The 144,179-nt window shown below is 45.5% G+C and overlaps 1 long non-coding RNA gene and 4 other non-coding genes across 10 annotated transcripts; all 5 read right to left on the bottom strand.

Moving 5' to 3' along the window:
- Window positions 1-54,512: 54,512 nt before the first annotated feature.
- On the bottom strand, window positions 54,513-131,729 carry LOC138284576 (uncharacterized). 6 transcript variants are annotated; one of them, XR_011201423.1, is made up of 10 exons: window positions 131,644-131,729; window positions 126,608-126,754; window positions 125,933-126,053; window positions 109,260-109,408; window positions 108,582-108,702; window positions 101,699-101,847; window positions 101,021-101,141; window positions 88,109-88,261; window positions 66,406-66,462; window positions 54,513-54,975 (listed from the first exon to the last, which is right to left on the bottom strand). It is a non-coding gene; the product is annotated as an uncharacterized lncRNA (long non-coding RNA). The 6 variants fall into 6 exon arrangements; XR_011201420.1 differs by lacking the exon at window positions 66,406-66,462 and adding an exon at window positions 129,905-130,034 and having other exon boundaries at window positions 131,644-131,687; XR_011201418.1 differs by lacking the exon at window positions 66,406-66,462.
- On the bottom strand, window positions 87,155-87,287 carry LOC138292338 (small nucleolar RNA SNORA47). Its single transcript, XR_011202655.1, has one exon. It is a non-coding gene; the product is annotated as a small nucleolar RNA SNORA47 (small nucleolar RNA).
- Window positions 101,367-101,491, bottom strand: LOC138292331 (small nucleolar RNA SNORA47). Its single transcript, XR_011202654.1, has one exon. It is a non-coding gene; the product is annotated as a small nucleolar RNA SNORA47 (small nucleolar RNA).
- Window positions 108,928-109,052, bottom strand: LOC138292324 (small nucleolar RNA SNORA47). Its single transcript, XR_011202652.1, has one exon. It is a non-coding gene; the product is annotated as a small nucleolar RNA SNORA47 (small nucleolar RNA).
- LOC138292314 (small nucleolar RNA SNORA47) lies at window positions 126,278-126,402 on the bottom strand. The gene has a single exon (XR_011202650.1). It is a non-coding gene; the product is annotated as a small nucleolar RNA SNORA47 (small nucleolar RNA).
- Window positions 131,730-144,179: the final 12,450 nt, after the last annotated feature.

Raw genomic sequence — 144,179 nt, 5'->3', positions numbered from 1 at the left:
GATCCAAGTGACCCCGACAGTCCAGTGGTCTTTCTGTCCAAAGTTGGTGGAGGTAAGTCCTTGCCTCCCCACGCCAGACAGTAATCCTGTGTACTGCGTGATCTGCAGCTGCTAGGGCTTCTGTGCACTTTTGCAAAGATTCCTTCGTGCACAGCACAGCACAGGTCCCCAGCACTCCGTCCTGCATTGCTCAACTCGCTGAGTTGACCACCGGCTTCGTGGGATCCTCTTTTGTAGTGTTGCGACAACCGCCGTGCTCAGATCTCTTGAACACCTGTTCATGTGCTTCTGCGGGTGCTGCCTGCTTCTGTGTGGGCTCTCTCTGTTGCTGAGCACCCCCTCTGTCTCCTTCTCCAAGGGGCGACCTCCTGGTCCTTCCTGGGCCCTGGCAGCACCCATAATCTTCAACAGCGACTCTTGCAGCTAGCAAGGATTGTTTGCGGTCTTGCTGCATGGAAACAACTGTGCATCCTCCGGCACGCTGTGGGACATCTTCTGACCAAAGGAGAAGTTCCTGGCACCTTCCGTTGTTGCAGAATCTTCGGCTTCTTCCACCCGGAGGCAGCCCTTTTGCTCCTTCATCTGGGGTTTAGTGGGCTCCTGCCCCCCTGGACACTTGCGTGACTCTTGGACTTGGTCCCCTTCCTTTGCAGGTCCTCAGGTCCAGGAATCCGTCTTCATTGCTTTGAAGTCAGTTGTTGTCTTTGCAGAATCCCCTATCTAGACTTTACTGTCTTTCTGGGGTAGTAGGGTAACTTTACTCCTACTTTTCAGGGTCTTGGGGTGGGGTATCTTGGACACTTTTAGTGTTTTCTTACACTCCCAGCGACCCTCTACACACTACACTAGGCCTGGGATCCATTCGTGGTTCACATTCCACTTTTGGAGTATATGGTTTGTGTTGCCCCTAGGCCTATTGTCTCCTATTGCATTCTATTGTGTTCTACAGTGTTTGCACTGCTATTCTAAGTGTTTTACTTACCTGATTTTCGTCTGTGTGTATATTTTGTGTATTTTACTTAGCTCCTAAGGGAGTATATCCTCTGAGATACTTTAGGCATATTGTCACTAAAATAAAGTACCTTTATTTTTAGTAACTCTGAGTATTGTGTTTTCTTATGATATAGTGCTATATGATATAAGTGGTATAGTAGGAGCTTTTCATGTCTCCTAGTTCAGCCTAAGCTGCTCTGCTAAAGCTACCTCTATCAGCCTAAGCTGCTAGAACACTACTAATCTACTAATAAGGGATAACTGGACCTGGCACAAGGTGCAAGTACCACTAGGTACCCAGTATGAGCCAGGCCAGCCTCCTACAGTGTTACACCACAATTTCATGAGGCAGTGTGTCTCAAGATAAGGGGCAAAACTGCATATCAAAAATACAGTCGTATAAGGAAGATCAGACTCAACAAGTGAGTTCTGAGTTCCGAATTCTAGAAAGATTTATGACAAAAATTAGTTTTCAAGAACAGGGTCATTCAGAATTAAACAAACATGACTTCCTGGAATATGTTGAACAGAAGTAACCAGTGAATGTGACATAGTGAGACTTCCGTTATGAACAAGATGGATCTGAGGCACAGCTGAGGTGTAGATAGCACAAGCCAGGAAACTACACTTTAGCAGGTCATATCAAAATTGTTTCAGATGTGCACATTGTTCATAATGCACAAAACATTTACAGATTTGCCCCTCTGATTATTGTATAATCACTAGGAACTCTCTGTTAGCTATAAAACAGTCTGCATCATGTTCTGCTTCTAGCAATTTTATTCTTCCAACATCTTAAGTTGATTATATAATTGATCTCTGGCATCGTCTACTTAAAGTTCCACCTTCTTCCTTCCTTTTTGACGATCCCTTTTGCTCTTATACCCACAAATGGGTATAAGAGCAAATGTTCATTCAGAAAATTTGAAGAGAAACAAAACAACTGCACAAGTCAACACCATAATTACAGGGGTTAGTATTGTTCGTAAGATACCCACATCCAAACTATCAATCCACTTGCCAACTTTACTAAAATCCATTCCAATCTCACTAACCAAGGAACCTACTGCTTCCAACAAGCTATACTCTTCAAAATCTTTGATTTCACTACAAAAAATAATTATATTTAAGACATTGGAATTAATAAGCCTACTGTTATATGGGTTGAAGGTGCAACACTGCCTCACCTTCATAATCCTTAATGTTTATCTGATTAAAATAAGACTAAAACAACAAAAATCTATCCAGTGGAAGTTGAGATATGAATTTTTAAAGATTGTGGCTCATATTTATACTTTTAGCCGCAAAACTGCCCATACGCAGTTTTGTGGCAAAAAGTATAGTGCCATCTTGCGTCATTCCTAAGCGCCAGCCGGGTGCCAAATTAATGGAATCCCGCAAGCTGGCACAAAGGTTGGGCTAGCATCAGGAAAAATGACGTTAGCCGCGTGGGAGTGGCGATACGGGGGGAGGGAGTTTTGCCTTGAAAAATGATGCTAGGCTGGATAGAGGCAAGAAAAATGCCCACCACCCCAATGGCCAACACAGGGGACCAGTGTCCCCGGGGCTTGACCATTGCACTCTGTACCATGCAGGGGTGCCCATTTCAGGGCCCCCAATGACACTTAAACACTTTAAAAGAAATACTTACCTATACTTACCCTACTTACCTGGGATGTGGTCCCCCATCCTCTGGTGTGGGTGGCGGTGTTCCTGGGGCTTGGGGAGGGCACTTGTGGACCCATTCCATGGTGTTTAACCATGGAAATGGCTCCACAGGTCCCTTAACACCTGGTCTGGCCCAGGTGTTAAATAATGGTGCAAGGTAAGCTTTGCACCATTATTTGGCCCCTCCTCCCACCCGTGCGTCATTTTAGCACGGGGATAGATATGGGAATAGCACCACTCATTAACGCAAACTAGGTTCACATATCCAAAAAATGGTGCAAACTCCAATATTTTGACATTAGACTTGTCTGCCACAGTATAAATATGGAGTTAGGTTTGCGCCAAATGTGCATTAAAAAATGGCGCAAATTTGGCGCAAATGGAGTATAAATATGCCCCTCAATGTCAAAATAGTGCTTAGAAGTCACTAGATGTCAAAAGGTTACTTGAGATTGCAAGGGACCTGTGCAAATCCAAAATCCAGGCCAACCGCGTTGGAGGGTAGGCCGTCTACAAAATCGACACACGACCTGCTGGAACAGGACCTTTGGTGGAGTGATGTGGCATTGCTGAAGGCACGATGCACAAATATTTTCCACGCAGTTGAGTTACTGCGTCATCGGCAGGCTCTGTTGAGGTAAATGCAACCTCAACGGAGCGTTGTTGTCGGAGATGTGATGCACAATTCTTCTGTTGCGCTCAGACGCATTGATTTTTCTGCCGCACTGAGGCAATCCATCAATTTTGGCAGAATTAAGCTGCTGAACCCACTTCTAAGGCCCAGAGCTTGGAGGGGGCACCTCAGGCAAGGGTGAGACTCTCAGAGATCAGAGTCCAGCAACACCAGGATAGTTGGCAGCAGTCTTTGATGTCCCTTAGAGTCCAGGAGAACAGGGGGCAAGCCCTTGGAGATCACTCTGGTGGGGAGGCAGAGTCCCTTCAGCAGGACCAGAGAGCAGCAAACAGCAGGGCAACAAGCAGAAAAGCAGTCCTTGCAGAAAAGCAGTCCAATTGAGTCATTTGTGCAGCACAGCAGTTCTTCTTACAGAGGTTCAGTTCCAGGTCCAGAAGTGTCTGATTTGATGGCGTTAGAGACCCAGTACTTACTCCATGCCTTTGGAGTGGGAGAGACTTCAAAGAGTGGTTTTGAAGTGCACCAGTTCCCCCTTCAGCCCAGTCCTGTCTACCAGGTTCGGTCAGGCCACTACCCTTTGAGTTGTAAGTGAGAGCCCCTCCATCCTTCCTGCCCAGGAAGACCCATCAGTATGCAGATGAAAGCAGATGCAGTTGAGTTTCCTGTGTTTATGGCTGTCTGAACTGAATACATGCACTAGGGGAGCTGTCACCCATGCACTAGGGGAGACGTGGATTGCAGAAAGGCTGTAAGGCAGATAGAGCAGTGAGAGCAGAAAAATGCCAACGTGGATTGCAGAAAGGCTGTAAGGCAGTGAGAGCAGAGAAATGCCAACTTTTAAAAGTGGAATTTCTAAAAAAGTAATGTTAAATTCAACTTTACCAGTACAGACGATTTATGATTACCATTCCAAAGATATGAAACATGATGTAGTTGCTCCTTTCTGATCAGGAATTATATCTCAAAAGTATATTAAGGAATTCCCAATGCTGGCCTATAGGAAGAACAAGCTTCCATATAGTGAAAAACGACTTTAGTAGCTTTTCACTACCACGACATGTAAAACTTACAAGTACATGTCCTGCCTTTCAAGTGCACTCTATCCTGCCCTGTGGGTCACATAGGGCCTACCTTAGGGGTGACATATATCTCACACCAGTTGTTTTTCATATCACACCTTTATAAAGAGTCTAAAAAGATTGAACAATTGACAAATAAATCTTTTTTGAGAGGGGGGCATGACTCTCAGATCTCCCAATGCCACATGTGAGGTGAGGAACCTATTTGTAGAAGTTTCCACCAGAAATACGTGGCTAGATGTTCCAACTTTACAAAGAGGCTCCCACTCTGGATGGCGACTATCCAGCATGGATACTCTAGGACAAACAGAGAACAGATATATGCTCCTTTACACTCTATTGATTTGAAGGGAGATACCATTCCTAAATACATATGACCCCAATACAAATGATAAAGCCTTTTTCCATACTCTTGTGGATGTGGAGACGCCTTACCTAGACATCCTGACAATCTGTGAAAGAGACTTCGGTTGTTTCCTGGATGGCTCTTTAAATAGATACCTCCTCAAGAGACCTAGGAAGCCTGTTATAGTATCCGTTCTGGCAGATGTCATGGACAGACTGGGGTATATTCATATTTGGAGAGCTCTTAATCTGCCGACTAGGGAGTACTCTTGTTGCTCACACCACTTAAAGCAGACTGTGGTGGTCATTACGAGTCTGGCGGTCCGTGGACTGCCACGGTGGAGGTGGCGGTCGCACCGCCGCGGCCCCGGTAGAGTGGACTGCCATTTTATGAGCACGGGGATAGAACCAACAGAACGCAGCCAAGTTGCCAGCTGAACCACCACTGCGAAGGGACCACCGTGGCAGGCATATCCAGGCCTGCGGTGAGGCTGTTTCCCACGACCCTATTACGAGGCTGCAGACCACAAGGATTTCCGGGGCAGTTGTACTGCCACAAAAAGTCTGGTGGAAACGAATCACTCAAAAGGGAACACTCACCTTTAGGAACACAGGCACGTCCCTACGCGCTATAGCACACAAATTGCAAGTCTTCCCAATGCTCCTGCTAGCCATTGAACTCCAGGACCAGTGACAGCGACGGAGACACCAACCATAAGTACACCCACCTAGCACACACTGGAGGGAAGGACATTAGTACACACACATAACACACACACACACAGCCAGCAAGCCACGCCCCCCCACACACACGCAAATACCCGTACCAACACACACATACACACACACGCAAATCGCATATTTACGACACATACATGTGAAAGGAATGGCAGGACAAGGTTGTTACCATCAACACCAACGGTGCAGTGGTGCATATATATAAAACATTAAAAACCTTAATAAATATCTACGTACAAAGGGGCCCAAGGGCCAGTCAAGAATGTCCATAGTGTCTCTTGCACACTGGGCACAGAATAGGGGCCCAACCTGACTCCTGACTGCAAACTTCTGGCCTCCACTGGGCAAGGGCATCAATGTGGCATGCAGGCACCTCAGGGGTGAGGAGGGGAGGGTTGGGGGGCGTTTTGAGGTTGGAGGGGGGGTCCTTAGGTTTGGGTTTGGAGGGGGGTACTTAGGCTTGGATGGAGGAGGTCTGGGCCTAGACTTAGATTTTGGGGGAGTGGGCTTGGGTTTGGGTTTGGGAGGGGGGACTGTGGACTTGGTGGGGGTGGAAGTCTTAGGTGGGGGAGGGGCATGGTGACGACCAGGGGAGGACTGGGAGGTGGAAGGCAGGAGTGTGGGGAGGGTTGCAGGGTGCTTGCGGGTGGGGCAGGGACTAGTTCACTGGTAGGAAACAGGGAACATTCATGAAGGAAACGTTTCTTGGGGGCACAGGGATGTCATGGCAGAAAGAAATGGGAGTGGAGAGAGGGAGTGGTTGAGAGCTGTGTGCGTGGAGGTGATTTGGGTCCAAGTGTGTGCTTGGATGCCATGTGTGTGATGCGACTTTTGGGTGGGTGACTGTGGGTGTTTAGATGTAGTGGGAGGAGAGGGGAGGAGATGCAGGGAGATGGCAGGGAGGATGAGTGAGTGAATGTTGTGGTGGTGTCTGCAGGTAGGGTGGGTGTGCTACATGTGGGGATGTTGACAGTCGTGCTGAGTGCACATGTGGTATATGGGGTGCATGTATGCAGGTCTGATGTTGTGGTGACAGTGGCAGTAAGTTCACTTGTGGCAGGATCTAGGACTGATGAGGTGGTGACTGCAGGCGTGAGTGGTGTAGTGCCTGTGACAGGGTGGTGGTGGGGGAGTTGGTGTAGGGAGTGGATGTTGTTATGTCTGCATCTGAATGTTGTGTGTGTGCATGGCGGTGGTGGTGTTTGTGGTGCTTATGTTTGTCATTGCATACAGTGTCTGTTGATGTGGATGCATGTGGGTTAGAACATGTGCCTTGGATGAGTGAGGGGAGAGTGGTGTGGGATTGGTAACAGGTGGCTGGGGGGAGGGGAACGGAAGAAGAAGGGACACTGGCTGCTGTCAATGAGGAGGCCAGAACCTGAAATGATCTCTGCAGGAAAGCCAGGGCACCCTGACTGTTTTCCAGGAACGCATTTGTCTGCTGCATCTGCGATGCCAGTCCCTGGATGGCATTCACAGTGGTTGACGGGGGCAGAGGTGCCTGCAGTGAAAGAGATTGGAGGGGAGCTACAGGTAGGGCAGAGCTAGAGAGGGGGGTGGCGGACAAGGATGTAACTGAAGTGGCCCTAGATGGGTCCGCCACCGCCAGGAGCTGCCATTGGAGAAGGAATCTGATGATGGTGTGGTCAATCGTGTCTCCCCATGTGGAACTCCCCTCGCCCTCCATCCCACTGGCCCCTCAGCTCCACTCGATTCGGGCTCCTAGGTCCCGTGGGCTGCAGCTTCACCACTCACCCGTGCCCCTTCTCCTTCGCCAGATGATGCTGATGCACACAAAGACAGAGGAGGAGAGGGAGGGAAGGATAGAGAGAGACAGGGTGCAATGAGTCGATTTCTGATGGATACAACTACCTGTGGATTCCTCACCTAAAGAATTCTCCCCACGCGCCAGCATTCAACGGAAATTTTCTTCTAGCTCTGCACGTCAACGATGATGTCACAATTGCCCGACTCCCACGTGATGCCGGATGACGTCATCCAGGCAATAAGAGGTCCTCGTCGACGTGCAGACGTCAGTTCCCTTTTTTCCGTGCCTTCGAGTAACGTTTTTTTCTTCGAGGCTACCAGGGAGCTACTGTTTCACTTTGTGTGTAACAATGTCGCAGCCAAGGAAGTCGGGTTTTAAACCCTGTAAGGAGTGCGGAGGGTGAATGTCGGTCACAGACCGACACGAAAATTGTTTGTGGTGTCTTAGTTCTGACCATGAAGTCGAGGCGTGCGGTTCATGTCAGCGCATGAATCCGAAGGCCCTTAAGGAGCGGGAGGCCAAGTTGTTCCTGGCAAGATCCAAGAAGTAGGAGAAGCATCATCGCCGTGAGTCTTCTCCTAAGTCCTCGAGATCTCACCGGCGTCTTCGAGACTCCCGGCGCCGGCATGGATCGGCGTCGACTGACTTGGGAAGTCAGTCCCACTGGTACACCTCTACCTCCGACGACTCCAGCTTCTCCGACGTCACCACTGTCGGTCTTTGAAGTTGATCCACATCAGGAGTCGAGGGCCTCTCCGGCGCAGATGGAGATGCCTGAGCCGACGCCGTCTTCGCCTCATGCACCAGCTCCTCAAAGTTATCTGGCGTTCCCGGCGCCGGGCACAGACCCGGCCGTATTCCTCAATGCGATGTTCAACATCTTTGCCACCATGGCGCTGGGAGGTGTGCATTCGGGGCCTTCAGGTCCATTGGCCTTCGACATGGGTGTTCCGGCTTCATATGGATCGACACCTTCATGCCTTTTCTTCCTTCGGGAAGTGCTTGTTCGGCGCCGGTACCAATGGCGTCGCCTAGAAGACCGGTTACGCCGACGACGTCCACCGCCCCGGCGCCGATGAGTTCGTCACAGCTTCAATCAACCTTGAAGAAGCCTATGGTGCCGGTGGATCTGGCTTCGGATGACTCCGATGGTCGACGCTGTCCGAGGTCTTCGTGGTTGGCTAACGCCTTATTGACCCCGGGGATTGAATCCAGGCTCCGCTCCAGAAGGCTGGCTCTGAGGTTGCTAGAGGAGCAGGAGTATGAGAAGCAGCTCTTGGAGGAAGGAGAGATTGTGGAGCCACTAGGAGAACTGCAAGGCTTGGACATGGCAAGTGGTTTGGACACTTTCCCGGAGTGGGACTTGGCTTCTCCGGGGGAGTACACTGAGGAGGCTGCCTCTTTTCATTCGGTGGTCTGGAAGGCGGCAGATTTTTTGGACCTTCCTCTTCCAGCTGCGGATGTCAAGACCAACATTCTCACTGAGGTTTTGCATCCATCATCAGCCGTGGCAGAGCCGCTTATTCTGTTTAATGAGGCACTTATGGACCCAATTATGGAGGTGTGGAAGAAGCCTGTGACTTCGACTGCTGTGAACAGGTCGGTGGCAAGAAGGTATCGGGTGGCTCCAGGTGATCCGGCCTTCTTATCCAGACACCTGACTCTGGAGAGTTTGGTTGTGCAGGCTTCATGCTCCTCTCGCTCTGCTCCGGGATCTTTTCCAGGGGTTCCCGCGGACAGGGAGGCTAAGAGAATGGACCAGTCTGCTAAGAAGGCGTTATCTTCATGTAGCATGGCCCTCAAGTCTACGAATGCTACTTGTATTCTAGGAAGGTATATTTATGCTCTTATGGACGAGGCCAAGGAGCACTCTGAATTGGCTCAGGAGGAGCTTAACCTTTTGGCGGACGCTCAGGCGGCGGCGACCCAGGTTATTCAGTCTGGGCTAGACACCTCGGACTCTGTGGCCAGGGCTATGGGCACGTCCATAGCGACAAGACGACATGCCTGGCTACGGTCTTCAGGATTCTCTCCCGATGTACAGACAACCCTTCTTGACCTGCCCTTTGATGGGGACAAACTATTTGGAGCAAAAGCTGATTCTGCCTTGGAGCGGTTCAAGGAGAGTAGGGCCACGGCAAGATCTTTGGGACTGCAAGCAGCCACCTCCTCTTCCTTAAGATCATTTAGGAGGTTTAGGGGGTTTGGGCGTGGCTCTTCCTTTCGAGGGAGGCTCCAGGCAGCAGGACACCAATCTACAGGAGCTCACCCTTATAGATCTTTCAGGGGCAGGGGTAGAGTTCGTACTAGAGGGGCCGCCCAGCAGCACTCTGCCTCTTCCTCTTCCTCCGGAGGGGTGCAGCAAGGAAAGCATGCATTAGTCCCTTTACACGCATCTCCTGTAGGGGGGAGACTGTCTCAATTTCTTCACATGTGGGAGTCAATAACATCGGACTCCTGGGTCACCAACATTGTGGGGAAAGGTTATACTCTTCCCTTTCGGGAGTTTCCCCCTCCCATCCCTCCCCGCCCATCCTTCTGTTCGGAAGACCATCTTCTGTTACTACAACAGGAAGTGCTAATCCTTTTGTCGAAAGGCGCAGTGGAGTTGGTTCCAGAGCAGGAGAGGGGTCAGGGCTGCTAGTCAAGATACTTCCTGATCCCCAAAAAGGATGGTCGGTTGAGGCCAATCCTGGACCTGAGGATTTTGAATTGGTTCCTCAAGCAGGAAAAGTTCAAGATGCTGACCCTGTCACAGGTTCTTTTGGCATGAACGAAGGAGATTGGATGGTGTCTGTCAACTTGCAGGATGCTTACTTCCATATCCCAATCCTCAAGTCGTACAAGGAGTATCTACGGTTTGTGGTAGGGTCGCAACACTATCAGTTTGCGGTCCTTCCGTTTGGTCTTACTTCGGCACCTCGAGTCTTCAGAAAGGGGATGGCGGTGGTTGCAGCAGAGCTCAGAAGAAGGGGGATAGCAGTATTTCCTTATCTGGACGATTGGTTGATCAAAGCCAAGTCTCCGGAGCTCCTGCGGCGTCACCTGCAGTCGACAACTCAGTTGTTGTTCGATCTGGGCTTTTCGGTGAACGTGCCCAAATCTCACCTGGAGCCCTCTCAGCGCCTCCTGTCCATAGGGGCAGTACTGGACACAACATTGAATCGGGCCTTTCCTCCGCCGCAGCAGATTCAGGACATTCAGGCATTGATTACAATGTTTCAGAATGGAGCGGTCGTTCCAGTCCTCAAGGTCCTTCGTCTGCTCGGTCTGCTCGCTTCTTGCATTCTGCTGGTCACTCATGCACGCTGGCACATGAGGGCTCTTCAGTGGTGCATCCGCAGGCAGTGGTTTCAACACAAAGGAGATCTCGAGGAATCGATAAGGATCTCCAGAGATGCTGCAGCGGATCTTCAATGGTGGGCTGCGGATGGCAACCTTTCCCAAGGAAAGCCATTCTCGCTGCCACCTCCGGTGGCCACAGTGATAACGGATGCCTCCACTCTAGGGTGGGGTGCTCATCTGGGGGACCTGGAGGTCAAAGGTCATTGGACTCCAGGGGAACAGAGGCTTCACATCAATCTGTTGGAATTGCGGGCAATACGTCTGGCTCTCAAGGCCTTCCTCCCTTCCCTTTGTGGTCCGTCGGTTCAAGTCCTAACTGACAACACTACTGCGATGTGGTATATAAACAAGCAGGGAGGAGTGGGGTCGTATCTTCTCTGCAGGGAAGCTCTACGGCTCTGGTCCCGGGTTCAGGACCATCGGATTTGCTTGGTAGTAATCCATTTGGCCGGAGTTCTGAACGTGCGTGCGGACGATCTCAGTCGGCGCATCTCGACCGATCACGAGTGGTGTCTTCATCGAGACCTGGTCCTTTACATCTTCCAGAGGTGGGGGTATCCACAGATAGATCTGTTTGCCACTCGGGAGAACGCACACTGCCCGTTGTTCTGCAGCCTCCAGTATCCGGTGCAAGGAGCTTTGGGGGCCATGTTTCAGATGTCCTGGAAGGGTCAGTTGCTTTACGCGTTCCCCCCCATACCCTTGATTCCTCGTGTCCTGAGGAAGATTCGCCAAGACCGGGCTCAAGTCATCTTAATAGCTCCGGATTGGCCAAGAAGGGTGTGGTATTCAGACCTTCTCCAACTCTCTCTGTGCTCTCTGCTCCGTCTCCCTCACAGGGCAGACCTCCTCTCGCAGTCGCAGGGGCAAGTTCTACACCCCCACCTCCAAAGCCTGCACCTACATGCCTGGAGATTGAACGGGGCAATCTGAGTGCTTTTTCTCTCCCGCCTGAGGTGGTGGAAGTTATATTATCGGCCAGGCAACACTCCACCTAATCTATCTATGCAAGCAGGTGGGCTAAATTTGTAAATTGGTGTGGAGAGAATCAAATTGATCCCTTGAGTGCCCACTTATCTGACATACTGTTATTTGCATTGTCCTTGGCACAGAGAGGTTGTGCAGTTGCCACTGTTAAGGGTTATTTATCCGCGCTGTCGGCCTTTGTGTGCCTTCCAGACCAACCCTCCTTGTTTAAGTCCCCAATAGTTTTGAGGTTCATTAAGGGTCTCACTAACGAGTTTCCGCCCACTCCATTCCTTATGCCACAATGGGATTTGAACTTAGTATTGACCTTTCTTATGGGTTCACCGTTTGAACCGATGCATTCTTGCCCATTGAGGCTTTTAGTTTTAAAAACTGTTTTTCTGGTTGCCATAACATCTGCTAGAAGGGTGAGTGGGCTCCAGGCTCTTAGTGTGGAACCCCCATATACTTCCTTTTACAGGGACAAAGTTGTGTTAAGGACCAAGGCGGCTTTCCTACCGAAGGTTGTTACACCCTATCATTTAGGACAGTCCAACACGCTTTCTTCCTTCTATCCTCCACCTCATCCATCCAAGGAGGAAGAGAGGCTTCACTGACTTGACCCAAGAAGAGCGTTGAGCTTCTTCGTCGACAGGACGAGGGAGTTCAGACAGGACGATCAGCTCTTCGTCGGTTACGTGGGGAAGAGGAGAGGCAAAGCTGTCCACAAGAGAACGCTTTCCAGGTGGGTCATCCTTTGGATCAAATTGTGTTATTCTTTAGCAAAGAAGGAACCTCCTGTGGGGCTACATGCCCATTCCACCAGGACTAAGGCGGCTTCATCGGCCTTAGCTAGAGGTGTTCCTGTGGTTGACATCTGTAAGGCGGCAACTTGGGCATCCCTCCACACTTTTGCCAAGCATTATTGTTTGGACTCTGAGGTTAGGAGGGATGGCCATTTTGCATCCTCAGTGCTGCACGATTTCTTGGTTTGACCATTCAGGCACCCACCACCGGGGCGGTACTGCTTTGGGACTCTATTCTTTAGGTGAGGAATCCACAGGTAGTTGTATCCATCAGAAGAACAAGTCACTTACCTTCGGTAACGCCTTTTCTGGTGGATACACTAGCTACCTGTGGATTCCTCACGGTCCCACCCGCCTTCCCGTTGCCTGGATGGTCTTACCAATATTTCCTTGGGTGAGTACCCATATGTTGTACATATGCATATGCTGATGCAATGAATTATATATGTGTATATATTTGTTTCTGTATATATATTTTTGGAGAAAAAAAAAAGAGGACATGTGTATATATGTATATATCTATGCACATATCTTGTATTGTTTATTTCTATTGGTTATGTTTCATATTAGTGAAAATAAATGTTGGTATACAAGTTTGATTGATGTGTTCATATCACATCTGTAGTGTCAATGTTCACCTGTTCACCTTAAAGGGACGTAAAAAAATGGTGATAACTGACGTCTGCACGTCGACGAGGGCCTCCTATTGCCTGGATGACGTCATACGGCGTCACGTGGGAGTTGGGCACGTCATCGTCGATGTGCAGAGCTAGAAGAAAATTTCAGTTGAATGCTTGCACGTGGGGAGAATTCTTTAGGTGAGGAATCCACAGGTAGCTAGTGTATCCACCAGAAAAGGCATTACCGAAGGTAAGTAACTTGTTCGTCAGCACAACAGTCACACAGAGGAACAACATCATTATCTGCTATCATGCCATGCCATGCCATGCCCTCACCTATACATGCTACAACAGTGGGACACCATGGGGTATACTACAGCTATGGTGATGTGTACTGCTGATGGTGGTACAATTGTACCCATGTACTTGATGTGAGTCACACTAGTCACAATTGCCCAGTACTTGGCAATTCCAAATGGCCGTTTAGGGAAACAATTGTTGTTCTCCTGTATCAACTGGATCCTACATGGGTAGGTAGCATGCCTACTAAGCCATTGACAATTAAAACAGTGACATCTTGCCACACTCTGCCTCACTATCCATACAGTACCTGGTAGTAGAATGAGGACTCCCTCATCTCTCCTGGCACAGTTGTCGGAAAATACAGATGACAATGCCCTAACACCTCAGGTGTACTGATGACATTGGCAGAAGCTGGGTTCCAAAACTTGGTTGAGGGTGACCACACAAATTACACATTCGAAGTACTTGCCCTCATAAGTCACTGTCTGCATGGTATGGGCACACATCTGTGATACCAATCCTGCCAGGGTGACTGATACCCATAGTGGACAGATATCTACCTAGTATCTAGGCTACAGCTTCCCACTAGTCCTCAACCCAAACTCACCTAAGCAACACATTAATGAGGTGAGAGTGTGTACTTACCCCCTTATGGCTGCTGTGCTGCCCTCAAGCGCCCATCCACCTCGGGGTAGGTCACTGCCAAAATGCGGGTCATTAGGAGGGTCAGGGTCCGACTGGCACCACAACCTCGTTGGGAGGATGTCCCCAACTGGGCCTCCGCGGTCTACCAGCCTAGCGTCTCAGGTCCTCCCACCTCTTTCTGCAGTGGGTGCTTCACCGGGCATGGACACCCTGGGTCCGCACTTGCTTGGCGATGTCCCGCCAAATCCCCTTCTTCTGATGGGCACTAACCTGCATGGGTGACACAGACAGAAGGAGAAAGTCATGTAGAGTGGCATCATAGTGACAGCATTGTATAGCATGCACCTCACACACCTCATGCCTACACACATCTTCACGCCACCAACGCTCAGACTCCTCACCCATTGTCGTGCATCTACTCCATCTGCCTCGTTCCAATGCCTTACATCCACATACACATCACTATCAGACAGGTCGGTGACATTAAACTCACCTGCTGCTCTGGTACCCCATACAACTGTCCATTGTAGGACCCCGCCCACAAGCTTCTTGAGTTCCTCCTGGGAAAAGGCTGGGGCCCTATAACCTGCAGGACACGGTATCTTGGCCACCAGAGTCAGAACCCAGCAGCAGACGCAGTGGAGGTCTTGTGTGCAGGAGTGTCAGGAGTCAAGTGAGCATTGCCACATGAAATGGCGGTCACGTCGGTTGTGGACATCACCGTCACCGCCGGTGACAATCACCATTGGCTCCAGTCTCCCATAGACAACCATGTTATCCAATGAGGAGTTGCACGGTGGTCGCGAGCACCTACCGCCATGACGTCTAACGCTGGTGGTATTAGGTCACTTCCATCTGTCCTGTGCATGCAGGACAGGTGGCTGCCATTAGACGTGTTTTTAGTGAATAGTGACTGAATGTTAGCTACGTCATGGGTGAAATGTTGTGACTATTGCACAGCTTTACTGGGTCCACACAGTCAATGCACCTTATTCTGACTTCTCCCTCTCCTATTCCCAGATACGGTGCACTGTTGAGGATGAGACATGCTCCAGTGTATCAGCCCCTAGTTGACCTGGCCACTCTGGAAGAGCAACTCGTCATTCAGACATATCGCCTGAACCATCAGACCATCCCGGGCCTGGTGATCCAGTTGGAGCCTGATCTGCTGCCTGCCATCCGTCATTCCAATGCCATCCCTCCCACAGTACAGGCGTTGTCAGTCCTCCACTTTCTTGCCACAGGGTCGTTCCAGATGACAGTGGGCTTGGCAGCAGGGATGTCACAGCCGATGTTCAGTAACGTTTTGAGGGATGTACTGTGTGCCCTGCTAAGGTATCTGCCCTGCTACATCAGGTTCCACCAACGTGCTGATTTAACCACTGTCAAAGGTGCCTTCTATGATTTGGTGCATGTCCCTCATGTGATAGGGGTCATAGATGGCACACACATTGCCTTGGTGCCACCCAGGAGAAATGAACAAGTGTTCAGGAATCGAAAAAAAACTTTTATTCTATCAATGTGCAGGTGGTGTGTCTCACTGACCAAAGTATCTCCCAAGTGACAGCCAAGTTCCCTGGTTCTGTGCATGACTCCTACATTCTGTGGAACATCAATGTCCCTCACATGATGGCACCACTACAGAGGGACCAGGCCTGTCTCATAGGTATGTATACATTCGTCTGTGTGCCTCTGTACACTCAACTCTTCACACCTGGCCCTATCTCCCTCCCGGCCTTGACATGGGTCCTCCCTCTGTGCACACAGGGTCTCTGGCTATCCCAGCCTTCCCTCGTTATTAACACCAGTGAGGCTTCCTATTACAGATGCTGACAACAGTTTCAATGAGGCCCACGGTAGGAGAAGGCATGTGATCGAGAGAACCTTTGGGCTACTAAAGGCCAGATTCCAGTGTCTACACATCTACAGAGGTGCCCTACTCTACAAACCACTGAAAGTGTGCCAGATTGTAGTTGCCTGTTGCATGCTACACAATCTGGCCCTTATACATCACATCCCATTGTTGGATGCAGAGGAGGTGGCAGCTGGACCAGTGGCTGATAAAGGGGACATGGGAAGTGATGAGGATAAAGATGATGAGGATGCAGCTGACTCCAGAGCAGAATTGATACAACAATACTTCCAATGAGCTAATGTGTCAGATGTATGTTATGTGACCTGTACTCCTGGCTGCCTTATAACATAGATCCTCCTGATGTCTCTTAACACTGGTGGACCTGGGTGCAGCTCTGCCTCTGGGTGGGTTTGGGGAGTCACATTTCCCCATCAATGGAGTTGTTACTGTGCACATTTCAGTTCAGTTATCACCCTGCTGTTGTGTTGCTTCACATGTGACATGTTTGTGCTTTTCCATTGTTCCCTGCCATACTGCCATATCAACTGCAATAGGTGTGCTATACATTGTGGTGTCAACAGTATTGCTACCTATCCTAAGAGTCCACATTGGGAGGCAGTGCAACATTACTGTTTTGAGTATGGAACATGCCTTAAGTGATAGCTTTGTCTGCTGTGATGGAAGGACCATTGGGGATGGTTGTCTTGAGAATGTGGGTTTGACATGGGCATATGGCTAGAGCTGATACTTGCCAACTCACCCTTGGAACTTTGTAGTCATAGTGCATGTGTGTTGTGTGGGCATTTTCGACTCCTAAAGTGATAGTTGTCCCTGTTGCCTCCCTTGACACGTCTCCAGCCTCTGCCTGCTCCACTATCATCCTTGCTGCATATTGCTCCCCCTTCTGTTACTCCCACAAACTTTGGCAGGACTATGGGTTGACAGTTAAACATGTTATGCCACAGTAAATGGTACTTCTTACAATAAAGCACGTAGATAGTAGCTGTGCTCAATAGTGTTTATTTGTGACTGACACATGCAAGGGGTGATGAGTGGGGTCATGGTGGGTGAACTCATCAGTGTATTCAGCCTGGCTGTGTGTAGTCTGGGTTCAGTATAGGAGGCCATGGGAGAATGGAGAGATGACAGTGGACAGTCAACAGGGTGTCTCTGTGGAACACAAGGGAGAATGTTCAGGAGAGGGTCACTTCCTGGCGGTGGTGTTGGTCTTGACATCAGTTCCTGCAGGATATCTGGTTGGACATCCTCGCTTGTCTCAGGGTCCCTCAGCTACAGGGGGAAGGGTGCTGATGGTCTGCAGGTCCTCAGCCAGGGCCTCCATTCCCCTAGCTGCCACTGTAGTGGAGGGCTCTGTTGGGATGTGGCTAGTGGAAGGGGTTTGCTGGTGGGTGGAGGACTCACACAGGATGCTGGTCAGTTCCTTCAGCACCCCTGCAATGGTGGACATGGTGGCATTGAGGGCCTGCCACTGCTGCATGGCCTCCTGATAGTGTTCCTCTGCAGCCTCTGGTTCTCGTGCACAGTCGTATGTGGCCCATCGTGTCCTGGGTTTGGTGGTATGCATCCAGGATTTGGGAGAGGGCTGCCTGGGCAATCTGTTGTGACTGCCCTGTTCCTTGGACCACAGGTTCCCCTCCCACTATCCCTGGCACATTGTGCCCATTCTCAGTAGCACCAGGACCTTCATTGTCTTTAGTGTGTGCCCTTGACTCTGGCCCCTGTACTGTGGGGCACACTTATGATTGATCCATCCCTGGGGCACTGGTTTGGGGACGAAAGCTAGCTGCGGTATAGTTGCCACATGGAACGGGGGAGTCCGGTGTGTCCAGGGCGGAGCTGCTGGATATGGACGGACCAGTCGTCCCTGATGGGCCAGGCAAGTTGTCACTGTCCAGACATCCACTGGGGCCTTCATCCTGGGAGGGCTGTCTGACCCTCGCATCTGCTGGTGGTTGGCAGTGGCAGAGGGACTTGTGGATGGAAAGGGAGTGAGTTCCATTTCGGAGATGTACTTGTTGGCCGCATCTTGTGATGCATGGTGTAGCCTGACTTGCTTCCCAGTGATGGCAATGGCAGCTGCAGTAAAGCAGACATTATTTGGGGGATGCAGATTGTGCCGTTGTTTCCATGTGCCAATGAGGGTTAAGGATAGTGGATAACATTGCTGCCATTGCCATGTGTTGGAACGCAGTCAAGGCTGCCAGTTGGTGTGGCATGTGGTATGGTTTTCCATGAAGGTGTTCCACTGTGAAGTGGGACTGTGATCCTCTGATGTGTAGGGAGTGTTGCATTGTGGGAGTTGTGGTGCTTGGCATTATGCTTGGTATCCGTGCATTAGGGGGTGACTGTGTGGGGATAGTGGGGTGGTGTGGCATGCAGGGGAGGGGCATGGGGTGCATGGAGGGATGTAGAACTGTGGAATGGGGTGGATTGGGGAGTGATGGGTGGTGGGGACGCATGCTGGGCAGGAGTGGTTGGTGGCTGGAAGGTGTTGTTAACTTACCAGAGTCAAGCCCTCTGATGATTCCAGTCAGGCCCTCAGGGTACATGATGTCCAAAGACCTTCTCCTCCCAGGATGTTAACTCAAGGGGTGGAGGCCCACCGCCACTCTTGATCAGGGTGATCTGGTTCATGGAAGCCATGGAATGCACCTTCCCCCATAGGTTGTTCCACCTCTTCCTGATGTCCTCCCTTATGCGTGGATGTGTGTCCACTGAGTTGACCCTGTCAACGATCTTTTGCCATAAATCTGTTTTCCTTAGCAGCGATGCTTGCTGGACCTGGGCTCCAAAAAGGTGTGGCTCTACCCTGACGATATCATCTACCATGACTCTCAACTCATTGTCAGTGAAACGTGGGTGCTTTTGACATGCCATGTTGTGTGGGGTGGTGTAGTGCGTGTAGGGTGCAGTGTGGGGTGGGGGTGTTTTGGATGTGGGTGCAGGTCGGTTGTAGTGTTGGTGTGTGAGTGTGATGTGTGCCTAGTGAAAAACAAGCAGTTGTGTGGTGTGTGCTGAGTGTGCAGTTTGAAGGTGCCTGTGGTGTATGGGATCTGTGTGAATGGGTCGTCGCTATGTGTGCTGTTCGTAGGATTCGCAAGGGATTGTGGGGGGGTGTGGGGAGGTGTTTTATAGTGCCGTGAGCAGGTGTGTGTGGTTTGTGTATGTGTCTCAGGTGTGGAGTATTCTAACTGTCTAATGTGGTGTTGCCACCTACTGGTGGTACCTGTTTGAACCGCTGTGGTGTGCACTGACAATCGTGCTCTGCTGTGCATGGACCGCTGGGCAGGAAACTAAAATGTAATAGGGTGAACGAAACAGTGTCGTCATGGCGGGGCTGGTCATCGGACAGTCATTCTTTCCCCTTCAGTCGGCCTGGCGGTGTTGCATTTGTGGCTGTTGTTTGGGTGGTTTCCACTTTGTGACTTGTAATACGGGTGTCACTGTACCGCCAGCACCGATGGTATGGTGGTGGTATTCTGCATGGTGGTCTTGCCCGGAAACCACCAAAGTCGTAATGAGGGCCTGTATCTTGTAGAATGTATAGCCTCCTAGTACCTTGGATTAGTATGGCTAGATACCTGGGTAGATTTCTTTTAGACCACTCATCCTCCCCCAATAGAGTTAGAATTGGAAGGTTCATAGCTGTGTTCCAACCTAGAGATTAAATTCTGACAGCCTGAGAGAGGTGGGATCCCTAACTGACATTCATACCACAATAGGCATATACTTCAAACTCAACTGGGACACAACAGATAGATTCACTCTTTCCTCATCTCACTCCGAGATCTGCGAGTGGCCACAGGTTTTGTATTTCACTTTCAGGAAGTTCAATTTTTTTTTACCACCAGTACACTGCATTGTGGAACTTATAGTTTTGTTCTTCACGCTGCACGTGTGGGCGAATTTGTGCATTTTGTTGAGTCTGAGTACTAAAACTCCAGGAGTGACAGTAGGTGTCATAAATCAGATGGGGATCGCTTGACAGCTATACATAAACAGCAACCGCCAGTTAAATGTTTTATTTAGGTTTGGAGAGGAAATCAGTGAAATGTTTTCTTTCTTAGAGAACTCCCTGGTTCTTGTTTAGTATGCCGATCTGCCACACATACCACCAATTTGTTTTGCATGCGGGCTGCAGGTGATATAGCAGGATTGGACATGCCTAGGGTAACAAATACATGAAGTCCTTATCCTGAAAACAAAGTATCTGTTTATTAAGTAATTTCACACAACAATCTGGATATGCGTGCGGGTACAATATCACTATTTGTGACAGTACATCAACATGGATTAATACACTTAAAATAAGCAGAATAACTGTTATCAAAGATCTGGAAATGAAAAGAAAAGAGAAGAAATATAGGAACATACAAGGTGATAAAGGAGTGCTTGTGAGGGAACCCAAGGGGAGGATGCAGGGGGAGCGGCCCAATAGGGGGGGCGTCTGGGGAGGACCCAGAAAAGGCTCGATCATAACAGCCGGCGAGGCGGGTGAGATCCTATATGCTCATGTTGAATTTAGGCTCAGCTCCGTGAACAGGGCACATGTTTGAGCCGATTACTCTGGATCCCATCACATGGAGTGTAGGGACAATTCTGCGTGATACTGAGGCAGCAGCTTAAACATTTCCAGCCTCTGCTTCATAAGCCCCATGTTTACCATCATGTGCAAGTGCGTGCCATGTGATGACAAAGTTGCTGCGACTTCAAGGTGGACGAGTATCATCTTTGTTCTCCAGTTGAATGTTGAGGACATCCCACGTGTCCTCCCCCTTGACCATCACCCCTCTATCTCGGAGGGAGTGCAGTACCTGCGCCTCTGGTCTAGCCCAGTGCAACAGTTCGTTTGACCAGCGGTGAGTGTCTGGCGCGCTTGGTGCCTTACATTGCATCGCCAGGAGGCGTTTAAATAATACAAACGTCAAGTCTACGCACTGGTGCACCTGTTTTCCCCCTCTGCATCTCGAGCGGATCCCCAGTAAACAGGATTCGGGTGTGGGGGATAGTGAGTGTCCTAACCATTCAGCCGTCAATGAGGTAATGTCCTGCCATGTGTGCAACACCGGGGGACAATCCCATGTCATATGAAAGAAAGTGGCATCCGGATCCCCACATCTTGGGCATTCCGGGTTAACTTGTGGGAACATACGCTTGAGCCGGTGTGGGGATAAGTAAATTTGGTGTAAATAATTGAATTGTGTGTAACAGAATCGAGAATTACGTGAGACTTCGTGTGTCAAGATAAGTGCTGTGTTCCACACTCACTGTGTCAGTGGCGCGGACAGAACCATGTACCACCTAGCCTTCGCCTGTATCTGTGCCTCCTCGGGACAAGCCAGCAGGATTTTATGTATCCTAGATATGTTAAACTGTGTGCCCACACTAGCTAGTAATTCATGTAGAATAGGGGCCGTCGGTGGTTCGTATTCCCCGCTTTTCCATGTGTCACGTACCAGCTGGTGTAACGCAACATATGCTATGAACCAACCTTGTCCCAAATCGGGAGCACTCGCCAACGCTGCATATGACAGGGAATGTCCCTCCTCAAAAATGTCACCTATTGTTTGTATGCCTTTCGTGGGCCAAATAGCCAATCTGTTTCGTCCAGCTACCCTCCCTATGTCCGGGATGGCCAGCAGGGGAATCCTAGGTGAATATGACGGGCCCGATTTCCCTTCAATACATAACGGCGCCAGTTCCACCGAGCCGCGTTCATCAGAATATTACGCAAGCGCGGTGGTCCATCATGATCTAGAAGCCATTGCAGCACATTAGTGTGGCCCAGGGAGGCATTCACCATTCGATCCTCTGAGCCGAGGTGGTCCTGCAGCCAGCGCAAGATCCAGGGTACCTGCGCCGCTGGGTAATACAGCTCGTAGTGTGGGGCTCCCAGTCCACCCTGCGCCAGTGGCAAGTAAATCTTGGCTAGCGCCACCCGTCGACGTCCATTACCCCACACCAGGTCGGTCAGCAGGCTGGACAGGGTCCCAAAGAAAGCCCGAGGAAGTGTCAGTGGCAGGGCATAGAAATGATATAATAACAGTGGAAGAATAATCATCTTTGCAATAGCCACTCTCCCCAACGGGGACAGCGGGAGTGAACACCAGAAAGGCAAGGAGCCTCTGATAGACCTGATCGCTCGACCCAGATTCCACTCTCTTAGGTCTATAATGCCATGGTATATAAGTATCCCTAGGTATTTGAAAGTAGTATAGCACCATGGCAAAGCATAAGTCAAGGCCGTGGTTCGCTGAGGCTCCGGCACCGATCGCTTCGGAAATAAACAGGACTTCGTCCAGTTCACCCGCAGACCTGATAGGTCTCCAAATGAATCCAGCAGACTCAGAAAATCCGGGAGGGATTCAGAGGAATTACGTAAATATATTAGTGCATCGCCTGCATATAGGGAGACGATCCGATACTCGTCCCCATCCAATATGTCCCATTTTGGAGCCATACTCCTCAGCCGCACTGCCAACTGTTCAATTGCCAATGCAAACAGTATCGGCGATAGAGGACAGCCCTGTCTTGTGCCCCTGCCAACGGTAAACCCGTCTGATATGACCCCGCCTGTCTTAACTCCTGCTTTCGGGTCAGAGTATAATACAGTTATCCAACGTGTTAAATATATTGGCGAAACCCATGTGCCTCAATGTCTCCATTAAGAAGGGACAGCCTAGTGTATTGAATGCTTTTTCTATGTCCAAAGATACTGCTATCCGTCTGTAGTCTAGCTCCGGGTCTCCACCATGAGCCTCAGTAGGCACTGAATATTAATGAAGGTGTTGCGGCCAGGTATAAAACTTGATTGGTCTGAGTGAACCAGAGATGACATTAGCGGGAGAAGGCGGTTCTCCAGCACTTTCCCCAATAATTTACAATCTCAATTCTGCAGTGATAAGGGGCGATACGACCGGACGTCTAGTGGATCACGACCCATCTTAGGGAGGACCACTATCACCGCCTCACGTTGTGACGCCAGGAGCCGACCCTCACTAAAAGCCTCCTTTGACGTTTCCAGATATAGTTTAAGCATCTGTGCAGAAAAAGCCCGGTAGTACTCAGCTGGCAAGCCATCACTACCGGGAGCGTTGTTGTGGGCTAGTTGGCGCAGAGCCTGCTGAATCTCTTACATTTCTATAGGATTCTCCAGATCCAGCACCTGTAGTGCAGTGAGGCGGGTCAAATGAAGTGCCTCGAAAAAGTCCTCCAATTGCCCTGGTGATGAAGGGGGACGTGCCATGTACAGAGCACTATAATATTGGTTGAAAGCCTCATTAATTTCTAATTGTGTATTAACTATGACCCCGGATTCTAATCGGATGGCGCCTATGGGCGTATGCTGTTGCTCACCTCTTATTAACCAGGGTAATAGCCTGCTAGAGCGTTCTCCATCAGAATGCATCTGAGCTACATAGTGACAGTAGTCAAACTGTCTCAAGCGCAAATCAACCTCGGCCCAGTTCCCTTGCAACTCACCCAATTTCCCCCAATCCACCGTGCCCAACGCCACCCCACATTCCGCCTCGCGTAGCTCCACCTCAGTCTTTTGTAAATCACGTGCTAATGAGCGTTATACTCCCTCTGATATTGACACACATAAACCCCTTACCACCACTTTGTGTGCATCCCACTCAATTGCCTGTGAGGACGCCGTCCTCTAATTTAGTGTAAATTAGGTGTCAATATGCTCTGCTAGTTCTGCGCGAAACGGAGGATCAAGTAGTAGATTCTGTTGTAGGCGCCAGGAGGGGACGCGTGTGGGCGTTCTACCCCACTGAATAGAGGCACTTAAAGGGCAGTGATCAGATATAGTTTTTGCTAAGTATGAAGCCCTGGTAAAATTATGAGTCAGCCCGTAAGAACGGAGCAGGAAATCTATTCGGGTGTGGAGGCAATGGACCCGAGAGAAAAAGGAATATTCCCTATCCAGGGGATGTAAACCTCTCTAGCTTCCAAGACTGCAGCACCTGGGAAATTCTCCTACTATGGGCGCCTGCAAGTGGTGGGTGAGATATATCCATATCTATGTTTGGTACGCAGTTGAAGTCCCCACCCCATATACTGGGTAGCGAGGGGTCTCGTATTAGTTGTGAAGAGGTGGATAAGATAAAGTCCCCCTGCTTAGTATTTGGTGCATAAAGCCCCATTATAACTAGTTGTCTCCCGTCCAGTGCCCCCTCCAACTGGACATATCTACCCTCTTCATCTATATTATTGTGCACCACAGTGTAAGGGACTCTGGGAACAGTCCATATCAACACCCCCCTCGTAAATGCTGATGTCTTAGTGCCATATACCAACCCGGACCACTTCCTGCTAAGACTACTCAAGTCTACTGCTGTGAGGTGCATCTCTTGCAATATAGCTATATGTATCTTATGGCGTTTAAGGTATGCATATATCCTGCAGCTCTTAGAGGCAGCAGCCATGCCCCGCACATTCCATGTTAAAATATTATATGTAGTCATATCGGCTTGAGTGTAAAATAACGCGGTACAGAATGCACTGCCGTGAAACAGTTCCGGAATGGAAGTCTCTCAGTTGTCCCCATCCCCCACGCCCACCCCCACCCCCAACTCCCAGCACCCCCACCCAACCCACCCAGCGAGCATGAAAAGAATCTGTGATTGTAAAAGGAATATGGAAAAAGAGAAAACTTACAGAGCCAAACACAACCAATAACGCTTTGGCACAACCGGTGCCATTAAGGACACTTGTCCAAACTAGTTAGTTTCAGAGACCCATACAGGTGTGGGGAGGCGCAGTTGAGGAAGATGTGTGGAACACAACTCGCAGCCCATTTCGGATGTTCTGTCTTCCTGCGTGGTACCGGGCGCTCCGCCACCCACACGGAGCCTCACGACCAGATCAAGTTCAGGCGTTGCGGCCGCTTAGGCCTGCAGTTTTGTTCCAGAACGCGTGCCCCCCAGGGCCGGAATCCCTGGCCAGTGAACGCAAAGGCAGGCATGCGCCAGTCTGTGTGCACACCATGTCACTCTGCTATTCTGTACAGTATCCAGCTGAGTCGCACCATGATTACAGTTGAATGTAACTTTAAATATCATCAGCTGTGCGTGGGGTAAGTTCCGGGCCAAATATCAACGGAGATGAGGGAGGGTGGAGCGACTCTGTGGCCAACTTGAGTCAGTGGTTCTAACCTTTCGTCGAGTCGAGGTTTGCGCCGTCACAAACATATTGGCCTCTTTCAGGGCTTGTGCTTGGCCATCTGCCGCTTGCGATCTTGACGGGCGTGCCTCAGCCCCAGCCTTTTTTCCTACGGGGACGGTGGGGTGAGCCAACCCTCCCGCCCGGTATCCTCCTTTGTTGGGTCCACCAGCCCCCTTGGCGTGCATCCACGTCCAGGAATCCTCTGGGTCGGGAATATGAGGGCCCTCTCCCCATCCACCACCCGGAGATGAGCCGGGAACAAAAGTGAGTAAATGATGTTGCGCAGCAGTTGTTTCACTTTCGTAAACGAGGCCTGTTTAAGCTGTACCTCCCCAGTGTAGTCCGGATAGGCCGTAATAACAGTATTATCCATTCGGATGGGGCTTAAAGTTCTGAAGCATTGAATGATCTGGTCCCTGTCGCGATAGTTGAGGAAGCGTGCAATTAGCGGTCGGGTGGGGAGCCCCCGGACGAGGCGGCTTGCCCGGTATCCGGTGGGCCCGTTCTACCACCAGCGATGAGGGCGCATTATGTACCAAGACTGTGTCTTTCAGCCATCTTTCCAAAAACACTTCAGCATTAGGTGCCTCTACCCTTTCCAAGAAGCCCAGAAATCTGATGTTGTTCCATCGTGAACAGCCTTCTGCATCTTTTGCCCTGTGCTGCAGTTGGGAGATCTTAGCCTCCATTTGTTGTATTTAGGCTTTCATTTCGACAAAATCAGGTTGTGCTATGCTAAGCGCTGATTCAGTAAGGGTGACTCTATCCACCAGTTTACGATGGTCCGTTCTGAGGAGGTGTACGTTTGGTAAATATGGCCACTAGTGTATGTAGCTGTAGAATTCATACAGTAGCACTGATCACAGTATGAGTTGCCTTTATTAGATCTGATCTAGCTCACAATTGGAATATGTCTATATCTTACTAGGAATATTGAATCCATAGTAACATAACTTAACATAAACTTTAAACGTAACATTAACTTTAATAGGAGCGTAGGACTACTTAGAGGGAAAAACATCAGGCATTTCTCCCTTTTGGAAATTGCCTGTATTGCTACCAAAATATCTGCATCAATCCTGGTTTGAGATCGAGGCAAGTTTGCTGTGCGGTTCCCTTTAGTGTGTATTCCTTCATATTTATGGGCCATGATGTGCTGTACATATACCGAAGAAATCATGTCCCGTAGAACAGCTTACTTTCCCTAATGTTTTTCATTGACTTCTATTTTGAATCTTTGAATCCTTTCAAATGCCAGTGGGGTAGGTCAAGATTCTATCCTTGGACACAAAATTAAATGAAGGATCGTCCATCTGTAGGGCAATTAACAGGCCATGTATTTCTGCAAGCTGCGCAGTGGCATCACCGAAAGCTGTAGGTGTATGCATAGCACCTCAAATTCACCACAAGCCGCAGAGTATTTCTATGTAGTACCAACTGTAGACTGTGAAGATCCGTCCACAGAGAACATATTCTTATAGTCATGTACGAGTAAAAATTCAGAGTATGTTTTTGTGAGTATTGTAAACAATTATTGTATGTGAAGTGTAGGATCATATTACATTTTTACATCAGCAGCATTTAAAGAAGCAACCTCCTGCACCCAACACAAGTGTAGAGAACAAGCATTAGGAATAGTTTCTTTTGTTTTGTGGCTGCTTCTAGTGTAGGTAGGAGAGAGTTTAATAATTTACTTCCCCTCTGCCAAAGGGCATTCTTTCAGTACGGAAGTGAGAATTTTCTCTCTGGGAGTGAAATGCTCCTCAGCAGAGGAGTACAGATGTGATCAATAAGCTATGGGGGCTGCCTATCCTTAGTTGCATACTACATTTGTGTAGCCTGTAGTGCTGTGCAATCCTAATTACTAAGCTTGTTTTATTATCTTGACTGTGGAAATATTTACTCTCTAACATGTCCGCTTGCAGTGCAAGTAAGAAAGTTATGTGTGTTTTTGTCCTATATTTTTCAGAAAACATGGGAGTAATTATTTCATACAAAGGGTTCACAAGCTCAGTATAATGTGTCAAGTGAGCTCTTCTGAAGTTTGAAAATTCCATCAAGGCTTGCAACTTCCTCAATGTATTTGGAAGTTTTAAAGTAGCACATTTCGGTGGAAAGTCAGATATCAAGCCTTTACTCTCAATGGATAATTTGTATCCAAGGAAGATCACATTCAAATATGCAATTTTGTATTTCCTATAAATGATTCTACACTCATGTCGGGTCAAAAGAGCCACTATCCTGTCATTCCTAGTCAAATATTCAGTCAAGTCATCGCCAGAGATGTATTTATCATCATTATATTATAGCACCTCATGATATTCCTGTAATATCTCAATGTCTCTTGCTGCAAAAAGCCCAGGGATATTTTATTTCCCCCCTAGGCAATCTTTTATAGGCAAACTGACATCCTCTAAATGTGAAATTGATTAGATACTGCAATTCAGGAGGTTTTTCCCTGCAATCCAAAAAAAGGTTGCCTAATGACAGGAATTTTATGCTGTCGTCATCCTGGTCTTCATGCCTCATCTCCAACTCCTAATAGAGACTATTATTAATATTGCATTAATCCACTTTAATGTTTCCACTCTTGGAGACTTCAACATGTGGGCAGAAGAGCATCTCCATTCCCCCTTATATAGAGAATTTAATAGCTCATGTAGGGACAGATTTAAGAAAAGTAGCGCTGCACCTAGTGCAGCATCACATTCCTTGCGCCCCCCTACCGCCACCATGTGTGTGCCGTATTTAAAATGTGGCACGGTAATGGGCAATTGCGTAATTTTTTCTTTTAATGCCATTGATGTACTCTGCAGTAGTTACACCAAAATTTTTGAGCTACTCCTGCAGAGTACCTAGGGGCCCATTATAAATAATGCTATGCCCCCTTTTAATGCCTGCTCTTAAATTTCCTTGTGCCAGTTTTTTCTGCCCCCCTAATAGGGGAACGCCCCCTTGCATTCATTATGCCAGGCACATGCATAATGTGGCGCAAGGGTTTACAAAGTGGTGTAATGCATGCATTGGCCCACTTTTTAAATATGGTGCTAGGAAAATGCCACTTTAGCGCTGCCTTAGCGTCAAATAAATGATGCAATGGCAGCGCTAAGGTGTCGCTAGGGGCTCTTAAATCTGTCCTGTAATATTTTAGGGCTACGCCAGTGGGTTTCTGGCCCCATGCATTTTAGTGGTCACACACTAGATCTCATCTTGGCCCCAGAAGGCCTAATTTCTGTCAAGGACACTCACCCCCTCTATTGGACTGATCATGCCCTTATAACCTTCCACCTGCTGGTCAAAAAAACTAAGGGCCAGATTTACAAGAAACTAAAATTAGCAGCATAGTGGCAGTTTTGAAACACAGGGATGTGCTGTATTTACAAGAATATTGTGCACCCCTGCGTTTCCCCCTGCGTCTGTATTAAATTAAGGATCCTGTGCCAACGCAGGCAACCTTGCACCACAGTGCAAGGGTATCCACGGTGATGGGTGTGATTGTTTATGTGCAGGAAGGTCCCCCTTCCTGCACATAAACAATGATCCATGGCATTTTACTTCTTCTATGTGTGCTGTAGAATGCAGCACACATAGGAAAAAACAAGGAGGAATAAAAGTATTCTTTCTCGTTGTGCCATGCCTCAGATTTAGGAATTCTTGTAAATCTGGGGCAGTGCCAAAACACCCACTGCAACACCCTTTGCACCCCCTCTGACGCAGAAAACTGCATTGGAGGTGTCAATATTTACAAGGAGGCATAAAGACACAAAAAGAGGCGTTACATCGCATGCAAATATGGAGAAATGGTTAGCACCACCGGAGCGTCGCAAAAAGTGACCTTAAGTTCTGCCAAAAAAGATGGCAGCCACCATGCATATGGGAAGGCCGTGGCATAAATATGCAGCTTTGTTTTGCTCTGGGTTATCCAATATATCAAACTCTTTTGACCCAGATAAATCATCAATAGAAAACTGTAACTTCATGGCCGAAAAAAATCCTTGGAGTTCTTGACACCGAAATGCCTATGCAACTTAAGAAAATGTGACAGTTTATCTGCCGCTGGTACAATTCTTTGTTAAAAAGCCTGACATTAGTCTGTAGACAGCTTGAGAGAAGGTGGCGCAGGTCCTGTAAATAGGAGGATAAATTACAGCTAAAAGCCTTGTTCTATGATTATAAAAAGGAGACTAGTACAGCAAACGCAGATTACTATGCCACTGCCCTTTTGAATGCACCTAACAGTACAAAAAAAGTTTTTGAGAACATGTGTCACATCCCAACTGTCTGAAACGGGACATTATACATCCCAAGAATTGTGTGATCATCTTGCTTTATTCTCTGGTACAGTCCCTCTGTCCTGGAAAAGGGCCACTTACTCTCCAATTTTGAAAAAACCCTCACTGGACCCATCAGTCCTCAAAAATTTTAGAACTATCTCGTTGCTTCCTTTTCCCATAAAGCTTCTTGAATGCTATGTATGCAAGAAACTCTCCTGCTATTTGGAGCAACATACTTTATTAGAGCAAGACGGGTTTAGACCAGGACATGGAACAGAGGCTGTCTTTCTCACTATGGACGAGTATGCTATGGACGAGCTCCTGATGCTTGTCGATCAAGGCCAATCTGTAATTCTGATTTGCCTCGAATTATCTGCTGCATTCGACACAGTAAACCACTAAATCCTCTTAGAGAGACTCTCCCAAGCCAGAAAAATAGCGTTGAAATGGTTACTCTCTTATTTATCCAAACGCAGCCAGGCTATTGCTCTCCCACCTTTTAGATCAGCTATTAGAGAGGTGAAACATGGTGCCCCCAAAGGGTTTGCTCTCAACCCAATTTTATTTAACGTTTATATGACACCACTTGTCACCCTCATCAAATCTAATAACTTTAGGCTAGTGAATTACGCAGACAATACCCAGCTGATTTTGTCACTAGATAGCAGTCACCAGGCATCAATCAACATCTTCCACAAATGTGTGAAGGATATCATCATCTGGTTCAACTCTAATTCTCTTAAATTCAACAGTGATAAGACATAATTTCTATGCTGCTCAGCAAACACAGCTCTTCCGAGTGTTCCTACTAAGTTCTGCCTGTTACCTGTAAAAGATGAGCCCTCTCCATCCAAATCGGTTCACAATCTCGGAGGGATTGCTGACAACAAACTATCCTTTGGAGAAAATACTACAAAAGTAGCTGGAACTTGTTTTTTGCTTCTTCGAGGCCTGCAAAAACATTCCCCCATGATGCCATCTTATGCCAAAACACTGATGGTGCGCAGCATGATTTTGAGCAGGCTTGACTACTGCAATTTTCTCCTCCTAGGTACCCCATATTTCCTAATCAATAGGTTATATTGAGTTCAAGCTGCCTTGGCCAACTTGGCCTTGAACTGGCCCAGAGACTCAACTTTTTCAGATGCTCTGAAGGAATTACACTGGGTACCCTTAAAAAGAGGATCATTTTTAAAATCTTTATGTATTGTCTTCAGAGCTCTTCACAGCACTGGCCTTATTCCTCCGCAAAACCAGTTTAAAAAATATGCCCTAAGGCGATATCTGAGATCTTCCTCTGCCAACCTTATGTACATCTTCAATTTCAAGAAAACCCCAGCTGTCACACACTTTCCCTTTCCTTCTACCTAACCTTCCAATTTGCATCACTATTCATTCACTACTTCACCTACCCTCCTCTTTCATTTGCTCCTTCTTCCACACCTCTTGTATTACCTTAAAGCTCTCTTGGTAGCTCTTCATCATTACCGAGTGTTCTCATATTGTTCTTCTCACTGTCTCTTACCCTCCTCCATTTCAATTCAACCTCTCTTTTGCCCTGCCTTTAGATATAGATTTCCTTCATATCTCTGATTCACTATTGTTTAACTTAGTCTATCTCACTCTCTACCACTGCATCACCCACACCTCTTTCTCCACCATTCCTGGCTTGATACGTCTTCTCATACCTCAACTCTTTCTAGCATTCACCCCTTCACATTTCTACCCTCGCTGTTCTTTACATGACCTATCTTTCTCTAACTTGCTTCTCATGTTATACCTCTAAAAAAAACTCTTTATTCCCCATCACTTTTTCTACCTTGCATCTTTACATACTTCCCTAACGACTTCACCTCTACACCTGCTTACCCATAACCAACCTCAGATTTAATGACAATTCACAAAGATGCATTTTTATGTTTACCTTAAGTGGAATGAAAATGCATTTTTCTATTTGGTTTTCTAGGGGTAAATGTTACTGGAGATGAGCTTTTGAAAAAGCTTTAAATATGTTATTTTCTTTCCAGAGAAATCAATTTAAACGGGTGGAGTGCCTATGGGAAGAAAACTTTATAAAGTAGATACTCTCTAATTTACAGGCTGAGTAAACGTGATAGAGAAAACAACAAGATGCTCTATGAGGCTTGCTTCAAATATTTTGAGACATTTGGAAATGTCCTCGGTTGTACCGATGACAGGGATTTTATCTTCTATCCCTATCCCTCATTACACACTCCATGCTTCACTCACCCACTCCACTGGGTCACTGCCTAAGCCATGTATTCAATGTGAGTGTAACAAATTGGGGTATTAGTTGAAGGAGGCAAGTATCCAAATCAAGTAATAATCACATTCCCTGTCAGGTGAACCACTAAAGTCACTAAAAATACCTGAGCTCAACACCCTAGGAGCTATGGCACAGAACAGACAGGCTGACTTACAGTCAATGTGTAAAGTATTTACGCAGTACTAAAACAGTAATAATGTCAAAATGCAAACCAAACAAAATCCCCAAACGAATTAAGAAATAGAGTAAAATATAATTAATAAAATGGTAACAGTCCAATTAAGGGAAACTAGAGATAAGACTTTCGAACATTTTAATTACAAATAGTCTCAAGAAGAACAAAGTGCAAATGATAAACAAAGGTCGCAGTAGAACAGTACATAGGCATGCTGTCCGTGATGGAGTGTGAGTCAGATACACAAACTAGGTTTGTCTTGGGCAAAAGACTTTACCTTCTGACTTTAATCCTTTAAATCCCAATCCACAACAGGAGTACACTTCTAAAGCCTCCCAGAACCTTATGGGAGACACTTAGCGACTCATAGCGAGACCGCCAGAGACCATAGCAGAATACAGTCCATGTTCAGTTGCAATGGGTCAGCTGCAGGAAAAGGCCACTTGTAGATACTTGTCTGTGTGTGTCCCTGTACCTTTAAAAGGAAGTCAGGCATATGCAAGTTGGAGTCCACTTCTTTGTCCATGGTACAAAAGGGCAAGCAGGTCCGGTCTTCATGGCTTTTCGCAGGTCACAGACAGCAGGTCCGATCATCTTCTGTTCTTCCACAGGTCCAGAAGTAATCTGAAGTGGGTGCCTGGAGGTGCCACATTTATGCCTGGTACCCCCTGGGGACTCCATTACCAAACTGATAAAGATTCCCAGCGCTAACCCTACCCACTTTGGGCATTTTCCAGATAGCAGAAGTCTATAGCCACATAAAGTGGGCTCTGAGGGCAGGTGTGTGTGGTGGGGGGGTACTATGGTCATCCCAGTCTCTTTCCAGTCCTAACACTAAAATCTAGTTTTAGACAATCCCTGTACCCCCAGGAAAACCCAGAAAAAGAAGTCTGGTAAAATCAAAGCGGAACTTTCAGCAACCAGTCAGTGGATACACACAAAGTGTTTTTGAATTGTTTCCGTCCTTTCAAGTGCACCCCAAATGTTATATGTAAACCCAGCAAGCCTGTGAAGCAGGCTGTGACACTGTAATGTCAAAAAGAATCACACTGTGATTAGGACTCAACTGTCTGGCATGACAATGGAAGGGCCCTGCCAAAATGTCAGCTATCATTTGCTTGTGACAGGGAGGCCTCTTTAAAGTGCACCCCAAGTGTCATATAGAAAACCCCAGCAGACCTGTCAAGTAGGATAATATTTAGGCAGGACTTGACACTTTAATGTCAAAGAGGATCCTCCTCTGTATATTCTGTCAGGTTCAGATGAGTCACCACTGCCCATTCAGGTCATCTTGTTGTTTGCTCCTGGGAGCAGTTAACACCTCAACACAGGAGAGACATAAGTTGTCAGGTGACAGTTGGAAGGGACTGAAACATCTTTGTTTCTTTAAGTTATACTTAGTACAAATCTGCTTTCCCCTTTGAATTGGTGTTTTATTATCTATTCAAATGGGTGTTTCATTATTTTTCTAGCTAGTCCCATTCATGAGATACAGCATTACCATTTAATATTGCATCTCAATGTTGTTTTCCTATGGAACAGCCAAACCTGCAACAGTGAAAATAGTTTTGACAGCATTTTCACTATATGGACATCATGTCCTATTGATAAATACCATGCCCACTGCCTTAGTGGCCAGTAAGACTTACTTACTTAGAGGTGACTTATTAATATATAAAAGGAGAAGTCTAGGCCTGACAACAGGAGTTATTGTGACAGGTTGGATTAGCAGTTTTAAATCTACATAGTCAAGCTAGTGGCAGCAGGCCTGCAGTCATGTTTACGTTGTCACTGTTGTGGGTGGCAAAATGAGTGCTGCAGCTTAAGGGCGATATTTCATTTACAGTCCCAGGGAAAACTGTGAGTACTATATACTAGAGGCTTATAGGTAAGTTAATTATGACAATCAGGAGTATACCAATTTTACCATACTCAAAGGAGAAGCACAAACACTTAACCTCTGGTTAGAAGGGCTGAAGGGCACAGAATTCTATACCCAGCAAAAATAGGGTTCGGCAGAAAGGCCAAAAATTCAGGGGGGCCTGGAAGAAAGGGCACATTTCCAAAAGTGAGCCTCCCACAGGACACAGTATCCCTCAATGAGATGGGGGATGACATCAGGGATTACTAGGTGAACGATGCGATATGTCTGTGGGGCCTTATTGTGGAGTGCACTTGCAAATACCATCTTGGGTCCAGTCAGGCTTGTTTACTTAACCTTAATCTCAACCCTAGGGAGTTGTGGCTGTGAGCAGTAAGGCTTGTCAAAGGAACTTAGTGTAAAGCATTTAACAGCACCAAACAACAAAATAAGAAAGTCACTCAACAAGAAAGAGACACTATAGTACTTTTTAACAATAAAGCATATTTGTATGAATTTTTAAGAGTCCTTGATAGTCAAAATACACCAGAGGGTTCCAGACATATGATTTTTTAAAGCATTTAATAACTTTTATATCAACTGCAAACAAGCATTGGGCAACAAAAAGTTTGTAAACTTTTGAAAAGTTTAAAAGAGTTAGTCCCGCAACTCTGACCCAGGGTGGGTGACCAAATACAGCACGGCAGGGGTCTGGGAAGTCAGCAAGGATACCTTGGACAGTTACCAGACCACCAGAGCCATTTCCAGCCTTTAGGAAATGACCACCATAGACAACAATGGAGTGGTCTTGATGCTGGGAATGTAGGAGGAAAAAGATGATCAAAGATAATCCTGATGCCGTGCGGTCGACGGGGTTAAGTTCTGAATGAATTCTTTGGCCAGGGGTGAGGTGAGGCGGGTTTGGCCACTGAACCTGGGGTCCCACAAAGTCCTTTTTGCGATGGTAGAAGGGCAGATGTTGCAGCTGTTCGGTTCTCGCAACACAGCAGTCAGGCTGTAAACCTTTTGTGGGGTCTAGTGACCCTCTTGAGTGACAAATCAGGGAGGGAGACAACACCCACGGGTGCAGCGGACATGGATGCAACATTTGGCTATCTCTGTTAAGCCTCTTGAAGTGCTGGGCAGCAGGTAGCGGCAAAACGTCTGTTGTGGCTACCAACTTTGCAGTTTGGGCTCTTCTAGCTTTGATGTCCCTGGTGCTGCTCCAGGGGACCAGCTGACTGACCCTTGGAGTCACTGCCTTGATCTTGGGCTGGGAATGCCACAGACACGATACAAATTTCACTAGTCCAAAGTGCAGCAGGTGCAGTAGTTCCGACTGTGCATTCTTTCTCTATGTGCTACCAAAGTGAGGAGGAGGATCTTCCATTGGTCCTTTCTCCAAATCCATGGTGTTATGAGAGGTAGGGTGCCATATGTATCCCAAGAAAAAGCTATGTGGTCACTAGCCAGTGGGTTAGCTGGGTCCCTCCTCTCTGGTGACGTGTTCCCTGCAAATTGTGGCATCTGGCTATTCCAGAGTGCAATATTTTTGCCCCTTCCAAAATGACACAACCCTTCCTCGGTCATTAGGAGCTCAGTAGCCCAGAGGTGTGGTTACCTAAAAGCTACACAACCATGGTTTGGGGATGAGATTTCCTTCTCTGTGCCCATCTACAACTGGTCTACAAGAACAGAAGGCAGCCTACTCAGGATTGTCACCTTGGTCAGCCCTTCAAAGGCGCTGCCCCCCTGCAACTCACCTTTTGAGCTAACACCCTGAGTGGTCATCCTAGGAGAGGTCGCACCTCACTCTGCAGCAACTGCCTTTGTTCCAAAGCTTGGGAGTCGCTGACACATCTCCTTAGGCGGGCAGAAAGCCGTTTGTGTCTCAGTACCTTTGTGAGGCCACTGGACTAGCTGGGGCATGGAATGGCAACTTTTTAAAAGTTGTTCAACTTTAAAATTGACATTAATTTTGACATGGCCATCAAGTCGCATTTGTAGCCACGATTAATTTGATACCGTAAAGTACCCAGTTAGATAGTCCCATTCAGAAGTGAGCCAAGCTGGGGTGGCAGCCGGTAACCTTGTAGCTGGGGTGGCAGCCGGTAACCTTGTGTTAGCCATTGGGGCTACTAACTTTTCCACAGCAAAACGACAATTTCTAAATGTTGCTGCTAAGACACATGAAAAATATACGCCCATCTTCAATAATACACAGTTTCCTGCCTTAGGGGAGACATACATATATCAATAAGGGAGGTGGTGGCTTTGCCATAGGTTTAAATGGCAAAGCTGAACTAGCAGGGCACGCACTGCCCTTCCCATCTGCAGTGGCAGGCAGGGAGCCATTTTGTCCTTTGTCACACTCGAGGTGGCACAAACAGTGCAGCCGCCGTGAGTAGACACTCAGCTTTGTATTCCCTGGGTAGCATATACTAGGGACCTATGAGAAAGTCAGTGCTTGCCAATTGGGGACACCCAATTCAGCATAACTTTTGCAGTGGATCAGAACACTGGCATTAAAGTTTAATTAGCCTGGTTCAGTGAACTTTCAAATTCGAAAAACCAGCAGCTAGTAGTCCAAATAGGGGCAAAAGGGGAAAGAGTTGAACCTGCAAAAGCCTATTTCCTTACAGTCTCACTGAACGGAACAGTGTTATATGCTGAGCTTTAGTTCCACACCATGTAATAGTCTCACATATTATTTGGGAGTCTTGATCTGAGAACAGTTTTACTCATTGAATAGGAGTATCACAACTTGGGGCATCAGACTCACTTGTTGTTTGTCAATCTTGATTGTGGACCAATCTCACTGAGCATACATAAGACATTTTAAACACACAGAAATTACATCCATATTGCACTGCGTAACTCCACCCTACACTTTAGTCTAAATGACACCTATTGGATAAACTATCTACAGCCTTCTGTGTAGGACTAGTATCCAGATTCCAGCACTTTATTTATAGAGAACGACTTTGCAAACAATGTTGTCTAAATGTTTTGGCCATTTATGAAGTGTGAACAGCTACTTCCTAGCAAGGGTCCCAGCCCAAAACGTTTTCCCACTGCCACGTCACAAGAGCTTCAGTAACTATTCCTACTGTGAAAAAGCCTCAAGTTCGTAGGCCTGCTCCTACACTGGTTCAGGTTAACTGATTGGATTTTATCTAGTACAGGGAATCCAGGTCAGAAACAGCACACGTAAGGGACCACCCAGGTGTAAGCGGTCAGCATCTGCTGGGTAAGCCATGCATCTTCCACCATTGCAGGGTAAAGAGATGAAAGTACAGAGGTCTAGATCAGATGCAGCAGCACTGTTGCAAAACTTAATGAGCACAGCACACTCAGAGAACACCTCTTTCTTTATCCCAAGAGTGTCTTTATTCTGCGCTCTATCCCTGTGCTCTCTGCCATGCTCCCCATGTGCTCTCCTTCCCTTATTGATTCCTGGGGCAGCCCATTTTAGTCTTTGTAACCTCATCTCTCCTGAGTGTTATCCTCCGAGGGGTGGCTGAGAAGGAGCTGGTTAAGCAAGATATTTCTCAAGCCACTGTACTGCCATATACAATGTGAGTAAATAGGTGCTTGAGAGTGGACCACGTTTGGTTTTCAAGTAAATGGGAGGGTTGAAGAACTACAGTGCAGAACAGAACCTACTAAACACAGTTTTTGGAACCCTTTTTCACATTTCAGGATCTAAATATGGATTGAGAACAACTACACTGAAGCAGGCCTGAACCAACAAGGGAGCGGCACCAAAGGCTTTCAATTCAGTTTGGGCCCTTAGCAGCTACCAGATTGACTTAAGTATTTACCCTACGCTGTATTCCCATCACATTGTGCAATGTCTCAATATGTTAGGGTTCTTAGTATGTTACATCATTCTGGATCAGCCAGTGGTATGCAGTGGTGATCCATGTAAGAGAGAAGCCTAGTGAAAAATGGGAGCCCCAAAGATTGCTGGTGCCTTTTGTGCTGTGCAGTTGATCACCTGCCCCGTGTGCTGTGCAGTTGATCGCACTGTAGGAAGCTAGCCTGGTGTGTGGTGGGTACCTAAGGTACTTACACTTTATACCAGGTCCAGGTATCCCCTATTAGAGTAGTGTAGGCAGTGTCTAAAAACCAGGCTCTCTAGAGGTAGCTGTGGATGAGCAGCCAAGGCTTATCTAGGGCACATGCAAACCTCATGCAATACCACTGTAGTCACACAGCACTTAAACACATGAAAGAAAACACTCAGTGTTACACAAATAAAAGGTACTTTATTTTAGTGACACAATTACCAAAAAGTACTAGAGTGGCAACCCTCCAAAAGGAGGTAAGTAACACACTATATATGTACACTAGTAATAAGAATAGGCACATAAAGCTATAGAAAACAGTGCAAATAGCAACAGACAATAGTGACCCTAGGGTGAGCCCAAACCATATACTAAATAAATGGAATGCAAATGCAGGATCCCCACCTAGGTAAGTGGAATGTGTCGAGGGGAGCTCGGGGTCTAGGAAACCCCAAAGGTAAGTACCACAGTGCCCCCAGCGACCAGGAAGAAAGGAGTAAATTACTGGATTTTCCCTTAACCAGCCAAAAGGACTAAAAAAAAGATATTGCAACACCCAGACAAGACTGCAAGAAACCAGTGATGGATTCCTGAAGAGGAAGACCTGTAGAAGACAGGGACCAAGTCCAGAAGTCGCAGGAGTGTCGGGTGGTGGCAGAAGCCACTACCCACCCACCTGTGGTTACAGGAGTTGGTCGACAGTAGGACAAAGATGGTCAGCAATGCAGCCTTGGAGGCGGTAAAGAGTTCCTGGAGGATGCAGTCAACGTCCCACACCTGATGGAGGATTGCAGTCTGTCTGTGGCATGGAAAAGCCACCAACAAGCCTCGCTAAAGGCAGAAGTCACGATGAAGCAAAAGTGGAACTGCCAGGAACCAGCAAAGTCCAGGAGGACTCAACCCATGGGGAGAGCCGTGGGGGGGGGGGACCCTCAGCAAGGCAGAGGGTCCACAAAAGAAAAGGCAGCCCCCACAGGAGACCCACTGGAATAAGAACCAGGAGTCAGAGGAGCCCATGCAGCACAACAGGAGAAGGTCCCATGCCCCAGGAGAAGCACACAGAGGGCTGTGCGTCACAGGAAGGAGTGCTGGGGCTACACGGAGCCTGAAGATCCCTTGGAGGAGATGCCAACAAGCCTTGATTGCTGCAAGAGACGTGGCGCATGGGGGTATTATCCTGTGTGGGAAGGCAAGGGCTTACCTCCACCAAGGTTGGACAGCTGGAAGAGTGGACCAAGGGGACCACTCCAGACCACCACCCGTGATTTAGGATCCAAGCAGCTCAGGATGAGAGGAGATCCACGCAGCCAGCCATTGCAGTTGGTGCCTGCGGATGCAAGGGAGTGACTCCTTCACTACAAGGGAGATTCCTTCTTCCTTCTCATGCAGACTGAAGACTTGCCACCCTCAGAGGTTGCACAACCGGGGAAATGTTGCAGAAGCTGGAAGAAGCCATGGAAACAATGTTGCAACCAGTCTTAGTCATGGATGCAGATTGTCGGTTCCTGGAGGGGTCCAGTCGCGGTTCCAGTGGCTAGAAGTAGAGGTTGTAGCAGAGTCCTGCTGGAATCTTGCAAGCTGAATCTGTGTGTAGTTGTTGCCGAAATACATCTGACAGGTCTTGTTTAGATGGAGAACTGATTTAAATTGGGATGGCCATAGGAAGCAGAATCAATCAGTTTCTTTGATGGCACCAGTTCCAGCTATATAGAATAAGACATCTTTTGGTGCTGGAGAATGACTGTCTTTTCAGTCTCACTGGAAGGACTGGTGGGGGGAGGGGGAGAGGGACAAAAGACTAAATAACAGATGGTTTGTTCAGAAGGAAGTCCCTGTGATCTTTCGGTTTAAACATTGGGTTTGCTCGTAGAAAACGGTCATTGGTGAATTGCAATTTTGATTTCTTAATTGTGAGTGCTTGCAGGTCTTGCTCCCTTTTGGCTGATGTCAAGGCTATCTGGATAGCTACCTTCAAGCATTATAAAGTGGATAAAATGAGCTTTTCGTTAAATGTGCTAAAGGAAAATGTTACCTAGGAGACATGTTCATGGCATGCAGCGCTCTAGAGTCACATGCTTAGCATAAGTCAGCCATCAAGTTTTGGGTCCAGAGAGTTACAAGTTGTTTTTGTTCAGAGAATCTTTGAGTCACAAGAGCGAGTGACTCCTCCTCTCAGTGATACTGCTCATGGGCATCGAGTCCTTTGTTAGATTATTTTCCAGCAGGCAGGTGAGGTAAATAGTGTGTAGAGAGTAAAAAGATGTCCATGCAGTGTATTTACATATATACAATATTTACATGAGAATGCAATTGCCACAGGCATCCGAGGAGGGAGGGAGGGCGCATGTGAATCTACAGCACCACATGACACGAACAGATGTCTACTGGTTAAGTAACATTTTCTTTTCAATGGCATGTGTGGCTGTAGATACACATGCTTTGCGTGGACTGTTAAGTAGTCCCTCGAAGTAAGCTGTGGCTAGCCTGTAGCAGTTGCTTGAAAAAGTGTTCTGAGCACTGCTTGGCCAACATTGGCTTGTCGTCGTGCTAAAACATCTACACAATAGTGTTTAGTAAATGTATGAGGTGTAGACCATGTAGCAGCTTTACATATGTCTGCTACTGGGATGTTACCTTAAAAAAAAAAAAAAAAGCCATAGAAGCACCTTTCTTTCTGGTGGAATGTGCTCTAGGGGTAATAGGTATTTGCATTTGGCTTTGGCTATTTCCCAGGCTATACCATTTTTTGATATTGGGTAACTTTTATGAGGCTTCGAAAATGCTACAAAAAGTTTAGATTTCATAAACTGCCTTGTCCTGTCAATATAATACATGAGAGCCCTTTTATGTCTAATGTGTGAAGAGCTCTCTCTGCAACTTAGTCTGGGAAAAAGATTGGTAATTCAATTGATTGAGTGATGTCAAATTGTAAAACTACTTTTGGAAGGATTTAAGGGTTTGTGCGCAGAACTACCTTATCTCTTTGTAACTGGAAAAACGAGACTTCTAAAGTTAGAGCCTGGAGTTCACTCACTCGTCTGAGGGAAGTGATTGTCACTGAAAAAGAAGAAAGAAAAAAGAAAAAAAAAAGCTTCTTTCCATGAAAGGAATTGTAAGATGCAAGCATGCATAGGCTCAAAAGGTGGACCCATGAGCCTAGTAGGTACAATATTAAGATTCCAAGATGGTGCTGGACGGACCCTGGGAGGAATGACTCTCGAGGCCTTCCACGAAGGCTTTGATAATTGGAATTCTGAATAAAGAGATATGTTTGTTTTGGAGGTAAGCAGCTATAGCTGCTAAATGAAGACGAATATATGACTATGCTAAATTTGCCTTTTGCAAATGCAGTAAATAACAATGTCTTGGACTGAGGCTTTGAGTGGGTTAATGTGTTTAGGTGTACAGTAGAATACAAAACATTTCCATTTCACAACATAACAGTGTATGGTTCTAGGTTTATGTACCTCTTCCAGAATGTCCATGCATTCTGGTGGTAAATTTAAATAAGTGAACTCTATGACTTCAGGAGCCATATCGCAAGATTGAGCGTTTTGGGGTCTGGATGCTTGATCCGACCTTGATTTTGAGTGAGAAGGTCCAGCCCGTTGGTGAGTTTCTTGTGGGAAACTATGGACAGATCCAGAAGTGTTGTAAACCAAGTTTGACGTGCCCATGTGGGAGCTACAAGGATCATGGTGAGTGAGGTTTATCTCAGTCTGCACACTAGAGAGAGAATGAGTGGGAGAGGCAGAAAAAAGCATAATCAAATATCCCTGACAAACTCATCCATAGAGCATTGGCCTTGGACTGAGGGTGAGGATATCTGGAGGCGAAGTTTTGGCATTTTGTATTTTCTGCAGTGGTGAACAGATTCATCTGAGGTGTTCCCCCACTTCTGAAAGTACTGGTGAAGAACCTGTGGGTGAAGTCCCATTCGTGGACTTGTTGCTGCATCCTGCTGAGGAACTGGTTGTCCATGCCTGGGAGACACTATGCCACTAAGTGAATGTGGTGGTAAATTGCCCACTTCATATGTCCTCCTCTTCTCCCCTCCCCCCTCCCCCCCAAATTCTGCAGATAATACATGGCTGTCATGTTGCCTGTTCAGATAGAACCACTTTTGGGAGAGTTGTGGCACAAATACTTTGACCGCTATGAAAACTGCCTGCAACTCCAAGTAGTTTAATGGGGGGTGCGTGGGGGGGCTTGTTGAATGGGATTCCATGTTCCTTGTATGGTGAGGTTGTTGAGGTGAGCTCCCCAACCTGTCTATGATGCATCTGTATTCACTTTGATTTGATGCACAGGGTCCTGAAATGGCTGCCCCTTGAAAAGGTTGGTGGGATTCCACCATTGCAGAGAGCAGTGAGTCTGGCAGTCCAACAACACTAGATCTTGGAGACGACCCTGTGACTGAGACCACCGACAAGACAGACACTGCTGTAAGGGATGCATTTGTAGTCTGACATGGTGGAACAATGGCGATACAAGATGTCATCATTCCTGGTAGCTGCATAATTTTCCTGACTGCAAGTTTGACTTTCATGTAGCTGAGAAATGAAAGTTTGAAAAGTTTGAGTTGGGTTTGGATATGCCATCCCTGAGCATTGATAATTGGTCTTTGATAAGGTTGTATCTGAAAAGGTTGGAGAAGGTATTTGTTGAAGTTTGCGAATCCCGGAGTGTGAAAGGTCTACTGTGACCAGAGTGTGAAGCTGACAGTGTTGAATGGTATTGACTTTGATGAGCCAATCGTCCAAGCAGGGAAAGACATAGACGTGTTGATGTACGAGGTATGCTGTAACTACTGCTAGACTGTTTGTGAAGACCGTGGGGGCGGTCGTTATGCCAAATAGTAAATCTTTGAACTGATAATCTTTCCCTACAATGACAAATCTGAGGTACTTTGTGTGTATTGGATGAATGGGGAATATGAAAGTATGTGTCCTTTAGATCTAGAGCTGTCATGAAGTTGCCTTGCTATAACAATGGAATGACATCCTGGAGAGTGACCATATGGAAATGCTCTGAAAGAATGTAGAAATTTGGTAGCCGGAGATCTAGAATAGGCCTGGGTGACCCATCCTTGTTTGGTATGAGGAAATATAGGGAGTACTGCTGTGAGAGGGGGACTAGCTCTATAGCCCCTTTGAGAAGAAGTGATTGCACCTCTTCTTTGAGAAGAGTAAGATGTTCTTGTGAGTTTGTGAATTATTCGGGGGGCGATGTTTGGAGGAATGGAAGTGAGCTCCAGATAGTAACCATGCTGGATAATTGAGAGAACCCATTGGTCTGTGGTGATATTGTACCATTGTGGAAAGAAATCTTTCAGGCTTCCTCCTACTGGAAAAGTGTGGACAGATGGAAGGTGTAGGCAGTCCCTGGCATGCAGTGGAGGCAGCTCCTTGGGAGGTAGATGTCTTTCCTCTGCAGTTTCCACCTCCATAGGAGCCTCTATTATACAAATGGGCACCTTTCTTACTTTGCGAGGTGGAAGGCTCAGCAGAAGATTGCTTGAAGCCTCCCCTGAATTGTGAGCGATAAAGATTACCCCGCTGTGGTGTGTTGAGTAATGCCCCCAAAGCATCTGCTGTCTCAGTCTCTTTCTTGAACAACTCTATGGTGTTGTCAACCTCTTGACCAAACAAATGTTCTCTATCGAAAGGCATTGTTGAGAACTGCCTGCTGAATTTCTGGCTTGAACCCTGAACATCTAAGCCAAGCATGTCTTCAGATACTAGTATTAATACATGCTGTGGCATCAGTTGCACACTTGATGGAATTGTTTGAGATGGTTTTACCCTCAGAAAGTATCACTTGTGCCCTTTTTCGGTGCTCCTCTGGGAGATACTGGAGATCTTCCATTTTCTCCCAGTGGGTCCTGTTGTAACGTGCAAAAAGTGCCCGCGAATTGCCAATTAGCCAATGACTGGCAGCTTGTGCAGCCACGATTTTCCCTGCTGCATCTAGTTCTCCTTATCAGGAGGAGATGCATGTACCTGTGGATTGGCTGTTAGCACGTTTTCGTGCTGACTACTATTGAGTCAGGAGGGATTTGTGCATGTATATGAGGTCTGTAGGTGTGGTAGTCAGTGTGTCAATTGAGAAAATCCTCTTTGATAGGGTCAGTATGCGTGTGGACATTGTGGTATGCAGCTGCCCTTGCTATGACCTGCTGATATGATGTCTCTTCTGGGTATGAGGGGCATGCTGGATATAGATTAGGGTCATTTGGTAGAATGGCATCTGGATCGTATGAATCCCATGGGTAGGTGTCCTGTGGGATGTCCCCTAAATCATCTCCACGAGGTGGTGAAGCCTGTGGAGAAAACTGAGGTTCAGTAATAGGTTTAGGAGAATGGGGAGGTGGTGGAGGGGTAGAAGGAAGCACAGGAGAGTGTGGTGGAAGAGGATGAGGTCAAACTGGAGCCTCGTCCGTGTCCTTGGAGACCTTTTTAGGTGGAGGAAGTGTCAAAGGCCTCTTGAAATATAAGGGAAGAGGATGTAGCGCAGTGGTCAGAGCGACTGCCTCAGGTGCCGGAGATCTGGGTTCGATCCTCAGCGTTGGTGCAATGTCCTGTGATTCGGGGCAAATCATTTAATCTCCTCTTGCCCATGGACAGCACCTTCAGACTCTCACGGGTGATAAGCCACTCTATATAAATCTAAATTTCATCTAGCTTGCTCTTGTTTGGAACAGGGGAGAGGGGTAAGCAATTATTCTTCCTTTTCTTTTTTAATATGGAGCTGGTGCTGACAAGCATCTATTATTTCTAAAATGGGCTCTACTGGTGAGACTGCTTCCCAGGCGTGACAGGAGTCTCTAGAAGGCAGTGTCTTATGTTCTGAAGTCAAAACCTTGTGTCTCTTGGAAGCCATTGGATCTGAAGCCGATGTGGTGGGCTTTTTGCTGTGTACCAAAACGATCGGGTCGCTGGGTCTACTTGATCATGAGGCTGTCTGGGATGGTCCCGAGCCGAAAGTCAATAACGAAGACATCTTGGTCTTGGCTATTTTCAGTGCTGAGCCGGAAGGCATTTTTCAGATCCAACCATGGTCCGAAGGCAGTGGTGGTCCAGCAACCTGCGTTTGGGGCTTTTTTAAAGTCTTTGAATTGGGGAGTCGGGCTGTTGTACTCATGGGTTGGATGGAGGTAACCGGTTGATTATCAATGTCGAATTGGACGTCCAAGTCTTCTATGGAGAAGGCATCCTCCTGTTCCGGCTCCTTCTGCGGCCGCTCTTCTCTGAAGATATCCGTAGTGCTGTCTGGTGTCTTCAACACCATCTCCAATCAATGTTCTCTTCTGACCTGGAGTGTTTCTTTGATCGAAAGGAACAGCAACCGTTGCAGCTTTGTTCGTTGTGGTCCGGGGAGAGACAAATTACACACCAGTTCTTGGCTGGTGTGTGAAAATTTCGAATGGCAGAGGGCAAAATCGAAATGGAGTCCATTCCATTAACCCTGCACATCCAGACACCATGTGGAGGAGTAGGGCTGAGGTGGGGGCCCCAGAGGGGGGTGAGCTGACTCCAAGTGGAGAAAATCGAATCGAGATATTGAGAAGATGCAATCGAATTACAATACAGTCAGACAGAAAGATGGAAAATACCTCAGAATAAACAGAGCCAAGGAATACCGGAGCGAGAGGAACACTCGTCTGAACCACACAGCGGAGAGAAAACAATCTAACGAAGGACTCGATGCCCATTCGCAGTATCACGAAGAGGAGGAGTCACTCGATCACTTGACTCAAAAAGATTTTTTTTAACAAAAACAACTTGTAACACTCAGGACCCAACACTAGATGGCGTACAAAGCATGTATATCTACAGCCAAGCATGCCATCAAACACTGTGTTTAGTTCTCACTGCACAGGTTTCCTTACTGGTGTGAATAACCTATCAGGAATTTTGGGATCAACCCCAATGACAAAATTGAAGGTGCTGAATCACATTGGTGATCCCTGGAAATTGCTGCTAAGTGCACTTTACTGAAGTATTCTTAAGACCCGACTGTGCCAGCTGCAGGAGATCAGGAAGCATCTGTTCAATTTGCACCTGAACTGGATGTAGGAGTTCACATGCACCAACCACAGAAGTGTTTCCACATCTCAGCATATCATACTCATTGTCTGTGCTGTCGCTTGAGCAACAATCTTCATACAATCCTCTGAAATGTCTCAGGTGGAAAATGTGTTGTGGTTAGGTAGCAAATTGTCAAACTGAGGGTAGACTGGTTTATTTGCACTGTCTGATTGCTGCAGCAAAATAGAAGTAATGGGTTGTTGGCCAGACAGCTGCAGGAGATGGGTACCAGTGCTACCTGGGCCAGGATGGGTCTATCAGGATGGTTCCACAGTTCTAAACCTCCTAATGTTGGCTATCATCCACAAAATGAGGGGGAACTTCAGAAAGGCATAGCAAATGTTCCTCTCAAAGGGATCGAATTTGAATCACCCCTGCATATTGGAAGGCATTTCTTGTTTTCCTTTGCAAAGGTTGAGAATAGGTTTTCCCTACCTATGAACACCTGGCATAACATGTAATGATTTAACGGCCATTCATGGCACTCTACTACCCCCTTGCTGAGCATGTCTGGCCAGTTGATGCTGGACGAAGGCAGGTGTTCTGCCTTCCGGAATATTCTGTGCTGGAAGCCCATATCAAACATGTTAAGCTTCTTCCGATAAACGTGACTGTGCACACCCCTACTTGTTCAGATTTGACGTGGATACGATGGGGTCAGGCCAGATGAGAACAATGATTGATTTATCTTAGAGAAGGACGAAGCAATATTTTTGGTGTAGGACTTCAACTTCTAGAACACAGACATGTGGACGTGCTCTGCTGAAGTCCCACAAAATATCTGGGACATGCAAACTAGACCTGTGTTGATGTTGACTTCTGTAGTCCACCACAAAAAGGGCAATTTGACCCAATCTTTTATGACTAATTTGCCCTCTAAGGAGCCTTTAGATTGTGCAACCAAATCTTCATGCAGAGTTCTCATATGAAGACAGCATTAGCAGGAGGGATTTTTAGGTGTGTGCTGACGGGTGTTTTTAACTTTTGAAGAACAGAGAATGGAGTCTTATCTAATGTACGCACCACTCTGATGGATAAGCATTCTCCTTTCTGGTATAAAGAATGGCTCCTAGAAAATGAATGCTGGTGGTCCGAGTTAGAAGGGATTCAACATGTGGCAAGAGTTTGTTATGCTGCAGATATGCAGTAGTAGATGTTACTGTATCCGTGCACGAGCTCCAATTTATCAGTCAACAGTCCACTTAAGGGAAGTCCAAATTACCTTGGCATTGAAAAAAAATGCACCCAGCGGCACAATGCACTAGGTCAATGTGCTGGTTGGGATTTTAGTCCTAATAGGAAGACTTGAAACTGGTAGGGAGACAAACATTGAGTTTTGATGCTTGGGCTTTATGTTAAATCGAACCTACACATCCCATAAAACCAGTGATGTCATACATATTCTTTTTTCTGTAGAAGCAGGATAATATCTTGAGGAATGACTACTTTGAATGATTGTTTTGTTCAATTCTTTCAGATGTTTCAGCTCTAAAATGTAACGCCAATCTCCAGGCATCTTTTTGTTTTCTTTTAAAAAAGACCCAGTCTTAAATAAAGCCCTTGTTCAACAGGGATTTGAGGACAGGTTAGAGTGTCCCTTTTTCTATCACTGATAGGCTCTCTGCTTGCAACTACAAAAGGTGTAGATGAAAGGACACTGTAAAGAAATGGCTCCCTGTTGCAGTTACCCCCCACTTTTTGCCTGATACTGATGCTGACTTGACTGAGAAGTGTGCTGGGACCCTGCTAACCAGGCCCCAGCACCAGTGTTCTTTCACCTAAAACGTACTTTTGATTCCACAATTGGCACACCCTGGCATCCAGGTAAGTCCCTTGTAACTGGTACCCCTGGTACCAAGGGCCCTGATGCCAGGGAAGGTCTCTAAGGGCTGCAGCATATCTTATGCCACCCTGGGGACCCCTCACTCAGCACAGACACACTGCTTGCCAGCTTGTGTGTGCTGATGAGAACAAAACGAGTAAGTAGACATGGCACTCCCCTCAGGGTGCCATGCCAACCTCACACTGCCTATGCAGTATAGATAAGTCACCCCTCTAGTAGGCCTTACAGCCCTAAGGCAGGGTGCACTATACCATAGGTGAGGGCACCAGTGCATGAGCACTATGCCCCTACAGTGTCTAAGCAAAGCCTTAGACATTGTAAGTGCAGGGTAGCCATAAGAGTATATGGTCTGGGAGTCTGTCAAAAACGAACTCCACAGCTCCATAATGGCTACACTGAATACTGGGAAGTTTGGTATCAAGCTTCTCAGAATAATAAACCCACACTGATGCCAGTGTTGGATTTATTAAAAAATGCACACAGAGGGCATCTTAGAGATACCCCCCTGTATTTTACCCAATTGTTCAGTGCAGGACTGACTGGTCTGTGCCAGCCTGCTGCTGAGAGACGAGTGTCTGACCTCATGCGGTGAGAGCCTTTGTGCTCTCTGAGGACAGAAACAAAGCCTGCTCTGGGTGGAGGTGCTTCACACCTCCCCCCTGCAGGAACTGTAACACCTAGCAGTGAGCTTCAAAGGCTCAAGCTTCGTGTTACAATGCCCCAGGGCACTCCAGCTAGTGGAGATGCCCGCCCCCTGGACCCAGCCCCCACTTTTGGCGGCAAGTCCAGGAGACATAATGAGAAAAACAAGGAGTCGTCACTGGCCAGTCAGGACAGCCCCTAAGGTGTCCTGAGCTGAGGTGACTCTGACTTTTAGAAATCCTCCATCTTGTAGAAGGAGGATTCCCCCAATAGGGATAGGAATGTGACCCCCTCCCCTTGGGAGGAGGCACAAAGAGGGTGTACCCACCCTCAGGGCTAGTAGCCATTGGCTACTAACCCCCCAGACCTAAACACGCCCTTAAATTTAGTATTTAAGGGCTCCCCTGAACCTAAGAATTTAGATTCCTGCAACTTACCGAAGAAGACGACTGCTGAGCTGAAAACCCCTGCAGAAGAAGAAAGAAGACACCAACTGCTTTGGCCCCAGTCCTACCGGCCTGTCTTCTGCCTTCTAAAGAACCCTGCTCCAGCGACGCTTTCTCCAGGACCAGCGACCTCTGAATCCTCAGAGGACTGCCCTGCTTCCAAGAGACCAAGAAACTCCAGAGGACAGCGGCACTGCTCCAAAAGAACTGCAACTTTGTTTCAAGGAGCAGACTTAAAGACCCCTGCAACTCCCCGCCAGAAGCGTAAGACTTGCAACACTGCACCCGGCGACCCCGACTCGACTGGTGGAGAACCAACACCTCAGGGAGGACCCTCCGGCGACTCCGAGTCCGTGAGTAACCAAAGTTGTCCCCCCTGAGCCCCCACAGCGACGCCTGCAGAGGGAATCCCGAGGCTCCCCCTGACCGCGACTGCCTGAACTCCATTTCCCGACGGCTGGAAAAGACCCTGCACCCGCAGCCCCCAGCACCTAAAGGAACGGAACTCCTGTGCACGAGTGACCCCCAGGAAGCCCTCTCCCTTGCCCAGGTGGTGGCTACCCCGAGGAGCCCCCCCCCTTGCCTGCAACGCTGAAGAGATCCCTTGATCTCTCATTGATTTCCATTGAAAACCCGACGCTTGTTTCTACACTGCACCCGGCCGCCCCAGTGCCGCTGAGAGTGTACTTTTTGTGTGGACTTGTGTCCCCCCCCGGTGCCCTACAAAACCCCCCTGGTCTGCCCTCCGAAGACGCGGGTACTTACCTGCTGGCAGACCGGAACCGGGGCACCCCCTTCTCTCCATTGAGGCCTATGCGTTTTGGGCACCTCCTTGACCTCTGCACCTGACCGGCCCTGAGCTGCTGGTGTGGTAACTTTGGGGTTGCTCTGAACCCCCAACGGTGGGCTACCTTGGACCCAAGCCTAAGACTTGTAAGTGATTTACTTACCTGACAAAACTAACAAAAACTTACCTCCCCCAGGAACTGTGAAAATTGCACTGTGTCCACTTTTAAAACAGCTTATTGTGTTTTATGTGAAAAGTATACATGCTAATGTAATGATTCAAAGTTCCTAAAGTACTTACCTGCAATACCTTTCAAATGAGATATTACATGTAGAATTTGAACCTGTGGTTCTTAAAATAAACTAAGAAAATATATTTTTCTATAACAAAACCTATTGGCTGGATTTGTTTCTGAGTGTGTGTTCCTCATTTATTGCCTGTGTGTATGTACAACAAATGCTTAACACTACTCCTTTGATAAGCCTACTGCTCGACCACACTACCACAAAATAGAGCATTAGTATTATCTCTTTTTGCCACTATCTTACCTCTAAGGGGAACCCTTGGACTCTGTGCATACTATTCCTTACTTTGAAATAGTGCATACAGAGCCAACTTCCTACAGACACCATGATGGTCTCTCAAGGGTATGTCCCCAGTGGATTAAAACTAGTACCCATTAGTCATAAGTAAAGTGTTACCAGTCCTTCAAATAACAATCAGCTGACAATCAGGGTGGGATGAGGAAAGTTGCTGATTCTGGTAGAAAGTCACTGCCTTCTTCACTTCTGGGACTTAGACTATCCACTTCTTGCTTTTGGACTGTGCGGGGAAGGTTTGGGGCTGGCTTCCATAACTTGTATACAACTGAGCAGGGTAATTGTGGATGCCTGTATACAGGGTGGTAAGTTGGCTAATGTTGCAGCTAGGGTTCATAGGATGTTCAAAATGACTGAATTCCTCTACCTTATGCACCTCTAAAGGATTGCGGGTGATGAGCTCAAGATCTCACAACCTAGCAGCACTCTCGGTGTCCATTTTAATATGCTGCAGGGCCTCATCTAAAGCCTCACGTCGGTGCTAATGGAAGCTCTCCTCAATGTAGAAACTGTTTGTCGTAGGGTTGAAAGAGGCAGCTGCTAGACCCAAAACAGAACTGAGAAAATAAGAAATATGGTGCATATAAGCCTATTGAGTTCGTAGCAGTGTTTTCAAACAACCAAGCCGGAAGAAAACTATTGGCGGTGGAGTCAGTGCGCTGGTGCATTGAGAGTCAAGGATGGTGTCACTACAGGTCTTGAACTTCTCAGGAAAAAACACTAGTTGCTAACGTCTAACACTGAATGGCAGGAGTATGCTGAGACTGTGTATCCACAGACACACGCTACCATACATAAATACATACCCTTTAAGTATTGTAAAGAAATGGCTCCCTGTTGCAGTTACCCCCCACTTTTTGCCTGATGCTGACTTGACTGAGAAGTGTGCTGGGACCCTGCTAACCAGGCCCCAGCACCAGTGTTCTTTCACCTAAAATGTACCATTGTCTCCACAATTGGCACAACCCTGGCACCCAGGTAAGTCCCTTGTAACTGGTACCCCTGGTACCAAGGGCCCTGATGCCAGGGAAGGTCTCTAAGGGCTGCAGCATGTCTTATGCCACCCTAGGGACCCCTCACTCAGCACAGACACCCTGCTTGCCAGCTTGTGTGTGCTGGTGGGGAGAAAATGAGTAAGTCGACATGGCACTCCCCTCAGGGTGCCATGCCAACCTCACACTACCTGTGGCATAGGTAAGTCACCCCTCTAGCAGGCCTTACAGCCCTAAGGCAGGGTGCACTATACCACAGGTGAGGGCATATGTGCATGAGCACTATGCCCCTACAGTGTCTAAGCAAAACCTTAGACATTGTAAGTGCAGGGTAGCCATAAGAGTATATGGGCTGGGAGTCTGTCAAAAACGAACTCCACAGCTCCATAATGGCTACACTGAATACTGGGAAGTTTGGTATCAAACTTCTCAGAATAATAAACCCACACTGATGCCAGTGTTGGAGTTATTAAAAAATGCACACAGAGGGCATCTTAGAGATACCCCCTGTATTTTACCCAATTGTTCAGTGCAGGACTGACTGGTCTGTGCCAGCCTGCTGCTGAGACGAGTTTCTGACCTCATGCGGTGAGAGCCTTTGTGCTCTCTGAGGACAGAAACAAAGCCTGCTCTGGGTGGAGGTGCTTCACACCTCCCCTCTGCAGGAACTAACACCTAGCAGTGAGCTTCAAAGGCTCAAGCTTCGTGTTACAATGCCCCAGGGCACTCCAGCTAGTGGAGATGCCCGCCCCCTGGACCCAGCCCCCACTTTTGGCGGCAAGTCCAGGAGAGATAATGAGAAAAACAAGGAGGAGTCACTGGCCAGTCAGGACAGCCCCTAAGGTGTCCTGAGCTGAGGTGACTCTGACTTTTAGAAATCCTCCATCTTGCAGATGGAGGATTCCCCCAATAGGATTAGGGATGTGACCCCCTCCCCTTGGGAGGAGGCACAAAGAGGGTGTACTCACCCTCAGGGCTAGTAGCCATTGGCTACTAACCCCCCAGACCTAAACACGCCCTTAAATTTAGTATTTAAGGGCTCTCCCTGAACCTAGAAAGGAGATTCCTGCAACAACAAGAAGGACTGCCTAGCTGAAAACCCCTGCAGAGGAAGACCAGAAGACAACAACTGCCTTGGCTCCAGAAACTCACCGGCCTGTCTCCTGCCTTCCCAAGAACTCTGCTCCAGCGACGCCTTCCAAAGGGACCAGCGACCTCTGAATCCTCTGAGGACTGCCCTGCTTCGACGACGACAATAAACTCCCGAGGACAGCGGACCTGCTCCAAAAAGACTGCAACTTTATCCAAAGGAGCAGCTTTAACGAACCCTGCAATCTCCCCGCAAGAAGCGTGAGACTTGCAACACTGCACCCGGCGACCCCGACTCGGCTGGTGGAGAACCAACACCTCAGGGAGGACCCCCGGACTACTCTACGACTGTGAGTACCAAAACCTGTCCCCCCGCATCCCCCACAGCGCCGCCTGCAGAGGGAATCCCGAGGCTTCCCCTGACCGCGACTCTCTGAAACCTAAGTCCCGACACCTGGAAAAGACCCTGCACCCGCAGCCCCCAGGACCTGAAGGACCGGACTTTCACTGCAGAAGTGACCCCCAGGAGTCCCTCTCCCTTGCCCAAGTGGAGGTTTCCCCGAGGAAGCCCCCCCTTGCCTGCCTGCAGCGCTGAAGAGATCCCTTGATCTCTCATTGACTTCCATTGCGAACCCGACGCTTGTTCTAACACTGCACCCGGCCGCCCCCGCGCCGCTGAGGGTGAAATTTCTGTGTGGACTTGTGTCCCCCCCGGTGCCCTACAAAACCCCCCCTGGTCTGCCCTCCGAAGACGCGGGTACTTACCTGCTGGCAGACTGGAACCGGGGCACCCCCTTCTCTCCATTGAAGCCTATGCGTTTTGGGCACCACTTTGAACTCTGCACCTGACCGGCCCTGAGCTGCTGGTGTGGTAACTTTGGGGTTGCTCTGAACCCCCAACGGTGGGCTACCTTGGACCAAGAACTGAACCCTGTAAGTGTCGTACTTACCTGGTAAAACTAACAAAAACTTACCTCCCCCAGGAACTGTGAAAATTGCACTAAGTGTCCACTTTTAAAATAGCTATTTGTGAATAACTTGAAAAGTATACATGCAATTGAAATGATTCAAAGTTCCTAATGTACTTACCTGCAATACCTTTCAAACAAGATATTACATGTTAAATTTGAACCTGTGGTTCTTAAAATAAACTAAGAAAAGATATTTTTCTATACAAAACCTATTGGCTGGATTTGTCTCTGAGTGTGTGTACCTCATTTATTGTCTATGTGTATGTACAACAAATGCTTAATACTACTCCTTGGATAAGCCTACTGCTCGACCACACTACCACAAAATAGAGCATTAGTATTATCTCTTTTTACCACTATTTTACCTCTAAGGGGAACCCTTGGACTCTGTGCATGCTATTCCTTACTTTGAAATAGCACATACAGAGCCAACTTCCTACAAGTATAAAAAAAGATTTTCCGAATTATGAAAAGAAAAGCTTAGGAGCATCATTCCCAATAGTTTCTTTGCACATCAGTCTTTGAATAAGCAGTAGAACTTGAGAAATCACAAGAAGCAACAAAGGCTGCATGCATGGATGTATAACCAAATAATTGCTGTAAGCACCCCCTTTAAAAAATAGGTAAAGGTGCCTCATGGATGGTAAGAATGTTTGTTACTCCTATACTTCTGGATTGCCATGGGACCAACAACAGAAGGTGAAGGCAGTTACAGGACCCAAAATGCAGTAAATGCCATAATCCCAGGCTCAAGACAAGGTTACAGACCCTGCTAACTGACAAATAGTACATGCCCTGGACTGAGAAATCCAGTTTCCCCTCCTGTCTAGAGAACTTGGAAGATCTAGGTCCATTAGCCTTGCGATTCCTGTTGAGAAACAGGTAAATGGGGGACAATTTCCAAAAGTCAGCCTTTAGCAAACGCTCAGGCCTGTATTTCTACCAATTCTCTTTTTTGGCCATTATGTTGCTCCAGCCAAGGACCGGCCATACAAAAATGACTGCTCTAAAATGAGCAGTTGACCCAAACGGCCAGGCCAGAACTCCCTCTCATGTCACTCTACAGGAAGTTGAGTCCACCATGGTGGCATTGTCCTACCAGGGTGGGGAGAGGTTGCCACTGATGAAGCATGACACAATTAGTGTGCGAGGCCTCAATTTCCAGAAAAAGGATTCTCCTTCATGTGACCGGACAGACCATTATCTCACCCAAATAGGGCCCTTGAACACATCTTGAAGTAGAGGGTATGACAGAAGTTTTTCGAGAGCCACCACACCCTGTTGTGATTACTGAGTTTTTTGAGGAAGGATGTACGGTGGTCTTTTTCACCTCCCCCACTCCACTAGTGATCATTGTTGGAGAGAAAAAAATAAATGGCACCACTTTTATTGATTCACTTCTTTTAAAGAACACCACAACAAAATATCAACTTGAAATATTTATTGCTCCTCATAAAATAAAAAGGAAAATGCTTCAAAGTGTAAAACAAAAGGTAAAGCATTACAGAATTAAGTAGGTTTAGGCATAAGGAGGAAAATTAATCATAGCAATAACCCCCTCTTACTTACCATGTTACATTAAATGTTGTGAAAAGTTTTTTTGAGAATGGGTTTCACATTTCTGCTGTTCATCTTGGATTTGTCTAAGTTTCCATGATGCCCGATGGAGCTGTGGTCCCTTACAAATTTGCTTTGACTGCACAACCCTCAATTTACTTATGAAATATATATTGCTTGTTTAAGACAATCCGAAACAGAAGTGAGCAAGGTTATTAGGAGTACACAAATCACATGGGCTTGGACTGGTTACTCCTGGTCCAGGCAGGAGATGCTTTCGAAAGGTGGTCTTCTGCTCCATATGCTGAATCCCCGGTGATAATTGCTGACATCTATTACAATGATAAAAAGCACAATCAGAATGAAGAAAGCACATCACTTAATCCATAAATAAACATGGTAACCTATATCAATTCAAAAGAACTCAGAATTTCCCATCATTGGAAACACTTAACATGTTGTGAATTCAGCAAATTAAACCACTTATTTTGCTTTGTAATGAGAACATGCAAGCGTCCGTCTGCCCTTTGGATGCTGTAGTTAACAACTAGTTCTTCAAACAGCTTCCACATTGTTCTATTTTTTCACCCGAAAAGCCTTGTATGCACATTTGGGCTTGAATACTGACAGCAAGGCTGACCAAGCCTTGTTAATCTTACTGCAATGCAGGAACTTAGCATTACATCAAATGAATTGAAAATGTCACTTACCCAGTGTACATCTGTTCGTGGCATCAGTCGCAGTAGATTCGCATGTTCTGCAATAGCTCGCCATCTGGTGTTGGGCCGGAGTGTTACAAGTTGTTTTTGTTCGAAGAAGTCTTTCGAGTCACGGGACCGAGTGACTCCTCCTTTTGTCTCCATTGCGCATGGGCGTCGACTCCATCTTCGATTGTTTTTCCCCGCAGAGGGTGAGGTAGGAGTTGAATTGTAGTAATAGTGCCCATGCAATGGAGTGACTAAGTATGCACCTATTTAAGGTTGAGATGATACATATATAAATAATTGAAGGTAACTTCCAAACTGCTACAGGCTCCCGGGGAGGCGGGTGGGCACATGCGAATCTACTGCGACTGATGCCACGAACAGATGTACACTGGGTAAGTGACATTTTCAGTTCGATGGCATCTGTCGCTGTAGATACGCATGTTCTGCATAGACTAGTAAGCAGTTATTTCCCCAAAAGCGGTGGATCAGCCTGTAGGAGTGGAAGTAGTCTGAAATAATGTTCTTAATACGGCTTGACCTACTGTGGCTTGTTGTGCGGATAACACGTCTACACAGTAGTGCTTGGTGAATGTGTGAGGCGTAGACCATGTGGCTGCCTTACATATTTCTTGCATTGGGATGTTTCCTAGAAAGGCCATGGTAGCACCTTTCTTTCTGGTTGAGTGTGCCCTTGGTGTAATGGGCAGCTGTCGTTTAGCTTTAAGGTAGCAGATTTGGATGCATTTAACTATCCATCTGGCTATACCTTGTTTTGATATTGGGTTTCCTGCATGAGGTTTTTGAAATGCAATAAATAGTTGTTTAGTCTTTCTGATGTTTTTTGTTCTGTCAATGTAATACATCAATGCTCTTTTGACATCTAATGTATGTAGTGCCCTTTCAGCTACGGTATCTGGCTGTGGAAAAAACACTGGAAGTTCCACTGTTTGATTTAGATGGAACGGTGAAATAACTTTTGGCAAAAATTTAGGATTGGTCCTTAGGACGACTTTATTTTTGTGTAGTTGTATAAAAGGTTCCTGTATTGTAAACGCCTGAATCTCGCTTACTCTTCTTAGGGAAGTAATGGCGATGAGAAATGCCACCTTCCAGGTTAGGAACTGTATGTCGCAGGAGTGCATGGGTTCAAAAGGTGGACCCATAAGTCTAGTTAGGACAACATTTAGGTTCCATGAAGGAACAGGTGGTGTTCTTGGTGGTATAATTCTCCTAAGGCCCTCCATGAATGCTTTAATGACTGGTATATTATATAGGGAAGTTGAATAGGTAGTCTGCAGGTATGCAGATATTGCTGCAAGGTGTATTTTAATGGAAGAGAAAGCTAGGTTAGATTTTTGTAAGTGAAGCAAGTAACCCACTACATGTTCTGGAGTTGTGTGTAATGGTTGTATTTGATTAATATGGCAGTAGCAAACAAACCTCTTCCATTTACTTGCATAGCAGTGCCTGGTGGATGGCCTTCTGGCTTGTTTTATGACTTCCATACATTCTTGGGTAAGTTGTAAGTGCCCGAATTCTAGGATTTCAGGAGCCAGATTGCTAGATTCAGCGATGCTGGATCTGGGTGTCTGATCTTTTGGTTGTGCTGTGTCAACAGATCTGGCCTGTTGGGCAATTTGATGCAGGGTACCACTGATAGGTCTAGCAGCGTTGTGTACCAGGGTTGCCTTGCCCAAGTTGGTGCTATCAATATGAGTTTGAGTTTGCTTTGACTGAGTTTGTTTACCAGGTAAGGAAGGAGAGGGAGAGGAGGAAAAGCGTAAGCAAATATCCCTGACCAGTTCATCCATAGGGCATTGCCTTGGGATTGTTCGTGTGGGTATCTGGATGCGAAGTTTTGGCATTTTGCGTTCTCCCTTGTCGCAAACAAGTCTATCTGAGGTGTTCCCCAGAGTTTGAAATAAGTGTTCAGAATTTGGGGGTGAATTTCCCATTCGTGGACCTGTTGGTGATCTCGAGAGAGATTGTCTGCGAGTTGATTTTGGATCCCTGGTATAAATTGTGCTATTAGGCGAATTTGGTTGTGAATTGCCCAACGCCAAATCTTTTGTGCTAGCAGGCTTAACTGCGTGGAGTGCGTCCCCCCCTGCTTGTTTAGATAATACATTGTTGTCATGTTGTCTGTTTTGACGAGAATGTATTTGTGAACTATTATTGGTTGGAAAGCTTTTAGTGCTTGAAAAACTGCTAGAAGTTCTAGGTGATTGATATGCAGTTTTGTTTGATGTACGTTCCATTGTCCTTGTATGCTGTGTTGATCGAGGTGTGCTCCCCACCCTGTCATGGAAGCATCTGTTGTTATTACGTATTGTGGCACTGGGTCTTGGAAAGGCCGCCCCTTGTTTAAATTTATGTTGTTCCACCACAGAAGCGAGAGGTAAGTTTGGCGGTCTATTAACACCAGATCTAGAAGGTGACCCTGTGCTTGAGACCACTGTGATGCTAGGCATTGTTGTAAGGGCCTCATGTGCAGTCTTGCGTTTGGGACAATGGCTATGCATGAAGACATCATGCCTAGGAGTTGTAATACCATCTTTGCTTGTATCTTTTGTGTTGGATACATGCGTTGTATGATGGTGTTGAAATTTAGAATTCTTTGTGGACTTGGAGTGGCTACTCCCTTTGATGTGTCTATTATGGCTCCTAGGTATTGTTGTACCTTGCGCGGCAGAATGTTGGATTTTGTAAAGTTGACGGTGAACCCGAGTTTGAAGAGGGTTTGTATGATCTGATTTGTGTGATTTGAGCACTCTATGAACGAATGGGCCTTGATTAGCCAGTCGTCCAAATATGGGAACACATGTATTTGCTGCCTTCTTATGTGTGCAGCGACTACCGCTAGACATTTGGTAAAGACTCTTGGTGCGGTTGTTAATCCGAAAGGCAGTACCTTGAATTGGTAATGTATTCCTTTGAATACAAACCTTAGGTATTTCCTGTGCGATGGGTGTATTGGTATATGGAAATAAGCATCCTTGAGGTCTAAAGTTGCCATGTAGTCGTGTAGTTTTAGCAATGGCAATACTTCTCGTAGTGTGACCATGTGGAAGTGGTCTGATTTGATGAAAGTGTTCACTACTCTGAGGTCTAGGATTGGTCTCAGCGTTTTGTCCTTCTTTGGTATCAGAAAGTACAGTGAGTAAACTCCTGTGTTTATTTGTGTGTTTGGCACTAATTCGATTGCATTCTTTTGCAATAGTGCCTGCACTTCTATCTCCAGGAGATTGGAATGGTGTGTTGTTAAATTTTGTGCTTTTGGTGGTATGTTTGGAGGGAATTGTAGAAATTCTATGCAATAACCATGTTGGATAATTGCTAGAACCCAAGTGTCTGTAGTGATTTCCTCCCATGCTTTGTAATAATGACCTATTCTTCCCCCCACTGGTGTTGTGTGGAGGGGGTGAGTGACATGTGAGTCACTGTTTAGTAGTAGGGGTTTTGGGGCTCTGAAATCTTCCTCTATTTCTAGGGAATTGCCCTCCTCTATATTGTCCCCGAAAACCTCCTCTATACTGTCCCTGGTAACTGGACGGTGTTGCTTGTGAGGTGCTGGCTTGTGTGCTTTGACCCCGAAACCCCCCTCGAAAGGGCGTTTTACGGAATGTGCTGTAATTCCCTCTGCTCTGCGGGGAGTAGAGTGCGCCCATGGCTTTGGCAGTGTCCGTATCTTTTTTGAGTTTCTCAATCGCTGTGTCCACTTCTGGACCGAACAGTTCTTTTTCATTAAAAGGCATATTGAGAACTGCTTGTTGAATCTCTGGTTTAAATCCAGACGTTCGGAGCCATGCATGCCTTCTGATAGTTACAGATGTATTAATTGTCCGTGCAGCTGTATCTGCAGCGTCCATGGAGGAGCGGATCTGGTTGTTGGAAATGGTCTGTCCCTCCTCAACCACTTGTTTTGCCCTATTTTGTAAGTCCTTGGGCAGATGTTCAATGAGATGTTGCATCTCGTCCCAGTGGGCTCTGTCATAGCGCGCAAGTAGTGCCTCGGAGTTCGCGATGCGCCACTGGTTTGCAGCTTGTGCTGCGACTCTTTTACCAGCTGCATCGAACTTGCGGCTTTCTTTATCTGGGGGTGGTGCATCTCCAGATGTGTGAGAGTTGGCCCTTTTCCTAGCTGCTCCTACAACGACAGTCTGGTGGCAGCTGTGTAGTGATGAAAACCGGGTCTGTAGGAGGCGCCTTATACTTTTTTTCCACCCTTGGTGTGATTGCCCTACTTTTGACCGGCTCCTTAAAGATGTCTTTTGCGTGCCGGAGCATACCAGGGAGCATAGGCAGGCTTTGGTATGAGCTGTGGGTGGAGGAGAGTGTGTTGAATAAAAAATCATCCTCGACCTGTTCTGAGTGGAGGCTTACGTTGTGAAATTGTGCTGCTCTAGCCACCACTTGAGAATACGCGGTGCTGTCTTCTGGTGGAGATGGCTTCGTAGGGTATGCCTCCGGACTGTTATCTGACACTGGGGCGTCGTATAGGTCCCATGCGTCCTGATCTTGGTCACCCTGGCTCATGGTGGTGTGAGCTGGGGAGTGTGATGGAGTTTGTGCTGGTGAGACGTTAATCACGGGCGGAGGAGAGGGTGGTGGGGTAACTCTTTTCACCACTTTTGGTTGTGGTGTCTGTTCAGTCTGGAACTCCAACCTTCTCTTTCTCCTAATGGGGGGAAGGGTGCTTATTTTTCCTGTCCCCTGCTGTATGAAGATACGCTTTTGCGTATGGTCCACATCAGTTGCTTGTAGCTCTTCCTCAAACCTATGCTTTTGCATTTGGGAGGTTAGCGAGTGCTCTTCTGTATAAGAGCCTGAAGCTGGGTCGCTTGCAGTTTGTTTCGGCATCGAAACCCTGTCTGCGTGTTTTTTCGGCTCCGAGGTGACTTTTTTCTTTTTCGGGGCCGAAACCTCTCGGCGTCGATCTGCTTCGGTGCCGCTGTCTCGGCGTCGAGCCGTGTCCACACCGGCATCTCGGTGTCGAGGCTTGTCTCCAGCACTTTCTCGGTCCCGAGAAGGCTGCGTGCCGGTGTCTCGACCGGAGTCGGACGACCTCGGCACTGTTTGGGCCTTTTTCGGTGCCGACGGTCGGTCACCGAATTTATGGGTGGAGCCATGGCCGGATGGCAGTGGCGTCCCCTGGGCCTTGTAAATGTTTCTCTGTGTGGTTTTCGACTTCTTACTCACGGTTTGTGTATCGTCGAATCCTTCGGAGTCTGAGTCTTGGATCGAGAAGGTACCTTCCTCTTCCTGTTCCTCGAACTCCCGTTGGGCTGTCGGTGCGGACGCTATCTGAAGTCTTCTGGCTCGACGGTCTCGGAGTGTTTTTCGGGACCGGAACGCACGACAGGCCTCGCAGGTGTCTTCGCTGTGCTCAGGTGACAGGCACAGGTTGCAGACCAAGTGTTGGTCTGTGTAGGGGTATTTATTGTGGCATTTGGGGCAGAAACGGAACGGGGTCCGTTCCATCGGCGTTCTTCAGCACGCGGTCGGGCCGACCAGGCCCCGACGGGGGATCGAAAAACTACCCCGAAGGGCACCGGAGCTCTTCGATCTTCGATGCGGTGTGGAATCTAAGTACGCCGATCCCGAACGCAACAATACCGACGAAAATCTTCCGAAATTAGCTAATTTTCCGTTCCGAAACTCGGAGCGACAGGAACACGTCCGAACCCGATGGCGGAAAAAAAACAATCGAAGATGGAGTCGACGCCCATGCGCAATGGAGACAAAAGGAGGAGTCACTCGGTCCCGTGACTCGAAAGACTTCTTCGAACAAAAACAACTTGTAACACTCCGGCCCAACACCAGATGGCGAGCTATTGCAGAACATGCGTATCTACAGCGACAGATGCCATCGAACACATGATTTCTTAGAAGAATCTTTCCACTAGTACTGAATTTGTAAGACTTTCTGTAAATAATTTGCAGCGCTACTGAAACAGATGAATGTCCAGCTCTATGCAGGCCCTCAACATTGTTATTTGCGAATTTACCACAGAATCAGTAGTAGTGCATGATGCCCGCGATTTCTGTTACAGAAGCCGCAAAAAATAAAACTTCTGAACGTCTCTCTCTTTTTTACCATTGTGTTTTTTTTTTCAACAGGCTATTGGCATAAATAAATTCAATGACTGTTTGCAGTCTGCACAATGCACACAGTAACGTGTCTGTACATGCCTTTGTGAAGCTGCAAAAGAGCAGTTTCATTTTTGCTGCTTGCAGGAGCAGGGTGTCTCAAGCGATGGCTAAACTTTAGCAAAAACTTGCCTCTCCATATTTGTCTGCATGCCTGCCTTTGTAGTACGTGCGTAGTAGGATTGGGGTAAAATCTTTAGTTGTACCAGGCAAAATGTTGATTAAATGGCCACCTCCAATGGGGGTGGGCGCCACCAGTGCCTCTGCCATTCATCATCCTCCAAACTTCGAGATCTCCCTTCCATCTTTCACATAAGGGCACCCGTGTGGTGGGGGAGTTATTTATCAATTTGATAGGTAGAGGAGATTTCGTCAAAACAACCGATCTTCCAGTGGCAACAACTCAGGAAGGTCCTCCCCGTTTTGGCAGCGCTTTCTGTACAGCATGCCTTATTTGTAAGTAGTGATAGGTTTCAGTGTGTGCTGGGTGGTATTCACTTTGTAATGTGGTAAATGGGAGCACATCATCTCGAGTCCATAGGTCTCCCACCCTAGACAGGTCAATCGTGTCCCATTTATCAAAGCCAGGTTGTGTCCCCCAGAGTTCCTAGTGCTTCGGTGTCCCACAAGGGGGTGGCTTGCGTGATCTTGTCGTGCCAGCCAAGGGCACGTAGTGCCGTATGCCGGAGGGTGTGTGTGATGGCCGTTGGATGGAGGAAAGACTGAAGGTGCGATCTACCATAAAGGGCTCCGAGGTATCTTCCTGACTGCAGGACTCATGGTCCATATGATCTGCTGGTTCCCCGGAAGGTAGATGGACCCAGTGATTAATAGTGTGAACTGCACTGCCCAGTACTATTGTTGGATATCGGGTAGGGCTATTCCCCAGTCGTACCAGCTCATGAGCTTCTTAGTAACAATGTGGACAGGGCCGCCATCCCAGAGCAAGGTACAGGTTTCACTTTCTATTGCCTTAAAAATAGGAGTGTGGGATTGGGTACGGTGCATTTTGTAGTGCGTATAGGAAGTGGGGGCAGTGCCATCATTTTAAATAGCTCCACTCTTCCTGAGGAGCAACAGGGCCATAGTTCTCCAAGGTTCAACGCCATGTCATAGGTGCGCCAGTGGTGGTTCCAAGTTATAGGTGTAGAATTGAGTTGGGTCAGTGGTCACATAAATCCCCAGGTATCGAAACCTGTCCGGGACAATGCAAGCCAGAGTCCTGGGGGAGTCGTGGAACAGCTCCATGGAGGAGGTAAATGAGGGATTTATCCCACTGATAGTATGGCCTAATTGGTATAGTACTGATTATATATTGTGAATTTCTGCATGATCCTATTGAGGGTAAAGGCTGGGTCCGATAAGTAAAGTAAAAAGTCGTCAGCGTAAAGGGAAATTTTGTCTCCCCCAGTCGGCGGACTCGTACTAGGGGATCCTGCCTGATCAAGGCAGCGAGCGACTCCATGACCAATGAAAATAATCAAGGGGGACAGTGGGCATCCTTGACTGGTCCCACACTGAAGTTGAAACACTTTGGACTTGACTCCATTCATTATCACTTGGGCTAAGGGGGGGGCAGAGGGTCAGTATAGAGGAGTCAAACCCATGCCACAAAGCCCGGGCCAAAACCCATCCTGGCTATACAACCCTGAACATAAAGGGCCATACAACCGGATTAAATGCCATGTGTGCATCAAATGAGAACACTAGGACATCCTCACTAAGTTCTGCAGCACAACCCAGCATCTTCACTAAGTTCAGCGGCATGACCCAGCATCCCAAACTGGCTGTCATGGGCTGAGTGCCCATGACGTAGCCATCCTGAAACATTCGCAGTAGGTGGGGGGAGGAGGTGGCTATTATAGGGACCATAGGTTTATACAGCTCCATAGGGAGGCCATTTCGACCTATTGCCTTACCAGAATGTATACCCTAGATGGCCTGCACTGTCTTCTCTGTTGGTTATTGCTCTAGAAGCACCCCATCTGACTCGGAGGTTAGGGAAGCAAACACCTGCAAGATGTTTTCATGACATTTGTTGGTATGCTGTATGCGCTGGGGAGTGCCCTTGCAGGCCACATATTTATTCACCACTGCTCACCCTCTCTAGTTTATTGTTTAATATTCCTGAGATCCAGCAGCTCGCACCCGCTCTCCTGTCAAGCCAGGCAAAGAGCTTACCTGCTTTGCCACCCACCTCGTATTGTTGATGTTGTGTAGCATGGTGATGGGCCCTGGCGGCTTCAGAGGCAATACCCCTGTACTCTTTCTGTTTTATCGCCAAGGTGTGGTGAGAGACCACCTTTCCTGGGTCAGTTATTGTAGCTTCTAAGTGTCAGGTTTTCAGCTCCAGCAATTCCAAGCAAGCCTGTTTTCCTTCCTATGGCGGACGATAAGCCCAAGAACCTGGTCCTTACTAACTGCCTTATACGCCCCCCAAAGAGTTTGTGAGGAGTCCAGTGACCCTGTTTTCTCTGTAAAATAGTGCTCTGTGGCTTCACGGAGCCCAGCACAGATGAATGAATTTTGAGGGACCAAGAGCTGTGCGTGATGGGTCTGTGTTCATGAAGACCCAGACTACCTTATGTCGCCCAGACCGGGGAGTGATCGGAGGTGCTCTTGGCCAAGTATTGAACCTCCTTAAAGAGAGGCCATACACCAAATGGTGGGGGAAGAAAAAAAGGAGAGGCAGAGGGAGAGGGAGAGAGGAAAAAAAAAATAGGACCCAACCACTAGATGGTGGAATGATGCACAGCACGTGAATCCAGAAAAGGATTCATGCTGCAAAACAGGGGAATATTTGCACTAAAATACAGTCAGTGTTCATGGCAAAGGAAAGTATTAGGTAAGTTGTGGTCAGTTCTTAATCACTTTCCAGCAAGTGGGTCGAGGTCCGTGGTCGGGCAACACTCAAGGGGAATGTGTCTGCAGGTAGCCACTCCAGAACTGAGGTTCAGGGAGTCGCTCGACACCTCATGTTCATTAGGGTTTTTTTTGAGGATCGAGGTAGAGTTCCACCATTTACCCTCCAGCCCTCTAACCAGTCCCATACCTCAGCTGGATTTGTAAAATACCAAGTCTTTCCCTCTGTGACCACTCTGTTTCGCCGGAAAGATCATGGAGTACTTACGTTCTGTCTCCCAAAGCCTTTTTGACCTCCAAGAAACTCTCATTCTCTGAACATTGAGCATAAAATCCGGGAAGAAGGTAATTTTAGCATTTTCATAGTGAAGCAGTGGGCCCAGTGGGCCGTTTGCAGTATGACTTCACAGTCCCCGTAGTTGAAAATGTGGGTTATGATTGGACGTGTCAATGCTCCAGGTTCAGGTGGGGGTACCCAGGACCGGATGGTCATGCGCCACTGAAAAAAAGTTGGACAGTCCGCTGGGCTGCAGCATTTTGAGTATTAGGTCGTCCATGAAGGCCAACTGCATGCCCCTCTGCTCTTCCAGGGAACATCATGATTTGGACATTATTTTGCAGTAAGCAGCCCTCAAGTCTGGCTTCCAGAGCTCGTATAGAAGCATGCAGTTCGTTTACCTGAGTTTGCAGGATCTCCGTGTCTGTTTTGAGAGTCTTCCGAGCTCCCATTTTGTGGAGGTCTGCTCTTACCTGGGTAACGTCAATCTAAACTGAGTTAATTCTGGTTTCCAGGGAGCTCCGCACCCACTGAGTCTGAGTCATGATAACCTTGAAAGTGAGTTTTTCATATTAAGGAATCTGAAGCAAATATCATTCCACTGCTTAAAGGTCAGGAGTTAACTTCCTTTCATAGTTTTGTATAGATTGTATTTATTTGCTCAAATAAATATGAAGTGAATTTGATGCAATCCCACCCTTTACTACTTCGACGTGTGTAATAAATTCTCTCTCATTTTTTTATAGTGGCACAATCCACAGCTTCTCAATCAGCACACTGAAGCATCGCACTTCAATAAATGGATTTTCTTTATGTTTGGAGTGTTTGTGTACTTTCTTTTCTGCGAGTGTTTCAACTTTAATAGACTTTTGTCACACCAAGAAAGAGGAAGGACTAGGACAATGCCTTCTTTATATACCATTTGAGAACCTTTGTGTCATTTTGTAGTTCTGTTCTTATGGCATCATGGGAATGGTCGTTCTTTCATGTGTCTACCTATTTGTTCAATAACATCACTTTTCTTCATCAAATCCACAATTTTCATCTCAGAGACCTTAATAAAATTAGGACTTTCCATCATGATTATATGGAAAATCCAGATTTTATGACAGGACCAGAGGCTTCATAATATGCTATTTCAAAGCATACTAATCATTGGTAATGAAGCATGGTCAACACGGTTATGATAAAAGGTTTTGAGGGTATAAGATGAAGACCAATCGGCCGTTCTCAAGATTTCCTCCAATCTAGCACCCACAGAAAAAGCTTTAGATACCATAGCACCTCTACTGGAACAAGCACACTATTTGCCCCAGAGTCCTTAATACAATTAGGACTTTCGATCATGATAAATTAGAAAAAACAGATTAAACCTGCTCAGATGTGTCACCAAAAGTGGTCAACATGTTTCTGCCACGTTAAACCTCAACTGAGGTGTAATCAGAATTAGTCAGGACCAAAAAGAAATAACTTCTGCTCTTAAGATGTCAAGCAAAAGGAATTTAGAGCATACAAAACCATACAGTGGCCTACTAGCAATTGTGAATGAGAAAATAATCCACTGTTGGACAACCTGTATAGGAATACAAACAGGGAATCACCAATTTAAAGTGAAAACAGATGTCAAATTGTGCACTGGTCACTACCAATGAGTACGATACCAATGACTTGTGAATGTACATGAAATATTGTGCTTAAAAACACCTACTGCAGAGTAAGCATGCTATATCAAACAAAGATCTGCGTGGGAAACAGACCTGGCTTACCTGCAATCGTTGGGTGTAATGCCTAAACTTCGTTAATCTTGTATAGGGTGCAGGGAGCTATTTTATCCCAAAATAAAATACAGGAAATCGAAAATAATATATCTTGCACCTCTACCATGCAGTTTTCATATCAATAATGTTATTGCAAATGTTGCAGTGATATTATCAATGATATAGAAGAGGTCATGACTGGTGTAATATGTGGGGTGTAGCAAAGAGCCTCTTTTTGACATGGTTAGCCCCCACCTTTTGCCTAGTATCTGTTGTGATTTTGACTAAAAGAGCACTAGGTTCATGCTAACCAAGTCCCTGTACCAAATCTCTTTCCCTAAACGGTACAATTGTTTCCCCAACTGGAAAATCCTTTAGCATCCTCGGTCTAAGTCCCTAGGAAATGGTATCCCTGGTGCATAGGACCTGAGGTACTAACGAGGGTCCCCAAGGGTTGCAGCCCGAATTGTGCTACCCTAAGGGACCCCTCAACCAGGCACATAACAAGCGGCCATTGCAGGCTGCGTATCTTGTTGCAGTCAAAAGTGAAAAGAAGACATGGCACACAAGTGGGTGTGAGTCTAACTGGGTGTGGTAGTGGTTTTGTGGGTGTGCGAGAGTGTCTGAATGGGTCTGTCAGTCCGAGTGGAGGTGTATTTTTTTAATTGGGGTCTAGATCCACAAATCTGGAGTGGATTCACATAAGTGGGAGTGGGGTATATTGGGAGTTGGGTATATTGTGCTGAGCGCCAAGAAGTATCTGCGGATCCTGAACGCCCCCACCCCCCCAAAAAATAAATAAAAATTTTGGGCAATTTCTTAATGAGGTGTCCCTCACCCTTACTCCATCAGACCCATGAGATTTGGGTAGCTCTACCCTGCCAACTTCTATCACTTTTTTATTTTTCCCCCAGGGTCAGAATCCAGGTACACAAAATGGCGGCCACAACTTTTCTCTCATGGTGCGACCAGCCAACCACATCACTGCTCTTGGTGCATGGGTACGCGAATCTGCCGCAAAGCATCCACATATCTAGATATACATAATTTTTTTTTTCTTTATGAACTTCGGAACTACTGAAGAGATTTACACCAAATTATTAAAAAGAGAGGTCCCTGCCAAATTTGGTGTAATTTTGTTCAGCGATTCAGGCCGGTAGTTGTGTCTAAAGTCCCTATGGGAAATTACATAACTACAACAACCTACTGGTGACTGCCAGTGTGTGTGATAGATAGATGTGTGTGTATATGTGTGTGTGTATATGTGTGTGTATATATGTGTGTGTGTATATGTGTGTGTGTGTATATATATATATATATATAATTATATATGTATATATACATACACACACATACATACACACACATACATATATACATACACCTATCTATCTATATATCTATATATGGAAAATGTCACTTACCCAGTGTACATCTGTTCGTGGCATGTTCCGCTGAAGATTGACATGCTGTGCATATACTTCTGCGATCTAGTGTTGGGCTCGGAGTGGTACAAGTTGTTTTTCTTCGAAGAAGTGTTTTCGAGTCACAGGATTGAGTGACGCCTCCTCTTCAGCTCCATTGCGCATGGGCATTGACTCCATGTTAGATTGTTTTCCCGCAGAGGTTAAGGTAGGAGTGAGAGTATAAAGAAAGGAGATGTACATGCTAATGGAATGTTAAATATGGAAAATGTCACTTACCCAGTGTACATCTGTTTGTGGCATTAGTTGCTGCAGATTCACATGCTGTGCACATCCCGCCATCTGGTGTTGGGCTCAGAGTGTTACAAGTTGTTTTTCTTCAAAGAAGTCTTTTCGAGTCACGAGACCGAGGGACTCCTCCCATTTCGGCTCCATTGCGCATGGGCTTCGACTCCATCTTAGATTGTTTTCCCCCGCAGAGGGTGAGGTAGGAGTTGTGTATGCTAGTAATAGTGCCCATGCAATGGAGTAATGTACATAATGTAGTTTAAAGTAATATATTTACAAATATACAGATGTTCAAGATCAACTTCTAAACGGCTACAGGCTCCCGGGGAGGCGGGTGGGCGCATGTGAATCTGCAGCGACTAATGCCACGAACAGATGTACACTGGGTAAGTGACATTTTCCGTTTGATGGCATGTGTAGCTGCAGATACACATGCTGTGCATAGACTAGTAAGCAGTTATCTCCCCAAAAGCGGTGGTTCAGCCTGTATGAGTTGACGTTGTTTGAAACAATGTTCGTAGTACTGCTTGGCCTACTGTGGCTTGTTGTGCCGTTAGCACATCTACACAGTAGTGTTTGGTAAATGTATGCGGTGTAGACCATGTAGCTGCCTTACATATTTCGGTCATTGGAATATTTCCTAGAAAGGCCATGGTAGCACCTTTCTTTCTAGTTGAGTGTGCCTTTGGTGTAATAGGCAGATCTCTTTTTGCTTTAACAGGTTTGAATGCACTTAACTATCCATCTAGCAATGCCTTGTTTAGAAATTGGATTTCCTGTATGAGGTTTTTGGAAAGCAATAAATAATTGTTTTGTTTTTCAAATTAGTTTTGTTCTGTCAATGTAGTACATTAACGCTCTTTTGATGTCTAATGTATGTAGTGCTCTTTCAGCTACAGAGTCTGGCTGTGGGAAGAACACTGGTAATTCTACTGTTTGATTTAAGTGGAACGGTGATATGACTTTTGGTAAAAATTTAGGATTTGTCCGTAGAACTACTTTATGCTTGTGTATTTGAATAAATGGTTCTTGTATGGTAAATGCTTGAATCTCACTTACTCTTCTTAAAGATGTGATGGCAATTAAAAATGCAACTTTCCATGTTAAGTATTGCATTTCACAAGAGTGCATGGGCTCAAAAGGTGGACCCAGGAGTCGTGTTAAGACAATATTGAGGTTCCATGAAGGAACTGGTGGTGTTCTTGGTGGTATAATTCTCTTTGGACCTTCCATAAATGCTTTTATGACTGGTATCCTAAATAGAGAAGTTGAGTGCGTAATTTGCAGGTAAGCTGAAATTGCTGTAAGATGTATCTTAAAGGAAGAAAAAGCTAGCTTTGACTTTTGCAAATGTAGTAAGTATCCTACGATGTCTTTGGCAGATGCGTGTAAGGGTTGAATTTGATTATTATGGCAGTAATAAACAAATCTTTTCCACTTATTTGCGTAGCAATGTCTAGTGGTAGGTTTCCTAGCTTGTTTTATGACCTCCATACATTCATGTGTAAGGTCTAAGTGTCCGAACTCTAGGACTTCAGGAGCCAGATTGCTAGATTCAGCGATGCTGGATTTGGGTGTCTGATCTGTTGTTTGTGTTGCGTTAACAGATCTGGTATGTTTGGTAGTTTGACATGGGGCACTACTGAAAGGTCTAGTAGTGTTGTGTACCAAGGTTGTCTTGCCCATGTTGGTGCTATTAGTATGAGTTTGAGTTTGTTTTGACTCAACTTGTTTACTAGATATGGAAGGAGTGGGAGAGGGGGAAAAGCGTAAGCAAATATCCCTGACCAACTCATCCATAACGCATTGCAGAGACTGATCTTGTGGGTACCTGGATGCGAAGTTTTGGCATTTTGCGTTTTCCTTTGTTGCAAATAGATCTATTTGTGGTGTTCCCCAACTCTGGAAGTAAGTATTCAGTATTTGGGGGTGAATCTCCCATTCGTGGATCTGTTGGTGATCCCGAGAGAGATTGTCTGCTAACTGATTCTGAATTCCTGGAATAAATTGTGCTATTAGGCGAATGTGGTTGTGAATCGCCCAATGCCACATTCTTTGTGCCAGGAGACACAACTGTGTTGAGTGTGTCCCTCCCTGTTTGTTTAGGTAATACATCGTCGTCATGTTGTCTGTTTTGACAAGAATGTGTTTGTGGCTTATTATGGGTTGAAATGCTTTCAGCGCTAGAAAATACTGCCAATAGTTCTAAGTGATTTATGTGAAACTGTTTTGGTGAGTGTCCCATTGTCCTTGGATGCTGTATTGATTGAGGTGTGCTCCCCACCCTATCATCGAGGCATCTGTCGTTATTACATATTGTGGCACTGGGTCTTGGAAAGGCCGCCCTTTGTTTAAATTTATACTGTTCCACCATTGAAGCGAGGTGTATGTTTGGCGGTCTACCAACACCAGATCTAGAAGTTGACCCTGTGCCTGTGACCACTGTGATGCTAGGCACTGTTGTAAGGGACGCATGTGCAACCTTGCGTTTGGGACAATGGCTATGCATGAGGACATCATGCCTAGGAGTTTCATCACCCTTTTGACTTGTATTTTTTGTTTTGGATACATGGCCTGTATTACATTGTGAAATGCCTGAACCCTTTGTGGACTTGGAGTGGCAATCCCTTTTGCTGTGTTGATTGTCGCCCCTAAGTATTGCTGTGTTTGACACGGTATAAGGTGTGACTTTGTGTAGTTGATTGAGACACCTAGTTTGTGGAGGGTTTCTATGACATACTTTGTGTGTTGTGAACATTTTTCTAGTGTGTTGGTTTTGATTAACCAATCGTCTAGGTACGGGAACACATGTATTTGCTGCCTTCTGATATGTGCAGCTACGACTGGCAGGCACTTTGTAAAAACTCTTGGCGCAGTTGTTATTCCGAATGGCAACACCTTGAATTGGTAATGTATCCCCTGGAATACAAACCTTAAGTACTTTCTGTGTGAAGGATGTATCGGTATATGGAAATATGCATCCTTTAGGTCTAGTGTTGTCATGTAGTCTTGTTGTTTGAGTAGTGGAATTACGTCTTGTAATGTCACCATGTGAAAGTGATCTGATTTGATGTAGGTATTTAATGTTCGGAGATCTAATATAGGTCTCAGACTCTTGTCTTTTTTGGGTATGAGAAAGTACAGAGAGTAAACTCCTGTTCCTTTCTGGTGTTTTGGTACTAATTCTATTGCTTCTTTTAGTAGCAATGCATGAACCTCTAGTCCTAGAAGATCTATGTTGTTTTGACATATTGTGTGTTTTCGGTGGGGCGTTTGGAGGGAATTTGAGAAATTCTATGCAATAACCATGCTGGATAATTTCTAGGACCCAAGTGTCTGTTGTTATTTCCTCCCAATGTTTGTAAAATTTGGTTAGTCTCCCCCCCCACACATGTTATGTGTTGGGGATGTGTGACTTGGAAGTCACTTTTTGTTTTGAGGAGTTTTGGGACTTTGGAACTTTCCTCTATTCTTTTGGAATTGTCCCCCTCTAGATTGTCCCCGAAAACTTCCCAGCTGATACTGGCTCTGGTAAGTGGGTCTTGTCTGTGAGGTTGTGGGTTCTGTGCTTTGTCCTCGAAACCCCCCTCTAAACTGTGTTTTTCGAAATGTGCCTCTGCCCTGTGGGGAGTAGAGTGCGCCCATGGCTTTGGCCGTGTCAGTGTCTAAGTTTTTCGATCGCAGTGTCCACCTCCGGCCCAAACAACTGCTGTCCGTTGAATGGCATATTCAGCACAGCTTGCTGTATTTCTGGTTTAAATCCTGATGTACGCAGCCATGCATGTCTCCTTATTGTTACTGCTGTATTGACAGTTCTAGCAGCTGTGTCTGCAGCATCCATTGCGGACCGTATCTGATTGTTGGAGATACTCTGTCCTTCTTCTACTACTTGCTGCGCTCTCTTTTGGAACTCCTTGAGCAAATGTTCTATAAAGTGTTGCATTTCGTCCCAATGGGCCCTATCGTATCTGGCCAACAAAACCTGTGAATTGGCAATACGCCACTGGTTTGCTGCCTGTGCCGCCACACTTTTGCCTGCTGCGTCAAATTTTCTACTTTCTTTATCTGGAGGTGGTGCATCTCCTGAAGTATGTGAGTTCGCTTTTTTTTTTCCGCGCAGCCCCTACTACAACTAAGTCCGGTGTTAGCTGTTGTGTGATGTACACGGGGTCTGTTGGTGGCGGTTTATATTTTTTCTCTACTCTTGGAGTAATGGCCCTTCCTTTTACAGGCTCTTCAAACACTTGTTTGGAGTGTTTTAGCATTCCGGGTAGCATAGGAAGACTTTGATACTGGCTGTTTGTGGACGACAGTGTGTTAAAAAGAAAGTCGTCTTCAATGGGCTCAGCATGCAGGCTGACATTATGAAATGCCGCTGCTCTCGACACCACCTGTGCGTAGGCTGTACTATCCTCTGGTGGCGACGGTCTAGCTGGATAACATTCAGGACTATTATCTGACACTGGTGCGTCATAAAGGTCCCATGCGTCAGGGTCATCTTGACTCATTCCTGTATGAGTTGGGGATTGCATCATTGGTGGAGTGGCTACCGGTGATGGTTGCGGAGAGCATTGTGGAGATGGTGGCGGGGTTACTTGTTTAGCCACCTTTGCCTGTGGCTGCTTGTCTTTTTCCTGAAAGGCAAGTTTGCGTTTCATTTTAATCGGAGGGAGAGTACTGATCTTCCCGGTTTCTTTTTGGATATGGAGCCTTCTTTGTGTATAGTCTGGCTCTATTGTTTCCAATTCCTGTCCAAATCTATGTGTCTTCATTTGTGTGGACAGTCCTTGTTCCTCAGTGTAGGAACTTGTTTTCGGTTCCGAGGCCGGATGTTTCGGTATCGAAACCTTTTCGGCTGCTTTTTTCGGTTCCGACGAAACCTTCTTTACTTTCGGCGTCGTGGTCTCTCTGTGCCGACCCATTTCGGTGCCGCTATCTCGGTGCCGAACCTGCTCGGAGCCACTATCTTGAGCCCGAGATTGCTGTGTGGCGGTATCTCGACCGGAGTCAGATGACTTCGCCCCCAGTGTGCCCTTTTTCGGTGCCGATGATCGGTCACCTATTTTTCGGGTTAAGCCATGGCCTGTTGGCGGTGGCGTCCCCTGGGCTTTAGTGTTTTTTTCGTGAGTTTTGTGTTTCGACGTCTTACTCACGGTTTTCGGCGTTTCTTCGGGATCGATCTCATCCGAGTCTGATTCATGGATGGAGAATGTTTCTTCCTCCTCCTCGAAACGCTCTTGTCCTGTCGGCGCCGACACCATTTGCAGTCTCCTTGCTCTTCGGTCTCTTAGTGTCTTCCTGGACCGAAACGCTCGACAGGCTTCACAAGTATCTTCCTTGGTTTCCGGCGACAAACACAAGTTACAGACCAGATGCTGATCTGTACATGGATACTTGTTATGGCATTTTGGGCAGAAGCGGAATGGGGTCCGTTTCATCAGCCTTGAAGAGACACGTGGCCGGGCCGACCAGGCCCCGACGGGGGATCGAAAAAAACCCAAAGGGCCACCGGAGCTCTTCAAAAGTCGGTGTCTAACCAAATACCGAACGCAAACAATACCGACGATTTTTCCGAGATTCTAACTAACTTTCCGACCCGAAACACGGAGTGAAAAGGAACACGTCCGAACCCGATGGCGGAAAAAAAACTATCTAAGATGGAGTCGACGCCCATGCGCAATGGAGCTGAAATGGGAGGAGTCTCTGTCTCGTGACTCGAAAAGACTTCTTCGAAGAAAAACAACTTGTAACACTCCGAGCCCAACACCAGATGGCGGGATGTGCACAGCATGTGTATCTGCAGCTACACATGTAATCGAACATATATATATCTACATATGTACAAATGTTGTTAACTTAAACAACTACAGGCTGCCGGGGAGGTGGGAGGGTGCATGTGAATCTGCAGCAGAACATGCCACGAACAGATGTACACTGGGTAAGTGACATTTTCCGTTCAACGGCATGTGTAGCTGCAGATACATATGCTGTGCATAGACTACAAAGCACTTAGTCCTCCCATAAAAGCTGTGGTTAGCTGTAGAAGTTGTTTGAAATTATGTTCTGAGTACAGCTTGACCTACTGTGGCTTGCTGTGTTTCTAAAACATCTACACAATAGTGTTTAGTAAATGTATGTGGTGTTGACCAAGTAGCTGCTTTACATATTTCAGCCATTGGTAGGATTCCTAAAAAAGCCATTGTAGCACCTTTCTTCCTTGTGGAATGTGCTTTAGGAGTAACTAAGAGTTGTCTTTTGGCTTTAACGTAGCATGTTTAGATGCATCTTACTATCCATCTTGCTAATCCTTATTTTGAAATGGGGTTACCAGTATGAGGTTTTTGAAAGGCTACAAACAGCTGTTTAGTTTCTCTGAATGGTATTTGTTCTATCTACATAGTACAATAGTGCTCTTTTAATGTCTAATGTATGTAGAACTCTTTCTGCCACAGAATCTGGCTGTGGGAAGAAGACTGGCAGTTACACTGTTTGATTGATATGAAAAGGTGATACTACTTTTGGAAGAAATTTTGGGTTAGTTCGTAGTACGACTTTGTGTTTGTGTACTTGTATGAACGGTTCTTCAATAGTGAAAGCTTGCATTTTACTGACTCTTCGCAATTATGTAATTGCGACTAGGACAGCAACCTTTCATGTTAAGAATTGCATTTGACATGAGTGCACAGGTTCAAATGGTGGGCCCATAAGTCACGTAAGCACTATGTTTAAATTCCAAGAAGGAACTGGAGGTGTTCTGGGTGGAATGATGCGTTTTAAGCCTTCCATGAAGGCTTTAATAACAGGAACTCTAAAGAGCTGTAGTGTACATTTTGCAAATATGCTGAAATTGCAAGTAAGATGTATTTTTATGGAAGAGAATGTTAAATTAGATTTTTGTAAATGAAGTAAATAGCATACAATGTCTTGTATTGATGCTGTAAGAGGGGCAATCTGTTTAGAGTGACAATAATATACAAATAGTTTCCATTTGTTAGCATAGCATTGTCTAGTAGTGGGTTTTCTTGCTTGTTTAATCACTTCCATACATTCTGATGGTAGTTGTAAATACCCAAACTATGACCTCAGGAGCCAAATCGCCTGATTCAGTGTATTGGGATTTGGGTGTCTGATCTGTCCTTTGTTTTGTGTCAAGAGGTCTGGTGTGTTTGGGAGTTTGGAGTGTGGCACTACTGATAGGTCTAAATGTTGTGTACCACGGTTGACGGGCCCACGTTGGCACTATGAGTATCATATTGAGTGTGTTTTGATGCAATTTTTTGACTACAAATGGAATGAGTGGGAGAGGGTGGAAAAGGGTAAGCAAATATCCCTGACCAATTGATCCATACAGCATTGCCCTTGGATAGGGGATGTGGGTGTCTGGATGAGAAGTTTTAGCATTTTGCGTTTTCGCTTGTGGCGAACAGATCTATGTTTGGTGTTCCCCATTGTTGAAAGTATTTTTGAAGTACTTGAGGGTGAATCTCCCACTCGTGTGTTTGTTGATGATTTCTGCTGAGAACATCTACTAGTTTGTTGTGTATCCCTGGAATATATTGTGCTACCAGGTGAATTTGGTTGTGTAAGGCCCATTTCCAAAAATTTTGAGCTAGGAGGGAGAGTTGGGACGAATGAGTCCCTCCTTGCTTGTTTAGGTAGTACATGGTGGTCATGTTGTCTGTTTTGATTAGGATATAGTTTGTGTTGGGCATCCCACTGTCCTTGGATGTTGATTGTTGAGGTGAGCTCCCGAGCCAATCATTGATGCATCCGTTGTAATTATGGTCTGAGGAACAGGGTCTTGAAAAGGCCGTCCCTTGTTTAGATTTGTGGCATTCCATCACTGAAGGGACATGTGTGTTTGGCGGTCTATCAAAACTAGATCTTGAAGTTGACCGTGTGCCTGTGACCATTATTGTGCATGGCACTGTTGTAAGGGCCGCATGTTTAGTCTTGCATGTGGAACGATTGCAATACATGATGCCATCATCCCTAATATTTTCATGACAAATCTGAAAGTGTACTGTTGACCTGTGTGTATCTGTGCGATTATATTTTGGAATGCTTGTATTCTTTGCATGTTTGGACTTACTAGTGCTTTTTGAGTATTTAGTATTGCACCTAAATACTGTTGTATTTGCGCAGGTTGCAGTTGCGACTTTTAGTAATTTATTGAGAACCCTAGCGTGTGCAGGGTTTGTTTTACGTAATGCACATGGTTTTGACATTGCGTATGACTGTTTGATTTTATCAGCCAATCATCTAGATATGGAAAGACATGTATATGTTGTCTCCTTAGAAAGGCTGCGACTACTGCTAGGCACTTTGTGAATACCCTTGGAGCTGTTGTTATTCCGAAGGGTAACACTTTGAACTGATAGTGCTTTCCTTGAATGACAAACCTGAGATATTTTCTGTCCGCCGGATGGATGGGTATATGAAAATACGCATCCTTGAGGTCTAATGTTGCCATGAAATCGTGTTTTTGAAGTAGTGGGATAACATCCTGGAGAGTTACCATGTGAAAGTGTTCTGACAGGATGCAAAGGTTGAGGGTCCTGAGATCTAATATCGGCCTTAGGGTGCCACCCTTTTTGGGAATCAGGAAGTATAGTGAGCAAACTCCCGTCCCTACTTGATTTTGTGGCACGGGTTCTACTGCTTGTTTGATTAATAGAGATTTGACTTCTTCCTGTAACAGACGGATGTGTTCTGTGGATAATTTGTGTGGTTTTGGTGGAATGATTGGGGGAGTTTGTATCAATTCTAGGCAATAACCATTGCGGATAATTGATAGTACCCAATTGTCTGTGGTAATGTTTTGCCAATTGGTGTGGAACCTTTGTAGTCTTCCTCCCAAGGGGAGGTGCGGGGTGGAAGGGAATGAAACAAGTCACTGTTTAGTGTGCTGTGAGGTTTGTTTAGCGGTTTGATATTTCCCTCTACTTCTGGGATACTGTCCTCTATATGTGCTCTCAAAACTACCTAGCTGGTATTGAGGTTGGTAGGCTGGTTTTGCCTGCGTTGTGGATGCCTCTGCAGTTTGAGCCCTAAATCCACCTCTAAACTGAGGTTTCTGAAAGGATCCCCTGTATTGTGTGGTGTATAGTGCACCCATAGCTTTTGCGGTGTCTGAATCCTTAAGCAATTATTCAATTGCAGTGTCCACTTCAGGGCCGAAAAGTTGTTTTTTGTTGAACGGCATATTCAACACCGCTTGTTGGATTTCGGGTTTGAAACCCGGACCTGAGCCATGCATGCCTCTTTATTGTTACAGCTGTGTTGACACCCCTGGCAGCTGTGTCTGCTGAGTCTAGGGCAGACCTAATCTGATTATTGGTGATGGCTTGCCCTTCCTCCACTATTTGCTGTGCCCTTTTTTTATGTTCCTTGGGGAGATGCTGAATTATATCTTTCATCTCATCCCAATGGGCCCTGTCGTATCTAGCCAACAACGCCTGTGAGTTGGCTATTCTCCATTGGTTGGCTGCCTGGGATGCAACTCTCTTCCCTGCAGCATCAAATTTCCTACTCTCTTTGTCTGGTGGGGGTGCATCACCTGATGACTGAGTTTGCCCTCTTTCTGGCAGCGCTTACCACTACTGAGTCTGGAGGGAGTTGCTGAGTTATATAGACAGGATCAGAGGGAGGTGGCTTGTATTTCTTTTCTATCCTGGGAGTTATTATCCTTGCTTTGACTGGCTCGCTAAATATTTGATAAGCATGTTTTAGCATGCCCGGAAGCATAGGGAGCGACTGGCATGTTGACTGCATGGAGGAGTGTGTATTAAACAAAAGATTGTCCTCCAACGGTTCAGTGTGCATGGTGACACTATAGTATGCTGCAGCCCTAGCTAAAACTTGATTATATCCTGTACTATCCTCAGGTGGTGAAGGCTTAGAGGGATAGCAGTCTGGGTCGTTGCCTGGAATGGGATCTGGATCATAAAGATCCCATGGGTCTACATTGTCTTGTTGCGAGACAAACGAATGCGATGGTGACTGCATTGGTGTAGGACTGGTAGGTGAAGATATGCAGGTGTGGAGAGTGAGGAGGAGAAAATTGAGGAGGTGGTGGTCTCTCCTTTGGCACTTTAGCTGGAGGCTGTGTAGTGTTCAATTCCTCCTGAAAGGGAGGTGCTGTTAAGACTCTGCTAGTTTCTTTGTGGATACGAGTCCTGGCTTGCCTTTCGTCCATTACTTCAAGTATTGGCTGTACTTGGGAGTCCTCCTCAGAAGTCTTATGGCTTTCTTTGAGTGTCTTAGAAAGTCCATGCTTCTGGGTGTAACCTCTTTTCGGCTCCAAAGCTGGCTTTTTCGGTATCGAAAAAGATGGTGCTGTGGTTGGTCTTGGTTCTGAAAGTGATTTCTGAAATTTCGACTCCGAAGAGCAGTGTTTGCTCGAGACTGACACGGAGCCTTTCGTCGACACCAATCGTTTCGGAGGAGTGGCCTTTTTCGGTGCCGAACTGGCGGTTTGGTCACCAGGTGTCTTCTTTCGGGGCGAGCCATGGCCTTCCGGCAGTGGCATACCCAAGGCCTTATATTTCTGTCTTTGGGATAGCACAGGGGCAGGTGTACTCACGGGTTGTCCTGCCGTGACCGGTCTGTCTTCCTCGGATTCCCGGTCGGAGTCGGTACCTCGAACGGAGACTGCTGTCTGCATGATCTCTTCCTCATCGAGCTATTCAGAGCTTTTGGACACCATCTCGAGCCTTCGTGCTCTTCTGTCCCGAAGTGTCTTTTTTGATCGGAAGGCTCAGCAGGCCTCGCAATTTTCTTCCCTATGATCTGGCGAAAGGCAAAGATTACAGACGGGAATATGGCGTGGCATCAAGGACAGAATCGGAATGGAGTCCGATCCATGGCGCTTCCACGCGGTCAGCCTGACCAGGCCAGAGTTGGGCACGCCCGCCCGAAGGGCGAGTAGAGATGTCTGTTCCGACGGTACCGAAGTGTTGATGGAAGATGTAAACCGATCGATCGAATGCAGACGAAAAATTAAGCGTTTAAAAAAAAATTCCAAATCGGACTATTGGAGCGAAAGGAAACACGCCCATGTGCAATGGAGCCGAAGAGGAGGAGTCACTCGATCCTGTGACTCGAAAACACTTCTTCGAAGAAAAACAACTTGTAACACTCCAAGCCCAACACTAGATGGCAGAAGTATATGCACAGCATGTGTATCTGCAGCTACACATGCCATCGAACATTATATATATATATATATATATATATATATATATATATATATATATATATATACACACACACATACACACTTTGCCTTAGTTGCAGACATCCTCTTTCACAGAGTCAAGAACAAACTTGTCATCCTTGCCCCAACCAACCCAACATACCCTAGACATCAGATGATAGCAATTCAACATCCCTAAAACATAAAAGTGTGTGTTTTTAATAAACACAAAAGGCAGTGGCTTATAAGCAGGGAGGTATTTCCAAGTACATAGGGCCATTTTTTGCTTTTTATCTTGCACGTTTGCCATTGCTGCACACCACAGATACACGTGGGCAAAGTTTGCATTTGGAGTCATTTCCAGGAAAGGGCAGACCTACCAACGCTAAGGTGCTAGACCAATGGCTGCACTTTTTTTTCCTACATCTGCCTCACTAATTGAACTGAAGCACTATGGCAATGTGTATGTGAGCATTATCAACTGTTTAAGAGCTACCCTAGTGGATGAGACCTGACAATCAAGTTGTGCATATAGGTTAAAGAAGCCTATGTAAAGAAATGCCTCCTTGGCATGGTTACCCCCTGACTTTTTGCCTTTGCTGATGCTATGTTTTGAATTTAAAGTGTGCTGAGGCCTGGTAACCAGGCCCCAGCACCAGTGTTCTTTCCCTAACCTGTACTTTTGTATCCACAATTGGCACACCCTGGCATCCAGGTAAGTCCCTTGTAACTGGTACCCCTGGTACCAAGGGCCCTGATGCCAGGGAAGGTTTCTAAGGGCTGCAGCATATCTTATGCCACCCTGGGGACCCCTCACTCAGCACAGACACACTGCTTGCCAGCTTGTGTGTGCTGGTGAGGACAAAACGAGTAAGTCGACATGGCACTCCCCTCAGGGTGCCATGCCAACCTCACACTGCCTATGTAGCATAGATAAGTCTCCCCTCTAGCAGGCCTTGCAGCCCTAAGGCAGGGTGCACTATACCATAGGTGAGGGCACCAGTGCATGAGCACTGTGCCCCTACAGTGTCTAAGCCAAACCTTAGACATTGTAAGTGCAGGGTAGAAAGAAGAGTATATGGTCTGGGAGTCTGTCAAACACGAACTCCACAGCACCATAATGGCTACACTGAAAACTGGGAAGTTTGGTATCAAACTTCTCAGCACAATAAATGCACACTGATGCCAGTGTACATTTTATTGTAAAATACACCCCAGAGGGCACCTTAGAGGTGCCCCCTGAAACTTTAACCAACTACCTGTGTAGGCTGACTAGTTCTAGCAGCCTGCCACACTCGAGACATGTTGCTGGCCCCATGGGAGAGTGCCTTTGTCACTCTGAGGCCAGTAACAAAGCCTGCACTGGGTGGAGATGCTAACACCTCCCCCAGGCAGGAGCTGTAACACCTGGCGGTGAGCCTCAAAGGCTCACCCCCTTTGTTCCAGCACCGCAGGGCACTCCAGCTAGTGGAGTTGCCCGGCCCCACTTTTTGGCGGCAAGGCCGGAGAAAATAATGAGAATAACAAGGAGTCGTCACTGGCCAGTCAGGACAGCCCCTAAGGTGTCCTGAGCTGAAGTGACTAACTTTTAGAAATCTTCCATCTTGCAGATGGAGGATTCCCCCAATAGGGATAGGTTTGTGACCCCCTCCCCTTGGGAGGAGGCACAAAGAGGGTGTACCCACCCTCAGGGCTAGTAGCCATTGGCTACTAACCCCCCAGACCTCAACACGCCCTTAAATTTAGTATTTAAGGGCTCCCCTGAACCTAAGAATTTAGATTCCTGCAACTTACCGAAGAAGAGGACTGCTGAGCTGAAAGACCCCTGCAGAAGAAGAAAGAAGACACCAACTGCTTTGGCCCCAGTCCTACCGGCCTGTCTCCTGCCTTCAAAAGAAAACTGCTCCAGCGACGCTTTCCCTGGGACCAGCGACCTCTGAATCCTCAGAGGACTGCCCTGCTTCCAAGAGACCAAGAAACTCCTGAGAACAGCGGCTCTGTTCAACAAAGACTGCAACTTTGTATCCAGAGGAGCAGATTTAAAGACCCCTGCAATCCCCGCAAGAAGCGTGAGACTTGCAACACTGCACCCGGCGACCCCGACTCGACTGGTGGAGAACCAACACCTCAAGGAGGACCCTCCGGCGACTCCGAGACTGTGAGTAACCAAAGTTGTCCCCCGAGCCCCCACAGCAACGCCTGCAGAGGGAATCTCGAGGCTCCCCCTGACCGCGACTGCCAGACTCTAAAATCCCGACGGCTGGAAAAGACCCTGCACCCGCAGCCCCCAGCACCTGAAGGATCGGAACTCCAGTGCAGGAGTGACCCCCAGGAGGCCCTCTCCCTTGCCCAGGTGGTGGCTACCCTGAGGAGCCCCCCCCTTGCCTGCCTGCACCGCTGAAGAGACCCCTTGGTCTCCCATTGACTCCCATTGGAAACCAGACGCTTGTTTGCACACTGCACCCAGCCGCCCCCGCGCTGCTGAGGGTGTACTTTTTGTGTGGACTTGTGTGTCCCCCGGTGCCCTACAAAACCCCCCTGGTCTGCCCTCCGAAGACGCGGGTACTTACCTGCTGGCATACTGGAACCGGGGCACCCCCTTCTCTCCATTGAAGCCTATGCGTTTTGGGCACCACTTTGAACTCTGCACCTGACCGGCCCTGAGCTGCTGGTGTGGTGACTTTGGGGTTGCTCTGAACCCCCAACAGTGGGCTACCTTGGACCCCAATCTTAACCCCGTAGGTGGTTTACTTACCTGCAAAAACTAACATTACTTTACCTCCCCCAGGAACTGTGAAAATTGCACTGTCTACTTTTAAAACAGCTACATGTGTTTTATGTAAAAAGTATATATGCTATTGTGATTATTCAAAGTTCCTAAAGTACTTACCTGCAATACCTTTCAAATGAGATATTACATGTAGAATTTGAACCTGTGGTTCTTAAAATAAACTAAGAAAATATATTTTTCTATAACAAAAACCTATTGGCCTGGAATTGTTTCTGAGTGTGAGTTCCTCATTTATTGCCTGTGTGTATGTGCAACAAATGCTTAACACTACTCCTTGGATAAGCCTACTGCTCGACCACACTACCACAAAATAGAGCATTCGTATTATCTCTTTTTGCCACTATCTTACCTCTAAGGGGAACCCTTGGACTCTGTGCATACTATTCCTTACTTTGAAATAGTGCATACAGAGCCAACTTCCTACAGCCTATTAGAAAAAAACATTTTGAATTATTCCTCCCACTGCGTAATTGGCCACAAATCAGTGGCCATGTTTAATATCAGAGCTGTGAAATGGTTTCATTGCTGTATCTTATTCAAGGTCTTTTATGCACTTAATTTCACTCCCCCGCACTAGATCACAAAGAAACATCTACATATAATTTCAGGGAAACATATTCATCCGTTTTTTTTTACAATTTGAAAACTACACTTGAAATTCGAGGCATCCCATATAGCCCCCAAATCTAGTTAATTCAGGCATATTATTTACAATGTTCTTTCTTTTACACAAACTTTAGAACGAAGAGGATTCGAATACAACAAAAAAAATAACTGTCATGCTGCTCCAAAGGGCAAGGAATATAATGTCCCTTTGCAATACTATTCTGCTTTGTTAATTCAGCAACTACAAGTTTATTTTAACTAGACTTGCTCTCTCTTAACCTGTAAGCCTTTATTTATTGTTGGCTTGCTTGCTGCAGGCAATTACTTCAATGCTCATGCATAAATAACCATTAACACAATGTATTCTTTGTAAATTATTGTACATCTGCTTGTGGCCAGAACAGACAAATAACCCTTTAAACATAAGCACTTTACAATTATTACTACTCATATATAATACAATTTAAGACATCGAAAGTACATTTAAATTACAGTTATTAACAATGGTAAAAACTATAACATAGGACAACTGCACTTCACAGTTTGCAAATGGGCACAGTGAAAAATAAACAGGTTGGAATAACAGTGGTGGATTATTATGGTGATAAACAGTTTCAAGGTATTGAGGATGGTTCTTCTACAATTTGTTGTGGGAGTCATTTTCAGCAATTATGACAGGAGGCAAAAAACAAATCTACAGTAGGTTCTCATCTTGGAATGATTAAACATTTTGTCAGGAGATTTTTTTTCATATGCATGATCACTGGCAATAAAAAAGGGTACATCACTGAATTAATAACTCAAGACCAGCTGACCCGAGTTAGAACACTTTTTAAGATTGAGACTTGATTTGATCTATTGGTTGTAAAAATACACTAAAAACAACTCTATGCTGGATGCAATCATATTTAGGCTTGTCCTGGGATAGACTCAGTAAAGATGGAGGTGTTCAGACGATTTGAACACTGCCTCACAAGTTAAAGGACCCTGAAGGCATTCCCAGTGGATGTGTGGTTTGCGCATAAATGTTAAATAAACATGGTTCTTAGGGGCCTCTACAGAAGACTGGTACACTGTAAGCAACTGCATCCCTTAAACAGTCCACTGTTTCGTTATTACTTTAGAAAGACTACCCATTTGATAGTCAAAGTCCACTCCTTTTAAGTTTCTAGATATTAAAATAGAATGTTGAGTAGCAACAACTGCTGCTGAAATATCTAGTAACTTCAAACTGTGTATTCATTTTCCAGAATTTCGATGACAGATGTCTGTAAATCTACAGCAGCAGATGTGACAGTTTCTTTTGCGTTGTATGTTTGAGTTACCATTGGAAGAGAAGGAAAGGTGTTTGATTTGATGTGCAATGTTACTAGCTAACAATACCAGACAATGTCTTAGAAATAGGTTTTGGTCTGTTGATATTTCCTGGGGACTGCTGACCAAGAGGACTGCAAACTAAATGCATTACTTAAAGGGAATGGTCCAGACAAGCAAGTGTTCAGTGATATTTTGCTTGTCTGCATAGCAGTACAGTGGTCAGTTCACGCAGAATCCAGAGTACTGCAAGGTGTGTGCTCTCTCTTTGGTTTGTAAAAATATATTTAAGTTGGATGATAGCTCATAAATGTGGTTCATCCAAATTTTTTGGTCAGGTGCTGAGCCAGAACTGAAGTCACTTAACTAAAATCAGTGATCATTAGAACAAAATCATAAGTGCTTCATTAGGTTTTATGGGTAGAGATTACATGCACAAGCAGTTATAATTGTGGAACTTGTCTTTCGCCTACCTTCATGTGGCGTGAATTAATCAAATTCAGGGGGTGGGACAATTAAATCTACATTATGCACATCTCATTTCTTGAATTGCTATAATCGGACACGTCTTGTGGGGTGGGGACAAGAGTGAGTGATGACCTGGCTCCAAGATGGCTGTGATCTGTGAGAGCATTCAGTGGGCCACACTTATCTGCTTCCTTGCCTGCTGCCAAACACCCTTGTGCCTACTAAGTGTACATCATAAGGAGCTCTGGAAGACTGGATCAGGCTCAACAGTGGGGAGGATAGTAGGTAGCTAACACCCTGGCATGTTCTGGGGGGGGGGGGGGCACAGTTCACCTTTTTGTCTCGCCTGGTGGGGCTACACTCCATGTTCATCAGAGATCTGGTCATGCAACATCTATTACACAAGGAGGAGCGCTTTAATGTTGCCCTGAGCAGGTGCGTGTAGGGGCTTTCAGACAGTGGCCAGGACAGAGTTCACAATTGAGTCTGTGCCCCAATGAGGGAAGCACATTTGGCCTTTGATGCCTTTCTGGGGGCAAAATTGTGGTAAAGACGAGTGGAAAGATTTTTTTTTATTTTTACTCACTTAAGGGCAGTCATAAGGTGCTCTATCCAGATGAGAGAACCGTATTTTGGTCCAGGTATTACTCACAAGGAATAGGCAGTAAAACACGGAACAGAAACTGGAATGTCTCAATAACAGTACTGTAAGGCAGAGTAGGTGCAGGACTATGTAATCTGGAAGGTTGTGTGACTGTAGCAATGAATGGGGTACTGGATTCTCTTAGAAGGGTGGAAAGTATACGCAACTCTTGAAAATGAATTAAATGTATGGATCTCTGGACAAAATGAGGAGGAACTCGCACATTAGTGTGCTGTGTGTGCCAAGGAATGTCCCAGAGATTAACCTCTATAAATGCATTATGGAGGTGTTGGTTAGGCTCCTCAACCTGGAAAAAGATGGTGGCCAAGAGGTGATTGTTCATGCGTAAAGACAATTCAAATGTGACTGGAGCACATACTGGGAGCACAGTGGTTTGATCAGCAGAGTGGAAAGGCAGAATGTGGTGTGCTCCTACTAAGCAAATTCATGTCTTGATGGGGAAAGAACACCTGTCTTTCCAACTTAAACTCTGCCACCTTGTATAGAAAGAAGGAGCAACTGAGAATTAAAGAAAAACTACAGGCAAACAGGTGTCTACGGTCTGTAGAATTCCAGGTGCGGCCGATGGTAAATTACAAGAAAGAAATACAAATTGTGACAGGTTGACTTGGCAAAGACTTTCCTGAAAAGCCCGGAACTGGATCCAGAGTGACAATAGTGACTTTCTGATAGGGGTCGCATCTTTTGCCCTCAAAGTTGTTGATCTGGAAAATGATTTCCTGGGGAGGGTCACAAGGAGTACTGGGACATCAGGGGTATACATTTGGTTTATCTTGTAATTCCTTCACTGTGCAGCTTTGTCCTAGTTTCTCCGTAGGCTTATCCTTGAGCCACAGACACTTGCTTATTTGACGTTTATTTAGAACTTTTAGTCTTCTTCATTCAAGAAATTGTTGGTCGTGTTTACTTGTTGTGCTGCTTATATCTAAGTGACGTAGCCAACCTGGTCATACGTATTTCTGCTGTGACAGTTTATAGCTCTGCTAACAAACCTATTTAAACAAATGCTATCTGGGCAGCTGGGAGCAGTGCTGATTACACTTTCCTTACAGATCTTTGAGATAACATCTCTAATGTTCCTTTCAACATAAACAAAAGTTATTGACAATTTCCTCCACCATCGAGAAAGGAACAGTTACATTTTTACAATCTTAGTGGGGATTTCTTGGACTGGTCAGATTTTAAAGTTGCGTTTGTAAAAGGGGTAACATTTTATTTTTTCTCTATTGTATTTGTTTCCTGTTTTAGAATGATAATAACGGTGTGTTTAGTTAGTCACCACATGACGATCAATCATTAGCATTATAAGTCAATTTGGAACACAGCCTCAGAGTGTTAGGCAGAAGAGGCTACAATGGAGCAAACAAACAAGCTATATGGCCTTAGTTAGCCATTGAGTCAAAAATTAAAACCCAAGGGTTAAAATCACCCCAGAACTACTGAAACCAGAGCTTGCACCAAACTAAATTATAATTTATATTTTTTGTTATATCACTGCAATGCTCTAAATAATTAAGTTGCTTGCTCTACAAGTTGCTCCATTCCACAGAACTCAATTTAAATGTGAACAGCTTCTGTGCACTGGTAAAAACAAAATATCAAAACAATTTTTTTTTTAATTTTTTTTTTATATATACCATTTGTCTGAAACCACCAATTTCTGACCGACACTGGATTTGGGTCCAGCATTTCAGAGATTCACATCCACATCTTTCTCTATACTTGTAGGCAATGCAGATAAATACGAACGTTGCAGCATCAAACCTTTGTATTTTCTGCAAAAATCTAATTTTCAAAAGTACTGTTTCTCCCACACATTAAAATTTTCCAACAAAACACACGTTTATACATGCTCCACTAATGTGATCCCCAAACTTGGGGCAACGTCCCTCGCACTGCCACAATTTTGTGAATCAACTGGGATGAACTGTATTGATAATACTACTCTCTAAAATGCAGTAAGGCACAGTAATGTTGGCAGAATGTGGAGTCATTGCATAATACAAACATTGTAAATGCAAAAAGCATTAAAACTTCTCTCAGGAGAGGAGCCTGTGTTGCTTTTGCACTGATTTAATGTTGGAGGTTATAACCAGTAATATGCAGTACAAAGAACAGCTTTACTTTCTCAGTCCTCCAAATGCTTTAAAATGCTTCAAAAGTGAATAAAACTAGTGGGTGAGAACACATTTGATATATTTGCATTGGTGTGGGTGGTGTTAGAGTATGAAGGGGAAGAAAAATTGCAGAACCAGGTACAGGAAAAGTGACAGAAGTAAAAAAAAGGTAAAACAGAATCACACCAGTGACACATAACACCCACCGATGGAGTGGCAATTATGGGGAATGATGAAGCAAAAATTACTCAAGACAAAAGTGCTACACTAAAAGAGCCAAAAAGTACAGTCAAACTATTTCACATGGGTCAAAAGGATGTTTAGACTTTACTGTACCCTGCTGTACTTTAGGTCGGTATGTGGTGTTGTGAGATTTTTGCTCAATTGCTGTTAAATTCACACTAAGTGTGCCATGCTTTAAAAAAAAACGTTTTCACATTTATTGCATAGAGGTTGTCTCGGGTCTAGTGCAGTTATATATATTTTTTTTTTTATACAAGTGAGGTTTGTTGCGATGATTTTAAGCGGGTGGAAAAGTGAGACTGAATGTCAAGTTAATAACTAAAGAAAATAGAAAGGCCTGAGTATGCATACAAATTGATATTTAGCACTTGCATGTAAATAAACGCTTTTAAAATGCAAGCACTTGTATTTTATTTGGGTCATAATACAAAAAGATTTACAACTCAGAGCTCGACAGTTCCCAGACATACACTTGTAAGAAAGAGTCTCTAAAGTAAGAATACTCATAAAAGACCCAAAGCAATGCCTAGACAGACATTCACTGCATTCCAAAATACACCGCCATTTACGCAGCTGACAAGCAATAGGAAAGATACTTACCAGAAACAATGAGTATCCATCACTTTCTTGGAGTCCTGAAATAGTAACCAATGAACACCCTCCGCTTGGAAACCGTGATCTCCTTTTCCCTCAGTCCAATGCAGGTTTCTCTGAGAATGCACGGAGAAGAGTAAAGCAGTGTGGCGCTCAAACCTTTATTTTAAAAACATAACATTTATAACTATTACTGTTCCAAAGAAAATACATCTGCTGCCTGCACTCCTTTACAGTCACAAATCTGCCTGTTCACAAAAAACGGTTGTACTAGCCCCAGTCAATAACAACCACTTGGGACATTGGAGAAGGTACACTCTACATATAGAATGAGCCCCAAAGTTGTGACAAAATACAGAGAAATCAATGACAGTGCAGAGAACATAAAAACGGTATCTGCACACACAGGAATGGTTCTCTTAGCAGAATAATGATTTGTGCCATTTTTACTTCATATCACTTTCGGAGCTTGTCACCAGTAACAGGTGGTACTTATCACACCTAAAAAGTCTGAAATATTTTGTAAAGGACTAATAAACCAACATTTTTATTACTTAAACAATTTCAACACTTGCTTGGGTCAATATGTGAAGAGTATAATCTTCACAACATGTTTGCTAAGCTTCCATTCGGGCATTAACTACTGGAACCTTTTATTGCTGGGGAATAGCAGTCGACCACCGAACTGGTATTCCTGGTATGAGGGTTACAGTGCAGCAGTTAGAAAGACGGGTTACCATCACCAAGCTGACCTAACTTCTTGGGAGGTGGAGGAGGGTGGACCAATAACAAAGTAAAAAAAATCTCCAATGCTTCCTCCCAACACCCTAAAACACATGTTACAAGATTTGTTGAGGGTGGATGGAACCCTATGTAAATAATCCTTTGCTGATGCATAATACAAACGTTTTAGGTTTACTGGCCTATGAAGATCTGGTTTCAAAAATAACCTAAACACCATTTTAATGCAACCTCTAATGTGTACTTTGAACTGAATATCCTCAAGAAAAGCCTATTTCATTTACCTCGACAACTGAGAAATAAAACCTGGTGTTTCACTCATCCTTTGGCTGAAAGAATAAGGTTGTAGGCCAAGGAAGTGTATTAGAAGTAGGAGAATCTAGATTCAGCACTGAGGCTTCTATCAAGTGTCAGTCTCTCTTGCTTAAGTATTTTGATGTTGGTATGACTGGTTATGTCTACTCCAATGTAAAATGTGTTGGCATAGGGAAGTTTGGGATGATTTAGTGTGCACACAACAGTAGTGTGAAGAGCTTGGGCACAACTGTGGAGTATTTTCTTCACATGCTTGACCTGGAATAAGGCTTTGTTGCACCAAAGCACTTTTCTAGAGAGGACATGCTTGGGTCGCTATCCAGGAATACAAACCAGGCTTTTCAATGGGAATATGTGGCACCTAGTCTTTAAACAAGCATTGACAATTGCAATAGGTTTTGCTTAGGTTATTAACAATACTTTTTTTTGTAAGCTTTAGCTTGGTGAACAGTGTTAGGGCTGGTTTATAGAGAAAGGCAATATATTGTGCAGTAATTGGTGGTATTATAAAGTGCTCCTATAGCTTTGGGTGATGTTGGTGCTATATAAAACTGACCCTAAAATAAAACTGAGAAAAACAGGTTTGAATGAGGATGTAATTAATTACCTCACTGTGCTTGTATGAAGAAACTGGCAGTAACATAAAGCACTCCTGTATCTTTGGTAATGCTGGCTCTATATAAAAGTGCCCCAAAAACGGATTAAATAAAAAACGTTATATAGCAGCGCAGTAACATGTTTATTTAATTAATAATTTTTTAATTAATGTTTTGTCACTGACAAAGGAATCAAAAAAAGGTTCTGGTTTTATCAGTGATACTTTATATGCATAGTACCAATTGCTTTTCCTGTTTATACTATTAATACATTTTTTGCCAGGAATGGTGGCTGTTCTGCTCGATTTAGAATACTGAATGTGATCTAGTGTATGCGAAGGATAAATGCAATTATTGTACTGATTAATGTTTTCTTGAACTGAAATAAAATATAATAAAAAGATTTAAACAAAAAAACTGTCCGTCTCGTATGTAGACGTTTCTCTATGCATGAAGTAGTAGGTCTCTGTGCATATGCACATCTGTCTACATTTGCCAGTATGTCTATGTATGCATGTATACGTCCATCTACATGTTAATGGTGGTGTTAATCTGTGCGTGTACGTATGCGATGTTATGCAGATTTGTATAGCGAACTAGCACCTGGGAGGGTATCCTGGCACTGTTCAGACTGTTCTGCCTGCCTGTTAACTTATCTACATGCCTATCTGCCTGTGCTTCTCTCTCTATGAAATGCCCGATATGTAAACTCTTTGTTCACTATCAGCTTCTTGTTCATAAGCACGTTTTAAAACTCATTGCCACACCCAGTTCACCCCACCCAGAGTGGATTAAAAAATTCTTTGTTTATGCATGCACGTCCCATCAAGCTTGTGCTGTGCTTAAAAAATAAATGTTGCATAGCAGCACCAGGGGCTGCTGGCAACTACTGAGAGTGGTGGGGCAGGCAAATGAGTGAGGGTGGGTGTAAGGAAGGAGTAAATAAATAAAATAAAAATTCTTTACCTTGCTTGCAAGGTGACATCGTCCTCGATCCAGATTTCAGACTTCTGTGAAGGCTCCGACTCCCTTAACCAATCCTGGCTAAGCTCTCTTGCTGTTAACCATCATGAGAAAAGCGCCAGGATTGGAAGGAGCAGCCTCTATTTATCATCAGCTGGGTTGAGAGGTTTAAAGTGTGCATGTCTGGCTGGCCGTCGCAAGACAGCCGGCCGTGCACTTGTTTAAAGTGCACAGCAGCCCACCACTCCTCCCTGCTGCTGCAACTTAGCTAGCCCCACCCCACCCCATCCTGACACTGTTTCGGACAGAGGATGAAAAATGAAATAGTGATAAATTAACTTTACCACCATTTTATTTTTCATCTCTAGGCAGTGTCTGGGGGCGCCTTTTTAACAGTGGGGTGACGCTCCTTTGCTATATTGGAGAAGCCATCCCTGAGCAGCACTGCTTTGCTGCAGTGGAGGTGTTGAGTAAAATCACAGGGAAGGAGAGGATGGTGGGGGGGGAAGGGGGGTGGATTTGAAAACAGCCAGCGGGAGTGGATACTAGAAAGGGTGACTTTATTATTTTTGGTGTGACACATTGTAATGTCACATATGTCAAACTTTGAGTGACTCATTGTGAGTGAAGAACGTAGCTATTATGCCTACGCAATCAGATTTTAGAAAATGCTTCTTTTTGCAAGTAATTGTCTACAAACAAAAAATTTAGAATGCATCGTGGGATTTGCTATAAAGGTCGAACTAGCCAAGGTACTGTTCATACAAGTCAGGAGCTAGTAGTTCTGCGACGCTCCCACCGCGTGCTATCATACATTATATTTAGTATGCATAACTTAAAACTAATTTTGTACTCTTATGGAAAAGTAGTGATCCAAGACTACAGTGTCAGAATACAGCACCTTGTTAAATGAATGGCATAATTAACAGCATTTTTTTTTTTTGCTTAGCCTCCGACAAATAAAAGGCTGCCTAAGCCCTTCTGAGGTTGAAACTTATAACCTCAAGGTTATATACAACTCTTCTGAGCAGGGCCTCAAAAGTAATGAGCTACCTTTTCATGAATGTATATTATGTCACCTAATCCTTCAGGAATAATCTCTCTTCAAATATGAATGAATTGTTTAGCATTACCACAAATCTCCTTCAAACAGGAACCCATATATTGAGACGAGCTAACTACAGAAAACATACCCACACAGACTTTCCACATGTAAATAACTTCAGTGAGTAATAAAATAAATGCAATATTTTTGCAAAGGGCCTCACATATGGAAACGACCCGTTGCACCCCCCCTCCCCCACCAATAATATGAGCAATAAAACGTTTTTAAAACACTACAAATGGGCATACAATTGCTGCGTATCTTTTTATGTATTTTCCGGGTCAGCCTTCTGAATTTTTTGTTGAGGCCGTTTGTCGTCTTGTAAGGCACCATTTACAGAAAAACGGATTAGAAGAGAGAAGGGAATTGCGCTGAGCTTGTAAGCATCATTAATGGAGTATTGCCCCCCTACCCCCCCACCCCCCCCCCAAGTGACCTGGAACCAGCCATTCTAACTTTCTTGTTGTCCGAGCTAACTAGTACTTCTTTGTGAACTATCTGGTGAAAATACAAGACAGACTGGAAAGCCATTCCCATCTACGACAGAAATAGTGAATTAAATCAATATTCAATTTTATAAAGATGAATCGCACTGGCGATTTTTGTTTTGGGGGGGGGGGGGGGGGGAGGTGGAGGGTGGTCAGCCTTTCAGTTCAACAGTGGAATGCCTTTCAAAGAAAATTAAGTCACAATGAAGTGAAGAGGGCAACAAAGTTCATTTTAAACTTGGATTAGCTTGAAAAATGTCGTTTTAGTAGAAATTTCCAGTACAGGGCTGGGTTTCATTTGTTGGATATTAGAAACTGTTTATTTCAAATACTGTTGTGGCTCTCCAATTACCAGCTGAAGACAGCAGTGGAAAAGAAGCTCGCGTTCTCAGTCCGGGCAGCTACGCAGTGCAGTGAAAGGCAGCCTTCTCCAGTGTCATTTAAGATTTAAAAGGCGTCTGCTGAGCTGAAAGTTAGTGATAGCTGAGAATCAACACACCCGACGTGCTGCAAACACCAAAGACGATTCAGCACCATGGCAGTCACTCACCGTATACCCATCACAAAGACATTTTATTACCTGATAAAAACTGTTCTCCTGCAGTTTTTAAGTTTAATTAAATAAAATGAAACAAAAGATGCAGTTCCCTCATCGTGAAGTCCTCGAGAACTTTCTCACCACTCCTGGACATGTACTGAAGTCACCAGTTTCAAAGTAATGAAGAGCAAATAGGCGAAAATAAGGATGTTTCGGGGACAAAATTACCTTAACTTCTTGTGCCGACATCACAACATTAAAAACAAATAACCGAAAAAAATAAACAATAAAAAAAAAAAATCGAATTGCACTTGCGGACCACCATCTTCAAGAGTCAACCTACGTTAAAACATGTTGAAACATATAAATTGATTTGATAGCATACACAAAAACACAAGGCAGGTCTGTACTGCCTTAAACCATATGATTTAGGAAAAGGGTTAACAAATTTCCTTATCAGGGGCTTGCAATAAGAACAAAAACCAACCAAGTGTGCTAGTGTAAGTGGTGAATTCACATCACATGGACAAATTAGAATAGATGCAATGCCAAAGTGTCCTACTGGGGATAAAAAAAATAGATCAAATAGTCCCAAGCCAGAAGTTAAGCAAAAGTTACCTTTTCCGATTAATTATTTGTCCACACCAAACACGGCTCCAAGTAAGGAGAGGTTTACTTAATTTCGCCTATTCTATAGAGGCCACACAAAATCATTTCTTGACCCGAACAATGTCTGTTTTAGACAGCAAGTGGGGAGGCGTAAACAAATCGGGATAACCTATTGCTTTGGCAGAGGACTCAATATATTTAAACGAAGGTATTGAGTGATCCTTATCACAAGCCAATCTAAAATCACGGCCCAATCAAGGCTATGTTTTTTTTCATCAGAGGAAAAAACCAAAGTAATAAATATTGCACTTTGATATCTTCCTCAAATCATTAGCTTTATTTGACAAATGAAGTCATAAAAGCACATAAAACAACATGTATACATCACTCACACATCATTATAAAACCAAAATCTCACAATGTGCAAGTTAACATACAACAAAAAAGAAAAAAGAAGCCCCCCCCCAAAAAAAAAACATAACACAATTTTACTTCAACCACAACTACATACATTGCGGCAAGGGGAATGCCCCCAAATAAACGCAATAATTAAAACCTGTATAATAAGACACATACTAATCATAAATCAATTTTACAACAGTTCATTACTAGGTAAAATGAAACAGTGCTTCGTTAAATACCAACAGCAGCAATTAGTTCACAATGTTAAGCTTGAAGCCTTGCATCTAATGACCCAGATCCAGCCCAGAAACTTGGTGACAGCACCTGCATCAATAAGCTTAGCGTCTGACTGAAGAATTCTAAGCGCAGTCTGCCTACTTCGTGTCCCAAGTGTAAGGAAATGCCTCCTTGGCATGGTTACCCCCTGACTTTTTGCCTTTGCTGATGCCATGTTTTGAATTGAAAGTGTGCTGAGGCCTGCTAACCAGGCCCCAGCACCAGTGTTCTTTCCCTAACCTGTACTTTTGTATCCACAATTGGCACACCCTGGCATCCAGATAAGTCCCTTGTAAATGGTACCCCTGGTACCAAGGGCCCTGATGCCAAGGAAGGTCTCTAAGGGCTGCAGCATATCTTATGCCACCCTGGAGACCCCTCACTCAGCACAGACACCCTGCTTGCCAGCTTGTGTGTGCTGGTGAGAACAAAACGAGTAAGTCGACAATGGCACTCCCCTCAGGGTGCCATGCCAGCCTCTCACTGCCTATGCAGGTATAGATAAGTCACCCCTCTAGCAGGCCTTACAGCCCTAAGGCAGGGTGCACTATACCATAGGTGAGGGCACCAATGCATGAGCACTGTGCCCCTACAGTGTCTAAGCCAAACCTTAGACATTGTAAGTGCAGGGTAGAAAGAAGAGTATATGGTCTGGGAGTCTGTCAAACACGAACTCCACAGCACCATAATGGCTACACTGAAAACTGGGAAGTTTGGTATCAAACTTCTCAGCACAATAAATGCACACTGATGCCAGTGTACATTTTATTGTAAAATACACCCCAGAAGGCACCTTAGAGGTGCCCCCTGAAACTTTAACCAACTACCTGTGTAGGCTGACTAGTTCTAGCAGCCTGCCACACTCGAGACATGTTGCTGGCCCCATGGGAGAGTGCCTTTGTCACTCTGAGGCCAGTAACAAAGCCTGCACTGGGTGGAGATGCTAACACCTCCCCCAGGCAGGAGCTGTAACACCTGGCGGTGAGCCTCAAAGGCTCACCCCCTTTGTTCCAGCACCGCAGGGCACTCCAGCTAGTGGAGTTGCCCGCCCCCTCCGGCCCCGGCCCCCACTTTTGGCGGCAAGGCCAGAGAAAATAATGAGAAAAACAAGGAGGAGTCACTGGCCAGTCAGGACAGCCCCTAAGGTGTCCTGAGCTGAAGTGACTCCAACTTTTAGAAATACTCCATCTTGCAGATGGAGGATTCCCCCAATAGGATTAGGGATGTGACCCCCTCCCCTTGGGAGGAGGCACAAAGAGGGTGTACTCACCCTCAGGGCTAGTAGCCATTGGCTACTAACCCCCCATACCTAAACACGCCCTTAAATTTAGTATTTAAGGGCTCCCCTGAACCTAAGGATTTAGATTCCTGCAACTTACCGAAGAAGAAGACTGCTGAGCTGAAAACCCCTGCAGAAGAAGAAAGAAGACACCAACTGCTTTGGCCCCAGTCCTACCGGCCTGTCTCCTGCCTTCTAAAGAACCCTGCTCCAGCGACGCTTTCTCCAGGACCAGCGACCTCTGAATCCTCAGAGGACTGCCCTGCTTCCAAGAGACCAAGAAACTCCCGAGGACAGCGGCCCTGCTCCAAAAGAACTGCGACTTTGTTTCAAGGAGCAGATTTAAAGACCCCTGCAACTCCCCGCAAGAAGCGTGAGACTTGCAACACTGCACCCGGCGACCCCGACTCGACTGGTGGAGAACCAACACCTCAGGGAGGACCCTCCGGCGACTCAGAGTCCGTGAGTAACCAAAGTTGTCACCCTTGAGTCCCCACAACGACGCCTGCAGAGGGAATCCCGAGGCTCCCCCTGACCGCGACTGCCTGAACTCCATTTCCCGACGGCTGGAAAAGACCCTGCACCCGCAGCCCCCAGCACCTAAAGGAATGGAACTCCTGTGCAGGAGTGACCCCCAGGAAGCCCTCTCCCTTGCCCAGGTGGTGGCTACCCAGAGGAGCCCCCCCCTTGCCTGCCTGCAACGCTGAAGAGATCCCTTGATCTCTCATTGATTTCCATTGGAAACCCGACGCTTGTTTCTACACTGCACCCGGCCGCCCCAGTGCCGCTGAGGGTGTACTTTTTGTGTGAACTTGTGTCCCCCCCGGTGCCCTACAAAACCCCCCTGGTCTGCCCTCCGAAGACGCGGGTACTTACCTGCTGGCAGACCGGAACCGGGGCACCCCCTTCTCTCCATTGAAGCCTATGCGTTTTGGGCACCTCTTTGACCTCTGCACCTGACCGGCCCTGAGCTGCTGGTGTGATAACTTTGGGGTTGCTCTGAACCCCCAACGGTGGGCTACTTTGGACCCAAACCTGAGACTTGTAAGTGATTTACTTACCTGACAAAAACTAACAAAAACTTACCTCCCCAGGAACTGTGAAAATTGCACTAAGTGTCCACTTTTAAAACAGCTTATTGTGTTTTATGTGAAAAGTATACATGCTAAGGTAATGATTCAAAGTTCCTAAAGTACTTACCTGCAATACCTTTCAAATGAGATATTACATGTAGAATTTGAACCTGTGGTTCTTAAAATAAACTAAGAAAAGATACTTTTCTATAACAAAACCTATTGGCTTGGATTTGTCTCAGAGTGTGTTCTCCTCATTTATTGCCTGTGTGTATGTACAACAAATGCTTAACACTACTCCTTGGATAAGCCTACTGCTCGACCACACTACCACAAAATAGAGCATTAGTATTATCTCTTTTTGCCACTATCTTACCTCTAAGGGGAACCCTTGGACTCTGTGCATACTATTCCTTACTTTGAAATAGTGCATACAGAGCCAACTTCCTACACCAAGTAACTTGCAAATGGATTTAATCCATTTAGCATGGGCGGCAAGATAGCTTGAACATAAAAAAAAATAAAAAAAATAAAAAAAAAAAGATTTCAGAGGAAGAGAGCCAACTCTAAACTAGAAATATAGCATGTGCTCCAAAGGGACAGCAATAGCATCTCAATAAGGCTACAGGAGAGGCTCGCTTTTAAAATCCACAAATTTTGCAGTTAAATGTGAGAAAGCAGCAAGTTGTGAAACCATCTGCCTAACCCAAGTACAACAGTACTTTTTTAGCGTCTGCTAGGAAGGAGAGCAATCGTTTTCGAAAATTTGCTTTCAGAACAAATAAGTGAGGATAGATTTGCAAAACTCCACAATTCAGAGCCGTACAGCACAGAGTTTACTACCTTTGCCTTAAAGATTTGCAGAACAGGAGCGATGGGTTTTGAAAAATGAAGAGGTATGCTCTTTCGCTACAGCACCTGAGATCTGCTTATGCTTTGTAGTCATTAGGTCAACCTGGGGTTTCCAAGCAAGGGTTGAAGACAAAGTAACATCTAAATAAGTTAAAGCACCTCCCTCCTTTCTGGTAGCGTGCCCCCAGCTCTAATTTACACTTGGCCATCCTTGACCTCCTAAGAACTGTAAACTCGGCCTTTGCGGAATAGATCTCTGTACAGAACTCTTCAAAATGTATGACACTCTGAAGCCCCCTTGGTCTCTTGGAAATCAATAAAGTATCACCTGCAAACAACAAAAGGGTACTTTAACCCCCGCCAAGGTAGGGGCATCAGTGGGTAAGCCTAACAAAAAGAAAACATAATTGAGAAATAGTGAGAATAAAGTCGGGGCTAAGACACAGCCTTAGAGTACCCCCTTACAGATGGAAAAAGGTCCTGTCAATTCTCCCCGATTGCCCCAATCGGACCCTGGCGGTGTTGCCCTCATGTCAGCGGATTAGTAATTCCAACAAATTCAATGGCATGCTTATGGCGCGCAGTACCCACTAAAGTTTATTTCTAGGTACTAAGTTGAAGGCCACTTTGAGGTCGACGGAGGCAATATACAAGCTGCCTCCGCCAATCTCTACAGTCTTCCAGTAAATTAGTACAAAGCAAAATACCTGATCCAGAGTACTAGTCTTCTTACGAAACCCAGCTTGATAAGGGGACAAAACTTCACTGTCGTCGATCCAATCATTTATCCTGCCAAGAATAGGACATGCAAAGATTTTTGCGAGCAATCTATTAAGCTAACTGGTCTATAATTCTCTGGGAGAGAATTATCACCTTTCTTATAAATTGGTACAAGTTCGGCAAGGTGCCAAGAATCCAGAACTGGGGATTCTGGAGAGGTGGCATTTGTATTCCTTCTAGACAGCCATATCCAATGGGAGCTTAGGTGTGATTTGACGGGCCACCCTGACAGGATGGGAGGCAGGAGCTGACCACAGCCTCACATACCTGAATAGGCTGTGTCCTCTCCCCAAGCAAAGGGCTGCATACCCCCCCTATTGTGAGTCTGGAGCCAGGGCAGGAAGGGAGGACCTCTGTGCATTTCAAAGTCTTCTCTGAAGTCTCCCCTACTTTGAAGGCACCACTGGGTATAAGAACTGGACCCCATACCCTACCTGGACTAATTGTTTCCATCACCCAAAAACACATCAGCAGCCCTACCTCTAGTTATATCATCAAGAACTACAGAACATCAGGAAGATCAAAAATAAGCTTTGGTATGGTTGAGGCCTTAGCACCTGGGGTTGCACAAAAAGATGCGCAGGTGGAGTCAGGGTAATTAATACACATGGACCCCCTCCCTGAGCCTTCAACAAAGCTAGTGGACTGGGATAAAGAATAAAGGGCTGCAAAATACTCTACCCAGGAAGAAGGGGCAATATATGGTTTTGAGAAATAGGTGAACAGCCCATGCTACCCCACCTTACAAGATACCAAAATGTAGTTAAATCTCTATGAAAGCAGGCCAAGCTCAGTTCACATCACCTCCTTTCATCTCAATTCTTCTTTGCATGTGACTGGGCCACTTTATAGTTCTTCCTTGCTAGCTGAATCTGCAGGATGTCTCTGGACCTTCCAAGCTGTCGAGGGAAACATCTATATTCCATACTAAACCATGTGCTTTCTCGGCCCATATTGCCAGTAGAATTAGTTGTTACAACTGTAAAGTACACTTTCCTCCCTGATCTTGACAACAATATCAATGAGACAGGGTCAAAGTTGGAGATCTACTAAAATGTAGTCAATACGACTAGAATGGAAGGAGTTATCAAAGGCGTTAAGACACCCCTGCTATCTGATTTAGTTCTCCTGTTGGCTGCTCTCACCCCAAACTCTAGAGCAAGTGCTTTTAGATGGAGGGGAGCCTCCGTCCACCTGTGTATTGGGGATAGCTCAAGTTGGGGGATCCACCATCTCTCATCCTCAGTCCTTTCTACACTGATATCATCGTTCGAGAGATGTACAAATGTGGTATTGAAGTCCACTGCTATTAATAGATGTGCCTCAGTGATCTTTGCTCAGAAGATCCTGAAGCTCTATGACAGTTGGCGATTTTAATCCACCTCTGACCCCCCTGGCACAGACATTAATTAAAGATATCAATAAGTCTAGAGGCACCCATCTCTATTCATAAAGCTGGAATGTCCATACAGTTAGTGTGAAGTTGTCTTATTGAGGGATTCAAACTAGATATAATCCAAATTGTGAGGCCACTAGCTGGTCTCCCGACGGAGCCGCACCAGGCAGGAATACAGAAATATAAATATCCAGGTTTAGATATGGCTTTCCTCAAAAGCGTCTTATTCAAACAATGCCTAACGTTTACCTCCTTTTCCCCAGTTTCACTTCCATTCTACTCTTAGTATTTATCCTCATTTTAATGATTTCATCTAATCTTTCTCAATTTGGAGGCCTCTAGCAATTGAGATGTCTTAGGTAAATGTGAGAAATGCGTCACCCATCCCAGTGATCAGAGACAGGCAGCATGAAGCAGACACCAAATGGCTAAAGTAAGAAAATGCTAATTTTCTGTAAGTGACATTATGAGAATTACAATTTAAAATCCAACCATAAGTTATGATTTTAAATTACGATTCCAGAGACAAACTAAAAAAACATATCTCTTCCAGATCATGAATTTTACCCTTTATCTTCCCTGAGATAAACATTTGTTTTTATGTTTTGCTTGACAGCAAAACGGTCAGCATCCCTAAATTATGTGAGCAACTGACAAACAGATGTAAAAAAAAAAAAAAAAAAAACAGTACTGAGAGGGGGACTTTGGCTCTGCCCTTATACACTTTGGGTACCTTCAGCGGAGCATTTGATTAGACAGAATCTGTGTATTTCAGCCTAAAAAGAGGGCCTATTGCACTGCTATTGGATCTCTAGGGATTTACCCGCACCAAATAGGGTCAAGACGTTCAAACAATGTGACAGTGTGCACAAGGGAAATCTCAATATTGCTGCAACACATCAGAAGGGCTAGAGATATTTTTTTCTTTTATGTCTATGCCATGCCAGCTACTTTTTTAATTAGCCTTTCTTTCACTCTTTAAGCCCCTCCCCCCTTCCATGCAGGAAGAATATTTGTATATGTCTGTTTCACTAATCTTAGCTATCCATTAGCAAGAGAAAAAACAAATCAAAATGGGTTCTGTGATCACTTGTGCATAAAATGGCCATGTAAGACTGAAGTTCAGCTGCACATAATTGAACAACCTTGCAAAGATGCTGCAGCAATGGTTTGTGTACTGGTTATTCAGGAAGGCATGACTGAGGTCCTGAGAAGACCCAGAGGTTATATGGGCGTCTGGGGTGAGAGCCTATTGCAATTTAAGAAACAAAATTTACAATTGGAATCCTACATTCATTGCTTGAACACACACATACTGGGTTTTACTATATTAAATGCAGCAGAGCAATTCGCATTGGTATTAATATATCACTCGCAGTTCAGAATCGGAGTACCGCTTTACTCCTTTGGGTTTAGGCTGAACAAAAGTGAACTGGATCCCAACTTAATTTCCTATCGCTTCTATACACTTTTCTTTACTGAACACAATTATTCTGTTAATTTACCCTTGTGAGCCACGGAATGATGATTGATCTCACTTTCATGTTGCACTGTCAAGCAGCGGTCATTGTTTCCGGAATTCTCAGGAAACACACAAACATGCATGAAGGAGGGAGGTATCACAACCTTTAAAACAAAAGAACAAAATGGTTTGACATTAGTGATCACAAAGAACTAAAATGCTACTATGCGTAGCCCTTTTAAGCTTGTCAGGGTATTTGCCAAGCATTTCCACATGTTTTTAATTGTAAGTAGTGTATTGGACTGCTCACAACTGTATAAAACAAACAAGGCTGTTGTAAACTAGAAAATACATTTGAAGCTACTAAAGATTTAAAACAATGTATTTGCAAAATGCAGCATTTATTTTCTCATCAGCAGAAGAGAACCTGCATTGCTTTTGCATCAGTTTACTTTTGGAGGTTATAACCAGTATTAAGCAGTATAAGGAACTGCTTTACCTTCTCAATCCTCCAAAAACAGAAAGCCTTAAAATCCATCCTACAAGGGAATTGAGAAGAATTTTTACTAAGAAAACTATAGAGAGGTTGTGGATGCCAATAAAACTGATTCACATATCACTACTTTCCAAGATAAGAGGGATATAATTTACAGACGAAAGAACGTATGTATTTATACAGACAAATAGAACATTACATTATATAAATGTACAATGTTGATACCTTTGTTGTGAACTCTGATGTGGTGACCAATACTTGTGCTGTATTTGGAAACTGAGACCTTCATCTTGAACCCTAGATCTCATCCTCTCTGTGCACACACCACGTTATCTAGGAACATGCAGAACAGCCTGCTGATCGAGATCTTACACCTTAAAAAAAAACAAAAAAAAAACATGTTGGATCTGATAAGTATCCTATTAGGATAAAACAGCGGTTACTATTGCTAACTCCGGTATTTTTTTTTTTTTTCAACTACACCAAACTGGATGTTTAACAAGAATGGAAATTGTAGGAAGTTGGCTCTGTATGTACTATTTCAAAGTAAGAAATAGCATGCACAGAGTCCAAGGGTTCCCCTTCGAGGTAAGATAGTGGCAAAAAGAGAATTCTAATGCTCTATTTTGTGGTAGTGTGGTCGAGCAGTAGGCTCATCAAAGGAGTAGTGTTAAGCATTTGTTGTACATACACAGGCAATAAATGAGTGTAAGGAAATGCCTCCTTGGCATGGTTACCCCCTGACTTTTTGCCTTTGCGGATGCTATGTTTTGAATTGAAAGTGTGCTGAGGCCTGCTAACCAGGCCCCAGCACCAGTGTTCTTTCCCTAACCTGTACTTTTGATTCCACAATTGGCACACCCTGGCATCCAGATAAGTCCCTTGTAACTGGTACCTCTGGTACCAAGGGCCCTGATGCCAGGGAAGGTCTCTAAGGGCTGCAGCATGCATTATGCCACCCTAGAGACCCCTCACTCAGCACAGACACACTGCTTAACAGCTTGTGTGTGCTAGTGAGAACAAAATGAGTAAGTCGACATGGCACTCCCCTCAGGGTGCCATGCCAGCCTCTCACTGCCTATGCAGTATAGGTAAGACACCCCTCTAGCAGGCCTTACAGCCCTAAGGCAGGGTGCACTATACCATAGGTGAGGGTACCAGTGCATGAGCTTTGTACCCCTACAGTGTCTAAGCAAAACCTTAGACATTGTAAGTGCAGGGTAGCCATAAGAGTATATGGTCTGGGAGTCTGTTTTACACAAACTCCACAGCACTATAATGGCTACACTGAAAACTGGGAAGTTTGGTATCAAACTTCTCAGCACAATAAATGCACACTGATGCCAGTGTACATTTTATTGTAAAATACACCGCAGAGGACCTTAGAGGTGCCCCCTGAAACTTAACCGACTATCTGTGTAGGCTGACTGGTTCCAGCAGCCTGCCACAGGTGCCCCCTGAAACTTAACCGACTATCTGTGTAGGCTGACTGGTTCCAGCAGCCTGCCACACTAGAGACATGTTGCTGGCCCCATGGGGAGAGTGCCTTTGTCACTCTGAGGCCAGTAACAAAGCCTGCACTGGGTGGAGATGCTAACACCTCCCCCAGGCAGGAGCTGTAACACCTGGCGGTGAGCCTCAAAGGCTCACCCCTTTGTCACAGCACAGCAGGGCACTCCAGCTTAGTGGAGTTGCCCGCCCCCTCCGGCCACGGCCCCCACTTTTGGCGGCAAGGCTGGAGGAAACAAAGAAAACAACAAGGAGGAGTCACGGGCCAGTCAGGACAGCCCCTAAGGTGTCCTGAGCTGAAGTGACTAACTTTTAGAAATCCTCCATCTTGCAGATGGAGGATTCCCCCAATAGGATTAGGGATGTGACCCCCTCCCCTTGGGAGGAGGCACAAAGAGGGTGTACTCACCCTCAGGGCTAGTAGCCATTGGCTACTAACCCCCCAGACCTAAACACGCCCTTAAATTTAGTATTTAAGGGCTTCCCTGAACCTAAGGATTTAGATTCCTGCAACTACAAGAAGGACTGCCGAGCTGACAAACCCCTGCAGAGGAAGAACAGAAGACACCAACTGCCTTGGCCCCAGACTTACCGGCCTGTCTCCTGCCTTCCAAAGAACCTGCTCCAGTGACGCTTTCCAAGGGACCAGCGACCTCTGAATCCTCTGAGGACTGCCCTGCTTCGAAAAAGACAAGAAACTCCTGAGGACAGCGGCACTGCTCCAAAAGAACTGCAACTTTGTTACAAGGAGCGGATTTAAAGACCCCTGCAACTCCCCGCAAGAAGCGTGAGACTTGCAACACTGCACCCGGCGACCCCGACTCGACTGGTGGAGAACAACCAACTCAGGGAGGACCCTGCGGCGACTCTACGACTGTGAGTAACCAAAGTTGTCCCCCCTGAGCCCCCACAGCGACGCCTGCAGAGGAAATCCCCAGGCTCCCCCTGACCGCGACTGTCTGAACTCCATTTCCCGACGGCTGGAAAAGATCCTGCACCCGCAGCCCCCAGCCCCTAAAGAAACGGAACTTCTGTGCAGGAGTGACCCCCAGGAGGCCCTCTCCCTTGCCCAGGTGGTGGCTACCCCGAGGAGCCCCCCCCTTGCCTGCCTGCATCGCTGAAGAGACCCCTTGGTCTCCCATTGAAAACTAAAGGAAACCCGACGCGTGTTTGCACACTGCACCCGGCCGCCCCCGCGCTGCTGAGGGTGTACTTGCTGTGCTACTTTGTGTCCCCCCCGGTGCCCTACAAAACCCCCCTGGGTCTGCCCTCCGAAGACGCGGGTACTTACCTACTGGCAGACTGGAACCGGGGCATCCCCTTCTCTCCATTATAGCCTATGTGTTTTGGGCACCTCTTTGGCCTTTGCACCTGACCGGCCCTGAGCTGCTGGTGTGATAACTTTGGGGTTGCTCTGAACCCCCAACGGTGGGCTACCTTGGACCAAAAACTGAAACCTGTAAGTGACTTACTTACCTGTTGAAACTAACAATAACTTACCTCCCCCAGGAACTGTGAAAATTGCACTGTGTCCACTTTTAATACAGCTTATTGTGTTTTATGTAAAAAGTATACATGCTAAAGTAATGATTCAAAGTTCCTAGAGTACTTACCTGCAATACCTTTAAAATGAGATATTACATGTAAAATTTGAACCTGTGGTTCTTAAAATAAACTAAGAAAATATATTTTTCTATAACAAAACCTATTGGCTGGATTTGTCTCTGAGTGTGTGTACCTCATTTATTGTCTATGTGTATGTACAACAAATGCTTAACACTACTCCTTGGATAAGCCTACTGCTCGACCACACTACCACAAAATAGAGCATTAGTATTATCTCTTTTTACCACTATTTTACCTCTAAGGGGAACCCTTGGACTCTGTGCATGCTATTCCTTACTTTGAAATAGCACATACAGAGCCAACTTCCTACAACGTGTCATCCAGTTAGCCCATGAAAGACATCATAGCATTGTAGCCACCTGAAGAGCTTTGAGAGACAGCATGTTGTTCCTTTGACTAGAAGAGCGAGTAGAAAAGGAACTGAAAGCATGCCACATCTGCATTTGCCTGTCTCCCCAAGGTGATGCAACACCCAGTGACTATGTCTGAACGTCCTACTCATGCCTGGGAGAGAGGCGCAGTGGACTTCTTAGGACCATTATGAGATGGACAGCATCTCATGGTAGTCAGATGAATATTCCTGTTTTCCTTTGGTGGAAACACGGTCCTCGACAACTGATGATAAATTCATAGAAAGACTTGATGGTATCTTTTTAACTTGGGTAGCCCCAAGAATCTCAAATCTGAGAATGGCTCATCCTTAACCAGAAAAGAGTTTCTTGTGTGACTCAACGTCAAACACCAAGAGTACACCCCATGGCCGCAAGCGTATAATGTTGTTGAAAGGTTTTTAGGCATCGTCAAGAGGGTAATTCAACGAGTGTCCATGGAAGAAATCGATTTGAGCCACTCTATGTCACTGACCCTCCGGGCCTATCAATCAACTCCTCTACTCTACAATTGGTGAGAGCCCAGCTCTGTGAGAACCCTGTTTGGGAGAGCCATCAGAGCAAAACTACCTCAATGGACATCAGATCGACCAGTGAATGTTGACAAACTCCCTGACACCAACGTTACTCATAAGAGCAAAATGAAAGCATATGCTGATTAGCGACAACACGCCCAGGAAACAGTCTTTGACACAGGAGACTAGGTACTGGTAAAGCAGCAACAGAAATGAAAGACTGGCACCCCTTTTGCCACGGAATTGTTACAGGTGGTGGCGTGCAAGTGGCACATGGAGACAGCACATCGTCCTGGGAAGTCCACCACTTTGGACACATCACACTTTAAACACCAACCTCAACACTCGCTAGCTCCTGCAGCTACAGTGGAGGCGACCTCACCCGCAGGTCCAGCTTCTGAGTCTGTGTCACTGCTGCCTGATACAGGTGGATCTTGATCACCCGAGCCAGCAGACAAGTGTGGGCTCCTTGCAGACTGAGGAGATGTGATTCCAAATGATGCCTGCTACCTTTAATTTAACAAATGGGAAGATTTAGCATATTGTTGCTATACGCACTAGGACCCTTGTTGTGGGCGAACTCTGAACAGGAACTACAACCTATGCAGGGAGAGGAGTAAGGGTGTGATTCTGGGAAATATGAAGTAAAGCGCAGTGTATGAATGGATGTTGGAGAATAAAGACTTGCTCAACCACAGCTCCTGTGTGTAGCGCAATCTATTTGCATGCTCCAGGGCTGGTGAAGACACTACACAGGCATTGTCAGTAACTCTGGCAGCTGCTGTGTGGCATACATTTCGAAGTCTATTGCAGATTTCAGAGACGGGAAACGCCCGGAGCAATGATGTCGTTTACATTGCAAGCGGGACAATGCTTGCCGGAACACAGGGCTTCTTCTCTGCCTTAACCACGCATGTGCTGAACAACGCACATGCGTGGTTAAGGTACAGAAAAAGGGAGAGTGCATCGGGAGAGGACGTGCCAGGTAAGTGGGGCTGGGGGAGTTGGGCCATTTTTTTTTTAATGGGGCTTGGTTGTTTTGTTTTCATGGCAGGTGGGGGGGTCTGGGCACTTGTGTTTTTAGCACGGGTGGGGGCAGGGTAGTTATTTTTTTAAGGCAGGTGGTGGTAGGGGGTTGGGATACTTGTGTTTTTAGGGACGGTGGTGCATTTTTTTTTTTTAATGGGCAGGAGTTCGAATAGTTATGTTTTTAGGGCAGGTGGTGGTGGGGTGGGGGGTCGGGATAGTTATGTTTTTAGGGAGCGTGGGGTAGTTATGTTTTTAGGGTGGGTGGTGGGGGTAGTAATTTGTTTAGTGCAGGTGGTGCCATTTTGTTTTTTTAAAGATGTGGAGACTCAGGGTAGTTATGTTTTTAGGGCTGGTGGGGGGCTCGGGTTGTGTTTTTAGGGCACGTAGGGGGGTCAGGGTACTTGTGTTTTTAGGGTAGGGTAGTTATGTTTTTAGGGTGGTTGGGAGGGGGTCGGGGTACTTGTGTTTTAAGGGGCGGGATCAGGTAGTTATGTTTTTAGGGTGGGTGGGGGTATGGCATGCTAGAACCACTCATGCCATTCCACACATGGCATAACTAGACATGCTTTTATAATGAAAAGTCGCTATAAAGGCATGTGTGGAAACAACGCAGTTGTTGTTCCGACTGCGTTGTTCAGGCATGCGTGGTTCTCGCGTTAGTTGTTCCATCATACATTCTTCAGAAGCGTGTTAGTAATTTTCTTCCTGCTCAGACAGATGAGTACACCTCGTAGCAGGTCCAATCACCAGCCACCCAAAAGGCAATGGAACGACTAAAGACGGTTGTGCTGAAGAAGCAGTAGCCTGTCTGCTAAACCCATACAGCTGACAAGAACGCAGACAATAAGCCTTGCATGTGTAATGTTCTCAATTTGGAGGCCTCTAGCAATTGAGATGTCTTGGGTAAATGTGAGAAATGAGTCACCCATCCCAGTGATCAGAGACAGGCAGCATGAAGCAGACACCAAATGGCTAAAGTAAGAAAATGCCAACTTTCTGTAAGTGACATTATGAGAATTACAATTTAAAATCCAACCATAGGTTGTGATTTTAAATTACGATTCCAGAGACAAACTAGAAAAACGTATCTCTTCCAGATCATGAATTTTACCCTTCATCTTTTCTGAGATATACATTTGTTTTTATGTTTAGCTTGACAGCAAAACGGTCAGCATCCCTAAATTATGTGAGCAACTGACAAACAGATGTAAAAAAATAAAACAGTAGTGAGAGGGGGACTTTGGCTCTGCCCTTAAACACTTTGTGTACCTTCAGCAGAGCATTTGATTAGACAGAATCTGTGTATTTCAGCCTAAAAAGAGGGCCTGTTGCACTGCTATTGGATCTCTAGGGATTTACCCGCACCAAATAGGGTCAAGACGTTCAAACAATGCGACAGTGTGCACAAGGGAAATCTCAATATTGCTGCAACACATCAGAAGGGCTAGAGATATTTTTTTCTTTTATGTCTATGCCATGCCTGCTACTTTTTTAATTAGCCTTTCTTTCACTCTTTAAGCCCCTTCCCCTTCCATGCAGGAAGAATATTTGTATATGTATGTCTCAATAATTTTAGCTATCCATTAGCAAGAGAAAAAACACAAATCAAAATGGGTTCTATGATCAGTTGCGCATAAAATGGCCATGTAAGACTGAAGTTCAGTTGTACATATCTGAATAACCTTGCAAAGATGCTGCAGTAATGGTTTGTGTACCGGTTAGTAAGGAAGGCATGACTGAGGTCCTGAGAAAACCCAGAGGTTATATGGGTGTCTGCGGTGAGAGCCTATTGCAATTTAAAAACAAATTTACAATTGGAATCCTACATTCATTGCTTAAACACACACATACTGGGTTTTACTATATTAAATGCAGCAGAGCAATTCGCATTGGTATTTATATATCACTCGCAGTTCAGAATCGGAGTACTGCTCTACTCCTTTGGGTTTAGGCTGAACAAAAGTGAACTGGATCCCAACTTAATTTCCTATCGCTTCTATGCACTTTTCTTTACTGAAAACAATTATTCTGTTAATTTACCCTTGTGAGCCACAGAATGATGATTGATCTCACTTTCATGTTGCACTGTGAAGCAGCGGTCATTGTTTCCGGAATTCTCAGGAAACACACAAACATGCATGAAGGAGTGAAGTATCACAACCTTTAAAACAAAAGAACAAAATGGTTTAACATTAGTGATCACAAAGAACTAAAATGCTACTATGAGCAGCCCTTTTAAGCTTGTCAGGGTACTTGCCAAGCATTTCAACATGTTTTTAATTGTAAGTAATGTATTGGACTGCTCACAACTGTATAAAACAAACAAGGCTGTTGTAAACTAGAAAATACATTTGAAGCTACTAAAGATTTAAAACAATGTATTTGCAAAATGCAGCATTTATTCTCTCATCAGCAGAAGAGAACCTGCATTGCTTTTGCATCAGTTTACTTTTGGAGGTTATAACCAGTAATAAGCAGTATAAGGAACTGCTTTACCTTCTCAATCCTCCAAAAACAGAAAGCCTTAAAATCCATCCTACAAGGGAATTGAGAAGAATTTTTACTAAGAGAACTACAGAGAGGTTGTGGATGCCAATAAAACTAATTCACATATCACTACTTTCCAAGATAAGAGGGATATAATTTACAGACGAGAGAACCTATGTATTTATACAGACAAATAGAACATGACATTATATAAATGTACAATGTTGATACCTTTGTTGTGAACTTTGATGTGGGGACCAATACTTGTGCTGTATTTGGAAACTGTGACCTTAATCTTGAACCCTAGATCTCATCCTCTCTGTGCATACACCACGTTATCTAGGAACATGCAGAACAGCCTGCTGATCGATATCTTACACCTTAAAAAACAAAAACATGTTGGATCTGCTAAGTATCCTATTAGGATAAAACAGCGGTTACTACTGCTAACTCTGTTATTTTTTTTTTTTCAACTACACCAAACTGGATGTTTAACAAGAATGGAAATCAACAGACAAGTCTGCATAAAGTTAAGCAATCTAGTGTCTAACAGCAAAGCAGCAAAGGCAGGTTCCAATGAGAAATCCTGGCCTACTCAAGTAGTAAGCTGAGGCCATAGTGCCTGGCTTTCCTCAGAGCAAGTGCACGTATAGTACTTTAGCAGCACCAAAAAAAAAAGCACTAAAGTTGAGAAACAAAAGAGACAATAGCCCCAAGCTAACTCTAGAATAAAAAGACACGTAATAAAATAGTAATAAAACAACAAAAATTAATCAAGGAGATCAGGAGTTAGATTTGTAAAGAAAATGGACAAAGTGACCAAAGGGGAGGGCTGAAGTCAATATTAGTTTATGGGGGACTACAATAGGTGACTAGTTCCCAGGCATACTGAGGGTGACCCGATGGAGGGTGGGTCAGGTAAAGTCTAAAGGGAGCAGGGGAGAGAGGTACCACTCAGTGAACAATTCATTATTTTGACTTTGGACCTTTAGAAGAAGTGGGAAATCCACCAAAAGGTGGCAGCGGATGACTCCTTCCGCTCTGTTTAGAGTGTATAGACATCTATGCACTCTAAATGGGGTAAACCAGAACATTTGTTGCTTTTTGGCAGATGCCCTACACAGAGACCAACTCTAAATCAGGACTCAAGTCTTTCAAATGAAATTCAAAATCATCTAGAAGTAAGGTAAGACTGAGTCGGAGAAGTGCTCAACAAGGCGTATTGACCTGGGCTGTACTGAAGCCTCAAGTTGTAGCACAATAAAAAATAAAAAAAAAGCTCTGAGTTGAACAAACGTGAAATGTGTAGTTGCTAAGGTAAGTAAACTGCCTTTTCCATCATGTGCTTTACATTGGGAGTTGGCACTTTATTGAATCTTCAATGGGGCACAGCAGGCTTTCTGGAGAAACTGACCAGCGTTCCATGAGATTGGAAAACTACCCAGAGTTTCACAGTAGGCTTGAACTTTACTCTGAAAATCTACAAGCTGTGCCAAAATGAAAATTCTGCCTACCTAGAATGGGCATTCACTGGGTAGCTTCTGAACCTTGTCCCAATCCTCTGAAGTACTACTTCGCAGGATGCTGCATATCCTCTCCTGGTGAAGTCTGAACCTCCAAAGTTAAAAAGGGAAAGATTCTAGAATACCACTCTTCAGCTAAGGCCCAGCCGATGTCCAGGACCTACCAGCCCCTTCTCTGAAAATGCACCTCTTGTCCTCTTTCTCTCCAGTTGACTTCAGGAGCCCAGTTTTGCCTTACACTTGAGAATACACTAGTCATTGAAGAGAAGGGGAAACAACCACAAGATTAAAGTCATTAGGCAGCATAATTCCGACAGTAAGAAGTGTTTGCCTGTCTTCTTCAAGTTTTGTATTGTCCAGATTTCCAGGTGGTTTAAATCTATCCTCACTAAGTTTCCAGTTCCAATTTTTCTGCACTTGATCTGAACAGTCAATGCAGTGAAAATGGACTTTCAGGCTGTTTCCAGGGCTAAATTACACTGTCAGTTTTATCTCATTAGATTCCTTAGCTAGGAAGCGTCATTAAAAAATGCATTACTGTACAACTTACAAACCCCGCCACCAACATAAATCTCTCATCCCCTAGAATATTCACATAGAGCAAGGAAACTGCCACCCCTAAAAAATCTTTACAATACACACAGCATATTACACTGCCTCCCTTGACTTGTAAGCAACCTTCAACACAGTAAGCCACCTTGAAGGTCCTTGTGACTTTCATAGGCTTCCACACGCTCTTCTGACAATATACATCTCCTACGGTGTCCCTAAAGGACTCATCCTTTCACTATTGTTCATTAACTTACTCACGGAGTTGATGAGAGAGCCCTGTTGGTGGAATCAAGGATTAAAATCCATCAATATGCCATTAACACAGTTATATTTAGAAACTAACTTTTTCCGTAATATTCTCACCCTCAAAATCCACCTTAAAAAAAACCTGCAAGACTAGATGGCAGCTAACTTTCTCGCTCAACCTTGATAAAAACCAAACTCATCCCCGAACACAAACACAATCACAAATTTTCTACGGACATATCAGGAGGGATGTCGTTTAACTGATCTGTCTGAAAGGCATCAAACAACAGAAGCAGATAGAAAATCTCTCCAGTCAGTTAACAAAAAATAACCAGAAACCTTTCCTATCACCAACAAACATTTGCCTTGTGGCTCCAACCCTGATATTCTTGTGAATTAGTTATGGGCATACAAGTCTCACAGAAGTCCTAAAGGTCTCTCTTTCCCTACTCAAATCAGTCCTCCACTCTGCTGCTCACATACTTGCAGGCAACTGCTGCTATGTCCATACCACCCCATTTCTAAGAGACTGACACAGGGTCCCCAACAAAGCTAGAATCAAGTTCAAAATAGCCCCTCCTCTCATGACTTGTCAACCTAAACTGCACTTCTAACTTAATTCCTCATTCTTCTTCTACCCACAAGCCCCTTGCCGCCTCCTACTCTTCCACTTCCCGCTTACCTGTTCCTTCTCTCCTTCTTTCAGTTACGAAAGTTCTCCTCATTAACCCAGGCCAGTCGCTGGCCAACTGCTGCGCTACTGTAATGCCAGACTTATTCCTCTAAGTGTGCGCTGACAGGCCAGAGTAGCGCTACAATAAATGGAAGAATAAAGAAAGAAAATAAATCTAATGTCTCATGCCTCAGCTATGGTTCTCTTGACGCCATACTCTGTAGCACGCTAATTAAAAAATGTAAACCAGGTACCACTGTTTGGCAACACTTAGGGTAGTGGCACAATATTTATGTCACTGGCTATTTTAATGCTCAGACCAACCAAAAGCTGATACTCTTTTTCAAAGAGGTGAGAGCTGGTCAAAGATAGGATCTACCTATCATGAAAGAACCTCGACAACATGACTACAAAAAATACAATTCAAAAAGAAAAGTGAGAAGACCACCAAAACAAAAACCACCATCCTAACACAGCACGCGTGGAGGAAAAAGATGTTTTGAGGAGAGTTTTTACCATTAACTGATTGTAAATTGCTTTTTGGTCCACTAGAGATTTACTGGTGGTTCAAAGTTGGGACCCAGCCTAAGAAGAAATGCTGCTGGTTTGGTGCACGGGACAGAGGATTTTTAAGGTATTCTGAGAGGGGCAGAGAAATGCCTCTAAAGCAAATGTGCATGAACTTTCTCATCAGTGTTCATGTTTCTTGGGCAGTATTGCATAGATTATATTGCAGGAACACCATACTCTCATTTTCACTTTATGATTAGTTTCCAAGTGTGGCAAGATCTTTTTAGGCAAGGGCAGGTGGATGTTGCAAGAGTAGGCCAAACGTCACACCCTTGTTCCATTTTGGGACTGTGTATGGTTAATAGCAGCTAGAATGGACTGCTCCAGTCTCTCTACTACCCAGTTTTGGTGCCAATAAGGTAGTTTTCCCTGGACTCAATTTAATTTACCTGCTAAAAAAAGATGAACGGTTATACAGTACACTACACTGAACCAATCAAATATTCTCATATGTGCTTACTCGAGTCAGCAAACACCTAAAAATGCAGAAGCCAATAGAACATAATTAATTTGGTCTCAAAACTATTAACGAACAAGAGAAAGATGTTTGAGTTCTGAAGCCACCTATTTTGAGCATTTAAAAGTGGTAAACTGGTAATGGTTGTGCTTGGTAGGCAGGAGGAGACGAATTGTTATTTGCATTATTTAGGATAGAAGCAGAAGGAGACTAGACAGGTTTTCTTTGCGTAATCATTTTAGGGTAACTTAGTGCAGCTCAGGTGAAATAAAAATTCATGGAGCCTGGGTGTTTATTTGGAGGGTGATAAGGCGTATCTTCCAGAGTAGAGGCCATCAGAACATATTCATATTTGCCACCAGCAGTTGCCCAAAAGAGCCAGAATTTCAAAGGCTTCAAACTATCAATTAGCATGATGACGATACCACTGAAAAAGACATTACAGATAAAAGGTCTGAAGAGGACGAAACCAGAATCATCAAGACAGTGTGGTATTTAGACAGACAGACTTTTGAGAAAAAATTTACACCGTACTGTTTACTGACTGACATGTGCCCATTAATACAGGCTATACGCACTAGGACCCTTGTAGTTCTGGGTGGCTTAAGAACAGGAACTACGCGATATGCGTGGGAAGTGTCAGGGTGTGGTTCTGAGAAGTATGATGTAATGTGCAGTAGTGAATGGATGCTGGAGAATAAAGACATGCTCAGCTACAGTGTGTGGCGTAATCTATCTGCATGCACCAGGGCTGGGGAAAACACTATAACATGCAATGAGTAGGGGATTACGTGCCTGTGGACAACAAGACTGCTCCCCCTGAGAGTTTGCAATGGTACAGCAAACTGCTTGTGCTTGGCGTGCACCCATAATCGATGCAAAGCAGTTTGTGGCTTGCACACGTGGAGTTAAAAGACTGCTCCAGCCCATACACAGCCGCAAAAGCAATCGAAGGACCTGCAGAGGAGCATATTAAAAACACCTGCCAATACCGCTGAAGTTGTTGGCAAAAGATGCTGCACCCTGAACATAGAGCAACTATTTAGACTAAGCAAGAAAAAAAACATAATGTCAACAAGCAAGGAACAAGAAACAAAAAGAGCATAATCACAGTCAGGCCATAGGCCTCTGCAAGTAGCTGATGCTTGCAGAGGTTGCTGGAATCACCCTGCACAGCAAAATCAGTTGAACGACACATGCTAACACAATGGCGGCATAAGGGAGCACGAAATACAATGCAGCCATGTTCTTGAAGCCACCACCACCGTTCAATACATCCAAGAAACAGAACATTTGTGCCAGGTCGACTGCATGAATTGAAACATTTGATGACCATAGATGATGTGCTAGAGGAAGAAGATGATTGAGTGAAAGAAGTGCTAAAGAAAGTTTAACAGACTGATGTAACCCCATGCCAAAAGTGAAAGAGGCGTTACAAGCAGAGTTCAATCCCATGCCAAATGTTGATTATGAAAGTTATATCGTCAACAAAGGATGACAACATACTGGTGAAACAATAGATGAGTTTGTTGAAAGACTTGACGCACATATTAAACATTGCAAGTTCTGTGACTTTACCGGTGATTAAGTCACGCGCCTCAGAATCAATGATGGCTACCTTTCAGATTCTTTAAAAGGCGCATGTCGAGAGAGCCACTGAGACCAAGCAAAATCAATTGTTGTCAGGTTTGTCGTACAAAAGGTTCTCCAACATAAGACGATGGGTATGTGCTAATGGTGTTCACCAAAAGATGGCGTGCCCATTTGGGATTAGCTGCCTGTGAAGACGACGAAAGTTCAAAAACAACTCACCAAATAAAGCGCAAAACTTCTTTTGGACAATGTCCCAGAATAACCTCACCCTCATATTTTTCATCAGACAGTGGGGTGTCAATTAATATGCCAGTGTAAAAAAAAAATCAACAGTTTCTTGCCATGCCTCACTCCTTCAGACACGAAGGTATGCACCAGCTTCTAAACCGCTATAAAACCATGAATCGTTCACAGCAGCAATGCAACACAAAACAATATCAGTACTAGCCACCATTCATGTCCTACAAGGAACCTCATCTAGTGCAGGTCTACTGAGTTTTGCCATATCAACTGAATAACCTCCTGTTTCGTGTTTGGGAAAACTCAAGAAAATGAAAGTTCAACTTTATATCAATGAAGATGTTCTTCGGGTCGTCCAACGGCACCACAGAGTTGCTTTTCATCTGCATGAAAGAGAAAACATTGGCAACACTTTTGAAACATGACATCATTGAACGTTCCACAGGCTCCACGCCATGGGTTTCCAGCATAGTAGATGTGCCAAAAAGGGACAGTAGTGGAGCAGTGCACATTTGTGTTGATATGCACCAACTAAACAGAGCTAATGAGAGGGAAACAAAAGACACCCTGGTCACCATATAGCAGATATGATCATGCAACTGAATGGAGCTAAAGGTTTTTTCTGTCTTGACCTAAACAGAGGGTAGCACCAACTCGAGTTATAAGAGAACTGCAGATTATATTACCACTTTTTCTACTCATGTTGGTTTGTGCAGATACAAGAGACTCCGTTTTGGAGAATCTTCAGCTGCTGAGATATTTCAGGATGTTATTCGCAGAGTAAATCCAACCTGTTGCACATGCTAATTACCGTGACAACATACTGGTCTTTGGGAGAGCCCAGAAAGAACACAACAAAGCCCTCATCCAATCGTGACAGTTACTTGCTGTAAGGAAATGCCTCCTTGGCATGGTTACCCCCTGACTTTTTGCCTTTGCTGATGCTATGTTTTGAATTGAAAGTGTGCTGAGGCCTGCTAACCAGGCCCCAGCACCAGTGTTCTTTCCCTAACCTGTACTTTTGATTCCACAATTGGCACACCCTGGCACCCAGATAAGTCCCGTGTAACTGGTACCCCTGGTACCAAGGGCCCTGATGCCAGGGAAGGTCTCTAAGGGTTGCAGCATGTATTATGCCACCCTAGAGACCCCTCACTCAGCACAGACACACTGCTTACCAGCTTGTGTGTGCTAGTGAGAACAAAATGAGTAAGTCGACATGGCACTCCCCTCAGGGTGCCATGCCAGCCTCTCACTGCCTATGCAGTATAGGTAAGACACCCCTCTAGCAGGCCTTACAACCCTAAGGCAGGGTGCACTATACCATAGGTGAGGGCACCAGTGCATGAGCACTGTGCCCCTACAGTGTCTAAGGATAACCTTAGACATTGTAAGTGCAGGGTAGCCATAAGAGTATATGGTCTGGGAGTCTGTCAAACACGAACTCCACAGCACCATAATGGCTACACTGAAAACTGGGAAGTTTGGTATCAAACTTCTCAGCACAATAAATGCACACTGATGCCAGTGTACATTTTATTGTAAAATACACCACAGAGGGCACCTTAGAGGTGCCCCCTGAAACCTAACCGACTATCTGTGTAGGCTGACTGGTTCCAGCAGCCTGCCACACTAGAGACATGTTGCTGGCCCCATGGGGAGAGTGCCTTTGTCACTCTGAGGCCAGTAACAAAGCCTGCACTGGGTGGAGATGCTAACATCTCCCCCAGGCAGGAGCTGTAACACCTGGCGGTGAGCCTCAAAGGCTCACCCCTTTGTCACAGCACCGCAGGACACTCCAGCTAGTGGAGTTGCCCGCCCCCTCCGGCCCCGGCCCCCACTTTTGGCGGCAAGGCCGGAGAAAATAATGAGAATAACAAGGAGGAGTCACTGGCCAGTCAGGACAGCCCCTAAGGTGTCCTGAGCTGAGGTGACTAACTTTTAGAAATCCTCCATCTTGCAGATGGAGGATTCCCCCCAATAGGATTAGGGATGTGACCCCCTCCCCTTGGGAGGAGACACAAAGAGGGTGTACCCACCCTCAGGGCTAGTAGCCATTGGCTACTAACCCCCCAGACCTAAACACGCCCTTAAATTGAGTATTTAAGGGCTTCCCTGAACCTAAAGATTTAGATTCCTGCAACTAACAAGAAGAAGGACTGCTGAGCTGAAAAACCCCTGCAGAGGAAGAACAGAAGACACCAACTGCCTTGGCCCCAGACTTACCGGCCTGTCTCCTGCCTTCCAAAGAACCCTGCTCCAGCGACGCTTTCCAAAGGGACCAGCGACCTCTGAATCCTCTGAGGACTGCCCTGCTTCGAAAAAGACAAGAAACTCCCGAGGACAGCGGCACTGCTCCAAAAGAACTGCAACTTTGTTACAAGGAGCAGATTTAAAGACCCCTGCAACTCCCCGCAAGAAGCGTGAGACTTGCAACACTGCACCCGGCGACCCCGACTCGACTGGTGGAGAACAACCAACTCAGGGAGGACCCTCCGGCGACTCTACAACTGTGAGTAACCAAAGTTGTCCCTCCTGAGCCCCCACAGCGACGCCTGCAGAGGGAATCCCCAGGCTCCCCCTGACCGTGACTGTCTGAACTCCATTTCCCGACGGCTGGGAAAGACCCTGCACCCGCAGCCCCCAGCCCCTAAAGAAACGGAACTTCTGTGCAGGAGTGACCCCCAGGAGGCCCTCTCCCTTGCCCAGGTGGTGGCTACCCCGAGGAGCCCCCCCCTTGCCTGCCTGCATCGCTTAAGAGACCCCTTAGTCTCCCATTGAAAACTAAAGGAAACCCGACGCTTGTTTGCACACTGCACCCGGCCGCCCCCGCGCTGCTGAGGGTGTACTTTCTGTGTGGACTTGTGTCCCCCCCGGTCTGCCCTCCAAAGACGCGGGTACTTACCTGCTGGCAGACTGGAACCGGGGCACCCCCTTCTCTCCATTATAGCCTATGTGTTTTGGGCACCTCTTTGACCTTTGCACCTGACCGCCCTGAGCTGCTGGTGTGATAACTTTGGGGTTGCTCTGAACCCCCAACGGTGGGCTACCTTGGACCAAAAACTGAAACCTGTAAGTGACTTACTTACCTGTGAAAACTAACAATAACTTACCTCCCCCAGGAACTGTGAAAATTGCACTGTGTCCACTTTTAAAACAGCTTATTGTGTTTTATGTAAAAAGTATACATGCTAAAGTAATGATTCAAAGTTCCTAGAGTACTTACCTGCAATACCTTTCAAAAGAGCTATTACATGTAAAATTTGAACCTGTGGTTCTTAAAATAAACTAAGAAAATATATTTTTCTATAACAAAACCTATTGGCTGGATTTGTCTCCGAGTGTGTGTACCTCATTTATTGTCTATGTGTATGTACAACAAATGCTTAACACTACTCCTTAGATAAGCCTACTGCTCGACCACACTACCACAAAATAGAGCATTAGTATTATCTCTTTTTGCCACTATCTTACCTCTAAGGGGAACCCTTGGACTCTGTGCATACTATTCCTTACTTTGAAATAGTGCATACAGAGCCAACTTCCTACATTGGTGGATCAGCGGTGGTGTACAAGACTTTGCATTTGCTGGACTACTCAGCCAATACCTGATCACACGACAAATTCCAAAAATTGTCATTAGAAATAGATTTTTGCAATTTGAAATTTTTCTAAATTCTTTAAAGTCCTGCTAGGGCCTTGTGTTAGTCCCTGTTAGCATTTCTTTTAGAGTTTAAAAGTTTGTTAAAAGTTTGAATTAGATTCTAGAACTAGTTTTAGTTTCTTAAAAAGTATTCCAATAATAATGTCTAGTACAGATATGAATGTGGTGGAACTCGACACCACACCTTACCTCCATCTCCAGATGAAAGAGCTAAGGTCACTCTGTACAATAAGAAAAATAACAATGGGCTCCAGACCTACCAAACTACAGCTCCAGGAGCTGTTGGCAGAGTATGATAGAGCCAACCCCTCTGTGGATGGCAACACAGAGGATGATGATAGTGACTTGGAGGGTGATTCCCCCCCACCAGTCCTATCTAGGGAGAACAGGGCTTCTCAAGCCCTGACTCCAACAATAATAGTCAGAGATGCTGGCTCCCTCACAGGAGGGACCAGCACCTCTGAAATCACTGAGGATAACTCCAGTGAAGAGGACATCCAGTTAGCCAGGATGGCCAAAAGATTGGCTTTGGAAAGACAGATCCTAGCCATAGAAAGGGAAAGACAAGAGATGGGCCTAGGACCCCTCAATGGTGGCAGCAACATAAATAGGGTCAGAGATTCTCCTGACATGTTGAAAATCCCCAAAGGGATTGTAACAAAATATGAAGATGGTGATGACATCACCAAATGGTTCACAGCTTTTGAGAGGGCTTGTGTAACCAGAAAAGTGAACAAATCTCACTGGGGTGCTCTCCTTTGGGAAATGTTCACAGGAAAGTGTAGGGATAGACTCCTCACACTCTCTGGAAAAGATGCAGAATCTTATGACCTCATGAAGGGTACCCTGATTGAGGGCTTTGGATTCTCCACTGAGGAGTATAGGATTAGATTCAGGGGGGCTCAAAAATCCTCGAGCCAGACCTGGGTTGACTTTGTAGACTACTCAGTAAAAACACTAGATGGTTGGATTCAAGGCAGTGGTGTAAGTGATTATGATGGGCTGTACAATTTATTTGGGGGAACCCTTGGACTCTGTGCATACTATTCCTTACTTTGAAATAGTGCATACAGAGCCAACTTCCTACACTGGCTGATGCAGGTCTCACTTTAAATGCAGCAGAATGTGAATTTCACAATACCAAAACAGGTTTTTGGGCACATGTTCTCTGATGAGGGAAATTACACTGTGAGTGTGTGAATTTTCTAATATGTTTACTAATGACTTTGGTATACTAAACGCATAATGAATTAACGTGTAAAATGGGAGCCTTTTGAAAATGGTCACCACAGTTCATTTTTCTGTTCCTAACTGAGCAAAATTCTAACTGAATGTTGTTGTATTTTTCCATAATTCAATGCTTACATAAATGTGCATGCAGTGTTTTAATAGATATGTCCACAGCTACCCCTAGCGGGTTGCTGCATTATGTCTTACAAGGTTATATTTTAACTGAACATTGCTTAAGCTGAGTGTTCTATTGTTTGAGAATGTTACTAATACGTGATTTTTTCCTCGAGGATGGAAATGGAGTTTGTTACGGTAAAAGTTTCTTCCTGCAAAGAAAAGTTTGGACGAGATGAACAATGGAGCTACAGACGAGACGGAAGAGGAAAAGATACTGTTGAGAGAATGTTCTAATTTATGTAGTATTGTCGTATTTTAGGTTATCAATTTAGTTTTCGATTGGCTAAAAGCGTAACTACCCCATGAATTGACCAATCATAAGCTTTTTAGAGATTAGTATAACAACTGGAGTAGGATTCTCCTTTAGTCAGAGATGAGAGAGGATGAGGCAGATGATTAGATGATGAGACGAGAGAAAGACGAGCTGATGGTTCGAGTCGTATTAGCAGTGTGAGTTAAGGTGTCGTTAGGCCTGATTTTCTGAAGACATATCTAATGGTGTCCCCTTGCTGAAGTAGACTACTTGTTACTATCGGATTCGGTAATGTAGGTCATTGTAATGCTATGTGTGTTTCTTTTGCTTTCCAGGTACCAGCTGCAACTTATAAATTGATTGCTGCATATTAATAATAATTTTGATAACCCGAGTTGAAGAGTTTTTCAAAATTAGTGTTACTAAATTCTTTTTACATGAAGCACAACACTTAATGCTAATTTGTGGTTAGCGAGGGTAATAATTCAGAGTGCTCATGGTTTTATATTGACATCTTTTGAGTGTTGTACTAATGTATACTTTGCCATTATTACCAGTTCTATTATTAATAACTGTATTACTTTTGGAGATAGATTGTTTGATTGTTTTAATTAAATTGAGATATATATGACGTTCTAATCAACCATTATTAATTCTGTATGCTTACCATTTGTGTTCGAGTTATTTTTGTGACATTGGCATTGATAATCTAGGGAAATAAATTTTCTAATTCTTCATAATAAATTAGTGTGGTTATAGTTTGAGGTTAAATATCTTGAATAGGTCTATTATTGTTGATGTTCACATTACTCATTGATGACATCCCCTCAAACCTATGTCGCTTCAATCCACCGACCTCTAGCGCAGAATCCAATATTCAGTATAAATAGCTAGGATTCCGTGGTGCTGCAGCAACGCCAGATCCAGACAAGGTGCAAGCAAAGTCATCTGCTTCATCCCCACCCCTTACCATGCTGAGATCCATTCAAGGCATGGACAGTAACTGCTCAAGATACATCTGCAATTTTGCCACAGTGACTGCCCCATTGAGAGACTTGACAAAGCAGAACGTTCCTTTTAAGTGGTCTCCAGAAGGCGATCAGTTTCAAAAACACATAAAACATGCACTTGAGAATGCAACTGCAATGGCCTACTTTGACCCCAAGCTTCATACCGAAGTCACCGTAGATGCGAGCCCAGTGGGGCCGGAGGCAATCCTTGCTCAACACAACGGCCATCTGAATGCTCAAAGACACATTGTGGCCTATGCCAGTCGAAGGCTGTATGAAAAACAACATGCCTACTCTCAGCCAGAGGACAGTCTGGCTGTGGTTTGGGCCTGTGAACATTTCCTCTATGGGAAATGATTTATGTCATCACGGAACACTAGACGTTGCTCACTATTTTTGTTGGGGCCAGCACACCAGCAGCTCTATCTGTGGACCAAATCATTGCTGCCACCACACAGACCAAGCCGTGACTATTGTCAAAGAAGTAATTGAGAGTGTCATGGATGACGCGCACAGCCTTTGGCTGATGATACTGAATTCCAAAAGTTTAAAACGTATAGCATGAGCTGGCTGACACACGAGAAGGCATAATACTGAGAGGCTTGAGAATTGCCAATCCAGGAAACTAAGGCAACGTGTCATCCAGTTAGCCCACGAAAGACATCATAGCATTTTAGCCACCTAAAGAGCTTTGAGACAGCATGTTGTTCCTTTGACAAGAAGAGCAAGTAGAAAAGGAACTGAAAGCATGCCACATCTGCATTTGCCTGTCTCCCCAAGGTGACGCAACACCCAGTGACTATGTCTGAACGTCCTACTCCCGCCTGGGAGAGAGGCGCAGCAGACTTCTTAGGACCATTATGAGATGGACAGCATCTCATGGTAGTCAGATGAATATTCCTGTTTTCCTTTGGTGGAAACACTGTCCTCGATAACTGATGATACATTCATAGAAAGGCTTGATGGTATCTTTAATTTGGGTAGCCCCAAATCTGAGAATGGCTCATCCTTAAACAGCAAAGAGTTTCTTGTGTGACTCAACGTCAAACACCAAGAGTATACCCCATGGCCGCAAGCGTATAATGTTGTTGAAAGGTTTTTAGGCATCGTCAAGAGGGTAATTCAACGAGTGCCCATGGATGAAATCGATTTGAGCCACTCTATGTGACCGACCCTCCGGGCCTATCGATCAACTCCTCTACTCTACAATTGGTGAGAGCCCAGCTATGTGAGAACCCTGCTTGGGAGAGCCATCAGAGCAAAACTACCTCAATGGACATCAGATCGACCAGTGAATGTTGACAAACTCCTTGACACCAACGTTACTCATAAGAGCAAAATGAAAGCATATGCTGATTAGCGACAACACGCCCAGGAAACAGTCTTTGACACAGGAGACTAGGTACTGGTAAAGCAGCAACAGAAATGAAAGACTGGCACCCCTTTTGCCACTGACTTGTTACAGGTGGTGGCGTGCAAGTGGCACATGGTGACAGCACATCGTCCTGGGAAGTCCATCACTTTGGACACATCACACTTTAAACACCAACCTCAACACTCACTAGCTCCTGCAGCTACAGTGGAGGCGACCTCACCCGGAGGTCCAGCTTCTGAGTCTGTGTCACTGCTGCCTGATACAGGTGGATCTTGATCACCCGAGCCAGCAGACAAGTGTGGGCTCCTTGCAGACTGAGGAGATGTGATTCCAAATGATGCCTGCCACCTTTAATTTAACAAATGGGAAGATTTAGCATATTGTTACTATACGCACTAGGACCCTTGTTGTGGGCGAACTCTGAACAGGAACTACAACCTATGCAGGAGAGGAGTAAGGGTGTGGTTCTGGGAAATATGACGTAAAGCGCAGTGTATGAATGGATGTTGGAGAATAAAGACTTGCTCAACCACAGCTCCTGTGTGTAGCGCAATCTATTTGCATGCTTCAGGGCTGGTGAAGACACTACACAGGCATTGTCAGAAACTCTGGCAGCTGCTGTGTGGCATACATTTCGAAGTCTATTACAAATTTCAGAGACGGGAAACGCCCGGAGCAAGGATGTCATTTACATCGCAAGCGGAACAATGCTTGCCGGAACACAGGGTGTCTTCTCTGCCTTAACCACGCATGTGCTGAACAACGCACATGCGTGGTTAAGGCACAGAAAAAGGGAGAGTGCATTGGGAGAGGACGCGCCAGGTAAGTGGGGCTGGGGGAGTTGGGCCATTTTTTTTAATGAGGCGTGGTAGTTATGTTTTTAGGGCAGGTGGGGGGTTGGGGTAGTAGTGTTTTAGGGCAGGTGGTGGGTCAGGGCACTTGTGTTTTTAGGACGGGTGGGGGCGGGGTAGTTATGTTTTTAAGGCGGGTGGTGGTAGGGGGGTTGGGATACTTGTGTTTTTAGGGCGGGTGGTGCATTTTTTTTTTATTTCATGGGCAGGAGTTGGAATAGTTATGTTTTTAGGGCAGGTGGTGGGGGGGTCGGGATACTTGTGTTTTTAGGGCAGTTGCTGTAGTTACATTTTTAGGGCGGGTAGCGCAATTTTTTTTTTACAGGGAAGGGGCGGAATAGTTATGTTTATGGGCAGTTGGTGGGGGTGGGTCGGGATAGTTTTTTTTTTTTTTTAAGGGCAGGTGGGGGGACGGGGTAGTAGTGTTTTTTTGGGCAGGGGTCAGGTAGTTAAGTTGTTAGGGCAGTTATGTTTTTAGGGCGGTGATGCCTTTTCTTTTTAAGGGCCGGGTGGCTATGTTTCTTAGGGCAGGTGGGTGAGGGGGGTCAGGATAGTAGTGTTTTTAGGACGGGTGAGGGAGGGGTAGTTTTGTTTTTAGGGCAGGTGGTGGGGGGCCATGTTAGGGCGGGTCATGTTTTTAGGGCGGGTGGTACCATTTTTGTTTTTAAGAGGCAGGGGTCGGAGTAGTTATGTTTTTAGCGCAGGTGGTGGGGGGGTCAGGATAGTTATGTTTTTAGGGACAGTGTGGTAGTTATGTTTTTAGGGTGGGTGGTGGGGGTAGTAATTTTTTTAGGGCAAGTGGTGCCACTTTTTTTTTTTTTTTTAAAGATGTGGAGACTCAGGGTAGTTATGTTTTTAGGGCTGGTGGGGGGCTCGGGTTGTGTTTTGAGGGCACGTAGGGGGGTCAGGGTACTTGTGTTTTAAGGGGCGGGGTTAGGTAGTTATGTTTTTAGGGTGGGTGGGGGTATGGCATGCTAGAACCACTCATGCCGTTCCACACATGCCTTAACTAGACATGCTTTTATAATGAAAAGTCGCTGTAAAGGCATGTGTGGAAACAACGCAGTTGTTGTTCCGACTGCGTTGTTCAGGCATGCGTGGTTCTCGTGTTAGTTGTTCCATCATACATTCTTCAGAAGCGTGTTAGTAATTCTCTTCCTGCTCAGACAGATGAGTACACCTCGTAGCAGGTCCAATCACCAGCCACCAAAAAGGCAATGGGACAACTAAAGATGGTTGTGCTGAAGAAGCAGTAGCCTGTCTGCTAAATCCATGCAGCTGACAAGAACGAGGACAATAAGCCTTGCATGTGTAATGTTCTCAATTTGGAGGCCTCTAGCAATTGAGATGTATTGGGTAAAAGAGAGGAATGCGTCGCCCATGCCAGTGATCAGAGACAGGCAGCATGAAGCAGACACCAAATGGCTAAAGTAAGAAAATGCCAACTTTCTGTAAGAGACATTATGAGAATTACAATTTAAAATCCAACCATAAGTTGTGATTTTAAATTACGATTCCAGAGACAAACTAGAAAAACGTATCTCTTCCAGATCATGAATTTTACCCTTCATCTTTTCTGAGATAAACATTTGTTTTTATGTTTAGCTTGACAGCAAAACGGTCAGCATCCCTAAATTATGTGAGCAACTGACAAACAGATGTAAAAAAACAGTACTGAGAGGGGGACTTTGGCTCTGCCCTTATACACTTTGGGTACCTTCAGCATAGCATTTGATTAGACAAAATCTGTGTATTTCAGCCTAAAAAGATGGCCTGTTGCACTGCTACTGGATCTCTAGGGATTTACCCGCACCAAATAGGGTCAAGACGTTCAAACAATGTGACAGTGTGCACAAGGGAACTCTCAATATTGCTGCAACACATCAGAAGGGCTAGAGATATATTTTTCTTTTATGTCTATGCCATGCCTACTACTTTTTTTAATAAGCCTTTCTTTCACTCTTTAAGCCCCTCACCCCCTTCCATGCAGGAAGAATATTTGTATATGTATGTTTCACTAATCTTAGCTATCCATTAGCAAGAGAAAAAACAAATCAAAATGGGTTCTGTGATCACTTGTGCATAAAATGGCCATGTAAGACTGAAGTTCAGTTGTACATATCTGAACAACCTTGCAAAGCTGCTGCAGCAATGGTTTGTGTACCGGTTAGTAAGGAAGGCATGACTGAGGTCCTGAGCAGACCCAGAGGTTATATGGGTGTCTGCGGTGAGAGCCTATTGCAATTTAAGAAACAAATTTACAATTGGAATCCTACATTCATTGCTTAAACACACACATACTGGGTTTTACTATATTAAATGCAGCAGAGCAATTCGCATTGGTATTAATATATCGCTTGCAGTTCAGAATCGGAGTACCGCTTTACTCCTTTGGGTTTAGGCTGAACAAAAGTGAACTGGATTCCAACTTAATTTCCTATCACTTCTATGCACTTTTCTTTACTGAACACAATTATTCTGTTAATTTACCCTTGTGAGCCACGGAATGGTGATTGATCTCACTTTCATGTTGCACTGTGAAGCAGCGGTCATTGTTTGCGGAATTCTCAGGAAACACACAAACAATCATGATGGAGGGAGGTATCACAACCTTTAAAACAAAAGAACAAAATGGTTTAACATTAGTGATCACAAAGAACTAAAATCCTACTATGCGTAGCCCTTTTAAGTTTGTCAGGGTACTTGCCAAGCATTTCCACATGTTTTTAATTGTAAATAGTGTATTGGGCTGCTCACAACTGTATAAAACAAACAAGTCTATTGTAAACTAGAAAATACATTTGAAGCTACTAAAGATTTAAACAATGTATTTGCAAAATGCAGCATTTATTCTCTCATCAGCAGAAGAGAACCTGCATTGCTTTTGCATCAGTTTACTTTTGGAGGTTATAACCAGTAATAAGCAGTATAAGGAACTGCTTTACCTTCTCAATCCTCCAAAAACAGAAAGCCTTAAAATCCATCCTACAAGGGAATTGAGAAGAATTTTTACTAAGAAAACTATAGAGAGGTTGTGGATGCCAATAAAACTGATTCACATCTCTACTTTCCAAGATAAGATGGTTATAATTTACAGACGAGAGAACCTATGTATTTATACAGACAAATAGAACATGACAATATATAAATGTACAATGTTGATACCTTTGTTGTGAACTCTGATGTAGTGACCAATACTTGTGCTGTATTTGGAAACTGTGACCTTCATCTTGAACCCTAGATCTCATCCTCTGTGCATACACCACGTTATCTAGGAACATGCATAACAGCCTGCTGATCGAGATCTTACACCTTAAAAAAACAAAAAATAAAAACATGTTGGATCTGCTAAGTATCCTATTAGGATAAAACAGCGGTTACTATTGCTAACTCCGTTATTTATTTATTTTTTTCAACTACAAACTGGATGTTTAACAAGAATGGAAATCAACAGACAAATCTGCATAAAGTTAAACAATCTAGTGTCTAACAGCAAAGCAGCAAAGGCAGGTTCCAATGAGAAATCCTGGCCTACTCAAGTAGTAAGCTGAGGCCATAGTGCCTGGCGTTCCTCAGAGCAAGTGTACGTATAGTACTTTAGCAGCACCAAAAAAAGCATTAAAGCTGAGAAACAAAAGAGACAATAGCCCCAAGCTAATCTAGAATAAAAAAATAAACACGTAATAAAATAGTAATAAAACAACAGAAATTAATCAAGGAGATCAGGAGTTAGATTTGTAAAGAAAATGGACAAAGTGACCAAAGGGGAGGGCTGAAGTCAATATTAGTTTATGGGGGACTACAATAGGTGACTAGTTCCCAGGCATATTGAGGCTGACTCGATGGAGGGTGGGTCAGGTAAAGTCTAAAGGGAGCAGGGGAGAGAGGTACCACTCAGTGAACAATTCATTATTTTGACTTTGGACCTGATTAGTAGTTTAGAAGAAGTGGGAAATCCACCAAAAGGTGGCAGCGGATGACTCCTTCCGCTCTGTTTAAAGTGTATAGACATCTATGCACTCTACATGGGGTAAACCAGAACATTTGTTGCTTTTTGGCAGATGCCCTACACAGAGACCAAACTCTAAATCAGGACTCAAGTCTTTCAAATGAAATTCAAAATCATCTAGAAGTAAGGTAAGACTGAGTCGGAGAAGTGCTCAAGAAGGCGTATTGACCAGGGCTGTACTGAAGCCTCAAGTTGTAGCACAAAAAAAAAAAAAAAAAAAAAAGCTCAGATTTGAACAAACGTGAAATGTGTAGTTGCTAAGGTCAGTAAACTGCCTTTCCCATCATGTGCTTTACATTGGGAGTTGGCACGTTATTGAATCTTCAATGGGGGCACAGCTCGCAGCAGGATTCAGGCGAAACTGACCAGCGTTCCATGAGATTGGAAAACTACCCAGAGTTTCACAGTAGGCTTGAACTTTACTCTGAAAATCTACAAGCTGTGCCAAAATACAAATTCTGCCTACCTAGAATGGGCATTCACTGGGTAGCTTCTGAACCTTGTCCCAATCCTCTGAAGTACTACTTCGCAGGATGCTGCATATCCTCACCTGGTCAAGTCTGAACCTCCAAAATTAACAAGCATTTGCAATGCAACGGGTCTCGCGTTTGCTCATGTTAGAGCTGATCGCGTTGTAAACTCCTAACCCGACTTTTCATCTATAGGCAAAAGTGCTTTTATGTAGGTAACCCGAAAAAGTGAAATTAACTGTGTAAAGCACTCGACTTCTGCTAAGCGAAATCGCGCTAGGAAAATAGAGAAAAAGTAGTCCACGATCCGACAGAAAACAGCGAGCCTCGCATGTTTTCTGTACTTGGTCGCTGCGCTCGAGGAGGGCTAGCCACCGGAAAAGGCATGACGTGTGCATGCCTTCCACTAAGGAAAGCATGCAGATTTTACTAGGCAAGCCCACGAACCAATGAAACACACTGACGTGACGTTGACAGGGCTCCGAGCCCTTTTCTAATAACTAAAGTGTCTTGCTGCGATACGCATGCAACGCAGGCTCGACCCTAAAAAGGGAAAGATTCTAGAAACCACTCTTCAGCTAAGGCCCAGCCGATGTCCAGGACATACCAGCCCCTTCTCTGAAAATGCACCTCTTGTCCTCTTTCTCTCCAGTGGCTTCAGGAGCCCAGTTTTGCCTTACACTTGAGAATACACTAGTCATTGAACAGAACGGAAAAAAACCACAAGATTAAAGTCCTTATGCAGCATAATTCCAAACAGTAAGAAGTGTTTGCCTGTCTTCTTCAAGTCTTGTATTGTCCAGATTTCTAGGCGGTTTAAATCTATCCTCACTAAGTTTCCAGTTCCAATTTTTCTGCACTTGATCTGAACGGTCAATGCAGTGAAAATGGACTTTCAGGCTGTTTCCAGGGCTAAATTACACTGTCAGTTTTATCTCATTAGATTCCTTAGCTAGGAAGCGTAATTAAAAAATGCATTACTGTACAACTTACAAACCCCGCAACCAACAAAAATCTCTCATACCCTAGAATATTCACATAAAGCAAGGAAACTGCCACCCCTAAAAATTCTTTACAATATACACAGCATATTACACTGCCTGCCTTGACTTGTAAGCAACCTTCAACACAGTAAGCCACCTTGAAGGTCCTTGTGACTTTCATAGGCTTCCACTAACAGGTCTCAACTGGCTCTTATCCTTCCTCACTAACCAGAAGCAGTTGGTAAGACTAGCCTCGCTCTTCTGACAATATACATCTCCTATGGTGTCCCTCAAGGACTCATCCTTTCACTGTTGTTCATTAACTTACTCACGGAGTTGATGAGAGAGCCCTGTTGGTGGAATCAATGATTAAAATCCATCAATATGCCATTAACAGTTATATTTAGAAACTAACTTTCTCCGTAATATTCTCACCCTCAAAATCCGCCTTAAAAAAACCTGCAAGACTAGATGGCAGCTAACTTTCTCGCTCAACCTTGATAAAAACCAAACTCATCCCCGAACACAAACACAATCACAAATTTTCTACGGACATATCAGGGGGGGGTGTCGTTTAACCAATCTGTCTTAAAGGCATCACACAACAGAAGCAGACAGAAAACCTCTCCTGTCAGTTAACAAAAAATAACCAGAAACCTTTCCTATCACCAACAAACATTTGCCTTGTGGCTCCAACCCTGATATTCTCGTGAATTAGTTATGGGCATACAAGTCTCACAGAAGTCCTAAAGGCTTCTCTTTCCCCACTCAAATCAGTCCTCCACTCTGCTGCTCACATACTTGTAGGCAACTGCTGCTATGTCCATACCACCCCAGTTCTAAGAGACTGACACAGAGTTCCCAACAAAGCTAGAATCAAGTTCAAAATAGTCCCTCCTTTCATGACTTGTCAACCTAAACTGCACTTCTAACTTAGTTCCTCATTCTCCTCCTACCCACAAGTCCCTTACCGCCTCCTACTCTTTCACTTCCTGCTTACCTGTTCCTTCTCTCCTTCTTCCAGTTACGAAAGTTCTCCTCATTAACCCAGGTCAGTCGCTGGCTAACTGCTGCACTACTGTAATGCCAGACTTATTCCTCTAAGTGTGCGCTGACAGGCCAGAGTAGCGCTACAATAAATGGAAGAATAAAGAAAGAAAATAAATGTAATGTCTCATGTCTCTGCTATGGTTCTCTTGACACCATCCTCTGTAGCACGCTAATTAAAAAATTTAAACCAGGTACCACTGTTTGGCAACACTTAGGGTAGTGGCACAATATTTGTCACTGGCTATTTTAATGCTCAGACCAACCAAAACCTGATACTCTGTTTCAAAGAAGTTAGAGCTGGTCAAAGATAGGAGCGACCTATCATGAAAGAACCTCGACAACATGACTACAAAAAATACAATTAAAAAAAAAAGTGAGAAGACCACCAAAACAAAAACCACCATCCTAACAGCATGAGTGGAGGACAAAGATGTTTTGAGGAGAGTTTTTACCATTAACTTGGATTGGTCCACTAGAGAATTACTGGTGGTTCAAAGTTGGGACCCAGCCTAAGCAGACATGCTGCTGGTTTGGTGCACGGGACAGAGGATTTTTAACGTATTCCGAGAGGGGCAGAGAAATGCATCTAAAGCAAATGTGCATGAACTTTCTCATCAGTGTTCATGTTTCTTGGGCAGTATTGCCTAGATTATATTGCAGGAACACCATTCTCTCTTTTTCACTTAATGATTAGTTTTCAAGTGTGGCAAGATCTTTTTAGGCACGGGCAGGTGGATGTTGCAAGAGTAGGCCAAACGTCACACCCTTGTTCCATATTGGGACTGTGTATGGTTAACAGCAGCTAGAACGGACTGCTTCAGTCTCTCTACTACGCAGTTTTGGTGCCAATAAGGTAGTTTTCCCTGGACTCAATTTAATTTACCTGCTAAAAAAAGATGATTTTTTATGCAGTACACTACACTGAACCAATCAAATACTCTCTTATGAGCAACACAGTCCCCTGTCTGCTTCCAGCAGAGGTGGGGGGGGGGGGGAGGTGCAGGGCATAAGGTCAAGTCGTAGCTAATTACACACAGTCGCAAACCTACACAAAAAACGGGACATGGCAGATATAAAAGTGAGTGTAAAGTCCTTCTTTTATGTCTGAACTGTCCCGGTTTTTGCTCCTTAAAATCTGGTCACCTATGCATGGGGGAAAGAATGCCTCTGGAGAAAGCACCCCCACGTCTGCCAGCACGACGGCGGGCACCCAGCGCGGGCAAGGGCGCAAGTGAGGCCCCTGAGGCCACCCGCCTCGAGCAAAACAGTGCAGCCCACCCTGCAGCGGAGAAACCTCCCACTGCCCCGCAGGCCACTACAGGGTCCCAGGGGCGGAAAAGTTAGGAGGAGCCCTGTGAGACCGAGAGCTGATGGGGGAAACACTCTACAGTTTGCGCGGAGTGGCCCCACCGACGCGAAGCATGCCGTTCCGACACCAAGCAATGCCGGGGTCAGTCGCCCCTGTCCCCAAGAAAAGAATGCGCCCCTCCTCCCCCAATAAACTACAAGAAAATGGGTGAAAGGAAGGGGGCAGGTGCTAACACGCACCCGTGGAGAAATAAAAATGCCCGGCACCGCCCCCGCCCTCACCCTCACTGCACTCCGTGCTGTTTGCCCCTTCTTCCCCGAGGCTGTACATATTTAAAAAAAACAAAAAGAAAGGTGAAAATACAAGAAAATGGCACTTACCTGCAGCATGCTCTCCTCACCGGCATCTGTTTAGACAAACGAGACCAGTAGGAAGAAAGACTGTCTTCAACCTAGAAAGGAGCGCCACAGTGGCATCTAGTGGCCAAAGGAAGGTACTGCAGCCTGTTTCTGTTTAAAAGGAAAACAAGCATGGAAGAAGGCAAGTCTACAGCAGCACCTCCAGAAAGTGACTGCTCCAGACCAACAGCGTGCCTGCGGACGGAAACGGCGCAGAAGATGGAAGCGACGGGGACGACGCTGCACAGTGAAGGAGATGACTGCAGCTGTCTCAGCCAAGCTGCAACGGTGAGGAATGGACTTAAGTGCCACGTGAGGCATGAAGAGAACGCGCATGGCCTGCGCAGCCCCTGGCAGACATCCGCCGCCACTACTGAAAGAACGCCACATGCCCCAGCAGCGATGGACATCACCGCAGGACAAGAAAGGGACATGCCAGGCGTTACCAAAGGACGCCCAGAGATTAAAAAAAAAAGAGACTATGGCCCTCATTCTGACCCTGGCGGTTTGTAACCGCCAGGGCAGAGGGCAGAGGAAGCACCGCCAACAGGCTGGCGGTGCTTCCGGGGCAATTCTGACCGCGGCGTAAAGCCGCGGTCAGAAAAGGGGAACCAGCGGTTTCCTGCCGGTTTTCCCCTGCCCCAGGGAATCCTCCATGGCGGCGCTGGGGATTCCGACCCTCTTCCCGCCAGCCTGTTCCTGGCGGTTTACACCGCCAGGAAGAGGCTGGCGGGAACGGGTGTCGTGGGGCCCCATTAAGATTTTCAGTGTCTGCAGAGCAGACACTGAAAATCGCGACGGGTGCCACTGCACCCGTCGCACCCCAGCAAATCTGCCGGCTCCATTCGGAGCCGGCTTCATCTTTGCTGGGGCTTTCCCGCTGGGCCGGCGGGCGATCTGCTTGAGATCGCCCGCCGGCCCAGCGGGAAAGTTGTGATCACCGCCGCGGTCATTTGACCGCGGTGCGGTGTTTGGGAGGTTTCCACCCGGCGGGCGGCGCCCGCCGGGGTCGGAATGACCCCCTATGTCACAAGAGTGCACAGAGCTGCACCAGAGAACGTGATGACACGGGCAAAGCCCACGAAGATGGAGAGAGCACCCGGGAACGTGACGTAGCGCACGGGACAAGAGACCATGTCAGCTGACCACACAAGGACAGAAGATGGCCACTGTTGGCCCATCAGTGAGCAGGTCATCAGAAATGACCGACCCTGCCAAAGCAGATGGAGGCAGGAGTGAGCGCCGCAACAGTGCAGCCTCGAGGCACAAGAGTGACGCCCCGAGTGAAGAGATGGAGGAAGAGAGCGGTGACCCTCCTGCCTGGGAGAGGTGCACCAAGAGGATCCGGTAACGGACCAGACTGGGAGAGGTCTGCCAGAAGAGCGGATCATGTCCTACCTGCAGGACTCAGCCTGTAAGAGGCTTCAACCGAGCAAGATGCACCAGAGAAGTAGCAGTGATAGGTCCATGTGACGCAGCATGCGACCTGTGGCACAAAGCCACATCAAGGACAGAGAGGAAGATGCACTGGCAGAGGTGCAGCGCAAGGTCCATGTGACGCAACATGCGACCTGTGGCACAACGCCACACCAAGGAGGAAAAAGAGAAGAGAGAGTGGCACGACGCTACAACAAGAAATGAGAAGAAGAGAGGAGTGTGACAGACCCGTCACACCACAGATCAACTCCATCACAGGTGTGGAAGCAGAAGGAAGTATAGTGACACAACTGAGGACTCGTGCGAGCAGATGAGAAGGTATCCATCAGCACAAGACAGTCACCTGGGTGAGCAGACGTCACTGAAGACAGTGATGCAGGTGGTCCCCCATGCTTCTCAGTGCGACCGTCCTGTCACTTGTCACCGGCTGCTTGGCTGCAATGGCATCCCTGTCGCCAACTGCACAGGCCACATGAGACCCGCCAGTGGCCACGATGTCCATCAAGTGGTCCTTCCACCGACGAAGACGCCGCCACCTGTTTGATCTGTAGAAGGATGGAAAACACATCACCATCATGATGAGGTGCATCACCCAAACACCGAAGGAGCACAGAGCCACCTGAGTGGAGCCAGTCAGTAAAAAGAACCCGAAGCTGACAAGGCATGTCTGGCAACGTAGAAACGTACTGTTTGAACACCTGCCATGAGCCCTGTGAACCGGACACCTGCCGGTGAGAGCAGACCAGATCATTTGGACCATCCACCCTTGGGGTTGCACAAGACATGGACATGGCCCTGTTGGGAGTTCAGAGAGACTCCTTTGGCGTTAAGTACGTTGGCCCGCACAGCCCACACAGTCCCGCGACAATCCAGGGGCAAGGGCCTCCAACGAATTCCTGTGAGAGCGGAATCTCGCTGTGAGAGAATGCATCTGAGACAGCTCCACGTCAGGCATCTGGAAGCACAGAGGTCTTCTATTGAGAGACTGGTCACCTGTAGACTTTGCACTATGGGCAGAGCACCTGAATCCAGATGGCTCGAGCAAGCTGACCCTGCATCAACCATCCTTGTGGCACCATTCGAGACTTGCATGTGGTCCTGTAGGCGGTTCCTCTGAGACGTCTTTGCTGGGCCTGCGATAGGCCGGCACAGTCCACACAGTCCAGTGGAAGCCTGCGAAAGGGCCTTGAGGAGACTCCTGCTTGATGGAGGTCTGGCACGAGGTGCCCCAGGCCGTCACGTCATCTGCAGTCTTAGGAGGTAGACAATCTCCAGAGCCAGAATGCCATCTAGAACTGTGTACAGTGGACTCCCCACTGCTCCAGATGCACCTGCATCAGAAACTCTAAATAGACTTTGACAACGTGAGCCCAGACGGGACCGGATCGACAATATCCAGCGAACTGTGAGGTCGTGGACAAGCGACTGAAGTATCCGGTCTTCATCCACACAGTGTTCGTGCCCAGCTGTACCTGGTTAAATCATGGACTCGTGCTGAGGTGTCCGGGTGCTCTCAGCAGCATCATGTCCACTGCAATTCTGCAGTCTGCCTTTTTGAGTCCGAGAGACTGATTGTGGTGCTTTGTTATTGTTTTCTTTTACAGGTTGGACTTTGTTTGGTTCCTCAATAAAGTTTGGGAGGGATGTAGAGTCCAGCTGGACTCGTTCTAGTGTTTCTGCCAGCCACTCTGCTGAGGGCTGGTCTTACATGTACACCCCACACCCACCCAACACAGGCGTCACCAGCCAGGTGACCCTGCCAATAAAAGGGGCCGTGCGCACGTGCACGAGGCCAGTTCATAGCACCCAGCTACTGTGTCTGCGTCTCTGATTTCCGTAGCATGAGGGCCTAGGGCCCCCAACACTACAGAAGCAACGTGAACAGCAACAAAACAGAAAAACGTTTAAACTTTTTGGAAAAATCATTTACTGCAACGTACACCAAAAGACGCATAAAAGCGAAACTTATCCAACTTAAACCCCATGGTAAAAACTCACCCGATGCTGCGTCACCCTCTAACACCACCGGAAAGAGGAAGTGAGGATAATTTTCAAATGAGGCCCTAAGCCAGCCCACACAATGACGTGGATAGGCTTCGTGAACAGTTCTTTACTATCGCATGGAACGGTCGAAAAAAGTCAAGAACGGAAAAAAATTAGTGTGACGCAAAATCGAGAAGGACAAATGGGTGTCTAGGCATCAAGGGTATGTATAAAATTTGAACTGAAGTGTTTCTAAGGACCGCCTAGGTTTCTTGAGAAAAGAAATAGAAGAAAGACTATATTTCTGCACAGTCAAATAAAATCAAACAAAACCCTTGTAATGATGTCCTGCCGGTCTAGTGGCCCATGAGGTGTATTGTGTCAACCCGAATGTGGGAGCTCTTCCCAGCATGGTAGGCAGACAGGGGTATAAAGAAACAGGGAAACAACTGCATAGTCTGTTCTGCACTGTGACTAAAGCAGTGTTTTTGAGTAATTCATTGAGTGAGGGCCCATTTTACAGTGGTGCGCCACAGTGGGTGTGTGACCTGCTAAATTAGGCCAAGGTGACACATAATAGGGCAGTGACATCTACCACCCTCAGAGATCGACTTGGATCGTTTTACTCAGAGAGGAGTAATAACATCATCCAATCAAACCATGAGAACCAATAGTCATCAATAACAATATTTAATAAGCAGTAGGTAATTTATACACACCATGCCCTATGTGGTCTTGAATCACCACACCAATTTAATAAAATTCAAACATTTATTGCCCTTATTTGAACAATGCTAAGGTCACGTAATTCAGCAAAACTAAATTATAGCAAAAAGGAGACAACACAGGCTGTCCAAAGTGTCTGAATAATGTCAATCTAATAAGAACAATTATCATTAAACACTCCAAAAGAATTATACAAAATAGCAACAGAATTATTTGAGAAATAGCAACAGATTTCATTAGTTGTGCAGTTGAATCAATCATAATCAATTAATAAACATTAAATTCAGTTACTGAGTTGGACATCCTGACTACCAAATTCTAATTCGAAAAGCATGTGTGGGGCTGAGCTTAATCACATGGAAAAATGACAACTAAGACAAAAAATAATTTGGAAAAAACATATAACTACTATGGTGCTTACAACAATATGTGGTTGGATTTCTAAAGGAAAACCTCCAAAGGGAAAACAAATGCACATTGGTTATACCTCTCCTCGATGAGAGAGCAGTTAGCAGAGCCTTGGTCAGCGGAGCACAAGAAACAGCAGGCCTTCAGCGATCAACATCAGGAGCATGGAAAGGGCAGCAGTCCTCTATTGTTGGGCCTAATACATCTGAACTGTTAAAATCCAGACAGGAACTCAACAGAACTGAAAATGAAAGGAACTGTACAGAACAGAAGTGGAAAGAAAACTGAACGGAACTGAAACTTGAAAGAAACTGAACTGAACTGAATTGGAAGAAGCTGAACTGACATCATTCAAAACTGCCTATTTAAAGTCTCAAACATAACTAGCTAATCTTCTATTGGACAAGACTATGAGATGTGAAAGTGAGCAACCAATTGGATTAAGGCTTTTCTTTAGTTGTATCTTTCTTCATTCTTCTTACACTCCTCTTCGGTAGGCCGCAAAATATTAACCCCTTCGCTGCCAGGCCTTTTCCCCCTCCTGTGCCGAGCCTTTTTTGGCTATTTGTGGCAGTTCGCACTTAGGCCCTCATAACGTTTTGTTCACATAAGCTACCCATGCCAAATTTGCGTCCCTTTTTTCCAACATCCTAGGGATTCTAGAGGTACCCAGACTTTGTGGGTTCCCCTGAAGGAGACCAAGAAATTAGCCAAAATATAGTGAACATTTTGTTTTGTTTTTAAAAATGAGAAAAAAGGGCTGCAGAAGGCAGCTCGTAGTTTTTTCCCTGAAAATGGCACCAACAAAGGGTTTGTGGTGGCAATATCACCATCTTCCCAGCTTTCAGGATCAGGCAGACTTGAATTGGAAAACCCAATTTTTCAATACAATTTTTACATTTTACTGGGACATACCCCATTTTTACTATTTTTTGTGCTTTCAGCCTCCTTCCAGTTAGTGACCAAAATGGGTAAGAAATCAATGCTGGATCCCAGAAAGCTAAACATTTCTGAAAAGTAGACAACATTCTGAATTCAGCAAGCAAGTCATTTGTGTAGATCCTACAAGTGTTTCCTACAGAAAATAACAGCTGAAATAAAAAAATATTGAAATTGAGGTGAAAAAACAGCCATTTTTCTCCACATTTTACTGTGTAACTTTTTCCTACGATATCAGATTTTTGAAAGCAATATACCGGTACGTCAGCTGGACTCTTCTGGTTGCGGGGATATATAGGGCTTGTAGGTTCATCAAGAACTCTAGGTACCCAGAGCCAATAAATGAGCTGCACCTTGCAATGGGTTTTTATTCTATACCGGGTATACAGCAATTCATTTGCTGAAATATAAAAAGTGAAAAATAGATATCAAGAAAACCTTTGTATTTCCAAAATGGCCACAAGATAAGGTGTTGAGAAGCAGTGGTTATTTGCACCTCTCTGAATTCCGGGGTGCCCATACTAGCATGTGAATTACAGGGCATTTCTCAAATAGACGTCTTTTTTACACACTGCCTTACATTTGGAAGGAAAAAATTTAGAGAAAGACAAGGGGCAATAACACTTGGTTTGCTATCCTGTGTTCCCCCAAGTCTCCCGATAAAAATGGTACCTCACTTGTGTGGGTAGGCCTAGCGCCCACGAAAGGAAATGGCCCAAAACACAACGTGGACACATCAAATTTTTTCACAGAAAACAGAGGTGTTTTTTACAAAGTGCCTACCTGTGGATTTAGGCCTCTAGCTCAGCCGGCACCTGGGGAAACCTAGCAAACCAGCGCATTTTTGAAAACTAGACACCTAGGGGAATCCAAGATGGGGTGACTTGTGGGGCTCTGACCAGGTTCTGTTACTCAGAATTCTTTGCAAACCTAAACATTTGACCAAAAAACACTTTTTCCTCTCATTTCGGTGACAGAAAGTTCTGTAATCTGAGAGGAGCCACAAATGTCCTTCCACCCAGCGTTCCCCCAAGTCTCCCAATAAAAATGGTACCTCACTTGTGTGGGTAGGCCTAGCGCCCACGAAAGGAAATGGCCCAAAACACAACATGGACACATCACATTTTTTCACAGAAAACAGTGCCTACCTGTGGATTTTGGCCTCTAGCTCAGCCGGCCCCTTGAGGGCAGATTGACCGAAAATCGTCCGATTTGTCACCAAGGGGGGCAGAAATGGTCTAAATACAATTTGCCCCCCAGGGGAGCGACCCTTGCCTTATGGGAAAACAAAAAAACAAAAAAACACAAACAAAAAATTTGCCCTGGTGCCTAGAGGTTTCTGCCCCCCTAAGGGCAGATCGGCCTAATAACAATAGGCCGATCTGCCCCCAGGGGGGGCAGTAATGGCCTAAAATAAATTTGCCCCCCCTCCCTCCCAACCCTCCCGGGGAGCGACCCTTGCCTACGGGGTCGCTCCCCTTGTGTGACATTGGCGCAAAAAAAAAATCCCCGTGCCTAGTTGTTTCTGCCCCTCTTGGGGGCAGATTGACCTAAAATCCGCCGATCTGCCCCCAAGGAGGGCAGAAATGGTCTAAATACAATTTGCTCCCCAGGGAAGCGACACTTGACTATTGGGTTGCTCCCCATCTCTAAAAAAACAAACAAACACAATAAAACACAACCAAAAAAATTTGCCCTGGCGCCTAGAGGTTTCTGTCCCCCCTAGGGGCAGTTCGGCCTAATAACAATAGGCCGATCTGCCCCCAGGGGGGGCCAAAATGGCCTAAAATAAATTTGCCCCCTCACCCCTCCCGGGGAGCGACCCTTGCCTACAGGATCGCTCCCCTTGCGTGACGGCGCAAAAAAATAAATCCCTGGTGCCTAGTGGTTTCTGCCCCCCTTGGGGGCAGAGTGACCTAAAATCAGCCAATCTGCCCCCAAAGCGGGCAGAAATGGCCTAAATACAATTTGCCCCTCCAGGGGAGCGACCCTTGCCTAAGGGGACGCTCCCCATCTGTAAAAAAAAAAAAAAAAAAAATCCCCGGTGCCTAGTGGTTTCTGGCCCCCTTGGGGGAAGATCGGCCTAATTAAAATAGGCTGATCTGCCCCCCCCAAGGGGGCAGAAATGGCCTAAAATAAATTTGCCCCCAAGGGGAACGACCCTTGCCTAAGGGATCGCTCCCTTGCATGAAGTTCACGAAAAATAAACAAACTCCCTGGTGTCTAGTGGTTTCTGTCCCCCTTGGGGGCAGATTGGGCTCATAAAAATGGGCCAATTTGCCCCCAAGGACGGCAGAAATGGCCTAAATATAATTTGCCCCCTATGGGAGCGACCCTTGTCTAAGGGGTCGCTAGCAACCTCTAAAATAAAAAATAAAAAAATTATCCCTGGTGCCTAGAGGTTTCTGCCCCCCCTGGGTGCAGATCGGCCTAATAATATGCCTTAAAAAAAATGCCCCCCACCCCCCCGGGAACGACCCTTGCCCAAGGAGTCGCTCCCTCATGCCAGTTTCATTTATAAAAATAAAATCCCTGGTGTCTAGTGGGCGTTTCAAAAGCCGGATTGCTTTGCAATCCGGCTATTGAAACGCTGAGAGAGACTTCAAAGGGAAGGAAATTCCTTTCCTTCCTTTTGAAGCCTCTCTTGCCTCCTCCACGTGATCGGAAGAGAAATGCTTTGCTTCCAGCGCGAAGGAGGAGGCCTTGTGACAATCAGCGTGCGATCATGCGCTGACGTCACAGGGGGGGTGGGGGCGGGGGGGTCTGGGGTGGAAGGGGAACGTCTTCCCCTTCCATCCCTGCCTTGGGGGGGGTGAACCCCACTGAGGGAGCGCCAGCGCTCCATTTGGGCTCTGTGCCCAGGACGTAATGGTTACGTCCTGGGCGCACAAGCACTGTGCCTCAAGACGTAACCATTAAGTCCTGGGCACAGAAGGAGTTAATATTGTCAAAACACAGCACAGAACATGACATTTAGCTAACATGACGTTCTACCAGAAACTAAGGCCCATTGTTAAAACTTTCAAAAGTTATCACAAGGAAATACAGAATGAGCAGAGTACAACAGGACAGTAGATTTCCATTGAGAGCTTTCCATAGGATGTCTAATAAACCATGTTTGCAAAAGCATTACAGTAAAGTCAGGATAATCGTTTCAGCACTATACGTGTGGAAAAATACTAAAATGTAGGCCTTTTGACTAATGGTAATACACGAAGAATAAGAATTTCAAATCATTAGTTTTGTTCATCAATATTAATAATCTTTTGTCAGTACATGTAGTTATGATTCATCAAAATACATGTTCTTAGTAATTTATTATTTCACATAGAACTCGGTGTGGTGGACACCATGTCAACCAAATTTCGAACGTGCACATTTTACATTTCTAGTACAAGTTTCTCTTTTTAGGCCTTTTAATACATTTATCATTCTGTTTTAGTTGCTCATATTTTAATATTAATGTTCGCTCTCTAACACCTCCTAGGGTACAGCACATCACAGCCCCCAATTCCTCAATAGTGAATAGATGTAGAAAGACTAACATCAAATTCAAGGTGCAAGACTGACTGAACGGCAAAGCTGGCTGTGTAGTCAAAGAGCAACTGGAACAGCACAGCTACACTACCCCCTGGAGTTGCCTCGGTGAGATTTGCTGCTCCATTAAAAGAAAACATTGCTCCCATGTGTTTTCAGATGCTCATGTCACAAATCTTTGAGGGAAGTTTTATATAGCGCAAACCCGGTCGAAGATACTGGAGTGCTTTGCATGAGCAAAACTACCAAATTTTCTGAATCCCCAAGTATGACATTTCTGTGTTTTCATTGTTATTATGTATGACATTTTATTGCCCTTTGTGTGACACTTTGAGTGATATTTTATAGTGAGTGAAGTCAAGCAGTTTTGTCCCGTTAATGAGTGCATGCCCCTAGCTCCACCCTTTACACACACTGAACGTATGCGCAGCTCAGCTAAGTTGTGTAGATATGCCTATGATGCGCCAAAATGTATTGTCTGTAGTATGGGATGTACCAGCTCCTGCACATAAATACAGTTCACAAGGTTGTTTTAAAACATGTTTATGTTCATTGACACTAATACGGCATGTGATCTCATGCAGTGACAATGTGTTAAGCCAGCATTTATGTAGCCAATTGAAAGGGCTTTAGCCTTATAGGGTTACTAGGCAATCAATCAGACTGAAAAGTCAGAACTGGCAAAAAGCGTAAATCACATAAGTAAAGGACAGTTGGCAACCAGTGCCTCCCCTGCAAACACAAACCCTGCAAAAACGTAGTGTTTCCAATTCAAGGGCATTTCCCACCTGAGGGTGGAGGAATTTCAGAAATGACTTTTTTTTTAATTTACTTAAACTGGACCTGCAAACAATGTATTGGATTTATTTTGCCACCCATGCACTACAGCACTAAAGTCGGCAAGCGTTAAGCCACCACCATCTACTTGGCCCCAGTACTCTTACCAGCAGCTGCAACATAGTTCTGGAATACTCCTAGGCCTGGTCAGGTAAGAGCACCTCCTCTCAGGTAGTTATGTAACCTTGCCCATATGTCAGCAGCACCCTTACAGCTGTGTCAACCAACATAGCTGGCTAGGACTAGGTGTCAATGTCTGTGACCTAATTGAAAAGAGTTGAGCAGAGCCATTCATAACAAGGCAGGGAATTAGAGATATCCCTCTTAGCTCTCTCTTCATCTTGTTTGCGTGACAAGTCACCGATCATGCAGTAAAGGGGGAACTTAATTGTGTTATCCTAGCGCGACATGAGTCGCGGTTGGGAGGACTGCGTGAGCACCAGTTGAACTACACAAGGTCACATTAATTTTATATTTTTAGAAATTGGGAGAGTAAGGATGTTGAGCTGATGCAGAGCCCAGGTACCTATTTCCACAGTCGGCAGCTCTGGCTGTAATGCCACATCCTGTCCATCACGGATTCTGTCTTTCTGTTATTGATGTTATAGTGTCAAATGTGTAACACATCAAGTGGCTCTTTATCTCAAGTAAATCATAGCTATGAACAGTATTTGAGTGCCTCGGTATGTATACATATAACACAGCAACAAACATATTCCAAAAACAAGCAGCTGTCTTGGCATTGACAGTGCTCATTCACAGAATCAGATGAATGTGTAACAATGATTTTACTAATAATTGGAATTGAGAATGTTTAAATTCTGATAATATTGGATTGTGAATGGAATAATTCTAGGTCTAGGGGTATTTAGAGTGACTCACAATTCCTGTTCTCCCCATCTCACTATTTTTCTCTGCAGTTCTCACTCTGAAGCCATTTACCAGGATCCAGACTGTGGTGCACAGCAGTGTGCTAACTGCAGGCAGGATGACCACTAGTCATTCATGTCAACAGATTAATCTGGCCTGGGTGGATGGGATTATATCTGGTGGGCTACTAACAGGGCTGGCAAGACATGACTTGAGATGGGACTTACTTGAGCCAGGGAAAAACAATATTGTGCCAACATGTCCTCCTCCATATCAAAGAGTACTGTGAGGTTCATGTGTGGCAGAGCCACTTTTCTGGAAGTATCCAACAGGCTGTATAGAAAAAAACAAAACCCTTGCCTCCCCTGGGCAAGTCATTTGCTGAGTGCATGGTGGTGACAGGGTGCCTTACTGGAAAACAACAGGAGGCAAGGTGCCACCAGATTCACCCACGTAGGACTGCAGTGCCATCCTCTTGATACAAGCAGCAATTATTTATTAAGTCAGCACCACTAATCACCACTTGTCGCTGACTGTGTGGTCTACCCAGAGAGAATGAGGCAGGCTGGGCTTGATCGGAGGACGAAGCACAGCCTTTTGTCGCTTATAAATAATAATTAAAAAAACAACAGCAATGTGCTCAGGACCCTACCAGCTAGGCTCACAGTGTCTGACACAATGTAGATTTTCAACTGCCTGGTGCCCACCAAGCTGTGGAAAATCTACATTTTATGTCAAGTCCTGGAGGCCAATATTATGCATGTTCAAAGCTTAGCAATCAAAGAATTTGCAGCAATCTTAACCAGCTGGAAAAATAAACGCCTATACATAGAATCAGAAGGCCAATTTTCACACCTCCGAGGTAGGTGGAGAAATAGCTTTGTGAGGATGTTTGAATGAAACAAGCAACTGAGTTGCCTTGAAGATTCTGTTCTCATTTCATACATATTCTGTTTTAGTGCAGCAGCAATACAAGAAGGTAGAGGGCTGGTGGCACAATGCTTGTATTATCTTTGGATGTTGTATAGTTCTGTGTTCTTTAAAGCAACTGTGGTGTGTGATGGCATTAAATGATATTGCATAATATTGGCCTGACATAAAAATCATTTTTGTCTGGGCTGGCTGCAGCATCAGCTCAGGCACTGCCAGCAAGCCAATTTAAAGTACACTGGCAGCCTTATACGCACTTCCTTTGGGGTCCACAAGCTATAACGCATGACTAATGCATTTTAGTACAGTGTTGTGGACACCACTACTAAAATGAGTTATGTAACCTGTGATGCGTGGTATTTGTCAGAGCTGAGAAAAAAAGCACAGGGTCACTTACTCACACCCATCAAAGAGCATGGTGACCATATTTTAAAAGCCCAAATAGCGGCACAGTTGACAGACACAGAAGTAAGACTACAACTTGTATAGTGCTACATTTGCTATTGACATGACCTCCATGTCAAGAGTGCTATTTGCAGGCGCTGTTAGGGTGAAGGTCATTTCAAATCACCCAGGGCAGGGAAGCTCCCTTTTTTCCACTTCAAGTCGGGCTAGTGGTAAAGAGTTTCATCAGTAGCCACATGCTGTTTTTTCCCCAATGGTGATCAGTGCATGTTGACCTTGAATTGAAAGTGCAGTTAAAGTAACTGACTCATTTTACTTTCACTTGCATCTGTGCTTGGGGGCATATCTCAGCTTCATGAACACTGATTTCAATGGGAGAGATAGGGATAAAAAGAAGAATCTCCACTTTTCATTGTCCCTCTCTCTAGTGGATTCCTCCTTGGTAT

This window comes from Pleurodeles waltl, chromosome 1_1, assembly GCF_031143425.1.
Source record: "Pleurodeles waltl isolate 20211129_DDA chromosome 1_1, aPleWal1.hap1.20221129, whole genome shotgun sequence".
In the NCBI taxonomy this organism is placed as follows: Eukaryota; Metazoa; Chordata; class Amphibia; order Caudata; family Salamandridae; genus Pleurodeles; species Pleurodeles waltl.
The sequence above is the reverse complement of the archived record's forward strand: the minus strand, read 5'-3'. Positions and strand labels throughout refer to the sequence as shown.